The 121,896-nt window shown below is 42.1% G+C and overlaps 1 protein-coding gene and 1 long non-coding RNA gene across 2 annotated transcripts; one reads left to right on the top strand and one right to left on the bottom strand.

Moving 5' to 3' along the window:
* The first annotated feature begins 18,177 nt into the window (after window positions 1-18,177).
* Window positions 18,178-48,479, top strand: LOC124515289 (uncharacterized). The gene is made up of 3 exons (XR_006962781.1): window positions 18,178-18,433; window positions 47,737-47,863; window positions 48,250-48,479. It is a non-coding gene; the product is annotated as an uncharacterized LOC124515289 (long non-coding RNA).
* Window positions 23,309-76,905, bottom strand: LMNB1 (lamin B1). Its single transcript, XM_047084049.1, has 11 exons — window positions 76,172-76,905; window positions 51,639-51,795; window positions 50,887-51,012; window positions 47,855-48,025; window positions 45,894-46,019; window positions 39,343-39,563; window positions 37,797-38,022; window positions 36,027-36,131; window positions 32,171-32,290; window positions 26,915-27,022; window positions 23,309-24,096 (listed from the first exon to the last, which is right to left on the bottom strand). The coding sequence occupies exons 1-11, from the start codon at window positions 76,528-76,530 to the stop codon at window positions 24,055-24,057; spliced, it is 1,761 nt and encodes a 586-aa protein (XP_046940005.1). The 5' UTR covers window positions 76,531-76,905; the 3' UTR covers window positions 23,309-24,054.
* Window positions 76,906-121,896: the final 44,991 nt, after the last annotated feature.

Below are 121,896 nucleotides of genomic sequence, written 5' to 3'. Positions count from 1 at the left end.
AAATGTATATACATATATGTACATATAAATAAACAAGCTACAGTGTATTAATTATTTACATCTTCCAACTTTGCTTTTTTTCATGCTTGATCTGTCAGTTTCTGAGGGGGACATATAAAATTTCATTACAACTGTTGATTTATTTACTTCTTTTAATCCTGTTGGTAGCTGCTTTATGTACTTGTGGCAATATTTACAGGTTTATCTTTGCCATTACATCTTTTTAATGGATTTTTCCTTACCAAATTATAATATTCCTATATTGTGTTTGTCCATCTTGATGTTTTAAAATTCTCTTTTGTCTGAATTTGTATTAAACATTTCTTCGTTCTTTTATGCCTCCTGTAGATAGCATGCTGCTAATTTTTTTTATCTGAAAATCTCTTACCTTTGAATTGGTGAGTTTATCTATTTAAATTTACATTAAACAGATATATTGGGTCAGAATTCTACCATCTTATTTCATCTCTCATTATTTTTTCCTGTGTTCCCATACTTTCCTGAGCATCAACAACCTTGGCTACTGACATGTGCCCACAACGAGGGCAGCTAAATCCCGGTGGGCCAGCGGAAGAGGAGGGAGATGCTCCGTGCTGCCATTTGGACTCAACAACTGTCCACATGCCACACCTCAGCAAGTGACTGCATCCCTCAGGGAACATCCCCATACCTCTTTCCTGATCACCATTTCCTGATGCCTGGATTTTCACCATTTTTCCCTGCCCTGGATTGCAACCAACTTGCCTTTCGAGAACAGAAGTGGGAAACTCCATTCAGCTGGCAAAACAAACTATACAGAAGTTATCAGCACCTACCCCAGCATGGATGCAATACAGCCCTAATGTCACCCCAATGACCTGGTGGCACCACACTGGCACTGCTCTTTTCTTTCTGGGATGTGATAAAGCAGGCCTTGATCCATCCTAAAGTGCTATACAGGACAGAGAAAGGGACACAGCATCCCCCCCATAATTGTCTCCCAGCTATGTCAATGAGCCCTTCCACATCCACACCTGTTGTAGCCCAAGTGTTTCTAGGTTTTTATATCCTTTTCTCAGATTCACCACCCATCCTCTTACTTCTTCAGCACTTCCAGGGTGGAGTGGGGGGAGGAGGGGAAAGAAGCCAACGGTCAGGATAAGACTGCCCTACTTTCTACCATCAGCACTTCTGGAGGTGCTGTGGAGACAGGGCCTGGAAGGAGCCCCCCAGCCTTGGCTCTGGTGCCTCAACTCCAGTCAACTACTTGATGTCTGCTCTGTATAGTGGGGATCTGGGCTAGATTTCACTGGAAAGAAGAACAACAATGTTGAAATTAGGTCCTTTCTTGTTCTAAAACTCTGGGCAACCTCATCTGGCTCCCTGGCTCCTGGGGACCCTGAGTTTGCAAAGGGCAGGAAAGGATGGGGCCGCGTGGGCCTGTCCTGTATGAAGATGACTAACCATGCGCTACCCACTCCTCCTCCCTGTTCACAAGAGGAGGCAGCTGTGACTTTCAACCCAGCTGCAAATAAGAAACACTTAGCAGACATAAGAAGTGTGTTTTATTCTCAGACAAGGCTTAAAGGCTGCTGACGTTAGGATTTTTTTTTTTAAGTCAATCTTGAGATTTGTGGGAGAAAATGTCTGGGAGATGCTGTGAGGGCACCTCTGCAGGGCACCCCTCACAGCCCAGGTGGTGCCATGGAGGCATGAGGATGCCCCGGTGATGGGCAAGGGGCACTACTTTTACAGTGTAACAACTAGAACTATGTTTTCTTGCCCTTTAAACAGAATGGAACAGTCTAGAAGTTCAGACTGGCTTTTGGGAAATTTGCAATTAACTTTGCTATCATATGAAAATCCATTTGGAGTTCAAAAATGTCACTGGGTTTTCTCCATCACTTACCTTCCTTTTACTCCCCTTGCCTAACAAATGCAGAGCCGGCTCTATTTGATGCCTCTGGTTCAGTAGCTGAGGGTGCCAGGCAGCTTGGTGAGGTTCACAGGACATCACTCAGAGCTCACCCTCTTCAGGGCCTCTCAGCAGCTAAGGGCTCCTGGTGAGCTTGGCCCCAGACCATGGAGACAGATTAAGCAGAGTCCATGGTAAGCGGTCTCAGACTCTGTCATAAGGATCAACCTATTCTCCGTCTATTCTGCAGTCCATCTGAAGGCACGGGACTCTTTGTAGGCAACATCTTATGACAAAATTAGTGGCCCTGAGTTAGGGGTCTGTGCATGAGGAGACACTCCCCCACCCCCAAGGCATGCACCATTCTGGAAGCAGGGGGGTGGGGGGGTCCTACCAGAGCAACCTCAGGAATCCTGCAGAACCCTCTCCAAGTCCTCAGCCTGAGACTCCACTTTCAGAAGCCTGTGCCAGCTACTAGGGGCAAAGGGAAGATTTCCACACTGGTGATAAGTCTCCTTCATGCCAGATAGGAAGGATGAGGAATGAGACTCAGGCAAGATCAGCCAGGATCAAGGAACTCTCAAGCACACACTATTTGAGAGGAAAGAGATGGGATATATTCTGTTTCACGCACCTGGTAAAAATGCTGTGGCAGGTGATCACATCCACGTGCAAGACATGAATCCCTCCATGTACACCTGCATCTCTTACAGGTTTGTCAACACTTACACAAGGTCTTCAAAAACTGGGCAGCCCTGCTTATGGTTGCTACATACCATTGTCCTACTAAAAGAAAGAAGATCTCCTTGGAGAAAGGTCTGACTCTAGGTCAGGAAAGAAAATGTGTTAGAGGAATCTGAAACACCTTGTCATACCAGAAAGCAAAGAAAACTACAGTGGTTGTATCCAGCGGACACAGGATACAACTTAAACAGGCTCCCACCAACCTAAGATGGAACTATATGGGCATCAAAAAGGAATGACTTGGGGCACGTGGGTGCCTCAGTGGGTTAAGTATCCAACTCTTGGTTTCAGTTCAGGTCATGATCTCACGGTTCATGGGATTGAGCCCCATGCTGAGAGGGCAGAGCCTGCTTGGAATTCTCTCTCTCCCTCTCTCTCTACCCCTTCCCTGCTTGTACTCTCTCTCAAAATAAATAAACATTTTGTTTTAAAAGGAACAACTCATGAATTGTTACACATATTCTCTGGTAAAACTCATGAGTTTACAATGATACTTAAAATAAAAAAGCTCCCAAGTCACCTCTGGAGCACACTAAAGAACCAAATCATTGTGCTGGTAAGTGCTTTTTAAAAACTACTTTGTGTATTCTGTACCTTGGGGTATAATTGATGAATTACAGTTCTTTAGAGAAGACTTTCACCAAACAAATGTAGAAATAATGACAGAATCTAAATGAAATAATCAATCTGTCTAATGATCATTAACAGATGCTGAAACCACTGGCCGATAGGGAACTTTATAATGAAAAGGATCCAAGCCTCCACAAAACCCACAAATCAATCTTAATATCACAGAAAAGCAAAAGGCTGACATGACATACCTTCTGACATGATGCAATGGGAAGTACAGAAACACCCACGAGATATTCTTGTGAAACAACAGAACTTGAAAATGATCAAGCACTGTTATCTAACTGCTGGTTTACAGGAATGAGAGGGGCAAAAACATTGTCAAATTGCACCAGTCACAGGGTTTCTCAACAGCAGTGCTACTGACACTGTGAGCTGGATGTTTCATTTGGAAGACTTACAACATCTATCAAAAAACATAACATGTAGACTGGGTTTGGATCCTGATTCAGAAAACCAAAGGCAAAGAAAACATCATGAGACAGGGAAGTTTGAACACTACATATTTGATCATATTAATAATTTGGGGCGTCTGGATGGCTCAGTCGGTTGAGTCTGGCTTCAACTCAGGCCATGATCTCACAGTTTGCAAGTTCAAGCCCTGCACTGGTCTCTGTGCTGACAGCTCAGAGCCTGGAGCCTGCTTCACGTTCTGTGTCTCCTGCTCTCTCTCTCTGCCCCTCCCCGGCTCATACTCTGTCTGTCTCTAAAATAAATAAACATTAAAAAATATTTTAAGAAATAAAAAGAAATAATTTGTGGGGAGGGGGCCAAGATGGTGGAGGAGCATGGAAGTGATTTTTGCCTCTCTCTTCCCTGAAATGCAGCCAGAACAACACTAAACCATCTTGCACACCTAGAAAACTGATTTGAGGATTAACACAACAATCTGCACAACTTGAACCACAGAATTTGGCAGTCATGTGGTGTGGAGAGTTGAACTGGGGGAGAGAAGCTGCAGAGGGCAGGGAGCTGTTTTTGCTTGTGGAGAGAGGATGGAGAAAAGCACCCCCCCCCCCAATGAAAGCAGCTGGAGAGAAAAGGCAAGAGTGGAAACAGCTGCATGGGACAGAAGATAAAAGGGAAAAAGGAGAAAGCAAAGGATTTAAATTCCATTAAGACTCTAAAAACAGGGGGAGCAAAGAATCTGAAACTCCACAGCTCAATATCTGGCAGTGCTCTGGTGGGAAGGGTGAATCCCCAGGAACAGAGAGCGAGGTCTGAGGGGTCTTATGGCCACATGGGGAGTGGCAGTTCCCCTGCTGGGAGGACATATGATAGAGGCTGTGAGACCTCCTACAGGCAAGGGACCCAGCAAATCTTGGAGATCAGCCACATTTTCTGGTGTCAGAAGAGGGACATTGGGGTGAAGCCTGGTGCAAGATGTGTGATGTGGTTTCCCGTAGCCCCTGAAACACTGCTGCTACATGACCACATGAACTTTTTCTGGGGTGGACTGGTGCCCAGGCACAGTCTCTGGACATCAGCAGCAGCACAGTTGCTTGAAGGTTCCTGGGGGCGGACCGGCACCCAGCCACATTGCTCAGCGAGACCCACCCCCAGAGGGTCTGAGGTGAAAGCTGCAGCCCCTCAGAAGTGAGGGGTTGAGAAACACAGCCACATCTGAGATAAAACTCAGGAGGGAGGTGCTATCTGGCAGCCTGAAGGCTTGGTCACAGACAGTGTAGAAGTGGGGAGTGGATGGAAGCCAGAGACAAAGGAGGAGTGCTTGACTGCCTGTCAGGAGAGCACAGAGTTCTGAAACCAGAGACTGGGTAGCTGAGTGACACCATTTTCACCTGTGCATGTGCATACAAGCCTACATGTGCCACAACAATCTACCCCAGTTAGCTAAGCAATGGCACCTAGTGGAGAATGGAGACGTTAAACTAAGCCAACTGTGCCAACCACGCTCTTGAGGAACACAACAAGTCTCTCCGCCTCCTTAGTTTACAGAGTAGACAGTACTTCATAATTTGACTTCTAGGGAAAACTGGATGTAATTTCAATCATATTTCATTCTGTTCGCTGGTCCATCTATTCTACTTTTTTTCTTTTTCTTTCCTTTTCTTATTCTTGAATACAGAAAGAGAAAAAATTATTTTTATCTTCTGTTTTTATATAAAAAAGATTGTTTCTTTAATTTTCTTCTATATTGTTTACTTTTTTGTAAATTTGTTAAATTCTAGGTTACTTTCATCATTTCATTTTACTGTATTCATTTTTTCAAATTTTGAAATGTTTTCCTTTTTTTTCTCCTTTTTTCTTTTCTCTATTCTACCAAACTTCTTCCAACAACCAGATCAAAACACACCAAGGATCTAACAACCTTTATTTGATTATTTTATGCTGTTTTTAATTTTTTAATTTCTATTTTTTTTTTACTTTATTAATTCCTTTTCTTCCTTCAAAATGGCAAATTGAAGGAATTCACCCCAAAAGAAAGAACAGGAAGAAATGACAACCATGGACTTAATCAACACAGATACAAGCAAGATGTCCAAACCAGAATTTAGAATCACAATAATAAGAAAACTAGCTGGGGTTGAAAATAGATTAGAATCCCTTTCTGTGGAGATAAAAGAAGTAAAAGCTAGTTGGGATGAAATCTAAAATGCTATAACTGAGCTGCAATCTCAAATGGATACCACGGCAGCAAAGATGGATGAAGCAGAGCAGTGAATCAGAGATACAGAGGACAAACTTATAAAGACTAATGCAGTAGAAAAATAGAGACAGACTAAGGTAAAAGAGCACGATATAAGAATTAGAGAACTCAGTGACTCATTAAAAAGGAATAACATCAGAATCATAGAGGTCACAGAAGATGAAGAGAGAGAAAAAGGGGTAGAAGGTTTATGTGAGCAAATCACAGTGGAAAACTTTCCTAACCTGGGGAAAGATACAGACATCAAAATCCAGGAAGCACAAAGAACTCACATTAGATTCAACAAAAACTGACCATCAACAAGGTATATCAGGGGCACCTGGGTGGCTGAGTCAGTTGAGAGTCCAACTTTGACTCAGGTCATGATCTCGCGGTTCGTGAGTTCGAGCCCCACGTCGATCTCTGTGCTGACAGCTCAGAGCCTGGAGCCTGCTTCAGATTCTGTGTCCCCCTCTCTCTCCACCCTACCCCTGCTTGTGCTCTGTCTCTCTGTCTTTCAAAAATGAATATTTTTTTAAAAAATTAACAAGGCATATCACAGTCAAATTCACAAAATACTCAAGCAAGGAAAGAATCATGAAAGCAGGAAAAGAAAAAACGTCCTCAGCCTACAAGAGAAGACAGATTGGGCTCGCCAAAGACCTATCCACAGAAACATGGCAGGCTAGAAAGGAGTGGCAGGATATATTCAATGTGCTGGATCAGAAAAATATGCCAAGAATTCTTCATCCAGGAAGACTGTCATTCACAATAGAAGGAGACATAAATAAAAAGTTTCCCAGACAAACAAAAACTAAAGGTGTTTGTGACCACACTCTCCTTGAGGGCACATGGAACATTCTCCAGAACAGATCACATACTGGAACATAAATCAGCCCTCAACAAGTACAAAAAGATCATACCATGCATACCATGCATATTTTCAGACCACAACGCTATGAAACTCAAAATCAGCCACAAGAAAAACTTCGGAAAAAAAAAGTCTCCAAAGACTAAAGAACATCCTACTGAACAATAAATGGGCTAACCAAGAAGTTAAAGAGGAAATTAAAAAGTACATGGAAGCCAATGAAAATGATATCACCACAGCCCAAAACCTCTGGGACACAGCAAAGGCAGTCATAAGAGGAAAGTATCCAGGACTTCCTAAACAAGGAAGAAAGATCTCAGATTCACAACCTAACCTTACACCTTAAAGAACTGGAAAAAGAACAGCAAATAAACTCAAAACTAGTAGAAGACAGGACATAATAAAGATTAGAGCAGAAATCAATGATATTGAAACTAAACAAAACAGAAACAGTAGAACAGATCAATGAAACCAGGAGCTGGTTCTTTGAAAGAATTAACAAAATTGATAAACCCCTAGCCAGTTTGATCAAAAAGAAAAAGAAAGGACCCAAATAAATAAAATCAAGAATGAAAGAGGAGAGATCACAACCAACACAGCAGAAAAACCAACAATAATAAAAGAATATTGTGAGCGATTATACACCAATAAAATGGGCAATGGGGGTGCCTGGGTAGCTCAGTTCATTGAGCGTCCGACTTCAGCTCAGGTCATGATCTCACAGCTTGTGGGTTCAAGCCCCGCATCGGGCTCTGTGTTGACAGCTCAGAGCCTGGAGCCTCCTTTGGATTCTGTGTCTCCCTCTCTCTCTCTGCTCTTCCCCTGCTCATGCTCTGTCTCTGTCTCTCAAAAATAAATAAACATTAAAAAAAAATTAATGGGCAATCCAGAAGAAAGGAACAAATTCCTAGAAACATATGAACTACCAAAAGTGAAATAAGAAATAGAAAAGTTGAAAAGACCCATAACCAGTAAAGAAATCGAATTAGTAATCAAAAATCTCCCAAAAAACAAGAGTCCAGGGCTTCGTGGCTTTCCAGGGGAATTTTACCAAACATTTAAAGAAGAGTTACCACCTATTCTTTTGAAGCTGTTCCAAAAAATAGAAATGAAGAAAAACTTCCAAACTCGTTCTATGAAGAAAGCATTACCTTGATTCCAAAACCAGACAAAGACCCCACTAAAAAGGAGAACTAGAGCCAGTTTCCCTAATGAACAAGGATGCAAAAATCCTCAACAAGATACTAGCCAACCAGATCCAATAATACATTAAAAGAATTATTCACCACAACCAAGTTTATACTTGGGATGCAGGGCACTGGTTCAATTTCCACAAAACAATCAATGTTATACATCACATAAATAAAAGAAAGGACAAGAACAACATGATCCTCTCAATAGATGCAGAGAAAGCATTTGACAAAATACAGCATCCTTTCTTGAAAAAAAAGCCCAAGAAAGTAGGGGTAGAAGGATCATACCTCGAGATCATAAAAGCCATATATGAAAGACTCAGTGTTAATATCATCCTCAATGGGGAAAAACTAAGAGCTTTTCCCCTAAGAAACACAACAAGGATGTCCACTCTCACCACTATTATTCCACACAGTATTGGAAGTCTTAGCCTCAGCAGTCAGACAACACAAAGGAGTAAAAGGCATCCAAATCAGCAAGAAGAAAGTCAAACTTTCAGTCTTTGAAAATGACATGATACTCTATATGGAAAGCCCAAAAGATTCCACCAAAAAACCACTAGAGCTGATCCATGAATTCAGCAAAGTGGGAGGATGTAAAATCAATGCACAGAAATTGGTTGCATTCCTGTACACAAATAAAGAAGCAACAGAAAGTGAAATCAAGGAATCGATCCCATTTACAATTGCACCAAAAACTATAAAATACCTAAGAATAAACCTAACCAAAGAGGTGAAAAATCTATACACGAAACTATAGAAAGCTTTACCAAAGAAATTGAGTAAGACACAAAAAAAATGGAAAAATATTCCATGCTCCTGGATTGAAGAACAAATATTGTTAAAATGTCAAAGCAATCTACATATTCAGTGCAATCCCTATCAAAATAACACCACCAATCTTCACAGAGCTAGAACAAACAATCCTAAAATTTGTATGGAACCAAAAAAGACCCCGAATAGCCAAAGCAAATCCTGAAAAAGAAAAACAAAACTGGAGGCATCACACTCCCAGATTTGAAGCTGTATTACAAAGCTGTAATCACCAAGACAGTATGGTACTGGCACAAAAATAGACACATGGATCAATGGGACAGAATAGAGAATCCAGAAATGGACCCACAAACGTATGGCCAACTAATCTCTGACAAAGCAGGAAAGAGTATCCAATGGAATAAAGGCAGTCTCTTCAGCAAATGGTGTTAGGAAACCTGGACAGCGACATGCAGAAGAATGAACCTGGACCACTTTCTTATACCATACACAAAAAATAAACTCAAAATGGATGAAAGACCTAAACGTAAGACAGGAAGCCATCAAAATCCTTGAGGAGAAAGCAGGCAAAAACCTCTTTGACCTTGGTGGCAGCAACTTCTTACTCAACATGTCTCTGGAGGCAAGAGAAACAAAAGCAAAAATGAACTATTGGGACTTCATCAAAATAAAAAGCTTCTGCACAGTGAAGGAAACAAATCAGCAAAACTCAAAGGGAACTGACAGAATAGGAGAAGATATTTGAAAATGACATATCAGATAAAGTTAGTATCCAAAATCTATAAAGAACTTAACAAACTCAATACTCAAAAAACAAATAATCCAGTGAAGAAATGGGCAGAAGACATTAATAGACACTTCTCCAAAGAAGACATCCAGATGGCCAACCGACACATGAAAAAATGCTCAACATCACTCATCATCAGGGAAATACAAATCAAATCCACAATGAGACACCATCTCACACCTGTCAGAATGGCTCACATCAACAACTTAAGCAACAGCAGATGTTGATGAGGATGAGAGAAAAAGGATGTCTTCGGCACTGCTGGTGGGAATGCAAACTGGTGCAGCCACTCTGGAAAACAGGATGGAGGTTCCTCAAAAAATTAAAAATAGAACTACCCTGCGACCCAGCAATTGCACTACTAGGTATTTATCCAAGGGATACAGGTGTGCTGTTTCGAAGGGACACATGCACCCCCATGTTTATAGCAGCACTATCAACAATAGCCAAAGTATGGAAAGAGCCCAAATGTCCATCGATGGATGACTGGATAAAGAAGATGTGGTATATATACACAATAGAGTATTACTCAGCAATCAAAAAAATGAAATCTTGCCATTTGCAACTACGTGGATGGAAATGGAGGGTATTATGCTAAGTGAAATTAGTCAGCCAGAGAAAGACAAAAATCATATGACTTCACTCATATGAGGACTTTAAGACACAGAACAGATGAACATAAGGGAAGGGAAGCAAAAATAATATACAAACAGGGAGGGGGACAAAACAGAAGAGACCCTTAAATATAGAGAACAAACAGAAGTTTGCTGGAGGGGTTGTGGGATGGGGGTGGGCTAATGCGTAAGGGGCGTTATGGATGAGCACTGGCCTCTACTCCTGAAATCATTGTTGCACTATATGCTAACTAACTTGGATGTAAGTTAAAAAAATAAATAGAAAAAAGGAAAGGAGGAAAAAAAATTTTTTAAAGGAAATTATTTGTTTTAGGTATGATAATAGAACTATGGTTCTGTTTAGAAAAAGTCCCAGTCACGGGGCGCCTGGGTGGCGCAGTCGGTTGAGCGTCCGACTTCAGCCAGGTCACGATCTCGCGGTCCGTGAGTTCGAGCCCCGCGTCGGGCTCTGGGCTGATGGCTCAGAGCCTGGAGCCTGTTTCCAATTCTGTGTCTCCCTCTCTCTCTGCCCCTCCCCCGTTCATGCTCTGTCTCTCTCTGTCCCAAAAATAAATAAACGTTGAAAAAAAAAAAAATTTAGAAAAAGTCCCAGTCTCTTGGAGATACATTTTGAAGGAATATCTGCAGTTATGTAATATGTGGGATTTGCTTTAAAATAATCCAGTGGGGGGCACCTGACTTCAGCTGTGGTCATGATCTCACGGTTCTGCGTTGGAGCCCCACATCCAGCTGGCTGCTGTCAACACAGAGCCCACTTCAGATCTTCTGTCCCCCCTGCCCCGTGCCTCTCCCCCATTCGTGCTGTCTCTCAAAAATAAATAAACATTTAAAAAAATAAAATAATCCACCAGATGGCAGAGCAGAGGGAGGGAGTAGGGAAGAAACCAGACTGACCACATATGGGCAACTGTTGAAGCTGGCTGATGGGCACACAGGGTTGACTCTTCTCTCCACATATACATATGCTTAAATTTTGCATTGTAAAAAGTAATTTAAAAAAACAGAACAAGTTGGTGGGACACCTGGGTGGCTCAGTCAGTTAAACTGACTCCTGATTTCAGCTCAGGCCATGATCTCACAGTTCATGGGATTGAGCCCCTGTGTCCAGCTCTGTGGTGACAGCTCGGAGCCTGCTTGGGATTCTGTCTCTCCTTTCCCTCCTTCTCTCTCACTGTCTCTGTCTCTCTTTCAAAATAAATAAATAAACTTAAATAAAATAAACAAATAAAAAATTAAAATAAAATAAATAAAATAAAATAAAATAAAATATAAAATAAAATAAATTAAAATAAAATAAAATAAATAAAATAAAATAAAATATAATAAAATAAAATAAAATATAAAATAAAATAAAATATAAAATAAAATAAAATAAAATAAATAAAATAAGATAAAATATAAAATAATAAAATAAAATAAAAAATAAAATAAGATAAGATAAAATAAGATAAAATAAGATAAATAAAATAAATAAAATAAAATAAAATAAAATAAAATAAAATAAAATATAAAATAAAATAAAATAGAGCAAGTTGGGCCCAGCCTGACACCAGCGCTGTCCGAAAGCTGAGACCAGGAAGCTGAGGAGAGCGTGGGCTGCAGCTAGCACAATCAGAGTCAGAGGCTTGCATGAACAGCATGCAACGGTGAGAAAGCAGCAGTGCATTTTAACTAGAGGCTATAGGCTCAAAGTTGGTGACTGTCCTTAGAGATGCTATACGTGGCCAAGGCTGACTATTTTGGTGTTTGCCCTGCTGAAGCGAAACTACATCAGGTTTGACAGCACGGACTGTAAACAGCCTGTGCACTGATTGCCAGGAGAAGGTCAGAGAAGGGGCCTCCAGGTCTGTGCCAGAATGATGCTTTTCTTCCCATCGTGGATAGACGCCAACCAGCCTCAGAGCTTCTGACCTAAAAACCACATGACCTGGGCCACCCAGGCGACTCAGTCAGTTAAGAGGCCAGCTCTTTCTTGATTTCAGCTCAGCTCGTGATCTCACAGTTCGTGAGTTTGAGGCCCACACTGGGCTCTGTGCTAACAGCTCAGAGCCTGCTTGGCATTTTTTTTTCCCTCTCTCTCTCTCTCTGCCCCTTCCCTGCTTGTACTCTCTCTCTCAAATAAACTTAAAAAAAAAAAAAAACAAAAAAACACCCCAAAGACACGTCCTGCTGAGACTGCACAGTGCTGGTGAGGCTGTCACTGACCAGACCAGTCCTGCTGAACTGAAGCCACCCACCACACTCTGGAAACAGAAATCGCCACAGGTTCCCCTGAAGCCCTGATTCTCCTCTAATAAAGCATGTGGGTGTGGGCGGAGGTTGGGGAACACTGAATTCTGAAATTTAAAGCAAAGCAACGGGGTGCTCTTGCCCGTTGCCTTGCTTTAAATCTGGGGATAGGCCACCTCCTTTCATTTATCAAAATCAAGGTGAAGTCTTCTGAAACCCCATCATCTCCTCTCCTCCCATCCCACACTCCTAATGACAGCTCCATGTGGCCACAATGAGCATCACTCAAGGAAAAAGTGCCTGGAATCAGGTTGCGTGAGAAGGAAAAAGAATGAGGCAGCAAGTGTGAGAATCAACAGTGAATCCAGAGAGGATTCGGGGGAAGAAGGGGCCACAGGCACCTCGGGGGTCAGGGGATCGGAGATAAGGAGAGGATACATCTGTCTCCACAACCTCCTGGTGGCTCCTGTGAACATAACAGGGGTCACGCACCCCCAGATGGGGACAATCTGCCATATGAACAAGTCATTTAACGAGTAGCACGTATGTCCACATTTCCTGCTCCGCCCGTTGTTTCTTGGAAGTGAGCAAGCCCCTCACACAAAGCCTCCTGGAATCCTGTCGGCCTCCTGGCTTCCCCCACAGACACAGCATCAGTGAACTCATGTCTCTCCACTGAAACCATCCAAAGTCATTCAGCATTGGCTACCGAGCCTGTCGAAGGTAGCACGCTGACCAACAGATTGGTTCAGAATAGCCCGGCACCCTTTGGCCGCCCATTAAATGAGGTCTGCTCTCGTTCCTGTCACTTAGGATGCACGTGCCAAAGAGGACAAGAGCACCCCGTCGCCTTGCCTTAAATTTCACAATTCAGTGTTTCCCAACCTCCACCAAGCATTTTGGCAAAGAGCTGCCAAAGAGCCACAGTTTCTTCTGGCCACCTGGGGGGTGTGGGGGTGTGGAGGGGAGAGGGCTATGCTGGTGGATCACCTGCTGCATTAGAACCCCCGAGGCTTCGCCCACGGACACATTAACCCCCTCTCCCAGCTGAAGGCTTAAACTATTCTTTACTTAAATGAAAACCTGAAATCCACCCACAGCCAACATCAAGCGAGACCCTGTCATCTCAGCCCCGTGGATCACGCACAGCAGGTCGGCAGGCAGCTTTTGTGCAGAGCGCAGACACGACTTTCCAGCAGCGCGCAGGCCCTGTGCGCCGGGAAAGCGCTGAGAGGGAAGGATGGCCAGTTGGCACGAGCGAAAAGATTTTCTCAGCGTTTGGGTCTCGACGGAAAACTCAGAAGTGACTGCCAAACATGCTCCAGAAATCCTCTCCGTGGTCCCAATTGAGCCCTGAGCACAGGGGGCACCTGGACCGTCACTGTCCTCTTTGGTTTTAAGCAACAAAGGTGCCAGTGCGGCCAACCTGTCACAAGTGTTGACAGAGCTCCCAATGTCTTCTTCCAGTAGAAATGGAGACGGATCTGACAGGGACGCCGCGCCTCTGCACGGGGGAGGCGAGCCACAGGACTACATGTTTAAATGATTTGGAACAAATCGGTACAGTGGGGACCACGGCAGGGGAGAGCTGATGTTGGTCTAAAACGGAAAACGCGGAGTGCACTTTCCAAAGCTTCTAACTGGGAAGTAGTCATCTAATACTCGCTTTTCAAAGAAAAAAGAAAAGCCGATGTTGCTATGCTATCCCTGATTTGATGTTGCTTTTACACACCTGTCTGCACCTGGCTGGGGGGGTGGCAATGTTGGGGGGGGTGGGGAATGATCCCCTTTCAGGTATGGGTTTCTCTACGTGAGTGACTCACAAAGCCTATCTTCGGGCAGCCTTCGATCCCCAAAACTCCCAATTTCCAGGAGCTTCCAGGTTCCAGCCCAAACCCCATCAGTGACAGAGGGCAGAGTCTAGTCTCGGAGAGCCCCAGGACGGTTCTGAATTCCTCTCGGGGGCTGGGTGAAGGACCTGACAGACGTGGGCACGTTCGCCTCCCATGGTAACAATATTGACCTACACCCTTGAATCGGTGCCTGTCAATTTCAGGTCCAAGAGCACCAGGGAGATCAGGGAGACGGGCCTAGACGCAGGCCGTGGCTGGTGCGGATACCCCCCTAGGGATGTGACCGCTCCTCACTGTTCCGCCTCCATCTGCACAAGGGAGCCCTGAGACTGGCAGTTGGACTGACCCAGGCTAGAGTGAAACGGCCCTTCGGGACCACCCGATGTCCCCTTAGCTAATGCTGTGTGAGGCGGCGGCCACCATTTCCAACAGGCTCCAGTAACCCTACTACGCACGAAGCCAAAGAACTTGAACACAGTGAAAATCACGCCTGTCGTGACTGTGAAGGTGTGCGCAGGGGAGCTCTTCCCAGGTGGCGAGAACCCGTCTTTGAAACCCGGCTTCCAACCGGACGCGTTTTCCCAATGGCCATCTCCCATGGGAGACCAGGTGTCTCGAAGCCAGCTGTGTGGTGCCGTCCCACGGCTGTGCGGGGACGAATCTGTGCGATTGTTCGGCTGATGCCCTCCCGGAGCTGCAGCCACATCGGCGTCAGGGCAAGATTTCTCTGCGCGCAACACTGCCTTCCCGGGGCCCAGGGCGCAGCTTGGCACTCTTCGAGCGCTCAGAGACGTCTGTGGGGTTAACATCTATTCACCAAATGAGCGAAGTGTGGGATGCTTCCGGCATTCTCAGAGGCATTCCTTGCCTGAGCACTCAGCTGACGGGGAGAAGCGTCAGCTCTGATCTGCACTGTTCTCACACGGAGACTTCGAGACACCAACAGCCGCGCGATCAGAACCTCACCCTACTTGCGGACACCCCTTGTCAAAAATTCTGAAGTAACCATTCGCTTTAAATGACTACCTATCGGGGGCACCTGGGGGCTCATTCGGTTAAGTGTCCGACTCTCGGTTTCGGCTCAGGTCATGATCTCCTGGCTCGTTTGTTCGGGCCCAGCATCAGGCTCTGCCTAACGGTGTGGAGCCTGCTTGGGATTCTCTCTCTCCCTCTCTCTCTCTCTCTGCCCCGTTCATGCTCGCTCTCTCTCTGAAAATAAATAAATACACTTAAACAAATCACTATTTATTTATTTAGACCTACTGTCTTGGCGTGATCTTTCCTCGGGATCTAATACGCCCATCAACACTCTTTTTTGCGACAGGGCTCTTGGTCTCGGTTTGCGGATAAGCAAATTGAGAAGCAGGAATGTCAGCTTTCTCTAGACCACACTTTCTGGGACGGCGGCTTCTTGTCACTAAGTGCTGCAGTCTCCAGGGGTTTCCATTCCCAAAGCTGGTTCAAAGGTGAAAAAATGCTGCCTTTTCTATTTACAGCCCGTCTGAGGAGAAGGCCCACCCATGTGGGGAAATACAAACTTGGAACATAACCCAGGACCGCACGGGGCATGGTTTACACAATGGTTAATTCTCTATCATGTAACGAAAAAACAACACCACTATTTTTTTCTTTCACCTCCTTACTAATCAGAGCTGAATCACCACCAGTTGCAATCATTCCCGTTACTCACAGGCCGTCCACCACCCGCTAGGAGGACTGGGGGTGCTTGTTCCCGCCCCGGGACACGTCCCACAGTTCCCAGATACATTAGTAACACGTTGCCTCACCGAGGCCCGGCCTGCTCTGCAGGACTTGTTGCGTCTCCACCACCTCTGTTTAGCTTACCTAATGGTGACTATCCCCCAGAGGTGACTTTTACATCACAACACTTCATTACCTCCCTGACGGCAGGAAAAATGCATCCTGCAGGGGAGGCAGCCCGCTCCGGCTCCGGGAAGGGCGGCGCGCGGGGAGCGCGCGCCCGCTGTGGTTCCGACCCCGGAGAACAGAACGAGGCGGAGGCCGGGGGGAGGGGCCAGGAAGGCACGGCAGGGGGAGGGGCGCGTCGTAGTGGGGGAGGGGCGGGGGGAGGGGCGAGCGGGGGCGAGCCTCCTCGAGAGCAGTCAGCCGGCCTGTCCCGACCAAGCCACGGCTTTACAGGCTGAGAGGCACAAGTCGGGTCGGAATACATACGTGAAAGCGCTTGCTAAACTGCACCACGCCAGTAATATTTATTACATTCGCCATTAATTTGAGGAACATTCGCAACAGAGATTTGAACTAGGGATGTGGGGATTATCTGACAGCTGGAATTGTTCCCGTTCATTCTGGACAACGAATAGCACGGTTTTCATTTGTAAACCGGCTGTGTAAATTATTTTCTGACAGCTGCCGGGGATAAAGTAGGCAGAGCTGTCGGATACAGGCCTGTGTGAACAGAACGAGTTTTTCAGAAAACCACTGGATCTCTCAGCTCCGTATTCCAGAAGCCTTGTCTGGCGGTGGCCGCCAGGCAAACGCAAATTCCGCGGGGTATGGTTGCTGAAGGAATGAATGAGTGAATAAATGACTTCACCTCTAGGCAAGACAGCCAGTCTGCAAAGCAAGGATACCCCTTACCCAGTGCGGTACAGCAAACTTTAAGTTAGGAAACCGTTAGGGGTGCCTGGATGGGTCAGTCGGTTAAGCGTTTGACTTCAGCTCAGGTCATGACTTCCAGGTCCAGGAGGTGGAGCCCCACGGTGAGCCCCGCGCTGGGATCTGCACTGACAGACAGCTCTGGGTCTGGAGCCTGCTTTGGATTCTGTGGCTCCCTCTCTCCGCCCCTCCCCTGCTTCTGCTCTCTCTCTCTCTCTCTCTCTCTCAAAAGTAACCGTCAAAAGGGGCACCTGGGTGGCTCAGTCGTTTAAGCATCCGATTTCAGCTCAGGTCATGATCTCATGGTTTGTGGGTTCGAGCCCCAAGTCCGGCTCTGTGCTGACAGAACAGAGCCTGGAGCCTGGTTGGGATTTTGTGTCTCCTTCTCTCTCTCTCTCTGCTCCTCCCCCATTCGCAAAAATAAACAATAAAAATTTTTAATTAAAAAAAATAGGGGCCCCTGGGTGGCTCAGGCGGTTGAGCATCAGCCTTTGGCTCAGGTCACGATCTCTCAGTATGTGAGTTCGAGCCGCACGTCGGGCTCTGTGCTGACAGCTCGGAGCCTGGAGCCTGCTTCCGATTCAGTGTCTCCCTCTCTCTCTGCCCCTCCCCACTCATGCTCTGTATCTCTGTCAAAAATAAGTATTTTTTTTAATTAAAAAAAACAAAAACTTTTTTTTTTTAAGTAAGGAAATCTTTGATGTGCCACACTGCATTTCCAGAACCCTGTCCCTGCTGTTTTCTCTTAGTTGCGTCCCTAGTCTCCCAGGTGCATGACACAGGCAGGGGCCCTGCTTCAGGCTCCTGTAGGAACTTCTGGCAGGAGGCCACCCTGAGCCTCCCAAACATGCCTCTCTGTGCCCAAACCTTTCCTTCCCCACCCAAGGACCCCTCCCATATTATAAACCTAAGCACTGTTCCTGGTGGCCCGCAGCTGCAGCTGAGTCTGGGCCAGACCCACCATCCCCTCGGTGCCAGTAGAGGGATGATTACACAACAGGCACTTAATCAAGACTTTTCAGCTCCTTTTTTCTACGGTTCAAATTTCCAGTTTTTCTCTCAGCAGGACAAAGACTTAAAAGAAAAGAGCAACTGAGAAAATGAATCATAGGAAAATTTTGGCTCCACATTTAGCCTGGGTTCAGTCCCCTCTTGACACTGGCTGGAAGGTAACAAAGGAGTGGGGGGGAGCTAGCCGCAAAGAGGAAGGAAGGCTGGGCGGTTTCACAATCCCAGGCTTGGGAAGACAATGTTCCAGTGGCCAACAGCTGGGCCACAAAGTAGCCTTTGGTGAAGGGTGGTGTGAGCTGGGACTCTCCCTGGCTCAAATGGAGAGCCTGGAGAAAAAGAAGGGAAAAGAAAAGAAGGGTTCTGGGATTCAGACTTTGGGGAAGTGAGACAATGAACAAGTCCTCTGAAGACCACGCTCAGCCACTAAACTAGAAAGCCAGCCTCTGCCAGATGAGACCAACTCAGCACAGGACACCCGTGTCCCTCTGGTGACACTGTGGACACTCTAGCTAACACTGGGAGCTTAAGGTAAGTCCCGGCACACAGGCCTATATGGAAGGCAGTTATGGAAACACTCCGATGGGGACACCTGGGTGGCTCAGCCGGTTAATCGTCTGGCTTCAGCTCAAGTCATGAGCTTACAGTTCATGGGTTCAAGCCCTGTGTCGGGCTCTGTGCTGACAATTCAGAGCCTGGAGCCTGCTTTAGATTCTCTGTCTCCGTCTCTCTGCCCCTCCCCCGCTCACGTGCTTGGTCTCTCAATAAATAAATAAATAATAAACATTAAAATAAATTTAAAAAAAAGACTCTGGTGTATTCAACAAACTAGACCCTTTGAAAATAATTACCCAGAGTATATTACAAACACTGAGGAAAAAGAAATACTGGTGTAGGTACCTCCACTCTATTACAGTTCCATGGGGAGATCTGCCCCCAATGCTGGATGTGTGGGGAAAGTGAAGCCTGGTGGATGTGACAGGGCCAAGAGGATTAGGACACCCACTCTGAGGGCTAAGTGCATCATGTAAGGAGGCTTAAAAGGCAAGTGGGGGCACATGGGCGGCTCAGTCAGTTGAACATCTGACTTTGGTTTAGGTCATGATCTCATGGTTCGTGAGTTCAAGCCCCACATACATCAGGCTGGCTGCTGTCAGCACGGAGGCTGCTTTGGATCTTCTGTCCCCCTCTCTCTGTCCCTCCCCTGCTTGCATTCTCTCTCTCAAAGATAGTAAACATTTTTAAGAAGGCAAGTGAGGATTTTCTTATTCTAAATCAAATAAACCAAGAGCAATGTTTAAGAAAATGGTTTAAGAAATTTTCAGAGAAACCATTAGGCTCCACACACCAGGGCCCATTTGAAGCACTACAAAGCCAAAGGAGGTACAAAAACTCCTGAAATGGAACAAGAGCTGTGTTTCTCTGAGAGCAAACTTGGCTGACACTTAAACTGAGAATTCCAGTTCAGATTGGTGGAGGAAGCACTCACATAATAAATCTGGGTGGATATGTGCTTTATCGTTGTAACGTTACTTAAGCTACTGAACCGGCTGTCTCCTTGAACTGAGAGGTGCATTTTAGCCTCTGGTGAAAAGTCAGCAAAAGACAGGATTTACTGTGCTGTTAAAAGTGAAGGCAAATATGTAAGAGAAATGAGACAAGGGGTGCGGGTTCGCACTCTAGGTCCGGTGCTGGTCTCCAGGGCCAACTGGTGACTGGTCAGCCTCCACGATGATCCTCTGCCCTTCTCTTTGCATGACCCTCCAGATCAGCCAAGCTGCATCCATTCCCCACTGGTTAACTATTCTTCCCGTTCAGCGTGCTCACATGAAGCTCCCTCCACAACACCTTGAAAACAACTCCTGTGAGTTTTACTTGTGTTTTGCCTAAATATTTTCCTTGCTGCCATCAGTTTGGTTCTGAAAGTCTCCCTAGTAAGACAGACAAATGGCAGAAACACAGAATACTAAATATTACGTCCTTCTGTGCCTTTTTTTTCTTCTGGCAAGGGAGGGAAGGAGTATTCCCAGTTTCAGAATTCTGGGCTTTCCTAGGTAACTACGTGGAAATACCAGAACATTGCTTCAAGGGGCCCAAGTCATTCTGTCCTCCATGTGATTTGGCCGGGAAAAGAAAGGGCATTCAAATAAGTTCCTTTGTAATTTAAGATTCCATGAAAGGGATGGTGGGTGAGAAACTGAAACCAAAGGGAACATGATTTAGAATCAGCATCTCTCGTAAAATACGTACACATACACACAGGCAAATCAATGTGCACATGCTTGTATTGGTGTGTGATGAGGAAATAACTGACAAGGAGGGGCTCCTTCTATCACTATAAAATTGATAACCTGTAATCTTTGTTTTAATAGAGAGCCAGGCTTAAAATGAGAACCAAAAATGCCCAGGTGCCATAAAGGAACAAGAATTCAGAGTGTGAAATGGAAACTTTCAGGATGGAGGCTGGGGGGTGGGGGTAGGAAACAGGGCACAACTCCATGCAAGGACAGGACCTACCCAAAAGGGAGCTGGTTGCAAAAGTTCAGAACCAGAAAGTGCTCCCACACCTCCCATTACAGCAAGCCCAAAGACCCAGAGCAAAGGCAAACTTTTTTTTTTTTTTTTGCTAGAGCGAAAACGTGTGCACGCATCAGCGGGGGGGGGGGGGGGGGGGGGGGGGGGGGGGAGAAAGAATCCCAAGCAGGCTTCACACTCTGCGCAGAGCAGACAAGGGTCTTAATCCCATGACCCTGGGATCGTGATCTGAGCCAAAATCAAGAGTCGCACACTCAACTGACTGAGCCACCCAGGCACCCCAATGGCAAACTTCTGATGCAGACCGAGGGGGAGCATGTGGAAGTTACCTGTGAGAAATAAAGAATACCCATGCACCAGCATCCAAGTGGATTTTTTTTCACTACCACCAGATGAGAAAACAGCAAAGGTCCAATCCACTATCATCATTGGGGAGCTGGAACAGAAAAGCACCAAACTACCCTGTATGTTAGGCACACAAACCACTCACAGAATAAACACCTGTTGAAGGGAAGTTCACAATCTAAAAACCCCATGAGGAAGCAAACCATTTTTGGCTCTCAAACCATTTTGGCAAACCAAATTAGGCTCTCCATAAGAACTCAGAAAAATATGTTAGAAACCATACAAGTGTGCCTAAAATGACCCTTTAAAAGAAGAAAAGAACTATAGTGAAGAGCTGAATTTGAAAAAAAATCAAATTCCAGAAATGAAAAGTATAGAAATTACAAACTCAATGAGCAGGATAAAAAATACAGAGATAAATAGAAAGAAATTACTGAGAATACAACAACACAGAGAAATCCACAAGATATAAAAGAGAATGGGTTCGATAAAAAATCTAAAAGAAACCCCAGAAGGGAAGAACAGCAAACAGGAAAGAGATCATATTCAACAAAATAGGAGCATCCAGAATTTTCTCAGTGAAGAACAGAGAGGAGACCTACCCACAAGAGAAATTAAAAAAAAAAAAGAAAGAATAAAGAAAAAAAAAATCCCTGTCCAAACACAGGGGTGAGACCAGAAAACCAAAGAGAAAGCGGAAGGGAAACCTCATGCCAGGTGTAAAACAGGTCAGTAATCCAGAAATGTATCCCAAAGCTCCGTGGATGTGGAGACACAGAGCATACACAGGAGGCAGGTGCTCAGGCCCTCTGCCTCTCCTGCTCCGTGGGAACAGATACACGTGCAGCTCGTTTTCAGAGAACCTGTAGTTTCACCTTTGTCAGACTAAGTGAACGCCACCAGCTTCTGCTTGCAACACACCCAGGGCACCAAACCGCGTGGGTACAGGGTCCCAGATTTTCCCCCTACATCACCAGACGTGCGTCTACGTCGCCGGAGTACCTACTACTCTTCCGTGTCACGGCCGTCGATTCTTAGTGCCCACCTACTAAAAAGGGTTGATTTCTAGAACCTGACTTACCCAGCAGGAAAGTACCCTGAGTGCATTTTGATGACAAGAACCCCATCTTGTGGCAAAATCTGTCAAAGCCGAGTCTGACTGCACACTGCAGTGCCACGCTCATTGTGAAGACAAATCTGTGCTGAGAAGTTATCATTTTATCTGCTTCACCTGACACCGTATCTTGCCCGGCATTTATCTTGTGTCTGTGATGGCACCAGCGTATGCAGTAAATCTGCAGAGCACAGTAATTCTGAGACTTTGTGAGTTATTTTCCAGTGAAAGCCGGGAGTCTTTGCGCAGCTTACTGCAGGAATATTTTAAGGGAAAACCAAACACTGACTCCGGGCTGGCTTCCGAAATTTATCATCTGTTCGTTCGACGGATGGTGCAGGCATTCCACTTCCCACAAGATGAACACACTGGGAGAAAGCAATCGCAAGACAAAACTGGCCCAAACCCCTAACGATCGACACCCTAGATTACCACTATACATGACAAAGCCACCCCATAAGCACATGGCCTCCCTGTCACATCGCTCATACCTTAATCCTCTAACAGGTACGGTTACGGATATCTTTTCTCTATTTTATAAGTAGGTAAAACTAGATTCTAGAAGAGTATTCTCTCCCTCTTCTCCCTTTAAAAGGAGTATCTTCCTCAGTGTCTTCTGCCACTGTCCCTGTTCCCATTTGACTTTCCTATTAAAGGAGATTTTGAAAGGTCTAATTGTTAATAAGCTAAAAAATATAAAGCACTGAGCACGGTATCTGACCCCAAAACATAAGCTATTTTTTTTTTAATGTTTATTCATTTCTGAGAGAGAGAGAGAGAGAGAGCGCGCGCAAGAGAGCGCGTGCGAGAGAGCACGAGCGCACAGTGGGGAGGGGCAGAGACAGAGAGGGAGACACAGAATCCCAAGGAGGCTCTGAGCGGTCAGCATAGAGCCCGACACGGGGCTCAAACTCAAGAACCATGAGGTCACGACCTGAGTTGAAGTCGGAAGCTTACCCAACTGAGCCACCCAGGTGCCCCTATTATTACTTTTATTATTGTTATTACTGCTATTGATGAAGACAGAGTACTGAAAGGGGGAGGAGGGGTAAAGACCTCAGAGTGGTTTGTGGTTTCCTCATTATCAAAGCTTAAAGAAACACCTAGTTTAGTTAATTTTTTATTTTAATTTTTTTTTTGAGAGCGAGCGAGTGCGAGTGGAGGAGAGGCAGAGAGAGAGAGAGAAAGAGAGAGAACGCTCAGGATGGAGCCCAATTCGAGGCTCAGTCCCACGACCCTGGGATCATGACCTGAGCCGATATCAAGAGTCAGATGCTCAACCGACTGAGCCATCCAGGCACCCCAAGAAACATCTACGTTAAACAAGAAGCCAAATTATTTTTATGAAAAGCACAGGTAAAACAATACTCTTCTTCCCCCCAAATCAGGTTTTTAAAGTTAAAAGAGACCAATTAATATTAAAACAGCTTTTATTTGTTAATGTATCATAGGAAATTAAAGCAAGTTACACTATCTTTAAAAACACAGCTAATGCATTTTAAGAGAAACCCGTCCCTCCCACCCGCTATCCCCGCATGAATTAAGAATCTAAGAGAAGTAACCATAAAACAAAGTTTTGTGGAATCCTTCATCCAAGAGTGCTTACATGATGATTAGGTTAATATTGCCTTCTTACAAAATTTCTCTTTTCTATTAAAAAAAATTTTTTGTAGCCTTGATTGTTTATTACAAAAAAATTCAGTACAAAAGTTTGATATATTGAAAAATGCCCCCCCCTCACAGCACCGTTATATATAGCAGAGAGTAATCAAGAGCAGATTGCTAATCTAGATGGAGCAATCTTCAAATTATACCCAGACACACAGTGGTTTATTTACCCTCCCGTCCCCTTCTTGTAAGAACTTAAAAAAACACACATACAAAAAAATGTCAAAAAATTTGAGGAACCCTTTCCAAACAGTACACAGTTAGTTCAGTGTCAATAATTCACATCTTGCAACAAAGTGTATGGATATGGTTTCTTTTACAAAACTTTTTCAGTGTCAAAAAAGGAAATTAAGGCCATCAGATTCGCAGCTTAAAAATTCACATAAAGGAAATATAAAAATATTCTGTGCTTCTGAGAAGGCTCTGCACTGCATGTTGGTAAGGATTACCGTATTTCTTTGTGTTGAGGAAGACCGTTGACTTGAGAAGTTTACATAATTGCACAGCTTCTATTGGATGCTCTTGGGGTTCCCTGACGAGGAAAAGCAGAAAGAAAAATCAGTGCTAAGAAAATGGAGGACAGCACTTTAAAATAAGGCAGAGATGGGACAAAACCGTATTACCTAACTTCAAATGAAACTTTATCATTTTCTCATTTTTAACCTCCTCTTATAAACTTCTTCCAACAAATTCCACAACAGTGACACTAAACTCCAGCTGCACATTCAGATCCTGAAGAGCTTCAAAAAAAAAAATTCTGATCTGGGTCTCTAGATAAGAATTTCTCATTTAAGTGGGGAAGTATATCTATTTATATATAATTTTAAAACTCCCTAAGTAATTAATGATATGCAGCTAAGGCTGAAAGTCACTATTCAATAAAGAACCTTCTTTTCTAACCGGAAACAGGAGGTCAGCAGGCTCCATTGTGAACAACCACATCAGGGAGCCCAGCCGGCTGGGTCCTCTGCTTGCACATCCCAAAGCACAGGCTCCGGCATCGTCCTCAGACATGAAGTCAACATGGCTCTCTCTGTTCTTGTCTTTCACCACGCACTAATTCCTTAAAACCACACAGTCGGACCTGTCACTCACCACCAGACTGGGCTGAAATTGGTTTCTCGAAGGCCACCAAAAAAACCTTATCAATTCGAAAGGCCACTGGACCCATTCTCTAATGAAAATTCAAAATATCTACCCTTCCATCTTCCCTCTTTTAAAACTTGACATCATTATCTACTCTGATCACCAAAGCTAAACGCCTCACACATCTGCCTTCTTCTCCTTCTCTCCCCTCTCAAGTTCAGTCACTAGGTCTTAATGAACCTCCATTCACAGTCCCTCAGTGTCTCTCTAATCTCCCTTCTGGAATCAACTGCAGATTAGTATTAGCATCTCCTTGGCTCCAACGTGTGCAGAAGCTCTCTGCCCAGGCAGCCCAGAATGCACACTTACCACCAAAGCTTCCCTTTTCATCTATGTATGACGTGTATCCTACGATACAACTGGACAGATACACCTAACACTGACATCCTGACACGTCCTTTGTGGTGAACAGAAGATCACCGCAGGTTCTCTGCCTCACTCCTCCCCATCAGAGCTGAGGACTATTTGCCCTTGCCTATGGCTGAAGATGGCCTACAGACGCACTTTGTCTAAGAGAATATGGGCCTAGCCTTTAAGAGATCTGGTGCTCTCTTTCTCCCCCTTATGGAAGCCAGCTGCCATGTTATAAACAAGATTTCAGCTAAACTACCAAAAGATAAAACAACGTGGGGGCGCCTGGGTGGCTCAGTTTGTTAAGTGTCCGACTCTTGGTTTCAGCTCAGGTCATGCATGATCTCACGGTTTCGTGGGTTTAAGCCCCGCATCAGGCTCTGTGCTGACAATGTGGAGTCTGCTTGGGATTCTGTCTCCCGCTCTCTCTGCCCCTCCCCAACTCACATTATCTCAGTCTCTCCCAAAATAAATAAATAAACTTTAAAAAAAAAAAAAAAGATAAAGCAACATGGAGAGAAACAAGGAGAACATTCCAGCCCCAGCCAAGATCCCAGCTGAATACAACTGTGTCATTAACTTTCTCTCCATCGCATGGAGCAAAAGACTTGCCCAGCTGAGCCCAGTCAAACCACAGAATCAAGTCAAGTAAGAAACACTTGTTCTAAGTCACTTATGTTTTGGGGTGTATGTTAATGCAGCCAACAGGTAATGCAAACACCACTGTGGGTCTTCTGATACCCAAATAACTGCCCAACTTTCAAATTACTGGACAAGCATACTCCCAGGGATCTTCTCAACAAGTCTGGTGGCCTAGACAGTCTTCTCCAGCATCCGACCTGCTACAAATCATACTCTGAGCCGCTTCTCTGCCACCTTGAGATATCTCTTACATTGTTATTTTACTTCCACTCATTATAATGCTTCCCACTGGGGGCAGGAAATGGATCTTGTCCTGGTTTCTTGTGAAAGTTAAGGCTAAAGTAGCTGTTCTTGAACAGTCCTCCAAAATGTATTAGGAAGTATCCCAAAGTTCGTTCTACCTCATACAACCCCCAGCAAGTGGTTCTCAACCCTGGGGGTTAACCACCTAAGAGAACGTTTATTCGGAGTAGGACTGGGGCCAATGAAGCAAAATGAACCGACTTATAAAGCTGGAAACATAGAAACAAAGTCTTATAAGGATAAGGGCAGGAATTTTGATTAATCACCTGACTCAAACAGCTTGAGACTATAAACTGAAGGCTTATTACTTATTAATAATTCCAATTTAATTAATTAAAATCAAATTTGGAGTTTATTTCAAGGGCTCTCAAAAGCCCAAGCATCAGCTAAAATCTATCTTATAATTAGATGATTTGGAATTTAATATAGTTTAACCGACTGAGCCATCCAGGCGCCCCTTGGAATTTAATATAGCAAGAATTTTTGTTTCCCACTGCAGTAGAATATTACTCTGGCTTTTTTAAGTTTATATGCAGATACTCTAATTAGTGATCTAAAATAAACCTCTATCACAGAACTCTCCAGTAAATAATTTTGAGCATGCATTCCAACCCATATATACTTATTTATAAGTGATACACAACATGTCCTGCATATTATGTACATTATGAAACATGATAAAAACTGAAATTGGATATAAGGAGAAAAAAATTGTTAAAGAAGTGCTATCATTTTCTTCTAACACTCTCTAATGTACTATCTTGAATGTCCCCTCGGGAAAAACAAACCCCAGGTGGCAAATCACTCATCTGGTTCAAGTAATAGGGAAAAAGACCAAATCCACTGCTGATTTTGGTTTCTGTGTAATTCTTTCAATAAAATTTTAAGTATATATATTAAAGTGATACCTGCTGGTGGAAAATCTCTTCCTCAACAACCACTTCAGGTGCTGCTTCCTCCTCCTCCTCTTCTTCAGGTATGGTTGTTTTAAAGACTGTACTTCTTTGAGCAACCTCCTGAAAACAAGAGTAACTTTTAAGTCAACGTCATAACTATCGCAAAGGCAGTTGGGGAGAGGGAACTTATCTTTGCTTAACTTTTAGAAACAGCACCTTTCCTGCATCAGGGATTATTTTCTAAAAAAGAAGAAAGTGCTTCATCAATAGCTTTAGGTAGTGAACAGGATATTTTACACGACTAGTAGCAGTTGTTAGATTTTCAATATTCCCCACAGAGGAGCTACCGGTATCCAATTTGAAATACCGGCTGCAAAGATTCCAATGCTTCTGATTCCATTCGCTTACTAAGAACTCTGTGAACAATCTGGCACACGAGACTCTTTGTAACACTCAACATGAATGCAGCTTCAAGGTCCCGGCTCCTCGCAAAAAGAAGGCACTGAAGAAACTCTGAATTAAATGAAGCTGAAGGCCAAATGCTGTGATCGGAGGCAACATGGTGGCAACAGTCCACCTTCAACAACTTTCCTCTCAGGAAATGGAACCAAGACGGATGAGCGCCATTTACTAATAACACACCAGTGAAGCTCCAATGTATTCTGCACAGAAAATAGTTTCATCATTCACCGTTTCCATTTTCTCCTGAGAGGCACAAGTACAGATGCCTCTCCTGTGGAGAACGCTGACTTGCACAGCACAGCAGTATTTGTGTGTAAGCAAGAGGCTGACCTGACGATCTGGCAGCAAGTAAATGAGTGTCCTACAGCCTGCTGCAGAGCATCTCATTTTATTCTGTACCAAGTCCTAAGGTCACTCAAGAAGGATAACTCCACAGACAAAGATGCTAAAATTCCGTCAGTAAAAGCTTATCTGGAATTTAACACACAACCAGCTCGTTTAAAATAGCAGAGAAAGAAAACCAAAGAAGGTTGTCTTACAAATCAGAGTTCAACTTTAAATTTATGTCCAGGGATCTATCTCATAAATGAAGCAAGGTAGTACACTAGTGTTTTGTGGGGAATTTTGATTACGTTACACGGCCAAGGAAGACGGAGAGTGAGAGTCTCAGCTGGAAACTTCAACTCTGTGAGGTCAGTCAGTGCTCAGGTACACGAACAGCCACTTCACAAACATCAGCGTGCTCTGACCAAATCAGCACTAACAAAAAAGCATGTGAGCCTTACATCAATTATAATTCTTTGAAGTCACATATCAATTGGGGAATGGCGGCATACAAAATAGAAGAAAAATTCTCAAAAAGTGCTCAGAGTACCCAGCCTTCCACAACTCATCCTAAAACGAGGCAAGAAAAGTCAAAGAAACCCTGCTACAGAATTCTCACATTCCAGCTCAGGCAGCACGTGACAAGCATATACACCTCATCTTGCAAATATTCTTAAAGCATGTGACGTTATTTTCCTCAAATGTGAAACTCCGTAAGCAGGAACTTGCCCAACTAAGTTAATTATAAGTTAATTCACTTGAACTACTTTTTATTTTTATTTTTTTTATTTAAAAAAAATTTTTTTTAACATTTACTGATTTTTGAGACAGAGAGAGACAGAGCATGAACAGGGGTGGGTCAGAGAGAGAGAGGGAGACACAGAATATGAAACAGGCTCCAGGCTCTGAGCTGTCAGCACAGAGCCTGATGCAGGGCTCGAACCCACGAACTGTGAGATCATGACATGAGCCGAAGTTGGACGCTTAACCGACTGAGCCACCCAGGCGCCCCTGAGCTACTTTTTAAAAATGTTTATTTTTAGGGAGAGAATGAGAGAGGATGGGCATGAGCACATGTGGGAGAGGGGCCGAGAGAGAGGAAGAGACAGAATCCTAACCAGGCTCTGCACTCTTGGCACAGAGCTCAATGCGGGGCTCAATCTCACGAACCCATGAGATCATGACCTGAGCGGAAATCAAGAGCTGGACACTTAACTAACTGAGCCACCCAGGTGCCCCTCACATTAACTACTTTTTTTTTTTTTAATGTTTTATTATTTATTTTTGAGAGAGAGACAGAGCATGAGCAGGGGAGGGACAGAGAGAGGGAGACACAGAATCCAAAGCAGGCTCCAAGGCTCTGAGCTGTCACTGACACAGGGCTCGACCCCACGAATTGTGAGATCATGACCTGAGTTGAAGTTGGACGCTTAACCAACTGAGACACCCAGGTGCCCCTTTAGTTATTTTTAATATAAGCCTGCTGTTAAGCACCTTTCATGTGATGACATTTAAAAACCAAATAATCCAATGCAGAAGGCCTGTATAGAAAATCAGTGTACTAAATAATGTCTAAAAATTGATAGAAAAATCATAAAACACATTTAGAACCAAAAATCGTTGGAAGGTTTGGGCCCAGGAAATTATTAGTCAAGGCACTAATAAGTGTCTTTATCCAAAAAGTTCCTCTCATCCAACCCTATCAAGTGCCCTGAAAGACACATATAAATGGCCTCTCTGTAAAATGTATTAGGAGTCTGTCCCTGTTAAGCCTTGCACACACAAAGGTACACTATTCAGGCATGCACTGAAGCCAGCCAGTACCAGCTGATGCGCTCACCTCTGCCAACTGTGCTAGTCATGACATGCGGATATCCTGGAAACACCACAGTGACAGTATGGGATATCCACAGCACAGAAATCAGCAAATGTTACAGGGCTGTTTTTCGATGGAGGAGCTATTAAACTATGGTATCTCTGTACAGACAAGCAATCATTCACATATATAAAAGCTTCAGTTATGACTATATTCCAGAAGGTAGAGACTTTTTTATTTCTTATTTCCCTCACAGAAGAACATTTTAGCATGTCAACACTTGGTGTTTTTAATCATCTAGCACCTCCTCCCTCATTTCTCAGTGACAGTCCCCAATTTCACCTGGGTACCCATCTCTCCCGTGGAGATGGGACAAATGAGCCACAAGGAGCAGAGGGGATCAAGCTGCTAGAGAGAGAATACTCAAGCTCTGTCCTCCTGACTCCAGGAACCGGGTTAGAAGGGAGCCTGGGAGCCATGCTGGTACGAGGAGAGTAAAGCCCAGGATGGGAATGTCACAGGGAAAGAGGCTCCTTCCCACAAAAAGCCAACCTGGAATGATGCACTTCCAGGAACTCCAGCACCCATCCCACATCAACCACAGAGACGCTCAGCAAACAGACAAAGAAGATCCTTGGTGACAGTGAGTGAACTCCTGGATCAAGTCCACTACTGCTGGATTTCTGGGTGTGTGAGCCCAGATATTCCCAGGAGGGTTGGTTTAAGTGGGTTTTCTGACATTTCCAATGCCTCAGGCAAGAAGAAAATATATGTAAAAAAATAAACTGACTTATGCCAATTACCTACAAACTTACAGAAAAATGGTCTTTATGGTAGTGATTATGGATTATTGCAAATATGGTCTGGAATTTACTAATAAACACGGTTTCAGAATTAACGAATAAATACCAAATTTACTTGGCTGGCAACCACAAAAATAGAAACTGTATTCATCCTGTTTTCCTCATTTGACAAAAGTCACTTTAAATAGAGCCTAGCAAGCAGAAGACAGAAGTTTGTTAAAAGAACAAAACCGACCAAGCAAATAATCTAATATTCAATGGTTTAAGTTCTGCAGAGAAACCAAAGCTTCAGTCAGCTTTATCGAAACGTCACTGTAATACCACCTTCAAGCCTGACCCCAGTCACGGGATCTGCTTTGTTCACATGTCACTCTATCTTGTGGGCTTTAAACTGCTACATTCCAAATACCTTCCCATAAGACCACCTCTAACTAGATAGGCTTTCACAGAGAAAAGAATGGTACACAGGTGATGACTGGATTTCCATGGTTCACAAAAGCCCATCTCATCTGCCAGGGCCCCTTCTAACGGTGCTTTTCAACCTGAGCAAATCGCCACTTTCGGCAACACTGTGAGAGTGTCACGTGTGCTGCCCATGTCAGGTGTCGGGGGAATGCAGCACTTGGGTGGCGGCCCCAGCGACCCTGGGAAAGTTTCCAAAGTGCTGACGGCAAGAAGCCTCTTCTTTCTCCTGCGGAGAAGATCCAACACCTTGAAGACGGAGTGAGCAACACCAAGTGTCAACTACGCCCCCACCGGAGAGGCTAGCCAAGGACCTGGAGGGGAATTCTTCACGCGTGCCCTGAAATCTCACACGACCGTACTGAGGTCTACGGTGAATCAGAACCACTCTCAGTCTGAGATCAAGGGCACTCTTCATCCAGCAGACCGTGAATTCATGTGAAGAGCGGTCCCAACACCAGCGCATGTGTGCAGTGAGAGATAGACAGGAAGGTGGCACGGCACGGGGCTCCTGATGCAAACACCCCACACCCGCATCGCAAACGTGTTACTTTATTTCTCTGAACTCAAGGGAAGGCCCACGTTTAATTAAAATTTTTTTATCCAGTAAATTCTTACTGAAATATGTGCCAAGAAAATTCACCGTAGGTCCTCACCCTCAATGTGCTGTGCTGATTACTGTAATGAGACAGGCCAACCGGACAAGCCCCGTACAGGTGAGAGGTCTGCACTCGGCATTACAGCGGCGGAGAAGGAAGCCCTAAGGGGCTGCTGCGAGTTGGCCTGCAACCGCTCCTTCCTCCGCAGACTCCCACTTCTTGGGTGGGCGTGCACGTGCACATATGGTAGGGGTGTCTTTACCTGACAGCACAGGTAGGTAAGGTTCTTTGATAAGAATCTAGGACAGACATGTTAAAAATAGAAATATCAAGCAGATGTACACTCCACGGTCTTCAAACTCACAGTTTCACAAACACTCTGAGCGAGCAACAAGGTGAAAACATAAGCAGTCACCAGAGGCCAGATGCTGTTGCAAGCATTTCCCAACGATTATCTCATTTATATTGTATTCCTCCCATTAATACCATCACAATTATATTACTTGTCTTTATCATCTCCACTGTAAAATGAGAAGACTAAAGTAAAGGAACTTGCCGAAAGTCACAAAGCCAGTGGCAGTGGAGACAGAACTACTGTCCTGTATGTTCAGCGTCCACAATACATTCCTACTTCACTCCTAAAATCTGAAGTCAGCTTCACCTGGATTTACTGAGCGGCCTTGGTCTGGTGTAAGCAATCAACTACTTCCCACTTCAATGTGATTTCTGAAGAGAAATCGTCTTGCACAATGAACTTTCAAGGGGAACATACACTGTGGTAGTGCTGACAAAATGGCCTTACCTCTCCCTGAGAATTTTTCAGTATCACCTTCACATCTTCACCAGTGCCCCAAGAGTTCTGGTTCTTCCAGATGAGGTCAGTGGGAGGACTGGCTGTGACGCCAGCATTTGCAGCCCAAATCTAGAAAAGAGAAAGGACATCAGTCGATCCAGATCCCAGCTCTCCCACATCCCAACGACAGCAAAGTAACCAAGAGACTTGGATACTTTATAAAAGAACGGATTCTAACTCTCAGAACTGAGTCCCAGGTTCAGAGACCTGCTGTATGACTAGCTGTGCAGCCAGGAGAACCTTTCTAGGCCTCGGCTTCCCCAACCGATAAATGTGAATGGTGATGCACAGGGATCTGAGGGGACGTTGTCCATATTCACCTCCCACCCCTCAACATGTCAGCTGAATGTGTGCAAGTCACCTTACTCTCATTAGGCATGAAATGACAGAAGTGAAACCTGGAACGCATGAGATTACTCTACCCGCACAGAGGGGCTGGCTCACTCGGCAAGGCTCAGCTCTCACTGTCGCTACTGTTACTCTATGGGTTTTATGGGCCATTCTTCCGGGGTGGAGCCCTCTAACCAGCTCCAATAGTAGCCTCCAGCTGCCTAGAGCAGGAAGTGAAGAGATACCGCTAACTTCTCTCAAAACTTCTGCAGCACACAGCCCACCTAGAATATTCTAATATAAACTAGTAGGTCTCCAACTAGGGGCTCTGTCACAATACGTCAGGAGTGTCTGATACTCAACTCCGAAAAGAAAACAGGAAAGGAACAAATCACCCATTACTCACTGATAAACAGGAATGCTACTGAAATAGGCAAAACCAAAAAAATTACATTTCCCTCCTAATAAGCATGGAAATTCTGCCATATTTTTAATGTATTTTATAGGCAAAAGAGTATTGGTAGAGTGGAGAAAATGTGAGTCAGAAACTCTGGCTCTGAGCCAAGGACAAATCACTCCAGCTCCACAACCTCCATCTGTAGGGACACCACCACCAATCCTGATGCTTCTGAAAGAGTGTATGAAAATAGAAAGGAAAGTCTTACACCCCATAAATTATTTTACAATATAAATGGCTACATGATGGCAAAATGAAGACTGGAGATCATACAGGCAGACATCTTTTTAAATGGGGAGGAAAATCTATGAATTACTAACTAGGAGGGAGCCCATCCTCTGTAGATGCTCACCTGAAGCTTCAAGATCTTTCGTCAGCATTATAGCTGGAAACGGACAAGGAGCATTTACTGGGGTAAAACAAAAAATGAACTGGAACTGGGCTGTCAGGTTTGTGGAATGTTAATGTTTTCCTCGTTTCAAGCAAGACATTTTCACTAGTCCATATGGAATCATATAGTTGGTATAGTGTTGTTAATAATCACAAAATGTCAGTAACCTTACTGGGTAATTTAATCTACATCTAAAATGTCCCAGAGTCTGGGGTGCCTGGGTGGCTCAGTCAGTCAGGTGTCCGACTTCAGATCAGGTCATGATCAGGTCAGGGCTTGTGAGTTCGAGCCCCGTGTCGGGCTCTGTGCTGACAGCTCAGAACCTGGATCCTGCTTCAGATTCTGTGTCTCTCCCGTTCTCCATCCCCCCCATGCTTATGTTCTGTCTCTGTCTCTCAATAATAAATAAAAGTTAAAAAAAAAAAATTAAACATCCCAGAGTCATCCTGTTCCATGTGCTAGCCATATGTGGTTTGTGAGCATTTGAAATGTGGCTGGTCAAAATGGAGATGTACTGTGAGGACAGCTGTAAGTTTGAACACATAGTTTAAAAAAAAAAAAAGGTAGGGGCGCCTGGGTGGCTCAGTCAGTTGAGCGTCCGACTTCAGCTCAGGTCATGATCTCGCGGTCCATGAGTTCGAGCCCTGCGTCGGACCTCTGTGCTGACAGCTCAGAGCCTGGAGCCTATTTCAGATTCTATGTCTCCCTCTCTCTCTGCCCCTCCCCTGTTCATGCTCTGTCTCTCTCTGTCTCAAAAATAAATAAACGTTAAAAAACAATAAAAAAATACATTCTAAAAAAAAAAAAGGTAAAATATCTGACTTAATAATTTTTTATATTGATCACATGTTGAAAGAATAGTATTCTGGATATAGTGGATTAAATAAAATATAACACTGAAGTTAATTTCACATCTTTTTTACTTTAATGTGGCTACAAGAAAATTTTAAATTAAGTACTTCTTTTTTTGTGTTCTAGAGCTTTAAATTAATCTTTGCTATTGTCTAGTACAATTTTACAGGAAGATTACTTATCACTACCTTGTTCCAAAGAGCTTCTTATCATATTTAAGGCTAGCTACTTAAAAAAAAAAAAAAAAAAAATCACATTATTTTATATGATAATTGAGCTCCACTAGACCTATAGTATATTTATCTATTTGGTCCCTGAGGAACTATATCTAATGGAAAAAGCCTATGATTGGCATAATGGTTCCACATTACTTTACAGAGACAGAGAGCACACTCAATTCTGAAATCTTCTGAATTAAAATGTCAGATTCTCTCCACCACATTATGCAACCTCCAAAAGACATGTAAGAGGACTGAACAATTTTCTCTCACTATAGTAATGACTAATGAGAAGAAAAGATAGTGTGGTTAGAATATTTGTTTCCATTTTTTACCCATTATTACAAAATTAGCATCTCATATTTTCCCAATGTGGTATCAAGCTCTAGGACACTTTTTAAAAGAAAAGTCCTAACTAGTTTGAGCCTCTGATCTTAAACACTAAATGTGTATCAATCATAAATTTAAAAATATGTGTTTAGTATTTTTAAAAGAAATTGATAAAAGTTACTTCTATATCCTTCAAGAACGAAAACATGAACCATTTTCACATCTTTATCAAAGTTAACAATTTACAAAATCTACTAAGAAAAATAAAGAAATTTTGTGTTTGCTCAATGATGCTACTTCTATAGAAAGTATGCTAATGACATTTAGTAACTATTAAAGATGTGATGTTTCAGAGCACAGCCAACGGTCAGTGAACCACTTAGAACTCAAAATACAGAGTGACACAAAAAGCCCATCTCTCTGCAAATCTAGAAATGTAAACACTATGTATGTAAAAACCACGTTACCCTCGCTAAATTATGTTTAAAAAAGTGATTCTGGGGGCACCTAGGTGGCTCAGTCAGTTAAGCGTCTGACTCTTGGTTTCAGCTCAGGTCACGACCTCATAGTTTGCGAGCTCGAAACCATGTCGGGCTCCGTGCTGACAGCGCAGAGCCTGTTTGGGATTCTCTGTCTCCCTCCCTCTGCCACTCACATGCGTACACGCTCTTTTTCTCTCCCTCTCTCTAAGTAAATAAACTTCAAAAAAAAAAGTGATTCTTTCTAGGATCTATCACTTAAAGACTATTGTTCAAACCACAGGTCCCTAATCCAACACCAGAGATGGTGACTAAGGGTGAGGTGGGTCCTGGACACCAAAGCACTACCCAAATGATGCTGAAAGTCAGTCACCCAAGGCAGACAACTGTCATTTTAAGGCATACCTTAGCATTAAAAGATTATCCTAATAGTTCTTTATGCTAAGCAGTATCTCCTGAATCAGACTGGCTACAATAATGTCAAGAGACAGCTGTTTTATATCTACTGGAGTAGACAAAATAAAGATTATTCACAGGTCAATACTTTCACTTTTAATAGTCAATTACCACTCTCAATAAAATAGGATTTTAAAAATCTTTAATAGTACTTGTAATTCCCTAATAATGTCAAAGATGTTTTAATGCCCACTTCTAAAATGCTTCCCTTGAAGCCAAAAATTTTCTTGAGTTACTTTAACTGTTAGTTAAGACACTGAAGTTAAATTAAATGATGATTAAATTCACTTACTGTAACAGTCTGGCCTGCCTTCAGCACATATCTTGAGGTATATTTATAACTGACTGATGTGTCTCCAATTTTTCTGATCATTTCCCAGCCTCCCATTGGCTGATCCTATTCACAAAAAGAGTAAAACAAGGTCACATGAAATATACAGAAAGCGATAGATAACCATATAAATGAACTTACACAGGCAGTTAAACTAAGAAGGCTCTATGGGAGTCTTCCTAGGAATCTATTTTCCTACTACAAAAAGAAAACATGGTTTTGTCATTTAGCAGAGCAGTAACTTCAATAGTGCTACAGTTTTAATATTAAGGTACTTTATTTTAAAGAAGACAAAACTGGAATAAAAGGAATGTGAACCAAACTAAATGGTTCATAGTCACTGCTAGATCAGGTGGGTCTTTGAAATTTACAACACAATCTAGCGGTCATAATCACGATTATAAACATCTAACATTTGATTAATTTAAGCTTTAAAAAAATACAGACACATAAACTTAAAAACAGATGGAAGAAAATGTGTCCTTTATCTTTTGCACCTATACCACTTCTGCCCACATGTAACTCCCTTACCTCAAAGCATGAGGGGCTGAAAAAGGGTCAGTGATGCAATGAGCCAGTCCCAAGTGAGGTCTATCACCGCGGGCCCCCAAGCTACCCAGGGCTGCCTGACACCCGAGAAAAGGTGCAGGGTATTTAAAGCAATTAGCTGGACTGATCTATATCCATCTCTAACTCAAAGCCAGGAATAAACCAGGCTGAAAGCCAGCTGTAGAATAACTCAACACAGGGCTATTAGGCCTTTTGAAAAACAGCCAAACTACAACAATGGAGCAGCAGAGGCTACTCTTTTTCTTCAGGTTTTGAAGTCATGACTAAGAGGGCATAGAGCCTGTTCTCTTTTAGTATGTGAACTACTAGCTTTCCTTTGCCCATCCAAATTATGTATTCATACGCACAAACACACACACACACACACACACACGGCAGCTTCAATAGCTCTGGTGAGAAAAGGAGTGGTTTTCACAAACAACATTTGACAAATCCTGAACAATGCTTCAGGAAGTGACATTCATCCCACTGCACCCCCCATGGAACCCCCAGGCCTGCCATCCAGCATCATCGCACACACCCCTTCATGGCCTCCAGCTCCATGATGCCTAGCCAGGAAGGAACTTCACTTCTGAGCTCTCAAAAACCCCAGCTCAAAACCTCACAATTCCCTGCTATGAATATTTTGTTTAACTTTTAAACAAATAATTTCAAGATAGGGCTCCATACAATTCTTCATATAAATTAAGTCATGAGTTTTTATTCATTTATTCATTTAAAGAGCAAAATACTCCCTGCATATATGTGACTCTAGCCTCACATTTCCTTCCTTTTCTGATGTTAACAGCTGTGAAAAAATATCTCCCATTTTCACACTCCCACTCCAACTTTTCCACCAATCTGGCTAGGGAAGGGTGTAACAACAACTCATCCTTAGGAAGGCCACTGTGAGAGAATGGCCAAGTGTGAGAAAAAGCTGTGGCTCTGTACAGAAAGGCTAAGGAAGGACATCTTTAAATCACTAAGTGTACCCTCTCCTCTTCCTCCTCCTATTTCAATATGTATTTTACTCCGTGAATTTAAGTAAAAAACAGAGGAGGACAACTCTTATTCTATGAAGACTATTGAATCCAAATAAAGGCTGAGGAATTATTAGCAATGCAAAATAGTCTACCAATCAGCAAAGCCTTCCTAGAAAAAAAGGGGGAATCTGTTTTTCACCTGTTCAGAAGTGTTCTTCAAGCGGATAAATTTCCCATCAACATCGATCTCTTCAATGCAGACATTGCCAGTGGCCGAGGCGGAATGAGAGATGCTGACGCTACTGCTTGCCTCAGACTCTTCTACGTCGACTCTCTTCCGCTTCCCTCTGGTCGTGCGCACGCTCCTACTTGAGGATGCTCGGGACACTGTCACACGAGAAGAAGGGCTTGGAGAGAGCTTCAATCTACAGGGGAAAAATAATCCATTTATGAGACAATTATGCACTTCCAACTTTAGTAAAAATGGTATTAATATCCTACACACTCATTTCTAAAGCAAAACATCACTGAAGATCTGCTGAACAAGGCTGATATACATCTTAACTAAGACAAAAGTCTTTGTGCTAGAGTGCCCACCATAATGTTCTTTAAAAAATAGTATCGGAATGTTTTTCCCTAGGAACAGAATGTAATTGTTATGCAGGAAGTCTGGAAAACATGGGGAGAGGAACCAACCCACCTACTACAATGTATGTAACACTGAAACTAAATGGCTTCTCATTCCAAATTTTTTTTTAACATTTATTTATTTTTGAGAGACAAAGCATGAGCAGCAGATGGGCAGAGAAAGATGGACACACAGAATCCAAAGCAGGCTCCAGGCTCTGAGCTGTCAGCGCAGAGCCCGAAGCGGGGCCAGAAGTCACAATCTGTGAGACCATGACCTGGCCTGAAGTCGGATGTTTAACCGACTGAGCCACCCAGGCACCCTGGCTTTTCATTCTAAATCAGACACTTATGCTTTGAAACTTTTTTCTAAGAACAGGTATCAAAGGATTTATACACTAACCATATTTGAAAAATAAGCATAAAGGTCTCTTTCAGCAAATGTAGTATTTTACAACATAATATTTAAAATCTCAAGAAAAAGACTCTGCATCTTGACACAGTCCAGCATTTAAAATAATAGTAACAGGGACATCTGGGTGGCTCAGTTGGTTAGCGTATCCAACTCCTGATTTCAGTTCAGGTCATGATCTCAAAGTCACGAGATCCAGCCACATGTCAAGCTCCACACTGAGAATGGAGCCTGCTTAAGATTCTCTCTCCCTAACTGACATATTAATTAACTTTGGGGTGGGAATCTTTTCACAATGTATACATATACCAAATCATCATGTTGTACACTTTCAATATATTGCAATTCTATTTGTCAATTATATCTCAATAAAGCTAAAAAAAATTCCAAAAACAAAAAATCTATCCCCCTTCCTCTGGCCTCTCCCCCACTCATGCTCGGTTTCTCAAACAATAAAATAAAATAGAATACGATAGAATACAATACAGTAAAAAAGACTGCTTGAATATTTTTGTTGTTGAGAGAGATAGATGACCCATTTCTACTTATATCTATACTCCAGTGTTAAAATATGACAGAGAAAATATTTAAGGTTGCCTTAAATGTTAAAATAAAATTTTTGCAAAAGCTCAATCCTATTTACTACTCTTAAATAAAAAGGGGAAGGACAAAAAGTATGGGGCAGAGTGACACCGAAGTTACTTACCTCTCCTCTTCGCCCTCTAAGAGCTTCCTGTAAGCACTGATTTCCATGTCCAGGGCTAACTTTACATCAAGAAGTTGTTCATAATCATTGAGCTGTTGCTGCATCTGATCCCTTATTTCTGCCATCTCTCGCTCTTTGTCAGACAGCATGCGCCTAGAGTTGTCTCTTTCTTTAGCGAGCAAGTCCTCCAACTCTTGAATCCTCTCCAAACATGCTCTAGACTTCAGAGTCAAGGGAACACAATTACTTTCTAGGAATGTTTCAACATTAGCACAAAGCACCTATCTGAAACCATTTCCTGGATGGGAAAACAAATAAAGCTAAAAATTTTCAAAAATAAATAAATAAAAGATTCTCTCTATCCCTCTTCCTCTGCCCCTCCCCCACTCAGGCTGGCTCTCTCGACACAAAATAAGAAGACTGCTTGAATATTTTTTGTTAAGATCGATAGATATATGATCTCCCTCTTTCTCAGTCCCTTCCCACTTACATTCTCTATCTCTCAAAATAAGTAAACTTAAAAAAAAATTAAAAACCAAAATCTCTCAAATACAAAATACAGCCCTTGGGAACTTTTGACTTGTAAAAGATTTTAAAAAGAGGTAAATTCTTCAAATGCAGTATGTCATAAACGTACATATAATTTTTCTGTATTTGGCCAAATAAAACAAAATTTTAAAAGTTGTGGTTTTAGTAAAAGTCAAGTCTGGCTCCCCTAAAAACCTTTTCACTCAAAAGTATAAATTAACAAAAGTAAAGAACAAAAAAGATAGGAAACTCAGTGGTAAAGAACGAAAAAGGTAGGAAACTCACTGACAAAAGAAACCTAAGGGTGAAAGTATGCTTTGGAGAACTGCTGGAATTATGCAGAAACCACAGAAAGGGATTCTGGTAACTCCCAGGGACAGTGTCCCTTTAGCACTGCTGCGCTCTCATGACCAGGCAGCATACAAAGACTGTACAATATAGTGTGGTTTGTAAGATACTATTTTAAGCATAAAACTTTGCATTTGGTATTTAAAAAAATGAGAAATCACACAGCCTGAGCCAGAAAGTTCATCTGAGAACCTTGTGGCTCACTAGGTTATTATTCTTCTGCATTTCTCCAAGACAGAATTCATCTCAGTAACCTCAAAAAATGACAAAGGTGATCAACTCAAAAAGCCTGATAGATAGTTCACACCCTTAGAATCACAAGTAGCTGCATCAGAGCAGAATCCAAAGGGCATGTATCGTGCAAAAATTAAACCTAGAAGGCGAAAAATCAAAAGAGGATCTACACTGTGCAGAAACACTACCCTTTAATCGGTTTATGTGTTTCTCACAGGGGTATGGGTTAACATTTTTGAAAGTGCTTTACATCTATACTTGGGTTGAACAAATAAGTAAACAGGATGGGAGAAACTAGGTTTTTTACTCTCAAAGAGAAAAGTTATAGACAAGCAAACAATAAAGCCTAAAATGAACCCTGTGGGATGGGGTTAGTCAGAAACATCTATATTAACTTGGGTTTTGTTTAATATAAATACAAGTGGACAGAAATACATTATAAAAGTGTGTAAACTTGGCTTAGCATAATACCTATGTCAGCTAGCTCCATCCACAAGAGGGCCTAGAAGCAATGACACCCCCAGACCAGTGAGACACTCAGTGTCCAGATCATCATTTCTTTTTTTTTTTAATTTTTTTTTTTCAACGTTTTTTATTTATTTTTGGGACAGAGCGAGACAGAGCATGAACGGGGGAGGGGCAGAGAGAGAGGGAGACACAGAATCGGAAACAGGCTCCAGGCTCCGAGCCATCAGCCCAGAGCCCGACGCGGGGCTCGAACCCACGGACCACGAGATCGTGACCTGGCTGAAGTCGGACGCCTAACCGACTGCGCCACCCAGGAGCCCCGAGATCATCATTTCTATATACTATTCTCTAATAAAAAGAACCAAGGCTCCAAGGAGAAATGTCTGATTCTAGGGCTAGTGCAGGGAAAATACAAGATGAACCTGGAGTATCTTACAGTACTAGAAAGTAAAGAAGTGCTTAAAAAGGGGGGGACATGATAGGCAATCTGACAGAACTCCTAATAGCCAAAGCTGGGACCATCTAAGCCAATAAAGGAATGTAGAATTGGATTAACCCAAAAGATAAAATAAATATCCATGAGTCCATACTAATATAAACAAACAAAATGAATGAATAAAATATAAATAAATTTTAAAAAGAAGAGACATATCTTTACTAGGGAATTCCTCTTAATAATAAATGTAGATACCCCTTCAGGATGGAGAGCTTATTTCCCATCCCTTAACCCTCAAGAGTGGGCTAGACTTAGTAGGTTGCTTTCCAAGAACAGAGTATAAAAAGAAAGAAATGGTAATGACAGTGGAGAAACCTGGCAAACACTACCTTAACCAGTGATGAAGGTTAGTATCACCAATGATGTCATGTGACCCCTGACATGATGAGACAAGAAAGGCACTTAAAACCCAGAACCCCAGTCTAATCATGAGAAAAACACCACACAAACCCAGACTGGGAGACAGTATACACGGTAAGTGGCCAGTTCTTCTCAACACTCTCAAGGTCATAAAAAACAAGGAAAGCCTAAGAAACTGTCACAGGCCTGATGAGACTAGGGAGACAGGTGGTACCCTGGAGAAGGAAAACAAGTGCAACAGAAAATGTGATAAAATCCAAATAGTCTGCGGTCTAGTTAGTAGTACTGTACCAACAGCAGCGCTTTCATTTTGACAAATATACCATGATAATATAAGATGCTTACAATGGGGGAAAACTGGTTGAGGGAGACAGGGGAACTGCCTGTACTACCTTTCTAACTTTTCTGTAAATCCAGAATTATGCCAAAATAAAAAGGTAATTTAAAAAATAATTAATTAAAATCCAGAGCAGCATCTGACAGTCCATATCAGAAGCAGGCATTCATCTTAAGAGTGATACTAAACATAATCCCTACCTCGAAAACTTGCATTTAAACTGCATTTGCAGGGGCGCCTGGGTGGCTCAACTGGTTAAGCATCCAATTCTTTGTTTTGGGTCTGGTCATGATCTCACGGTTTCTGGGTTTGAGCCCCGTGTCAGGCTCTGTACTAACAGTGAGGAGCCTGCTTGGAACTCTATCTCTTTCCCTCCCCTGCCCAAGCTCTCTCTCATTCTCTTGCAAAATAAACAAACATTAAAGGAGTTGATGAAAGGCATGAAGTACCCAAGATTCAGAGGTAACCTCTGAGCCCAGATTTGTAAACCTAAAAATGTCTCTACTTTTCTGCCTCTGATATTACAGAGCTATATAAGTGGGGAAAAAACAAAATCAAGGTATAAAAAAGTTTTAAAGTTACTCTGAATCATTTAGAAATAAATTGTATATATATTTTTTTAATTTTAGAGAGAGAGAGAGAGAGAGAGCACAAGTGGAGTTGAGGGACAGAGGGAGAGAGACAGATAGAGAGTGAGAGAAACAGGATCTCAAGGAAGTTCCAAGCTCAGCATGAAACATGATGCAGGGCTCGATCCCACAATCCCAGGATCATGATGTGAGCCAAAATCAAGAGTTGGATACTCAAGCAAGCCACCCAGGCACCCCTAGAAATAAACGATATTTTAAATAGCTACACAACACCTGTCGTGTAGACAAACACAAAGAATACAACATGAGAGACAGACCTAGACTCTTCTTGCAAGTCTGCCATTAAGTACCTTCAAAACTCGGGGCAAGCTGTAACTAACCTCACTAAACCAGTATCCACATTTGAAAAATGAAGAAGTCAAACTAGATTATCTACATGTATGATCCTACCCCTCACTCTAAAATACTTTATAGCTGACTTCTGCTGGTCTTTTGTTTGTTTGTTTGTTTGAATAGTATGTAACATAATTGTACCAGTTTATTAGGGTCTAGCTACAATAGAAGCTTCCAGAGTCTGAATGTTAGAAAGAAAAAAAAAAAAAAAAACTTAGAGGTGCTTTCAAAGTGCTAATGGAGAGTCTTCTGCAAGCCAGACAGACTGTGATCAACCAAGTAATTTGGCCACTAAAAAACTAGACAGAAATAAAAGAAATGCTGTAAGCAATAAACGAAATTCCTAATTTCAAAACAGACTACTACTATCATATCTATGTTATTTAAAAATATTTTAAGTCAGCATTTTAAAGGCTATGTCAATTTTATTTTTTTAGTATTATTTTTTTTATGTTTAAGCAATCTCTACACCCATCGTGGGCTCAAATTTCCAACCCTGAGATCAAGAGTCTCATGCTCTACCTCCTGAGCCAGCCAGGTGCCCCAAGACTATGTCAATTTTAAATCAAGTTTAAGAAGTACCTCACTAGCATAAGTCAAATAACCAAAAGGAAACTGTATGGCCTAAGAGGCAGCATGAGGAAACAGGTATGGCCCAACAACAAATGCAGTTAAAATACACAATGGGAAATACTGGGAGGGGTGGCTTTTTGCTTCTCTTTCTAAGAGGCTAAAGTTTATGAACTAATGAAGACACTCCTCAAGATATATTACTTACCATAAAAGCTGATACCAGTAATGAACAGAGGAAGGACACCCCGCCCCCTGCAGCTCCCCAAAGTCAAAGAAATTTAAAACTATTCTGGCTGAAGGAGGTGCATCTCTCCTATTTCGTAAGGAGTTAGCTCCTGGAAACCCCCAGGGCCCCGCCTAACACGGTTTAAAGACCATTAACCAGAAGTTAACAAAAAACTGTCAAGGACAGGAGTATAACTAAGAAGCCAAGAGGGAAACAGCCCTGAGCCTGAGTCAGGAAAGGTGGCTACCAAGTTTCACAACCTATCACTATTTAACAGACAAGTCTGTGCCTCTGTCTGTAAAACATCTATACCTAGCATAACTAAGTGGAATATGCAGCTGCCAAGAAAAAAAAGGGTGGGGGCCATGTGAAATTCAGAGAAAGGGGATGACTAGAGTATGATTTATTAAATGAAGAAAAACAGTAAATGTCAACACATAGTAGAAACACAGAAGCCTATTTTTTTTGGAAAGGTAGCTCTTAAGATGGTACAAAGGAAAAAAAGATTATCTTTAAAGAGTATGAGGGGTAAAAGGAAAAACAGGGAACTAGGAGAAAAACCCATCTATCAGCCTGCAGCCTCTTGGGCAAGTATTTAAACTCACCTAGATCTGTGTCAGACTGAGTGAACTCAATCACTTCTCCGCCTTTGGCCTAAGATTATGTGCGGACTGAGTGAACTCAAAGATCCTTCTAGTCCTATTGCTACATGAAAACTTCAAAATACTGTCAGGACAAAATAGGTCTAAAATAATTTTTTAAATTATGTCATGAATAATAAAGTACACAAAACAGGCAATGTACAAGTTTCTTTCTTTCTTTTTTTTTTAATTTTTTTTAACATGTATTCATTTTTGAGAGTGAGAGAGATAAAGCATGAGCAGGGGAGGGGCAGAGAGAGAGGCAGACACAGAATCAGAAGCAGGCTCCAGGCTTTGAGCTGTCAGCACAGGGCCCGATGAAGGGCTCGAACTCATGGACCGCGAGATCATGACCTGAGCCAAAGTCAGATGCTCTACCCACTGAGCCACCCAGACACCCCCCCTTTTTTTTACATTACCCCATTTTATGTAACTCACTGTTTACCTTGTTTTCTAAATTCTTGCAAAAAAAAGTCTTCAGTTTTATAATCAGAAAAACATTTTACTAAAAATAATAAAATAAAAATAAAAATAAAAATAAAAATAAAATAAAATGGAAGGAAAACTTGATCAAGAATAGAGTTTATTCTTATGGGGAAAATTTAAAACAACAAAAATTTCCTCCCTGATGGGAAACGGAGGCTGAAATTACTTCCCAAGTAATTAAGGTGAGCGGCAGATTATCAAAGCATTCTGCATACTTAAGTGGTCGCTTGTGTACTTTGTGTCCACATCAACACCACCCGTACACTGAGACCGGTTTCGAGCGGCGTCCCCACCGCCTGGAGATGCACCTTCAGGGCCCCATCATAACTGGGAGGCACTTCGTCAGCACAACCAGCAATGTCATCATTTGCAACTTAGGTGTACTGACGAATGAAACAGTTGCTAAATTCTTAATAGGCAACTAATGCTACATCTGATGACGCTAATTATTATGTAGTTCAAACATTGAGAGAATCTGTCCAAAATCACAAAGCATTTACCACTCACAAAGAATTTTTGCATGTTTTTCTTATTATGGCTTCCAAATGTGAAGAAAAAGGATGAGGCTGCTAGATGGTTCAGAAAATCTGGGTCCAAGGGGTAAGCCCTAGAAATAAATCAGCATGTCACTTACTAAGGGAAACCTCTTTAGTTCTGGGTAATCTATTAATTTAGGAGTAACAGTCCTACCCAGGGGACGTTTATGTAGTACAAAATGAACAAACCAGGAAAGCCCTGTGACACAAGAGTGTAGAAAACTACGATGCTCTCTGCACAATGACATCAGGCTGAGCCAAGCAGGTGGACGACAGTGGTCAAGGTGGCCTTCAAGAGCAGCTTACATTATTCTTGGAAGAAGACACTTACTAACCTCTTTCTGTAGATTGGAAAGCTGAGACGAAAGGCTCTCAATTCTCATACGACTTTCCATCAGCTCTTCCCTGGCACTGTTGACAGTAGAAGTATTCATCTCTGATGACAGTCTGGCATTCTCCAGCTACAAGAAGAACAAACAAGAGTCAGCCTTATCTAGTGACTTAGAGCAAACAATGAGGAAGTATGATTCATCTCAAGGCATTTCGGTTCAAACCTAAGCCCTACTAGTAACTGGCTGATGAAACAGGAAAAGCATCATGAAGTTTGCTGACGTGGTATGAATTATCTTACACGTCTTTCTGACTTTAGGTTCAATTCCCACCATATGAGCTTAATAATGGTAATACATGAGGTTCTCTCCCCAAAGTTTAATACTTACATATTTTACCTGAGTATTTCTAATGTGTTAGGTAATACTGCTAATGAGGAGACTGGGTACTAGCAACTTAATTGTGGGTGATGTCTGTAGAAAAATAAACATCACATATCTCTAACCCACCAAATCTAATTAGAGAGGATAAAGCCAGGGGCGCCTGGGAGGCCCAGTCGGTTAACTGTCTGACTCTTGATCTCTCGGCTCAGGTCATGATCTCACCGTTCGTGAGTTCCAGCCCCACATGTGGCTCCAAGCTGACAGTGTGGAGCCTGCTTGGGATTCTCTCAAAATAAATAAACTTAAAAAAAAAAAAAAAAAAAAGATAAAGCCAAAAGCAGAGAGTACTAACTCATAGATTATTTCCCACCAAGTAGAACACTTCCTTTCAGAAGCAAAATATAGCCCCTTAGACAGAAACATCCTATTTCTCCAAATGCCCGTAACATTCAGCTCTGCGTGTGCCTGAGACACATTTTTCTGGACGTTGTTAGTCTGTTGGCTCCCTCTGGGGACACAGTCTATGTGACGGACGAAACCTACGTTATACTTTGGCTCCTTCACTGCCCAGCACAATGCCTAGTATGGAGTATCAGACAATTCAATGTAAGATTTCAAAGATCCCTCCCTTTCACTAGCCAAGGACTACTTCAGAAATGAATTCAAAGCAACATCAACAGTTTGAGGCCATTCAACAGAAATTATATTCAACATTTCGATGACCTTAATTTTTCTAAGTCTTCCACTAACTCTTTTTAATCAAATCATTTACATTTCACACACTGGGATAAAATCATTTATGAGGAAAGCCTACACTCATTGGTGTTAAAGATTTTTGCATGATCTGCTAACACAAGTGGAAAGTTTCTATAGTATTTTTAGATGAATAATGGCGGCAGAGGAAGAAATACCACACTTTCCATTTAGCCTCTGTTCAAAAAAGCTTGAGTTGTGGTGGTCGCAACCAATGCACAATGATGCCATGCAAGTCAGAACGAGGTGCCGTCTGACATTCATTCGCTGTTAAATGCACATGTAGGACAGCATGATTAGTACTGGCCACGGGGAGGGAAGTATTTTCAGAAGGCTTGGGTTTAACTATTAAGACACAACTTACCTCTATTAAGAAACCCTTACCCCTGATATGGGTGAAATAACCCTACTTTCTTTCAATAATTTCTAGTATCATTTACGTTATAGAAAACTTTTTTAAAAAGTCCATTTTCGAGGCGCCTCAGTGGCTCAGTCGGTTAAGTGGCCGACTTTGGCTCAGGTCATGATCTCGTGGTCCATGAGTTCAAGCCCTGCATCGGGCTCTAGGCTGACAGCTCAGAGCCCAGAGCCTGCTTCGGATCTGTGTCTCCCTCTCTCTGGCCCTTCCCCACTCACGCACTGTCTGTGTCTCTCAAAAATGAATAAACGTTAAAAAAAAAACTTTTTTTAAGTCCATTTTCTATTTTCATAGAGACTAGGGGAACTCATTTAGGAAAACTAGCACAAGACAACCATCAAGTCATGTTCTTCAGGGTGCCTGATGCAAGGGTTCTCAGGACTCAAGCCCGTGCTCACAGGAGACCGCTCACTTTGGCATGGTAAGTCTGCTCCAACTCCTCCTTGTACAGCTTCACTTGGGCATCGTGTTGCTCTCGCATCTCGTGAAGGGCCTGAGCCAGCTTGTACTCATACTCAATCTGACGTCCAGAATCCACCTCCACCAAGCGAGTTTCATGCTTCCTCCTGGTCTCGTTAATCTCCTGGGGGAAAAAATTACACGAAACCAAGTTACCTACCACGGCTGCACTAGTACCAGTCCAAGCAACATCGGGGCCACTTTAAGTGTTACACGCTAACCTCCCTTTGTCTCTCCTACAGCGGGCAGGTGAAAAGACCTCGCTTTTGTCTTTGCTTGCAAAGGAGATTTGTGAGATGGAACTAATGACAGAAACGAGAGCCCTAAGAATTTTGTGTTTCTTTTCAGTGGCACAGCTATATACTTCTCTCAAGACCAGGAACGGCGTGAAGACTTACAAAAGTACCATGCAACCATGGATTAACTATGTGCACTGATTACCATCTGTTTTTCTACACTGGTGTAATGATGATCCTCAGGACATCTATAGAAAAAATCCACATGAAAAGTTAAACTTGCCAACCGGGGCAACTTTAACTACAAGATTTATGTATAATAAAACTATCTACTTAAACATACTAAGATGCAAGCTAATTTATGTGACTTATTTTAACAGCTGGTGCTAAGGCATGAATATCAACTGATATGAAACTGTACTAACAATGGGGCACCTTGGTGGCTCGGTCAGTTAAGCGTTCAACTCAGGTCACAATCTCATGGTTTGTGAGTTCCAGACCCACATGAGGCTCTGTGCTCACAGTGCAGGGCCTGCTTGGGATTCTCACTCTCTCTCTCTCTCTCCCCTCCCTGCTCACATGCTTGCTCGCTCTCTCTCTCTCTACCAAAAAGAAATAAATGCTAAAAAAAAAAAAAAAACATTAACAATATTACTTTACTCTCTCAAGTACATATGATCATTCACTATTTAAGATCAGAAATAGTAGGCATAATCCTTCACTTTATGTTATAAAGAAGTATCCAAAACTAGGATGCCTAGAAAGACAAGTCCCAGAATAAAACCTCCATTCCAGCTTCTAGCGCTGGAAATACAAAAGAGCTGTCTTTAATGGCAATAATTCAAGAGGCCACAAGAGGGGGATATAACCCACCGACATTTGTTTTTGTGTCCTCTTCCTGCACGTGGTTCCCTATGCATTTCCTCATCTTCCTTTTAAATGTTCATTGCAGAGGAAAATGCGCTTGACAGAATCTGAAAACCAGGGTTCAAATTCCAGTTCTGTCTCCCACGGCTGACATAAACTTGATGAAGCAAATGACACTTAAATCACGAAAACACGCAAATGAAAGGTTTTTAGTTCAACAAATACTAAACACCTACTGATTTTGCCCTTTGTCTACCTCCTTTCCTCCTCTTCATGTTTTTCATCTTCCTCTTTCTCGCCTCCTAATCCTTAACTGTTCATAGTAAGGAACTTAAGTATATTTATTGAAAAGTATTATATCCTCTGTTAAAAACATGAATATTTTACATTCATTCTCTCATAAAAGGCAAAATCCAAAATATTCAAAGATGCTATGCAACCCCCAAAATACTACTTTTTGTTGGTGCCATTTTTCATTTATTATTTTATGTGGAATCCGTGACTTGCAAAGGAAAAAAAAATACCCTATTCTTGGTTTAAAGATGCAGGAGTCCATACACAGCATAAAAACTAAGTAATGATACACCATCGGCAATTTTATCAAAACAAAACAATAATGTAAGTCAACTTAATATAAAAATATCTCCATTTATAAAGCAAAGCTGTAGTTAACAATTAAATGACAGCATTCACTATAATCTTTACAAGGAACTACACAAAATATTCCACTTTGATGGTCACCACTCTTCTAAGAAAAAAATAGCAGGTATTGGCATTTCACTTTTAAATAAATGACTCAAGAGTTGTCCAAAGTCTGTTTGCCCAGTAAGTGCACTGTGCCCCCCATACCTGTATGTTTTAATAGCATGTAGTTACAAAAATAGTCAAATTTCTATTTTATTATTTTTTTCGCCAATTAACAAAAAATTTTAAGTTCCACACTAATTCCCCATTTTTTACATCACTGTTAACAGTTTTCAAAAATTATATTACCTCTAAAATCATGAAGTATTTAATTGCAGGTTCCATATACCCTGGGTTCATTCCAATCCTCTTCAATTTTGAGGAAATATACGTACATTCCCCGTTCTCTTCAATTTTATTACTTGTTTTTTGACAACAGCTGCTACCTTCCCCAACCAAGGCTTGACCACAGAAGTCAAGGCTTGTAAACAATATTTTAAAATATACATATATAACTGTAAATGCTGTGGGCAGCCTGCCTTCAAGATGATCCCCAATCTTGATTGCTGCCTCCTGACAGTCACACCCTTGTAGAATCCCACAGTGCATCACGGTTGGTCTGTGTGGTAAGAGAGTGATGGTACATCACTCTGTGGGATTAGAAAGGTTATGGCAGATAATGAGGCTTCTGTCTTGCATTCTCTCTTTCTCTCTCATCATGAGGAGCCCCATGGAAAAGCCCAAGATGAAGTGACTCTTCATGCCAGCAACCTGTGCATGATCTCAGAAGCGGTTCCTCCGTCCAGGATGAAAGCCTGACGGCAGCCTCATGAGAGACTCTAATAACAAGGCAGTTAGTTAAGCAGCTCTCAGATTCCTGACCTTCAGAAACTGTGACATAACAGAGATCTGTGGTTTAAAGTTGGTAAATTTTAGAGTAACTTATTAACGAAGCAACAGATAACTAATACAAATGCTTAAACAGGTTGATATTAACTGCTATGACCAAGCCTCTATGAATCAGATAAAGTGAAATCCTATCTGTTTATCTTAAGAGTTTGAGTTCTTACATACAACATTTCAGCAGCAGTGCCTTGAATAATTCATCTATAAAACCCCTCCAACTTTATATTTATATGGTTAGAACAAATCTTTTAGGATCCCCCCATTTCTTACAAAAATAAAACCATACAGTTACCTCCTCATACATGTTTTTACGAAACTCCAGGTCCTCAGTAAGGCTCTGACAGCGATTCTCTAAATCCACTTTAAGTAAAGTTTCATCTGCTAACTGTTTCTTGGCAGCAGCTAAGGAGGCTTCCAACTAATATAAGGGAAAAAAATTGATGAAAACCACACAGCGATTATTTAGTAATGAATTTAATAGACACCTATGGACTGAATCTAATCAAGTCTTAAAACTTCCATATCTCTTATCTTTATCTTCTCTTTTACCAATATATGAGAGTCTCTTATTACAATCTTTATCACAGAACTGTGTAGTCAACTGCTGGTCCCACCCAGAACGCCACACCAAAACCTCTCAGATCTGGTAACTGCCAACGAGTAATAGACACATACCGATGATTTCTGCCACTACTTTCATTTGTTTCCTGCGTGTGGAGCAGTAGTATGAGTTTTTCTTTTCCGATCTTACAGTTTGGTGCAATAACGAAAGAGGTTTTGAGAGCAAAAATAAGCATAAGCACAACAAAAACGAAGAAGAGCACCAGTAAGATCTGCATGACCCACAAGTGCAATGACTGAGAAGCGAAGATACTTTGTATGTCAGCTGCGTTAAGACTATCTTTCAGGTAAGCCACAAAAAAAATCATGATAAATTTTAAAAACAAAAAATATTTTCAAATTTAATTCAAAACTCAATCAATCAACCGAGTCGGATGGGGCAACTAAACTCCCAATATGGTTCAAAGGCAGAGTTTGCCTTACCTGGGCAATCTGATCCTTCAGATCCTCCAAATCTGCCTCTAAACTTTTTTTGTCACCAAGTGCAGTGGCCAGAGCTGCATCTTTAGAATTCAATGCTGCTTCATATTCTCGAAGCTTGATCTGGGCTCCATTAAGATCCGATTCCTTCTTAGCATAACTGTAAGACATTTAAAGGTACAAGATACCAAATTATACCCCTGACTTGAAGCCTTCCCCCTCCTTGCTGAAGGGCAAACAAAAGAAGATGCAGTTTAAATAAAGGCTGCCATAATCTACTAAAATTAGATGAGCAATTCAGGAGCACTGCATCTACAACTCTGGCGGATAACAACATTCTCTTTCAATGCCTTTCCTTCCATGATTACTAATGATTCTAGGTCAAAAAAGAAGTCCATAAGGCCATTGTTCCAGAATCTTGGCTGTCACTAAGAACATATGCCCTTCTTGTTCTATAAGGACACTACATATTTCAATAAGAGAAGATGTTTTTGAAGAAATAGAAAAGTATTATTTTAAAATACAATTAATATGGGGTGCCTGGGTGGTTCAGTCGGTTAAGCAGCCGACTACGGCTCAGGTCATAATCTCAGAGTCCGTGGGTTTGAGCCCCGCACTGGGCTCTGTGCTGACAGCTCAGAGCCTGGAGCCTGCTTTGGATTCTGCGTCTCCCTCTCTCTGCCCCTCCCCACTTGCACTCTGCCTCTGTCTCTCAAAAATGAATAAAACGCTAAAATAAATAAATAAAATAAAATTAGCATTAAATCCAAGACCCACAGGACACATAAATCAAGATATACAATGAGATTAAATAAATGAAAATGAAGTTATTTTAAAAAGCAGTTTTATGACCTGAAAATACATCATATAGAAATCTTTTAATTTACTTTTATTTGAAGTATAGTTGATACACAATGTATTAGTTTCTGGTGCTCAACACAATGATTTTGACATTTATATTCATTTACAAAATACTTATTACCATGATACGTGCAGTTATCATCTGTCACCATAGAAAGTTGTTACATTATTATGGAGCACATTTCCTATACTGTACTGTACATATCCCCATGGCTTACTTATAACTCAAGTTTGTACCTCTTAATCCCCCTCACCTATTTTACCCAACCCCCATCCCCCTGGTAACCATATTAGTTCTCTATATCTGAGTCTGTTTCTGTTTTATTTTATGCAGACACTCCCTCAATATTACATAAGAACTAACTGATCCCAGGCTTGCAAACACTTTCCATTTCTTACAGAGGTGATTTTAAGATTTCCCTAACTTAGAAATAACGGCTTCCCTAATATCTCGAGGAAATACTATTTCAGTTTATACTATTAACCCTCCAAAATGAGATTTGAAATTTCTCTGTCTTCTATATTACATCACTTTTCATTAAATGAAGTTCTATATTATAGAATTAAGGCTCCTTTGGATATATTTTGTCAAACAATTATATTTTAAAGGAAAGTATTTTTTTCATTCCAAACAATAATTATTAGGCACCAGGAAAGCCTCAAGACCAAAATTCTCCGTAACAATTCTTAATTAAACTGCTATTGTCGAAGAACGTTTCTACAACTGATGTTTGAGAATGGTCTAGAAGAGGAATCCTTAGTTAACAGGAATTTTTAAATTAATCTTATACTACTCAAATAAAATGGAAAAAAAAACCTGTCCAAAGTATTCATCTCTTACTCATTTGGTATCATAGAACAACAATTTTATATATAAAATCTCAAAGTATTCATCTCTTACTCATTTGGTAACATAGAACATAGAACATAGAACTTTTTTCCTAATAAATAAATAAATAAATAAATAAATAAATAAATAAATAAATAAATAAAATGGAAAAAAAAAAACCTGTCCAAAGTATTCATCTCTTACTCATTTGGTATCATAGAACAACAATTTTATATATAAAATCTCAGCAGTCCTTTCCCAGTAACTTTTTTCCTAAATTCTGTATTTTTAACAAACCACAAGATGGCATCCTTTCACTGATGTCTTGTTCAGGAGAGGGGAAAAATTAGTTGTTAAAAAGCAATCCCAGGGGCGCCTGGGTGGTGCAGTCGGTTAGGCGTCCGACTTCAGCCAGGTCACGATCTCGCGGTCCGTGAGTTCGAGCCCCGCGTCAGGCTCTGGGCTGATGGCTCGGAGCCTGGAGCCTGTTTCCGATTCTGTGTCTCCCTCTCTCTCTGCCCCTCCCCCGTTCATGCTCTGTCTCTCTCTGTCCCAAAAATAAAAATAAAACGTTGAAAAAAAAAAAAAAAAAAAAAGCAATCCCATACAGTCATTAATTTAAAACAAAAATGCTTAGTTCATACAACGGCCAGGTTCTAAAGCAGAGAATTCATTAGAACAGAATCAGTGTTCGTGAGGAGTTCTGTCCCACATAAATGAGCAGAGCTGGGCAGAAACACATGTCATAAAACATGATTTAAAACAAACTCATATTTTACAGATTATACAATATTCACAAAAAATACTGGCTTGCTTAACAATCACAAAAAATTCTACTACACTATCTTTGTGTGTGTGTGTGTGTGTCTGTGCATAACACGTGGCTTATTTATTGCTGAGTGAGTGAATAAATTAAGGGGCTACAGACTGAGCCCACATTTAGGGCCTGGGGTTGGGTGGTGGCAGAGAGGGCCTTGGTAAGATTCAGGCTGGGCGTGGGGGCAATGGGCAGAAATTGGCCACAGGTTCTGAAAGACTGAGTCTTGAGAAGGGCAGGGTCTGCCCCTGCCTGGGCAGGGAAGGGGTCTTACCCGGTAACTGACCAGGTCTGTAGTCTGGGGTCACAGCCTGTGAGACCAGCCCTCCCTGCCATGTGCCTTATCCTGTGGGGCCTGTGTGGTAGGGGACTGCCTTGTCCCAAGGGGCAAGGGGCTCCAAGGACAACCAGGGAGCAGGGGTGGGGCGTTGCAAGCTGACGTTTAGAAGCCTGGCCAAGAAGGAGCCTGTGAGGTCTGGCTAGAGGCAGGCCCAAGCTCCAAGTATCTCCCCACCCCCCAGTACCCAGTGTGTGTGTGTGGGGAGGGGGGGGGGTACTTAGGATTGGGAGAAGGAAAGCCTGTCTTTCACAAGCACGTGGCCCAGGCCAGGTTGCTAGAAGGACCAGAACTGAGTGTGGGTTGTATACTCACAGTATCTATATTAGGTATTATTAGGTACCAGTATCTAATATTTAAATCTCAGATCATTATGTAGTGCTTCCAAATGTGGTACCTCTTGGCAGGAAAGAGAACCTGTGCTTCCCAGAAACCAAACGGTCTACCAAAAAGGATACTGAATTTTTTTTTTAATATGAAATTTATTGTCAAATTGGTTTCCATACAACACCCAATGCTCATCCCAACAAGTGCCCTTCTCAATACCCATCACCTACCCCCCCCACCCATTAACCCTCAGATTGTTCTCACTTTTTAAGAGTCTCTTATGGTTTGCCTCCCTCCCTCTCTTTTTTTTTTTTCCTTCCCCTCCCCCATGGTCTTCTGTTGAGTTTCTCAGGATCCACGTAAGAGTGAAAACATATGGTATCTGTCTTTCTCTGTATGGCTTATTTCACTTAGCATCACACTCTCCAGTTCCATCCACGTTGCTACAAAAGGCCATATTTCATTTTTTCTCATTGCCACGTAGTATTCCATTGTATATATAAACCACAATTTCTTTATCCATTCATCAGTTGATGGACATTTAGGCTCTTTCCATCATTTGGCTATTGTTGACAGTGCTGCTATAAACATTGGGGTACAAGTGCCCCTATGCATCAGTACTCCTGTATCCCTTGGGTAAATTCCTAGCAGTGCTATTGCTGGGTCATAGGGTAGGTCTATTTTTAATGTTTTGAGGAACCTCCACACTGTTTTCCAGAGTGGCTGCACCAGTTTGCATTCCCACCAACAGTGCAAGAGGGTTCCCGTTTCTCCACATCCTCGCCAGCATCTATAGTCTCCTGATTTGTTCATTTTAGCCACTCTGACTGGCGTGAGGTGGTATCTGAGTGTGGTTTTGATTTGTATTTTCCTGATGAGGAGCAACATTGAGCATCTTTTCATGTGCCTTTTGGCCATCCAGATGTCTTCTTTAGAGAAGTGTCTATTCATGTCTTCTGCCCATTTCTTCACTGGATCATTTGTTTTTCGGGTGTGGAGTTTGGTGACCTCTTTATAGATTTTGGGTGCTAGCTCTTTGTCCGCTATGTCATTTGCAAGTATCTTTTCCCATTCTGTCGGTTGCCTTTTAGTTTTGTTGGTTGTTTCCTTTGCTGTGCAGAAGCTTTTTATCTTCATGAGGTCCTAATAGTTCATTTTTCCTTTTAATTCCCTTGCCTTGGGAGATGTGTCAAGTAAGAAATTGCTGCTGCTGAGGTGAAAGAGATTTTTTCCTGCTTTCTCCTCTAGGGTTTTGATGGTTTCCTGTCTCACATTCAGGTCCTTTATCCATTTTGAGTTTATTTTTGTGAATGGTGTGAGAAAGTCATCTAGTTTCATTCTTCTGCATATTGCTGTCCAGTTCTCCCAACACCATTTGTTAAAGAGACTGTCTGTTTTCCATTGGATATTCTTTCCTGCTTTGTCAAAGATGAGTTGGCCATACTTTTGTGGGTCCAATTCTGGAGTCTCTATTCTATTCCACTGGTCTGTGTGTCTGTTTTTGTGCCAGAAAGGATACTGAATTTTAAAAATCACACCCATTTTATAAGCTATGGCATGTTCTATTTGATTTCACTGATTTAATGGATAATGAAACATGCACATTTCCAAATTCAGAATGTTACAGTGTAAATGACAGAAACCGTGCAACATCTTGAAAAGTACAGGAAATCCTCGGGGCGCCTGGGTGGCGCAGTCGGTTAAGCGTCCGACTTCAGCCAGGTCACGATCTCGCGGTCCGTGAGTTCGAGCCCCGCGTCAGGCTCTGGGCTGATGGCTCAGAGCCTGGAGCCTGTTTCCGATTCTGTGTCTCCCTCTCTCTCTGCCCCTCCCCCGTTCATGCTCTGTCTCTCTCTGTCCCAAAAATAAATAAATGTTGAAAAAAAAATTAAAAAAAAAAAAAAAGAAAGAAAAATAGACACTCGAGGCACCTGGGTGGCTCAGTCGGTTAAGTGTCTGACTTCGGCTCAGGTCATGACCTCAGGGTTCATGGGTTCAAGCCCCACAGTAAGCTCTGTGTTAACAGCCTGGAGCCTGCTTTAGAGTCTCTCTCTCTCTCTCTCTCTCTCTCTCTCTCTCTCTCTGCCCCTGTCTGCTTGCACTGTCTCTCTCTCAAAAATAAAAACATTAAAATATTTTTTTTGAAGAACAGACACAACAAACAGATTGAAAATTTTCCCTAATGCACGTATTGTGATACCCTAGATAGAAATGAGATGATAAAAAAAAAATGAAAAATGAACACAAGAAATCCATGCCAATGACACCCCTTCTCTGTCCAGCTGCCTTTCTTTTTTTTTTTTTTTTATTTTTTTTTTTCAACGTTTATTTATTTTTGAGACAGAGAGAGACAGAGCATGAACGGGGGAGGGGCAGAGAGAGAGGGAGACACAGAATCGGAAACAGGCTCCAGGCTCTGAGCCATCAGCCCAGAGCCTGACGCGGGGCTCGAACTCACGGACCGCGAGATCGTGACCTGGCTGAAGTCGGACGCTTAACCGACTGCGCCACCCAGGCGCCCCAGCTGCCTTTCTTAACTCAGCACTCAGCACTAACATTTCACTTCAGGACCATTCTTATTTAGAAAAAACAAATAAATGACAGAGGGTGAAATGGAAAAGCTATTTCGTTTTTCACCTACAGCCAGATAACCTAACAGAAACCATTCTATATAAACCGTTATTTCTAACATAACCACAAAGCAAGGATTTTAAATCCCCCAGAAGAGACCTACTCTACACGGACAGCCAGGCCAAGTATGGCCAGCTGTTTGAGCCCTGTGCTGGGATACACCGTAAACTTCTTCTGACAGTTGTCTGATGGCAGCTGGACACCACTCCACACGACAGCAATTATTCAAGTGACTATCAGTGCAACTTCTGAGGCTCTCTTCACACCTGGAGTTCAAAATGAACATGGCCTTTACCATCTATCTAATCATGGTCTAGGCTTTTTAAGAAAAAATAAACTTCCCTTTGAATTTAAGGTAAGGATTATTAATATACCCAAACACAAACCTTGTCTTTAGTTAAACTAATCTATTTCAAATAACAATGTACTCAAAACGCTGTTAAATAAGCATTTGCTCCAATATTCATTCACCAGCTTCAATTCTGTCCCCAAAGTATCTTCCTTTCCAAAGGAAAAAGGAATGTGATCAACAGTAGTTTTACTGAGGAAAATAAATGAATTCCTCTGCAATTAAGCTCAATGTAATACACAAAATCTCTAGAAAGTCATATGATCACAATTTCCATTAAAGAGGGTCTCCTCTGGCACAAGTAAAAGGACTAAGATGCTTCTATACAAGCCCAAAGGTTGAAATTAATATTTTTTTGTGGGAGTAAAATTCTGCTAGTTATTCAATAAGCTGAGCAGTCAACAAATTAGCAGCAATCCAATCACAATCAGGCAAAACCTAATTGAAATTAGATTATAATTAGGAAAAATACCAAATAAGACTCAAACTGGACCTCACATCTATTTCTTCGAACGAAAGAGAGTCACATAGTTACTTCTGTGCTTGCTTATAGCACAGACTTAGACCTTAAATCCTAACAAAAAATGACTTATTAAGGAAAAAAAAACAAACAAACCAGTAACCGCCACTGTGTGCCTGACCATTTATCAGAGGGCTTGGAAACCAGCAGTGAACAAAATATAACAAGTCCCTGCTCTTATGGAAGGTATTTTCTGGTAGGTAGAGGCACACAGTAAACACATTTATATATGGCAGAGGTAATCAATACTTTGAAGGAAATTAAATCAGAAAAACAAGTTAGAAATTACTAGTATGACTACTTTACTGCTCCTCTATGGGTTTCACACAACCCAATCTTGTAGGAAAATAGCCTCCTGAGAAAATGGTAATCATTGAGTCAATAATTATCTTAGGAGAGCCTAGAGGGTACTGGAAAAATGTACTGATACAACAGGAAACAAAGTCAGACACTAACCCTGTCCACAAAGAGACTCCACTCTCATGAGGGAATCAATCAATCATATAGAATTGTCTTAACACATCAAATTTGTCAGCAGCCTTCTTGATACACAGCGCTCCAAGAGTACATGATACAACTTCAGGGTAAAAATGTCACATTAAACAGGACTCCCGAAACTTCTGGGTTAAAACATCACATTACACATGACTCCAGAAACCCAATTAAAACAAGCAAAGGCGGGGCGCCTGGGTGGCGCAGTCGGTTAAGCGTCCGACTTCAGCCAGGTCACGATCTCGCGGTCCGTGAGTTCGAGCCCCGCGTCAGGCTCTGGGCTGATGGCTCGGAGCCTGGAGCCTGTTTCCGATTCTGTGTCTCCCTCTCTCTCTGCCCCTCCCCCGTTCATGCTCTGTCTCTCTCTGTCCCAAAAATAAATAAACGTTGAAAAAAAAAAAAAAATTTAAAAAAAAAAAAAAAATAAAACAAGCAAAGGCACAAATTCACAATGACAAAGGCAAAGGGAAAATGACAAAATCTTGGAAGCTGAACATGGATGGATAAGTGAAAACGAGCTTAGCCAACACAAGAGTGCTGAATCCTAAGCCAGGCACAGGGATATCTGAGAAGTAACCTACTTTATACTGCAGATGTTGTTGATAACAAGAGATACCTTGGTAACTCCGAAGTACAACTAGCTGACAATCTATTACAAAGCAAAGCAAATAACCACTCCATACCACACTCCTGGGTCAATGGACCCTCATCCACCGTGGCAAAGATGAAAGATCTCCTCTCTGAGGAGAGTGGGGCAGATTCCTAGACCTGGTAGTTACACAACACACCTGAAGGCAGCAGTACCACACAGAGGGTAGGGGAGCTCAGTGGACTCTCCAGACACCGAACCCGCTCTCAGCCTCTCTCGGCTTACAGCAGGCTGGGCAGCAAAGCCCAAGGAAGACTTGAAAACATGACAGTGGGTATTCCCAGTGACGTGATCCTGCCCTATCACCCCCGGGAAGCTTGGCCAAGAAGCCCCACTTATGCACACAGCTTTCTATCAGCTTCTGAGAAACACTTCTGAATATAAAGGGACATACAACAGTCATCAGACAACTGAGAAAAACTCTCACGTGGATTAACTCACCCAACGTCTGTTCCATCCTCCTAGTTGTGCTTTCCTCAACTGGAAAGGTAAAAATTACATTTTCCAGAATGCCTAGACGCTAGGATATGGGAGGAAAATGAGGAACTCTAATGCACCTATAAGGAGTATGGAAGAAGGAAGTACCACAGGACCACCTTCTTGGTCCGTGTGGCAATTTTCCTGCTGAAAACCAATCATTACAACCTGAAGTTTTCCTGTCCTTATGTCAATAACACACACATTAATCGAGCTTTGGAGTGAAATTTAAAATCAGAAACTGAATCCTCCAATTTTGTTTTTTGTCAAGATTGTTTTGGCTACTCTGGGTACCACAAATTTCTGTATGAATTTTAGGCTTAACTTGTCAACGTCTGCAAAAAGGCAGCTGTGACTTTGATAGAGATTGCACTGAATCTGCAGGTCAATTTGAGGAGAAATGGCACCTTAACATCTTCCAATCCATAAACATGGGATATCTTTCCATTTATGTAGGTCTTCTTTCATTTATAGTTTTCAGTGTACAAGTCTTATACTTCTGTTCAATTTATTCCTATGTAATTCATTCCCTCTGATGCTGCTAAAAATGGAGTTTTCTTACCTTCATTTTTAGACTGCTCATTCTTCATGGCTAATGTACAGAAATATACTTGAGTTCTGTATATTGCTCCCATGTCGTAAACTTTGTTGAACTTACTAGCTCTCAAGAGTTTTGCTTTGTTTTTTTTATTAAATTCCTTAGGATCGCCTATGAAAGCATGGCACCTGCAAATAGAAACAGTTTTACCACTCCCTTCCTAATGTGGATGCCTTTTACTTCTTTTTCTTGCCTAATCGCCCTGGCTAGAACGCCCGGTACACTGGTAATGTTAACAAGTAGTGACAGTGGGCGACCTTGTCCTGTTCCTGGTCTTAGGAAGAAAGCAGCTAGTCTTGACCATCCAGTATATTAGCTGTAAATTTTTCATAGATACTCTTCATCAGGTTAAGAAGCTCCCTTTTATTCCTCATTAGAATATTTTTACAATGAAAGAGCAGTGTACTTTGTCAAATATTTCTTATGCATCTAGTGAGAGGGTTTTTGCCCTTCATTCTATTAATATGGTTTATTACATTATAGACTTTCACAGACTGAACCAACCTTGCATTCCCAATATAAAACCCACGTGATCAGGGGACCCGGGTGGGGTCAGGGTACCTAAGCACCAGCTCAGGTCTTGATCTCAGGGTTGGGAGTTCAAGCCCTGCATTGGGGCCCACGCTGGGCATGGAGCCTACTTTAAAAAATAAAACAAAACAAAAAACTAAAAAAATCCACATGGAGATAGTATATAGTCCTTTTACATGTTGGTAGGTTTGGTTTGCTAGTATTTGGTCAGGAATTTTTGCACCTATATTCGTAAGAGACATTGGTATGTGACGTTTTTCTGGTCTGAAGTTTTTCCAAAACAGTGTCCCAATGTCCATCTCCAGTTTGCTAGATGTCATGGGGCAGGTGTTTGCAGCAACAGCAGTGGCAGCTTCCTGGTCCTGAACTGTAGCTATAAACTGTTTTTTGTTTTTTTTTAATTCAGTGGCTTCAATGGTGCCTGAGACATAAAAGCTCCCCAATCTACAGTGTTCTAGCCATCATTCTAGCTCTCTAACGCTTTTAGTAATTTTTTCTAACCACCTGCATCCCATATCGTTTTCTTTTCTGCTTAAAATATCTAGTGGATTCCATTTCCTGCAGCGAGACACAAAGACCTAAATAAACAGAAAAAGAAATTAACTTGGAGCAAACAAAAACTGTGAAGGAAAAGAGACTTCTTAAAAGGTAAGAGGAAGTACTGCACCTACAAAATGTAAACAAGATCAAGATACTATAAGGAAACATCGAGACAGTAAAAAGAAGCTATTAGAAATTTAAAACAGGACAGCAAAAACTGGAAGGTAAAATGGAGAATATCTACCAGAGAAAAAAAAGTTTTAAATGAGAAAACTAAAAATTTAAGAAGTCCAACATCTGAATCACATGAGTCTCAGAAAGTATAAAATAGGAGAAAACCATGAATAAAAGAATGTGTTGTTTATATATTTATTTTGAGAGAGAGAGAAAGAGAGAGAGAGAGAGAGAGAGAGAGAGAGAGAGAGAGAGAGAGAATCCCAAGCAGGCTCCGCATTGTTAGTGCCAGAGGCCCATGTGGGGCTCAATCTTACAAACCATCAGATCATGACCTGAGCCGAGATTAAGGGTCAGATGTCAACCCACAGAGCCACTCGTCACCTGAAATAATTTTTTAAAGTTGCCAAGGACTGAAAGACATGAATTTCCAGACTGAAAAACTATCACCACAGGACCAGCACAATGGAAGGAAAAGAGATGCACACCAAGGGACATTCTTAAGAAACTTCAGAACTGGACCAAAAAAGGATACTATAGGCTTTTAAATTTTTCACTCATAGTGCTTCTTAGCAACAACAAAAGCAAACTATAAAGCATGACTTCAAAATCCTAGGAAATATGCTTTACAACTTAGAATTCTATAGCCAAACTATCCAGGCTGATGTGACATAACTAGCCATAGAGAAGAGCATAAGCCTCCAAACGTTATTTCTTCAATAACATAAAGCTAATTTAAAAAAAAAAAACCTCGGGGCACCTGGGTGGCTCAGTCGGTTAAGCGGCCAACTTCAACTCAGGTCACGATCTCGCAGTCCGTGAGTTCGAGCCCCGCGTCGGGCTCTGGGCTGACGGCTCAGAGCCTGGAGCCTGTTTCCGATTCTGTGTCTCCCTCTCTCTGACCCTCCCCCGTTCATGCTCTGTCTCTCTCTGTCTCAAAAATAAATAAACGTTAAAAAAAAAAAATTAAAAAAAAAAAAAAACTCATGGGGCGCCTGGGTGGCGCAGTCGGTTAAGCGTCCGACTTCAGCCAGGTCACGATCTCGCGGTCCGTGAGTTCGAGCCCCGCGTCGGGCTCTGGGCTGATGGCTCAGAGCCTGGAGCCTGTTTCCGATTCTGTGTCTCCCTCTCTCTCTGCCCCTCCCCCGTTCATGCTCTGTCTCTCTCTGTCCCAAAAATAAATAAACGTTGAAAAAAAAAAAAATTAAAAAAAAAAAAACTCATGATTCCAAATGACTTGATGTTTTAAGAGTTAGTATCAAGTCTTTCTATATAATTAGATAAAACTAAGTGGGAAAAAATGCCATTTCCGTAAGTAAACAAAAGATGGTATAGGGAAGAAAAACTAATGACTACTGAGTTCTGTGGGAGATTATGTCCATAGTACGTCCAGGCATTTCTGCCATAACACAACATATGTGTTCCTGAAAACCCTTCCACTAACAGATCAAATGGAAACATAAAGTTGGAACAATCCTCTCAAAACCTATGCAGTTTTGTAACAAGAGCACTAGCAATAATAATATAAAACTAGTACCTCAGGAAATGACTTGGACAACCCAGGCAGAGAGTTGTGTGGCTATAACTACCTCAAGAGATACTTATAAATGCACAAGAGTGGTCATGCAGGCTTGCGGGAATTGAGACGAGACAGAAAGTAGAGCTCTGAACATACCAAAGGGAATGTACCTGTTTGGGAGAGGGAATCCTGGGAGCAGCACTCATGTTTAATCTTCTTCAAAAAAAGGTGAAAAGCAGAAACAGACTCATAAATGCAGAGAACAAACAGATGGTTGCCAGAGGGGAGGGGCGTGGGCAAAATAGTTGAAGGGGAGAGGAAAATACAGGCGTCCAGTTACCTAATGAATAAGTCACAAGGATAAAGGCACAGTACAGGGAATACAGTCACTGGTATTGTAACAGAGTTGTACAATGGTATTCAAGTAGAGTCATACCTTAACAGACAGCAGCTACACTTGTGGTGAGCACAGGGTAAGTATACAAGTATGGAATCACTATGTTGTATACCTGAACCTAATGTAACAGTGTGTCAACTACATTTCGATTAAAAAATAATAAAACTAAAATAACACACAGCTGAAAGTGCAACTGAAGGCTTTCTCTACCTCTAAATTCTACTCTTGGTTCCTTTACTAGGAAAAGTCACATATAAAGCAATACAACCTCCAATTACAGTAATATTATTTCTCGATTTAAAAGCCAAATATGAGCTAATTGGTGTTAAAGAAGCATCTGTAGCACCACACTGACTTAATACTTTAAATACCAAAAAACTGATCTAAACCGGTCCAAAATATAATGTACGAGGCCAGTCACAGGAAGAAAATGTGTTATGGAGAACACAATGAAGAACTCAATTCCCCATCTTTCAAAGCACAAAGTCAATAATATCATTTAGGTAAAAATTCCAAATGAGCAGTGAAAATAGTTGAAGGTAATTTCTTTTTATGAGAAGCCTTGGGAGAATCCTTGGAGTCCTTAAATTATATACACACATACACCCTGCTGTATAGTCCTGGGTTGTTTTTTGCTTTGTTTTGTTTTTTTGTTTTTTTCTTTTTTCCCAAGACTCAAATTGAAAACATCTGATAGTCAGGAAGGACTTCCCTAAAAAATGGATGCAGTGGACATCAGAGAGATGAGACGTTAACCCAAGGACAAGAGAAGTCCAGACAAGGAAATCACTTTTGCAAAGGACCTATTAACAGGGAGCGTAGTAAACAAGGTTGAATAAAGGACTTCAGAGTGAGGAGAGAGAGCAAGACCAAGTATGGTGGGAGATACAGCTGGAGTCAGAAAGCAGCCAGCTTGTGCAGAGAAGAAGTCTGAGGTAGGATGACCATCTTGTCCCAGTTTGCAAAGGGCAAGTTCCATTCATGCCAGTTGTCCCAGCATAATTTATACCTCCCTCTTTCACATACAAAAGCATCCCTGTTTAGATGCTAAATTATATGGTCACCCTGCAATTAGGCAATACTGAGGGTCTTAGTCTTTATCCTAGAAGTTAGTAAAGTGTTTTAGGCAAAGTGGGTTAAGTGCATTATCTTAGAGGGTAAGTGTTCTGGTCTCCTATCCGATGTTTTGTGATACAAAGTTGAAATGAGAATCTATTTTTTTCTTTTTTTGATGTTTTTATTATTTTATTTCTGAGAGCGCGTGCAAGCAAGAGAGGGGCAGACACAAGAATATGAAGCAGGCTCCGGGCTCTGAGCTGTCAGCACAGAGCCCGACGCGGGACTTGAACTCATGAACCATGAGATCATGACCTGAGCTGAAGGTGGACGCTTAACCAACTGAGCCACCCAGGTGCCCTGAGAATCTACTTTAAATAAAACTTTAAAAATGTCTTCTCTTCACAGCCAACATTCTTATACAAGTAATCTCACAATCTTTCTTCCCACTCCTTCCTTCATTACAGCCCATGGCTTTGATCCCACTGCCAAAGTTACTAGCATTACGCACTCCTCACAATCAACAATAATCTGCCAGCCACCAAACGTAATAAATAACTTTTAGGACTTATCTAACCAAAACTGTCCTAGCATTGCTTTATAAATCTCTGTCCCATGACTCAACTCTTGTCCTGCTTCTCTGGCTATTGCTTACCATCTCCACTTTTCCTTTTTCTACCCAGTCCTCATATGAAGATGTTTTCCACGTCTTTGCCCGTCCTCTCTTTTGTCTTTATCCCCAAATATCAGCCCTGCTCCTGCAACTGTATCTCCATTCAAAGTCTCTCCATAGAGCTCCAGGCAAGTACTCTAGATTGCCATGTGACATCTCCACCTAGAAGTCCAACAAACACCACTAATTCACACTAACCTTGAGTAGGTTCTCTAAACCAGTCCCCTATCCATCAAGGTCTAAAAGCAACACTTCCCCCAGGCACCCATGCATGGAAGCAGGGTCACCCTCAATTCTTCTCCTGACTCTCCCATGCTTAGTATCTCTTAAATCCACTTTCTATCCTTTCCCACTGCCTACCTGAGCTCAGGGCCTTCCTCAAGTGTTCTTACCTGGGTTTTATCTGTACTCTTTGTTTCCTCCACAGAATGGCCAGACCATTCTTCTGTTCATGTCACTTTTCTACCTGAAATTCTTGAGGCTCATTTCCTAAAATCCAACCACCCTCTACCACATACGTGCATGCGTAGGTATGTACACACACACACGCACACACGCACGCGTGCAGGTCTAGTTAGAGGAAACTAACTGCCATTTGGGTAACCACCCTCTCCTAATGCTTTCCAGCCAACTCCTAGTTACTTACCTCCCAACATTCAGCCCAGTTCCCTGGCGATATCTTTCAAAATTTCAGAAGCCTCCTGTCTGCCTTAGTCTTTTCTTCCACAGCACCATGTAGATACTGCTATCATAACACTTATTACACTGTATTAATGTACCACATTAACAGTTCACAATAGCATAGTGTTTGTTTTCTGCTTTGCCCATGAGACTGTCAACAACTTGGTAACAAGAACTAAGCATCCCATCTATTCGCGGCATCTGGTTCAAGGCCTGGCATATAGTATTATTTCCACAAATGTGTGAATAAAAAATGAAAAGAACATTTCTCAAAAAAATTCAAAAAAACAATATTTCTCTCATGAGTATTAAAGACTTAAGAGATTTTAATTCCTCTTAAAATTATTATTAAGGCATAGAGTAAAGTAGGAAAGTAGCTTTCTAAGAAGGAAGATAAAAGAAGTCTTTTTCAGTAATTCATCTTCACCCTTTCCTCATGAGCGAAGGAAGCCCTCAGTATTTCCAACAGCTGCTTCCATTACTGCACCCTCCTGACAAATCCACAATCACCTCCAGGGAGCTATGAACTATCACTGTGAAAAACACACATCCAGTACCATCTGCAAAAGTAACAACCAAATGGACCTGAAAATCAGCCGTCCTATGTAAGATTTCAAGTCCCAACCCAATGATAGTGCATGGTGAGCCTGCTTCAGGCAGAGAAACCAAAATCACACCTGCAAAACAGCAATGATGTAAGGATTACAAGAAATGACACGGGGGGGGGGGGGGGGGAGGCTGGCTGGCTCAGACGGTAGAGCGTGCAACTCTATCTTGGAGTTGAGTTCAAGCCCAACGTTGGCCAAAGAGCTTACTTAAAAATGAATACATAGGGGCACCTGGGTGGCGCAGTCAGTCGGTTAAGCGTCCGACTTCAGCCAGGTCACGATCTCGCGGTCCGTGAGTTCGAGCCCCGCGTCAGGCTCTGGGCTGATGGCTCAGAGCCTGGAGCCTGCTTCCGATTCTGTGTCTCCCTCTCTCTCTGCCCCTCCCCCATTCATGCTCTGTCTCTCTCTGTCCCCAAAATAAATAAACATTAAAAAAAAAAATGAATACATAAATGATCCATGTAAAAACTCTCTGACAACGCTGTAACACAGAGCTCAGACCTAGTCTAGCTCTACCACTAATCTGCTAAATTCTCTTAGCCTGAAGTTTCCTCACTCATCAAACAGGGTTATCACACGGCTTAAAAGACAGTGCATCTAGCAGAGTGCGTGGCAAACATGTTAAGCTCGAAATGAATCTTAGCACCTTCTGTCCTGTATCTTTGATAAGTACTTTAATCTAGCTCTCAGTTTCTGCATCCACAAATCAAGTTGGTTAGACTGCATGATCCAAGACCCCTTCCAGCACCAAAAGGGCTCTGATTTGATCTGTGATTAATAAATGTAGATGCAGTGAAGGCAAAAAATTATATTTAAAAAGGACCAACTAAACAGATTAGCTAAGGAAAACGTCATTTATCATCTAGTCATACACCAAAAATATCAGCAGAAACCTAAGATTATAACCTAAGTTTCAATCAGTTTATGCCTTTATACCAGCAATATGACCCTAACAATATAAAAATGATCAAGAACTAGAAAGATTCCAAAATTAAAATAAATTCCTCAGACACTCATCTGTTGCTGGTAGCATCAAAAATTGGCAAAATTGTCATTTCTTCATCCAGTGGTTAACATTTAACCAGTCAATTAGTTAACATTTAACCATTAAGTTAACCAGAGGAAAAAAACCTGTTAACTGTCAGCAAGAGAAGATAAACATGGCCCTCTAACCATCTCGGAGAAACTGGGGACATACAGTCACTGAGAAGTACACATGCTTGGTCACAGCAAGCTAAGTGACCAATAAAAGTTATCAGTGTAGCTTTAAAATGTGTTAAATGATAGTATAGTACATTAGCTGATGTGAGAAGATAATCACAAAACAGTGCTGCATGAAAAAAGGTTACATATCAGTATTTAACAGGAATCATTTTTTGTTAACAATATGCTTATTAATAGGAAAACTTCAGAGTTCTTTTTTACGGAACTAAGGATGATTTTTACTTTCTTCTTGGTGTTTACCTGTATTTTTTAATTTCCCGTAACAAACATAATTTTTGTGTAATAAGAAAGCTTTTTTTTTTTAATTCCCGAAATATAACAGCCAACACACAATCCCTTATCACAGAAGTACAGTGAAAAAAAGAAGTTAAAAACCCTGATTAGGAAACTTCCTTAGACCCCAATAATAATTGGGAACTTCAGTTACACTCCCATCACTCAAGTAATGCTTCAGCCTCAATCTCACTATTTGTGCATGGAACAGACCTACACTGAAGATATAAAATTCGGAAGATCTGTAACTCAGACATAACAGAGGTGATGTCATCTGAACAAATTAAAGGACAAACATTAATAGATTGTGCTGGCAGGAGGGGGGGGCGGGTGGGAAGAATCAGGGCACCTGGGTGGCTCAGACGGTTGGGCAACCAACTTCACCCATGTACATGATCTCACAGATCGTGGGTTTGAGCCCGGGATCGGGCTCTGTGTTGACAGCTCAGAGCCTGGAGCCTTTTCAGATTATGTGTCTCCCTCCCTCTCTCTCTGCCCCTCTCCCACTCACGTTCTGTCTGTCTTCAAAAATAAACATTAAAATTAAAAAAAAAAAAAATCAACAGCATATTTTTTTACTGCTTTATCTTTCATCCTGTGTTTACTTTCTTGAATCTGGGTACACTAAAAGATTACCTAGTTTATAGGATTAAACCTAAGGATTAAATTCCAACAACTCTAAAAGATATCCTGCTCTACCAGACATCCTTTGAAAGCATAGGAAGGAAGTGTTATGACAGTTTAATTACCTAGGATCTGCTTCCTAGATTTTGACACCAATTCTAGGGGTTTCGTCCTTCCAAGTATTTCCCTGAAAATTAAGTTTAGCATGCAGTTTTATAGCTCTTATATTAAGGCCGGGGTGTTGCCATCAACTTGCTTCTACCAGAGCAAAATTAGGACATAACCGAAAGACGAGGCGATACATGTGATGAAGGTTTTTGTTTTTAAATTAATCATCCTATGTCCAAAGAAAATTCCCTAAAGCAGGTTAGCATTTATTATTTTAAGTTTGAAAACTGAATACGAATGTTAGAACAACCCTGCTGATGTTGTTTAGTCTGTGCACCTTCCCTAAATGTCATTCTGTGACTAAAATAGGTAGAAAGCCAACAAAGGAAGTATATATATGCACTAAGTCCAAATTTATAGTAAATCCCAACCCCTTTCACCACTAGGAAAGTAACAGGAAAAATTATTTTATCATATTTGCATTTCAGTACTCTTTAAAAGTCCTAAAATTTTAGCAACTTTCCTTGGTAAATTATCAGCAATATTTTATCCAACTATTACCAGATAAAAATTCATCCATTATTATGACACAAGTAAATAAGAGGCTAAAAAATGATTTAAGTGTCTTAATTCTTGCTGAGATTCACAACACTACTACTTACTCCTTATCTCAATTATACAGATGAGGAAACACAGGCTCAAAGAATTCCAGTACCCAAGCCACAAAAAACTAAGAAGTTGCAACTTTGCGAAGTACCCTTGCTCGATACTACCCAACCTCACGCTATTGTGGTTGACAGTGTCCCAACATACTTGTTAGTAGCACATAAGTACCTGTATGCATTTTTTAATTACACACACGCAAATCCAAATTTCCCATTAGAAGTTTCCTTACTAGGGGCGCCTGGGTGGCTCAGTCGGTTGAGCCTCCGACTTCGGCTCAGGTCAGGATCTCACAGTCGGTGAGTTCGAGCCCCGCATCAGGCTCTGTGCTGACAGCTCAGAGCCTGGATCCTGCTTCAGATTTTGTGTCTCCCTCTCTCTCTGCCCCTCCCCCACTCGCACTCTATCTCTCTCTCAAAAATAAATAAACGTTAAAAAAAAATTGGGGGGTGCCTGGGTGGCTCAGTTGGTTAAGCGTCCAACTTCGGCTCAGGTCAGGATCTCACGGTTTGTGGGTTCGAGCCCCGCATCAGGCTCTGTGCTGACAGCTCAGAGCTTGGAGCCTGCTTCGGATTCTGCGTCTCCCCCTCTCTGTTCCTTCCCCACTCATGGTCTGTCTCCCTCTCTCCTTCAAAAATAAATAAAAACATTAAAAAAAATTTTTTTTTATTTTTTTGAAGCGGTTAATTTAAAAACACAAATCCATACTCTCTTACATGCACTTCCAGAGTTTCTAAAACCTAAAATTTTCATTAATTCATTTGGTGGCAAAACCTGACCTAAATGGATATGAGGCTATTTTTAGTTGTCTTTCTCCACTGACTATAACTATTAATATCTTTCCTTGCAGAAACATGTTTCACAATGGAGTGCCACCCCAGACCCCACTGGGGGTATTCTATATGGTACACGCATATTACCTTAAAATTGAATTGTTTTTACTTCTATAACACACCTGGCCTTAAGGATTTTACATAAAAAACTGTGGACCTGTATCAGCAAACGAAAAAAAAAAAAGTATGCATCCATAAAATCAGTTATTGAACAATTGACCAACAAACTTACTTTTCTCTTACATCTATCTACCTTACCTGTATAATGAGTTAACACTTAAATTCTGCAATGTCAATCTTCCTTTACTTTTTTGTTTCAAGTGTTGACTGATGGCACTCATCATCATTCTTGGAAACTGTTCACCAAAACAGCTTCCAATGACATATAATTAATTAGGTTTGGACTGAATCAGAGTAGCTGTATCTTAAATCTGAGATGTGTTCCTGTGAGAGACCACATGGACGGAAGCGGATGTCAAATTCTCTCCAGTAGGACCAAGCATCTCCAAGAATTACTCTGTCTTTAGGTACATTGTGTACTGAGGAAGCAAAAAGGGACTAAGTAATTTCGGAATCTATGATTTTTTAAATCCACTTACATGATACACTAACTTACAAAGACTCTTAACTCTGAATAAAAAATTAAAAACAGAAAATTATTCTTAAATAAAAGAGCTAAATGGACCCAAATAGACAAAAACAACTTCTTGCTTTACATCTTACAAATTATACTGCAACTATTGCTCAAAATTAAATTATTCCCAAGATTTCCAAGAATTACTACATACAGGCAGCATTAGTCTACCCACTAGACCCTAATAAAAAGGCAGTTAAATATGCCACATAAAATAAATTTGTATCGGGGCGCCTGGGTGGCTCAGTCGGTTAAGCATCCAACTCCAGTTCAGTTCCTGATCTCACAGTTCATGAGTTAAAGACTCACTCAGCTCTCTGCTGTCAGCTCACAACCAGCCCACTTCAGATCCTGCCTTCCCTTCTCTCCGCCCCTCCCCCACGCTTGTGCCCCCTCTAGCTCTCTCTCAAAAATATATCAACATTTTAAAAAAATAAATAAACCTGTCGCACCAAAGAGAATGGGAGAAGGATCATTAAACATTCCAATGAACTTCTAAAAAACGATGAAAAGCAGATAAAAGTACATATCACAAAATATGCACATAAGGACTACAGGGGAAAGTGAGGGAGACTTAAAATGGGGGCATGAACTCATGAAACAGCTTTATATCTGATTCTCCTCAGCATCCCTTAGCCTAACTGCAGGCTTTCCGACCAGTTAGTCCACAGCACATCCCAATGAGATATAAAGAGGTCCTAATGTGTTCTTCCATTAGAAAAGCCAGGGAAGGAACTACCTAAACAACTAAAGCACTAATGCTCAACCAATTCATTTGTAAATGTTGACAAGCGAGAAGGATCACACATGTGACAAAAATCACTTGCAAGAAAAAATCCAATCCAAACAAAAAGAACAAATGAACAGGGAGGAAAAAAGAGATCATCCAGTGAAAAGTATTTTAAAAAGAAAATCCTAAATATTACCTTCAGACAGATTAAAGAAAATAATACATCCTTAAAACAGAAACAAATTGGGGCGCCTGGGTGGCTCAGTCAGTTAAGCATCTGACTCCGGTTCGGGTCATGATCTCACAGCTTTTGAGTTCGAGCCCCGCATTGGGCTCTGAGCTGACAGCTCGGAGCCTGGAACCTGCTCAGATTCTGTGTCTCCTTGTCTCTCTCTGCCCCTCCCCTGCTCACACTCTGTCTCTCTCTCTCAAAAAATAAATGTTAAAAAAAATTAAAAAATAAATAAAATAGAAACAAATTGAATAAAAGAGAAATATCTGTACAAAAAAATTTCTTGGAATTAAAAGCATGACTTCAGTCTTTAAAATGTCACTACTGAAAAATAAATTAAGTAATTAAATAAGAAGTCACTACTCAACTAGAGAAGAATCAAAGTAATTTCCCAGAATGGAAAAAGAAAAAAAAGAGACAAGAGACAAAAGTGGTTAACATCCCAACCAGAAAAAAAGAAAGAAAACAAGGAACAGAAAGATTTGGAATAAAGTTCAAGACTTTAAATAGAAAGAAACCACTTGTAACAGGTGGGATGCATAACCCACCTAGACTCATTGCCATCCAATTTCAGAAAATCAGGATAAAAGAAAACTCCAAAGCTTCCAAAGAAGAAAACCAAAAGCAATTACCAAAAGAAAATAGCTGTGACTGACATCAGACAGATACTACAACACAGGCCACTAGAAGACAAGGGAGCAATATCGTAATTCCCAAGTTCTGAGGAAAAAGGTTAGAACCAATATTCTATACCTAACCCAACTACTAACCAAGCATGACAAAACAAAGTTATTTTCAGACACATGGGACTCAGAAAGTTTAAATCCTGGGGAACTTGCGGGGGCTCGGTGATTAAGCGACCAACTCTTGATTCAGCTTCAAGTCATGATCTCACAGTTCCTGAGATAGAGTCCCACTCAGGGTGCTGACAGCAAAGAGTCTGCTTGGGATTCTCCTTCTCACTCTGCCCCTTCCCTGTTTGTACTCTCTTTCTACCAATAAATGTAAAAAAAAAGAAAAAAAAAAAAAAAGGAAGTTTACATCCTGCCATCTTTTCTGAGTCAGTTGCTTAAGGATGTTCTCCAACAAAATGAGGGAAGAAACCAAGAAAAGAAAAGTATGTGATCTAGGACAGTGCGTCGAAATCAGGTCAATTCCTAGGATGTCAGCTACACACAGCACGTTTTTTTAAATTTTTTTTTTAAAGTTTTTTTATTTTTGACAGAGCATGACCGGGGGAGGGGCAGAGAGAGAGGAAGACACAGAATCCGAAGCAGGCTCTGGGCTCTGAGCTGTCAGCACAGAGCGTGACGCGGGGCTCGAACTCACAGACCTCGAGATCATGACCTGAGCCAAGTCGGTCACTCAACCGACTGAACCACCCAGGCGCCCCTACACACAGCACATCTTAAGCCCAGAAAGCTTCAGGGAAAAAATAATACTCATGTAATAGATATTATGATTACATATTTTCAGAAAGACTTCTTTAGTCAACAAGAAAAATGAAAGCCCATTTAGGAGCAAAATTCCTTAACCACACCATCCCTTCACCCTATTTTATCTTTATTACCCTGGCACCTGTTATTACGTAAAATTATATCACATACATTATTTTATTGATTCTAATACATGTATATTTTACTTTTTAATCTTGCTAAAACTAGTATGCATCTTACAATCCACACACAGCATTTTTTTCCACTTTTTTTAATGTTTATTTATTTTTGAGAGACAGAACACAAGTGAGGGAGGGGCAGAGAGAGGGAGACAGAATCTGAACCAGGCTCCAGGCTCTCAGCTGTCAGCACAGAGCCCAACATGGGGCTCAAACCCATGAACCCTGAGAGCACGACCTGAGCCAAAGTTGGACGCTTAACCAACTGAGCCACCCAGGTGCCCCGCATGTTTTTACACTTTAATTGACAACTGACACACATCACTGTGTAAGCTCATGGTGTACAGCAAATTGTTTGATTTACATATACTAAGAAATGACTAACACAATAGGTTCAGTTAACATACATCTTCTCACATAGATACAAAAAGAAAAAAGGAAAAAAATTTCTCCTTGTGATGAGAACTGTTAGGATTTTACCTCTTAACTTTCCTATGTATCACATGATGACCTATAGACATCCTGTTATACATGACATTCCTACTACTTTATCTTGTAACTGTATGTATCTTTTGACTGGCTTCCTCTATTTCCCCCTCCCCCTCCATAGGCAGCATTTTAAAACTACAGTCAGCCAGGTGGCAGTCTTGTTACTGTATTAAAAACCTTCCGTAGTTAACTTCTGAAAAGATTACAAAAGCATCAACATCGAAATGCCTCAGATTAGATGAAATAGGACCTTTATGTGCTTGTTAGGTATCTCCCTTACAGTACTCAATTCAGCAACACAAGGGCAATAATTTATTTCTTTAAAACAATCTCTGGAGTCTCTCAACATACAACAGTGACTGGCACATAACAGATGCTTAATCTGTCACATTTTAACATCTCTGAAACAAATATGGGCCCAACAGAATGGATCCTACATAGCTGGTCCTGACATTTTTTTCTTAGTGGTGCATTTCATAGCAAGTCGGCATCTAGGATTTGAAGAAATTCAGTAACAAAAATTAGACAGTAATGTGAGTGCAATGACCCATTTCAAAAGATGCCTCCAAAGGTTGGTAAATCCAAGAAACAGAAAAATAAGCTTATTATTGAGTTTCGAAACTAAACACCCAAATAAACACAAAAAGAGCTAAACACGACTGCCTCCTGGAAATAGACAATAGATTGTCAACAGTCTTTCACCAGAAGTCAGCCCATTTTTTTTTATCAAGTGCACACACTTTTTATGAACCATTTTTCAAATATTAATAAGGGGGAGGGGTAGATTCACGCATACAAAATCAGAGAGAGACAGGAGCATTCACACAGACAGAATGACATTCACGGGCAAACAGAGTCAAAGTCGGAGTCAAGCATCTCCAGAAATTTCAATGAACAATAGAGGATGGAGACCGAGTTCTGGAAGCAAATTTAGCAAATATCTAAAGCATGACATCAACCCTAGTTGCCTACTGATTGATTACAAGTATGCCCTTTTGCTCACCAGAAAGTCAAGGTAGGCTCAGCAAAGGCTTGCTAGTTTATCCTAGTGCCCTGGTCTGAAAACTCAGACCTCCTTAGGTGGAATAATTACAAACTCGCCACAGCACTTCACGTTTACACAACAACCCTTACACCTGCCCTGGCCTGTCATTAATTACAATGACAGACGCGGGCGCTGAAAAGGTCTCTCCATTACCAGAAAGACCAACTGACTACATTAAGGGGGTGCAAAAGCTCGGGGAAGGACACTGCTGCCGGGGGGGGGGGGGGGCGGTGAGTAATGTGGTCCACGAATCAGAGAACGGTGGCCACGCCATCCAAAACCCCAGCTTTCAGCACCCAAGGGGACCCGCGACTATCTTCTTAGAAACGGCACCTCTCCCTAGAGAAAGCTAAAGAGCTTAAAACCCCAACTCGTCCAGGGCCGGCAGAGGCGCTCAGTTCAGACCCCGCCCAAGACAGGCGTAGAACGATTGCAAAATGTCACAGGGCCCAGATTGAGCGCGCCAAAGCGGGACCCACCCCCGGGAGACCGGGACGCTGGAGGCAGGTCCCTCCCCTTCCTCTCTCCGCCCGCGCACAGCTCATTCATTCTTGAGGCGGGCAGCCCATCTTCCCGGCCGGCCATCCCTGCGCCGCAAACCCACCAGCCGCTTTGTCTCTGGCCCGGCCGGAAACAGGAACGCGCATTGGAGCGCGCGCCCAGACGCCACCTCCCCACACCTGGGGCCCGCCGGGCATTGCCGGCCGGAGAACCCTTCTGGATCTCGGGGTTCGAGGTCCGAAGCTGGCCAATCCACCTTGGCGGCCTCAGGTGCGCGCTCCACCCGGCCCTGCTAAAGAGCGGGCAGTCGGAAATGTGCATCTCTCGGTCACACCGTCGCTACAACTCGAACCCTCCTCCGCGACCCCTCTCCCCGCTAAGAAACACTGTATTCTTTCGCCTTCCAAAGGGCGTGGGCACTCGGCCCCGGTCCTCCCGCCCTGGGGCTGCGCCCCCCGCCCCTCGCGTGAGCTAATGCGGCCCCCAGACGAACACTCACTTGAGGAGCAGCTGGTCGTGCTCGGCTTTGAACTTGCCCAGCTCGATCTGCAGCTTGGCGCGCTCGCGGGCCGTGTCGTCGAGCGCGCGTCGCGCGTCCGCCAGCTCGGTCTCGTAGAGCGCCTTGAGGCCGGTGAGCTCGCGTCCGCGCACCTCCTCACGCTCCGTCACCTGCAGCTGCAGCGCGCTGTTCTCTGTCTCCAGGCTGCGCACCTTGTCGATGTACACGGCCAGGCGGTCGTTGAGCTCGCGCAGCTCCTCCTTCTCCTGCAGCCGCGACAGCCGCGTGGGGCTCAGCGGCGTAGCGGGGCCGCCGGTGCGGCTACCCGACCGCGGCGGCACGGGGGTCGCGGTCGCCATGGCGGGCGGCGGGGCGGCTGGCGGGCAGAGCAGAGGGGGGAAGCCGCGGGCAGCACGGGACGCGTAGGGAGCTGCAGAGGGCGAAGCGATGATCCGAAGGCACAAACCGACGACCCGCGCCCGCGGAGAAGCCGGCGTGGGAAGGGAGAAGCACCTGGGTTGGCAGGAGCCGGGTTACGGCACAAAGGGCAAAGGGGGAAGACTGCCAATCAATCAATCGTAAAATGCCCTTTTAAGAAAACACGCACACACACTCACACACACACTCCGGAAGATTTGGGGCGAGGGTGACCGGGAGGGGCCGAGCTGGGTCCGCGCGCCGCCGCCGCCACCGAGTCTCCCGCCCGCAGCACTTTGTTTCCTCTCAGGCGGCGCGGAGCGGCGGGCGGGGGGGGTGGGGAGGGAGGAGGGCGGCGGGGGGCGGAGGTGGCGCGAGCAGTGGCGCCGCACTCTCCAACATGGCCGGCGCGCGCCGGCACCTCCACGTGACCGTCGCCGGCCAATGGGGAGCCGGCGGCGCGCTCCGGGGTTCGGGGGCTGGGCCTGTAAATTCAAAATCGGGGCCTCGGGCAACCGTCAGCTTGGCGCGCGGGGCTGGGCGTGGCTGGGGACGGACTGAGGGCGGTGGAGCGGGGCGCCGAGGACTGCTCGCCGGGCGGCCCAGAGCCCAGCGCCGGCCGGGCCTTCCCACCACCCCGCGGGGACCCCCGGAGGGGCTGGGCCTGCGGGTGGCGGGAAGGAGCCCGGAGGTTTTCCGGGGCGGGCCAGCGCCGCAGCCCACACCCAGCGGTTCAGGGAAATTCAAACATAAACGGCCGTAACAGCCGCTCGCACAACTCGTGGAGGCCGGGACAGTCGCAGACGTTGTAACTTTATCCCCGGCAGCCGTGGAGTTACGTAATGGGCTCTGCTGTCTGAGGTTCAAAGCCCGCTACGTGCCGGTGCCAAATGCAAGCCTTTATTTTTCTCTGGGACGGAAAACGGTGTATCCAAACACCTCCTCCCAGTCAAGTCGACGTACGCGTGTCTTGAAGCGACAGAGACCACACAGAAGCCAGAAACCCTGACCTTGGAGTCATTTGCTACCAGTGCTGATCTGATGGTCCGTCCCTGATCGGTTGATTTCTGAACAATTAAAGGGTTTATAAAATGAAAACCACCTCGCAGGAAGTAAATAGCACAAGCTGTGAATTATCTTGCTTCACTAAAGTCCGATGCAGCAAAATCGAAGCTTGTGCAAATTTAGGTAGAAACGACTTTTTGCTTGAAAAAGGGATCCCTCTAAAATGTAATTGTCAGCTAGTTCTAATCAAATGTCCCGTTAATCCCTTTGAAAAGCCTTTACCTTGAGGCGAACGTTCATTGGCTTTTACTGTGCCATGCACTGATCCATCCACGCAGACGCTCTGTGGTATGGGGATTGTTTTCGTTTGAAAATTCACGTTTAACAGCCGAAATTCCTCAAGGCTGCCCAACAAGTGACAGGACAACGTTTGAACCCAGGCAGTTTCGGCTGACCCCAGAGCCTAGCCCTTAACTATAACCTAGGCCACCTCACGATGTATTAGTAAAGTACACCTCACATCTGTAATTACAGCTTAGCTGCCTTAATAATGGTAGAAATGAAGACCAGGATGTTCTTTAAATATTAAGTTACGTACATAACAAGTAGTGAAGGGCACCAGGCTGCATCGTCACCCTGGGGGGATTTCTGGACACCCTGAGTGATGATACTGTCCTTACCAATGGTTCTATTTCCTGCCCTGTTACCTAAAATGCCTTTCCTTAACCTCGCTGAGAAAGAATTGAAAAGCTTCTATTTTAGGGGCGCCTGGGTGGCTCAGTAGGCTAAGCCTCCCACGACAGCTCAGGTCATGATCTCACGGTGGGTGAGTTTCCGGAGTTCGAGGCCCGCCTTGGGCTCTGTGCTGACGGCTCAGAGCCTGGAGCCTGCTTCGGATTCTGTGTCTCCCTCTCTCTCTGCCCCTCCCCCACTCGTGCTCTGTCTCCCCGTGTCTCAAAAATAAATAAGCATTAAGTTTTTTAATAAATAACAAAAGAAAAGCTTCTGTTTAAGAGGGTCTAAAAAATCCAGATTATTGGAGAAGAAATGAGACCTAAGGAAGATGAGTGCTGATCCGACGTGGTGGAATCAGCACTGGAATGTAAATCCCCTCCACCCATGGTTTGGTTTTTGCTCCATACTCCTCCACCCCCCAAAAATATATGTATTTTGAAATCTTTTATTAAAGTATTTTCTTTCCACTTTGAAAATTTTAAAACTGTATGTGAAGTGTCATCAGGCCTAACCTCTGTTACTCTCAAACCCATAAAGCCTTTTTTTTTTTAAGTTTATTTTTTGAGGGGAGGGGGGCAGAGAGCCTAATGGAGGGCTCAAACTCATGAACAGGGAGATCATGACCTGAGTTGAAACTAGGAGTCAGATCCTTAACTGACTGAGCCACCCACCCAGGCACGCTCATGAAGCTTTCTCCTAATAGAATCTTTCAATTTTAGATTCTTTTTAGGAGACTCAGATTGTGTCCTTTTGTCTGAACAACAAATACATTGGAGTCAATTAAAGATTTGCCATTGATTGCTGTGTAACAATGGAAGTTATTCCTTGGTTTCCTCATAGAAAAATTGGAATGATTTCTACATTCCAGGAGGTTCATAAAGATTAAATTTTAAATATATAATATGAAATGACTAGTAATTCTTCCTAGTAGTAATTCTATGTCTCCAACCAAAAGCAATTTTTAAAAAATGGAAAATCTCTTAGCCATAAAATGAACCAATTCTGCAAACATTTGGTCAAGAACTTTACTAAATTTCTTTACTAACTTTCTTTACTACATTTGCCTTACTCTCTTGACTATTCCCATTCCTAACCCTGTACCTGGAGTGCCTTCCCCCTGCTCTTTCATAATAAGAGGCTGTTCAGCCCTCTTAAATAATTCCTGTAATCCCATCGCTGCCGATGTGTTTCCCAATTAATTAGAACAGAAGTAACAAATACTATGTTTTTGGTGACAGTGTTTTCACATTTACCAGGATGATCGTATTTTCAAATATTCTGCCTTGTTTTTATAAATCTTTACTTTCTTGTCATGGCACATGTTCTCGTTGCTGGTTAGGCCATACATATCGCCACCAAGCCTCAAGTTGCCGCGACATTGGTTCCCTCTTCAATACTCCTTCCACTGCACAGACCTACTTGACAACATAGACACAGCTTATTTGACATTTGCCCTACTTTCTGTATGACATTTGGATCTGGGACAGAAAAATACAGGACACCTGTCCTACCTGGACAGAAGGGGCCCAGACTAGGATGGAGGTGGGGAGGCAGGAAGAAGGGAAGGAGATACTGAAAGCTTGCAATACCCCACTTACGTCCCAGGGGAGAGGAGTGACAGCTGGCAGTTAGCTGAGCATACAGTGCAAACAAATGGACTAGCTAGGACTGCAGGGCGCAGTGAAGAAACATATTGCTGGGTGGTATCCCCTCAATATATGTTTGCTGAAAGAACGCAAGAAGAAATAAATACATGGTGTTCCTCCAGGCCACATTGTTTCTGTTTAATACACTTTGCAAAGTTAATATTTTTTCCAGTTACCATGAAAGCATAACAATAAGTCAGGTTTCAGAAGGTTGAAGGACTATCCAGAATCCCTTCAAACTCTGATTTTGATTTTTGTGTTTTAAAAAGAGACTAAGGGGCGCCTGGGTAGCTCAGTCCCTTAAGCAACCAGCTGTTGATTTTAACTCAGGTCATGACCTCACAGTCCTGACCTTGAGCCCCATGTTGGACTCCCTGCTGGGGTGAGAGGCTGCTTGGGATTCTTGCTCTCCCTCTGCCCCTCCCCTGCTCGAGTTCTCTCTGTCTCTCTCAAAATAAATAAATAAACAAAAATAACAATATTAATAAAAAGAACCTAAATAGTTATAAAGGTGTCTTTATCATCTTCAATAGCATTCTTCTCTTAGCAAAGCTGCATGATATTTACATATGACTCAAAACTGTTTTCCAAATTGTTAAGATCTGGATAATTTGGCAATAGTAGAAATGGCACAGTTATTTTAACTCCGTGGTTCCATTTTCCTGAAAACACATGAGTTGATCAAAAAGAGAAACCAATGGCCCCTGGGTGGCTCAGTCTGTTAAGTATCCGACTTCCACTCAGGTAATGATCTCACGGTTCATGAGTTTGAGCCCCACATCAGGCTATGTGCTGACAGCTCCGAGCCTGGAGCTTGCTTGAGATTCTGTGTCTCCCTCTCTCTCTCTACCTCTCCCCTACTCGTGCTCTGTCTGTCTGTCTCTCTGTCTCTAAAATAAATATTTATTTTAAAAAAAGAGAGAAACCAATCTTCATGCTTGCATTTCAGTTTTACTTTATGCCAAAATATGGTCATAACACTACTTTATTTAAAAAGAATATCTTTAAAGCCATTTAATAAGCTAGTATTTATGTATCTGATTTTTTTTTTAATTTTTAAAAGCCTACCAAGATATGCTCCCTCACACTATATTCTGCATCTTTACCATTAGAGTAAAAAATAATAATAATAACAATAAAGACTGGAGTCAAAGTGTAGAGTTTATACATAGTTCAGCTGTTTGTGGTCTGATTGGAACTGACACTACTCAAAAGTTAAGGGCTTTCCTTTTTCATGATCCGTCTCCAGTCAGCCAGCATATTTATCTTTATAGATGGTTTTATCCCTACACAATAACATTTAAACGTATTCATTACATGAGACGTTTCTCACCTAAAACATCTTTGTTTCCAGACCCCACGGTTGAGTTCAAGAAAGCAGAGGAAAAATGAAAATACAATATTCGCATAGTTGATATTCTAAAATAAAAGAATGAATTTTCAACCAGATGTTAGTGTGTTCATTACCACAATTCTGGGGTACCATTCTTCTCAGGATGGCATTGTAAAACCAGGACGAAAGACAATCACACCATTTTCAGCTTTTAAGTTTAATAATTTTGATATAGGTATAGGAAAAGATTTGAAAAGTAAGGTAGTCTTGGGCGCCTGGGTGGCTCAGTCGGTTGAGCGTCCGACTTCGGCTCAGATCGTGATCCCGCCGTCCGTGAGTTCGAGCCCTGCGTCGGGCTCTGTGCTGACAGCTCAGAGCCTGGAGCCTGTTTCGGATTCTGTGTCTCCCTCTCTCTCTGACCCTCCCCCATTCATGCTCTGTCTCTCTCTGTCTCAAAAATAAATAAATGTTAAAAAATTAAAAAAAAAAAAAAAAAAGAAAAGAAAAGAAAAGTAAGGTAGTCTGGCTGAGCCAGTCCCGTCCATTCCATCTTCCCATCCCAACCTTCTCAGCCCCAGTAGCTTTTTCCTGGCTCTCCTGGCTTGCCAACATACCCTACAGGTTTTGGACTTGGTTAACCTCCCTATTCACATGAGCCAATTCCTTAAAATAAATTTGTCTATATATACATATCCTGTTAAATCTATTTCTTTGGAATCGGTTGCATTCCTATTCGCCAACAATGAAGCAACAGAAAGAGAAATCAAGGAATCGATCCCATTTACAATTGCACCAAAAAGCATAAAATACCTAGGAATAAATCTAACCAAAGAGGTGAAAAATCTATACACTGAAAACTATAGAAATATTATGAAAGAAATTGAAGGAGACACAAAAAAATGGAAAAAGATTCCATGCTCCTGGATAGAAAGAACAAATATTGTTAACATGTCAATACTATTCAAAGCAATCTACATATTCAATGCAATCCCTATCAAAATAACACCAGCATTCTTCACAGAGCTAGAACAAACAATCCTAAAATCTGAATGGAACCAGAAAGACCCCAAATAGCCAAAGCGATCTTGAAAAAGAAAACCAAAGCAGGAGGCATCACAATCCCAGACTTCAAGCTATACTACAAAGCTGTAATCATCAAGACACTGTTGTACTGGCACAAGAACAGACACTCAGAACAATGGAGCAGAATAGATATCCCAGAAGTGGACCCACAAACATATGGCCAATTAATCTTTGACAAAGCAGGAAAGAATATCCAATGGAATAAAGATCTTGTCAGCAAGTGGTGTTGGGAAAACTGGACAGCGACATGCAGAAGAATGAACCTGAACCACTTTTTTACACCATACACAAAAATAACCTCAAAATGGATGAAAGACCTAAATGTAAGGCAGGAAGCCATCAAAATCCTCAAGGAGAAAGCAGGCAAAAACCTCTTTAATCTTGGCCGCAGCAACTTCTTACTCAACACATCTCCGGAGGGAAGGGAAACAAAAGCAAAAATGAACTGCTGGGACCTCATCAAAATAAATAAGCTTCTGCACAGCGAAGGAAACAATCAGCAAAACTAAAAGGCAACCGACAGAATGGGAGAAGATATTTTCAAATGACATATGAGATAAAGGGTTAGTATCCAAAATCTACAAAGAACTTCTCAAACTCAACACCCAAAAAACAAATATCCAGTGAAGAAATGGGCAAAAGATATGAATAGACACTTCTCCAAAGAAGACTTCCAGATGGCCAACCGACACATGAAAGCCAAAGTATGGAAAGAGTCCAAATGTCCATCGATGGGTGAATGGATAAAGAAGATGCGGTATATATATATAATGGAGTATTACTCTACAATCAAAAAGAATGAAATCTTGCCATTTGCAATTACGTGGATGGAACTGGAGGGTATTATGCTAAGCGAAATTTGTCAGTCAGGGAAAGACAAATATCATACGACTTCACTCATATGAGGATTTTAAGAGACAAAACAGATGAACATAAGGGAAGGGAAACAAAAATAATATAAAAACAGGGAGGGGGACAAAACAGAAGAGACTCATAAATATGGAGAACAAACAGAGTTACTGGAGGGGTCGTGGGAGGGGGGATGGGCTAAATGGGTAAGGGGGATTAAGGAATCTGCTCCTGAAATCATTGTTGCACTGTATGCTAACTAATTTGGATGTAAATTTAAAAAAAAATTAAGTTAAAAAAATAAATAATAAAAATAAAATAAAATTGCCCTCAGAAAAGAACAAAAACTCTATTTCTTTGGAGAATCCTAACACACCTTCCTTTTTTCCATAAAAGAAGGATGTAGAGGAGCTAAGAGAGGCCAACAGATTGAAATAAGAGAATGAGAGAGGAAAGCTGCAGACTGACCCGGATAATGGGCCGCCGGAAGCATGGTGGAACTGTGCACAACTCAGCAGAAGCCTTGAGGACAGAAGTGACAGAGGACAACATACTCAGGAGCCACAAGAAATCACAAGAAATTTCCACAAGAAATCTGGAAAAGGCCAGCACAGCGTGGAAACTGAGTAAATCCAAAAAGTAGATGGCTTTCCCAACAGCTGTAAAGAATCTCCTTAGATTTGGAATCAATCTCAGGGAAGACAGGAAAAATGAAAAATCTGAGAGATATTAAACTTGAATGTGATTGAAATATAAATATAAACTGGTCCACACCACTAGAAGATTGTAATCCTGGTCATCAGAATGGTCCTCCACATCTCTTTACACTGCTTTTCTCCACCTGTAGGTTTTATTCCAACACAAGCTCTCTCTACAAGGTGGAAAAGCTGGCTTCTGGGCCACTCCACACCTAAGTTCTCCTAGTATGTCCCAATATAGCTAATCTCAGGAAAACAGATTTGCTTGTTTGGGTCGCTTGCTCAGCCCTGAAACAATTACTATATCTTTGATTGGTGAGGCCTAGGCCAAAACCCACCACAATGATAGGCAGGGGTCAGGGAGAGTCTGGAGTCAAGGCTACCCTCACCAAACCACGTGGGATGGGATTCCAAGAAGAATGAGGAGTATGTCCCAAAAAGTGATGAAGGGATGCTGGGCAAGGGATGCTGGATGAGCAAAAACAATATGTATCAGGGCACCTGGGGGGCTCAGTCGGTTGAGCGCCTGACTTCAGCTCAGGTCATGATCTCGCAGTCTGTGAGTTCGAGCCCCGTGTCGGGCTCTGTGTTGACAACTCAGAGCATGGAGCCTGCTTCGGATTCTGTGTCTCCCTCTCTCTCTGCCCCTTCCCTGCTCATGCTCTGTCTCTGTCTCAAAAATAAATAAAAACATTAAAAAAAAAAAAAACAATATGTGTCTACCTCACTAAGGGAGAGTAAGAGAATTAACCTAAATGGTCCTTTTCTGGATAAAATTCTTTAAAGGTCTGCATATTTTAAAAAATGTTAAAATACAGGGGTGCCTGGCTGGCTCAGTCAGCAGAGCTTGTCTATCTTAAGGCTATGAGTTCAAGCCCCGCAGTGGGCGAACAGCTTATGTACATACGTGCATGCATACAATAGAAACTCTTAAAGGTTTAGGATACCTAAAAAGCCATTTTCATCTACCCATTAATCCATGCATTTCTTCATCAAACATTCGTGGAGGACTTACTACATGCAGAGCACAAGCCACTGAGGTACATGATTCCTGCTCTGAGGAGCTCCACAGGCCAGTCGTGGACAGGCAAACAGAAATAAATTCTGTCTCAACGTGTCAGATACTGACAAAGAGGCATGGACAAAGGAGTGCAGGCACACCGAGAGCCAGACAGTCCTCTGTGCTGGGGAGGAAGTCACTATGAGCAAACAGACTATCTCCGAGCTGGGCTTGGAAGCATGTCAGCCTCCAGGGACTGGAAGATGAATCCGGTACTTTGTGGAGACCTGTAAATGGCAAACCACAGGCCCCAGGGAGAATTAGAGGGAAACCCCAGACGGACTCCCTAATCTCCTACGGTGTGCTTTTTATTTCAAAACACAATATGCAAAGGGTGCTTTAAACTAGGAATTAGTAAGGTGGTAAAGGAACCAGATTTTAGTCAACAATTATCTTTAGGCCTGGCTTCCAGTAGTCAACAAAAATGGAAAATTGGGGAAATTGCCGTATAATTAAAACAAGTAAATTACTTAAACTGCATCGACACCTTGCCTAAGGCAAAACTAAGATAGAAAGCCAATTAAGCAGGAAATTTTATCGAGCAACTCTTGTGTGCAAGGCACTATGCTGCATCCTATGAAAGAAAAAAAATTTTTTTACATTTATTTTTGAGAGACAGAGTGAGATAGAGTGCAAGCAGAGAAGAGGCAGAGAGAGAAGGAGACACAGAATCTGGAGCAGGCTCCAGGCTCTGAGCTGTCAGCCCAGAGCCCCAAGCGGGGCTCAAACCCACAAACCACGATATCATGACCTGAGCTGAGGTCCGACACTCAACCGACTGAGCCACCCAAGCAACTGAAAGAAATTTTTTTAAGTGTGAAATGTGATTCGATCCCTCAATAAAGATATCATGTGTGTAGAAATGAAATATATACATGGATTAAATAGGTCAATCAATCAAGCTGTGAAAGACAGAGGTCCAAGGGAGTCGTGTTGATGATAAGTGTCATATCACTGGGAATGCTAAAATCTGGGGAATGAATAAATCCCCGCAGGCCAGGACAGCATGAGAGGACATTGTAGAAAAAGCGAATTTGAGCTAGACATTGAAGTAGGGGAAGACTTATTTCAGTAAGCGATTTGATTTACAAAAAAATTAGCTTTATGCACCAATTTTTCAGGAATTTTTCCATAAAGTTAGATGATGCTAGAGGCACCTGGGTGGCTCAGTCAATTAAGCATCTGACTCTTAATTTCAGCTCAGGTCATGACCTCATGGTTCTTGAGTTGGAGCCCCATGTTGGGCTCTGTACTGGCAGTGTGGAGCCTGCCTGTGATTCTCTCTCTCCCTCTCTCTGCCCCTCCCCCCTCTCTCTCAAATAAATAAACTTAAAAAAAAAAATGTGGGGTGCCTGGGTGGCTCAGTCGGTTGGGTGTCCGACTTCGGCTCAGGTCATGATCCCGCCGTCTGTGAGTTCGAGCCCCACGTCGGGCTCTGTGCTGACAGCTCAGAGCCTGGAGCCTGCTTCAAATTCTGTGTCTCCCTCTCTCTCTGACCCTCCCCCGTTCATGCTCTGTCTCTCTCTGTCTCAAAAATAAATAAACATTAAAAAAAAAATTAAAAAAAAAATGTACCTACCCTGCAGGTCAGTAATTCTACTCTTAAGACAAATGAAAGCACATTTCTACTGAAAGACTTGTGGAAGAAGTTCATGCTAGTGTTATTTATAACAGACCAAACTGGAAACCATCCAAATGCCCATCAAGAGAATAGGCAAGTGAATCATGGTATAAGTACTATTCAGCAATGAGAAAGAATGAGCCACAGATACGTTCAACCATGCGCATGAATCTCACGAACATTATAGTGAGCAAAGAAAAAGTACATTTTATGTGATTCATGTATATGAAATCCAAGAACAAATAATTGGAATCTTTGTAAAAAGAAATCAGGACAGTGGATGTCCAAGGTGGCAAGAATTGATTGGAAGGGAGCATTAAGGAACTTTCTGGAATGATACATTCACGGGTGCATGGACATAGTTGTCAAAGCTCACTAAATCACTAAATTGTACGCTTAAGATGCTCATTTCACTGTATGTAAATTTTACCAAAACTTAAAAAAAACCATATTCTGGTCTCTTTTAGTTTAGATTTTAAAACTCCTGAGATGCACTTTCTACCTTTTTCTGTAAGTAGACAAGTTTCCACCTTATTTGTTGCTTGAATTTCAAACTTTCTGTGAATTCTTCATTTTGCACACCCATGCTATACAATCTGTGTGATTTCTTCAGGAATTAGAAAGTGAACACAGCCATTTTTTGGTTTATTTATTTATTTTGGGTTATTTAATTTTTTTAAAACAATGACTTGTTGAGATTTCAAAGGTGCATTTGAACGAATATAATTGCTAATTATACTTCAATTAAACATTTTTAAATAATAAAACAAAAAATGTATTTGAGTAATGAAGGCAGAGGTGTTCGGGCTGAAAGCTGTGACTTGAAAAGAACAGCTGCTGGAGTGCTGAGCACAGAGCCTGCTTGGGACTCGCTCTCCCTTGTTCTCCACCCTGCCCCCACTCTGTCTCTCTCTCAAAATAAATAAATAAACTAAAAAGTAAAAAAAAAGAAAGAAAGAAAGAAAGAAAGAAAAGAATTGCTGCCATTTTTGTCTTAGAAAGATCGGAATATGTTGGAACATGAATACTACAAAACTGAGAATTTTGTGAAGAAAAAAGAAAGAAATCTGAAAAAATAGTTTCTACTTTTCACTACTATATTCTTTTTACTTTGTAAGATTATATATTTTGTCACTGATCATTCTATTGATCACATACAAATACCAATCTCTAGTAATCCAGGGACCAAAATCCTTTTTGTTTTTTTAAGTTTATTTATTTTGAGAGAGAGTGGGAGTGGGGGAGGGGCAGAGAGGGAGAGAGAGAGGAAGAGAGAGAGAATCCCAAGCAGGCTCCGCACTGTCAGCGCAAAGCCGACATAGGGGGTTCAATCAAACCCACAAACCATGAGATCATGACCCAAGCTGAGTCGGATGCTTAATGGACTGAGTCACCCAGGTGCCCCTAAATTCTTTTAATAATATAACAACTTTCTTTTTTTTTTTTAATTTTTTTAATGTTTATTTATTTTTGAGACAGACAGAGACAGAGCATGAGCAGGGGAGGGGCAGAGAGAGAGGGAGACACAGAATCTGAAACAGGCTCCAGGCTCTGAGCTGTCAGCACAGAGCCCGACGCGGGGCTGGAACTCACGGACCATGAGATCATGACCTGGGCCAAAGTCGGACGCCTAACCGACTGAGCCACCCAGGCGCCCCAATGTAACAACTTTCTAAACAACTGAAGGCACACCGTCAGTTTAATTCACTAAAAGTAGAGAAGCAATTTTTAAGAAGGAAGGGGATGAGAAGGGAGGAAAAAGGGAGTTATCAGAAACGGGGGTAGCTTTGTGACTTATAAAGGATATTTAATATTATAATATCATATTTTATATTTCAAAAGCAAAAAAAAATACCTACAGGTTTAATAATACATATTTTAAAATTTGACTCGACTTAAAATTTGTCTTAAATTTTCTCGGCCAAACAGGCTTTGTAAAAACTGTGATTCCCAAATGGCTGTAGTGAAGAAAGACAGAAAGCCTCTGTTTCTAAGGGGCTTTTTTAGATTGGAGGGAGCAGGAGAGTATTTTAGGTTTATTAAAAAAGAGTTCAAAGTTATGAGACACTGTTGTGGACAACAGAGAGAAAGTATAGCACACAGCTCCTGCCCTTAGTCTCGCTGGGGCTCTTGAGTTACACGCAGAACCATATAAGCAAGTACACGATTACCTACCAGAAGCTACTGGGTCAGACAACCCGCCATGACAGCCATGACTGTAGACAAGTTCCGTTGTGACATTCACTTGGGAAAATCATCCGGTGGTGACTTGAATCAGCTCCCTCACGAGGTTTTCAGAAACCTGTTGTCATTCAAAAGAAATTGGTTTCACTTCTCTAATCTTAACCTCTTCGTTTTTGTCATTTACTCTACACTTCCTTTAAGGGATTTCATCTGCGTTGATCTCAAAGTGAGGAATGGAGAAAAGAAGTCTCAACTGTCACAGGGAAAAGGCAAGTCACAGGGGGTGAGCCCAGCAATTTTATTTTTAAAAGTAAAAGGAATCCAAAATGTCTGCTTCACCCTAAAATATTGAAAATGTCATTCCTCTTATGAACTCCTGTGGCATTATCACCTACAGCAGTCATTTAGAACCTAGCATATTGCTTTTTGGTTTGTCATTTCAACCAAATCGTAAGACTCTTTAAGGCAGAAGAATGTCCTTGGGGGACACTGCAGATGAGGAAATACTGTTACTTTCCTGTCCACGGGCATCCATAGTGGAGTAGAGCGACATACGATAAGGATGCTCTTAGGACCCTGGCCTTCACCACTCTCTTATATTTCATGAGTCCACCTTATCTAAGAGATACTTCAGTATACTTCCTTTGAGCAAAGGACTTGCATAGTCATGAGTCAAGAGATACTCATAAAACTTCTCAAAACAATTATTTGAAGACTTTATAAGAATTCCATTTGGAAAACTTAGTTTTTTATTATTCTTGTCTGAAAGTAAGAATGTGATCCTAACATCTATTTAAATGACTATCCATTATTGGTAGAGTAGTACTATGTGATAAATAATAACATATAATGGAAAGCTTTTTCTCTTTCAATACCAACGGCCTATTTCAGTTTCAGGTTTACTATGTCATCTCAAACACTTCCTCCAAATTTGGTTACAATTGTTGATGAAGAAATTGCAGGAAATAAACTACTTGATCAAAAATGCGTATTTTAAAAATTGAGAGTTGCATGCTAAGCATTGAGAAAGAGAACCGTAGATACATAACCCACCCCAAGTGGACTCTGGTTAATATCAGACATGTTGCTACATCTAAAAGACGTTCAGCCAATAGGACAAAAATCAAATACAAGAATAAGATACATGTGTCATATATTAACAAGTGCAAGTGAATGTGACAGTTTGGAAATTTGGTGGAAGGGAATCACAGCACTGTATGTCATAATCAGAATTAGTACTCTGTTCTAGATCACCAGAAACACACCATTTCACTTCCCATTTGTCTCTTAATGCTCCCCAAATGATCTGAGTTAGGAGACTGACCAGTCAAAGACCTGAATGGCAAATCTCTTTCTTTCACTGGAACTGGAGGAGAGAAAGAACACGGAGAATGCTTCAGAGGCCGATTTGACCCATCACTGGACAAACAAAACTGAAAATATTTGGGGGACCAATGGAGATCTATTAGGGTTCAGGTAACATAAAGTCAGGACAGCACAGGCTTCAGAATCAGGAATACCCAAGTGTGAATCCTGCACAGTCATACACTATGTGACCTCTAGCGAGTTACTTAACATCTGTGAACCTCCATTTCCTCATTTGTAAAACCCAGAGAAAGAACTGCCTTACAGGGTTGTTGATAGAATTCAATACGTTAATGTGCACACAGTGTATCTGGTACATATTCGGTGCTAAGGAAATATTTATTCCATTCCCTTCCTCTACAAAAACAGATAATTAGAATTTTTACTTCCCAATTTTAAAAGCTTCCCATCAACTTAGCATATAAAACATCATACCAGTACTGAGAAAAATGTGTGCCTGTAACAACACTGCATTTTCAAAATGTTAACTGTTTTACATTGTCATGCTTACTAATATTTATCTTGGCATAGAGTCAATAACCGTACAAATATTGCATAGTACATGTAGTGACTGCCTTACTAGAATCTGATTCCGTTTCGTAAACTTTCGGTGAATACCAGTATGGCCAGCTCTAGAGACATTACAAAATAATCAGACACAGTTCCCACCCCACAGAAACTGACAGCGTGTGTAAAGAAAGGCCAATGTACTTCTGACATGTGCTCTACTGAATATTTTTATAATTATCTGTAAGCCGACCTCTCTCTAAGGTTGAGTTGCGTTTAGATTTCATAGCCCGTTTTTGTCATTTTAATGATTGTTTTTTAGATATCCAAGCACAGTTTGGTTCGCATTGATTTTTATAATATAAAGAACACATCGCTTCCGGTTAATATTATCAAAATAGGAATGGGCACGCAGTTAATGGGCACCTTGCAAAAGATGGAAAGAGACAAGATCTCTTATCCTGAGATCTTATAATACTTAAACCAAGATTTTCGCTTTGTATGTCTCTCCACCACTTCCACGTTTTGAAGAGGGAAAAAAAAAAAGCACACTCTCTGCGTAACCACAGCATCAACCACTGCTGCCTGCTGGCCAGAAAAAGGGTAGTATTAAGGGTGCAGTCATCTGCTTGCCACAGACTGCTGGCAAGGCAAGAAAAGCTAATTAGCACCCCAACCCTCACCCTTGCTCTGACCCTCCTTTCCATGCCTCCACCATCTGGCTGGCCTTCCCTTCCCCTACTGCACCGGCTTCTTTCTGCATCCTCTGGCTTGGGGAGGTCACAGACGTTTGCCTATCCTAGCAAGAGACAAGAACAGGCTTCAGCAGCACGCTAGACCATGAATTTCTAAAAATTTTAAAGGAAATTGCACAAATCACCTCCTCCCCCTTCCCCCCAACAGTGTTCTCTTTCACTGGTGCCTGTTGTCTTACTGAAAATATCTACTCTGTCTAAGACAATCTTTAGGTCTGGAATCCAATCTGCTTTGTAATTGACAGTTGTCTCGTGAAAGGTAAGCACCTAGTTTCTACACTGAGTCTCTCTCACCGATTTGATTGGGACTTGGGGGACAGCAATAGGATATAAAATCATTAAGTAAATATAGTACCTTTCAGCATAAAGCCACAGGACATGGTGAGAGGTACCTTTGGTACGAAGCAGCAATGACAGCTCAAAGGCCATTACTTATTAAAGATGCCAGAAAAGGGGCGCCTGGGTGGCGCAGTCGGTTAAGCGACCGACTTCAGCCAGGTCACGATCTCGCGGTCCGTGGGTTCGAGCCCCGCGTCAGGCTCTGGGCTGATGGCTCAGAGCCTGGAGCCTGTTTCCGGTTCTGTGTCTCCCTCTCTCTCTGCCCCTCCCCCGTTCATGCTCTGTCTCTCTCTGTCCCAAAAATAAATAAAAACGTTGAAAAAAAAAAATGGATATAAGGGTGCCTGGGTGGCGCAGTCGGTTAAGCGTCCGACTTCAGCCAGGTCACGATCTCGCGGTCCGTGAGTTCGAGCCCCGCGTCAGGCTCTGGGCTGATGGCTCAGAGCCTGGAGCCTGTTTCCGATTCTGTGTCTCCCTCTCTCTCTGCCCCTCCCCCGTTCATGCTCTGTCTCTCTCTGTCCCAAAAATTAAATAAACGTTGGAAAAAAAAAATTAAAAAAAAAAAGATGCCAGAAAAAGAGGGTATCAGTGAAGTCAACTAACATTTTGAGAATTCACAGAATAAAAAGAGTGAAACTTCCAACTAGTTATCAAATATAGACTATCAATTAACAGACAAGAATTATGATTTTCCTATTTACCTGAGACATAAAACAATCTAAATACACTGAGGTTTCACTAACAAAACTCCTTGTTACTAGGTTACTAGGATTTGGTTACAAAAACAACAGTCTATTTTTTTTCTGTATTTTGTTCTTGCGATGACTTATTTTTTCTCTTTTTCTACCTTATAGTAATATAAGCTATACACTTTTTAAAAGAAAATCTAGGAGTGCCTGGGTGACTCAGTCGGTTAAACATCTGACTCTTGATTTCAGTTCAGGTTATGATTTCACAGTTCATGGGATTGAGCCTCCTCATTGACAGCTCAGAGCTGCTTGGGATCCTCTCTCTCCCTCTCTCTCTGCCCCTTCCCTGTTTGTGCTCCCTCTCTCTCAAAATAAATAAATAAACTTAAAAAAAATGTAACAGTGCCAGCTTAAAAAACGAAAGGTAATAAAAAACAAACTTTGAAAATTACAAAGGTGGGGCACCTGGGTGGCTCAGTTAGTTAAGGGTCCAACTCTCGATGACAGCTCAGGTCATGATCTTGTGGTGCTTGAGTTCAAGCCCCACACTGTTGGTGCAGAGCCTGCTTGGGATTCTCTCTCTCTCTCTCTCTCTCTCTCTCTCTCTCTCTCTCTCTCTCCCTTGCTCTCTGCCCCTCTCCCGCTTGCTCACGCACACGCGTTCCCTCTCTCTCTCTCAAAATAAGTAAAAAAAAAAAAAAAAAAAGAATTACAAAGCTGTAAATATTAGCTCAGAATAAAAAGATGATTAGAATCTTGGAGAGAAGCTTCAGTTAAGCTTACTATGAAAAACACTTGCACCTATGAAATACATAGATATATTCCAACCACAACAGTGTAAATTTGAAAAAAAAAAAATACTGTGAAGTTTTGCAGTGAGAATTTCTGCCTCAATAAACAAACTTGCTAGAAGAAAGTGCCCGAAGATATCTTTTCATTTTCACAACAGGAGGAAAGGGAGACTGACAAACTCCAGTCTACATTATTCTTCGAAACTGTGTAAAATTAAGCTGTGACTCAGACCCGTACAGAACGCCAGAGGTTTCCTGCCGGTAGGGAACACCTGTAACTTTTTTCCCACTCACCCTCTGAACTGTCTTCTTATGTTTGGAGAACTCCTCATCACTGGAGTCTCAGCAAGACACAGGGTCTGCCTCCCACTCGATAGATGCTAAAAAAGCCAGCCAGCCATTTCTTTTGCAGGCCTAGGTTTGGCCAAGCAGATGCGCTGGCCCAGAATTTGACCCAAAGCAATAGAAATGTGGCAGATTTGTTCTAGTAGCTCTACCCAATTTCGGAAGGCAGCTGGGACAGAGCATCAGCTTATACACAGTGTTGGTGGGGGACGGCAGCTACAACATCAACTCTTTCTTGGCAGCAATAGTGACCTTCCCAGACATGTTCCGGGGCCCTTGGCATGTAACTTCTTTTGACCCCTAGCCGTCCCACGATTCTGTGAGCGATTGGTACGTCTTCATTTTATGCCGTCAGAATCAGCCTCTGTGCTTACAACCAGGAACCCTAGGGACACAGAACCTCTGGAATAGTGACTTAGAATTAAAAAGACAGGAACCAGGGAATACAGTTTCTCTTAGAAGCTACATACTGCGCACAAAAGACATCCAGTTGAAGGTCAGAGTATTAGTAAAGAGACACGTGTGTATTTTTCCTTCACGTAAGTCAAGGAGGTGTGTCCGGGAGGATATGTGGGGAAAAGGCCAGTTTCAGTGATAATCTAGAAACAACGAAGGGAAACCTTATCCCTTTATCTAGGTCCAGACTTAGATATCTAACTTACACAGTTAAAAATGCAGGAGTACAAAATAACTGTAGGCATTTTACAATTACATAAAACAAAAATACATAAAACAAAATAGAGTATACTAAACACATGAAAATGGTCCGCCTGGGGGAGGCGGACATAGGAGTGGGGAATGGAGTTGAAGGACATGGTTGCAGAAACACGTGCAAAATGCAAGGCTCCCCACCCAGGTGCAAACAGACAGCAGGGGGTGGTCAGGATACCTGCCACGGGGATCCACCAGCAGAGGATGATGATGTCCAACACCCTCTTTTACCAACAAAACTCTTTCCATCTATGCCTAACTATAGTACAGTGATATTCTATAGAGTCATGTTTGGGGGCGATGAAAGAGTTTGGAAATAGATTGAGGTGAGGATTGCAATAACATCACGAATGTAACTAATGGCTCTGAATTGTATCCTTAAAATGCCAAGGTTTGTAAGCATGGAAGTTCCTTAAAAAGTTAAAAACAAAACTACTCTCCGATCCAGCAATTGCACTAGTAAGTATTTACTCAAAGGATACAAAAGTACTAATTCGAAGGGGTGCATGCACCTTGATGTTTACAGCAGCATTATTAACCATAGCCAAACACTGGAAAGAGCCCAAATGTCCATCGACTGACGAATGGGTAAAGAAGTTGTGGTATACATATACAATAGAATACGACTCAGCCATCAAAACGTATGAACTCTTGCCATTTGCAATGACACGGATGGAGCTAGAGAATATTACGCTAAGAAAAGTAAGTCAGAGAGAGACAAACATCACTGATCTCGCTCAGATGTGAAATTTAAAAAAAAAAAAAAAAAAACACAAAACAAATGAGCAAAGGGAAAAGAAAGACAGAGAGGCAAACCAAGAAACAGGCTCTTAACTTTAAACAAACTGATGGTTACCAGAGGAGGGTGGGGGGATAGATGAAAAAGAGGATGGGAATTAAGGAGGGTACTTGTGATGAGCACTGGGTATTATATTTAAGTGATGAACCACTAAATTCTACACCTGAAACTGACGGTACACTGTATGTTTTTAACTGGAATTTTAATAAAAAATAGAAAAGAATGCCAAGGTTCGTCATATATATTTTTACCACAATTTAAAAATATTAAAAATGACATACACTAAAAACCACTGGAATTACACACTTTAGATGGGTGAATTGTATGGTACGTGAGTTATATCTCAACAAAACTGATGAAAATTATTCAAAGTATTTAGGATTTTTATTTAAACCATTGGCATTTGGTGCTATCCATCGCAGTCTTTTGGGAACTGAGAAATTGCTCCTCCTGTCTGACAACTAGTCACTTCCTTTCGAAGCACATTAGACAGGTATATTAGAGACCACAGAAACACAAACGTCCCCAGGCTTGAAACACACCAGAGGGGCACACCTGGGTGGCTCAGTCGGTTAGCGGCCGACTTGGGCTCAGGTCACGGATCTTGGCACTTTATGAGTTTGAGCCCCGTGTCAGGCTCTGTGCTGACAGCTCAGAGCCTGGAGCCTGCTTTGCATCCTGTGTGTGTGTCTCTCTCTCTGCCCCTCCCCTGCTCATGCTCTGTGTCTCTCTCTATCAAAAATAGATAAAGTTAAAAAAATTTTTGAAATACATCAGAGGTTCATTTTTGAAAATAAATGGAAGGGAACAGGGACGCCTAGCTGGCTGGCTCAGTCGGTAGAGTGTGCAACTTTTGATCTCGGGGTTGTGAGCTCGAACCCAACACTGGGTGTGGAGATTACTTAAAAATAAAATCTTAGAAAGAAAGAAAGAAAGAACCAGAAGGGAACAAATAAGTAGAACCTGGCAGAGACAGACTCTCACCTGGAGATGGGCAGCACAGCCAGAGGGAAGTTAAGAAGTATCCAGTGGAAATGAAAACCACGCTTGGCAGTGATGGGCTTTTTATTTTAATCTATGAGATTTCATTGAGCAGCTACTGGCTCCAGGCCCACCCAGCACAAGACAGCTCCCCTCATGGGATCACCTGTAGCTGTAGGGTCTGAGCTGCAATGGGAGGCCTGGGCCTGGCGAACCTCGCAGCTGTGCAGGGATCAGGGCACAGTTTCTCCATGTCTAGACAGGCTCCTGTGTTGGTCCTCCCCATTCCTACCTCCATGCCCTCAATCACGCTGCTCCCTACACCTGCAAAGTCCTTCCCACTCATCAGCGTTTCTCTGAATCCTCCCCAACCCCCTCCTTCCCTAGCGCCCAGCCGGAGAGCCACCTTCAAGACAAAACAAACTGGTTTCAAAATCATTGTAGACACAGTTCCCAGATACTTTTGACCAGGCAGGGAACGGGGTGGGGTGGGGGGGTGGGGAGTGGAAATCAGAAGGGTCTAACAGGCTCTCATTTTTGGCAGGGGTAAGGCAAGCGGAACAGGGCTAAGGGAAAATACGGCCCCTACTATTCCCTACAATTCTCAGGAAGTGGTGTGAATCCTCCAAGTTTACACCCCCTAGGCTACCTAATGATCTTCTTTCAATACAATTTCCATTTCTTTAAAACTATTCATATAATATATTTAGTGACTTTACATGTTAATTCAGTGTAATGGCCTGTCTTTACAAATCATCCTTCTGTAATTATAATGGGAAAAACAGGTTATGTGCACATTTTTTCTCTCCAAGTTTGACATCTAGCTTTTGTTAAATTCCTATTAATTGCTATTTTTGGGGGCTTCTAAGGAAATGTTTGCACTGCCCAGAACAGTTGCTTCCCAAGTTTTCAAAAGTTACACACGTAGAAAATGATAGGGGTGCCTGGGTGGCTTAGTCAGTTAAGCATCTGACTTCGGCTGAGGGGTCTGTGCTGACAGCTCAGAGCTTGGAGCCTGCCTCTGATTCTGTGCCTGACTCTTTCTCTGCTCCTTCCCCACTCATGTTCTGTCTCTGTCTCTCTCTCAAAAAAAAAAAAAAAATAAACATTAAAAAAAAGAAAAAAGTCACACACCTAGAAAATGATAATTATTTTTTATTTAGGAATACAAAAGCAAAGGGCTAAGGCAATCATATCCCCAATTCCTCTGCGCAGGGCCCCAACTCATTCATTCATTCATTCATCCATCTATCTATCTATCTCCTTCATTCATTCATCCATCTATCTATCTCCTTCATTCATTCATCCATCTACCAATCTATCTCCCTATCCATCCATGCATTCATCCATCCCTTCCTTTTTCCTTCATTCTCCCCTCCTATTCCCACTTCCCACAGACAACAGTTCTGAGTGTTTAATGTGTACTATTTTGTCTCCTGTGTTATTATAAAATGTATAGTTATTTCGTACTCCCAAATGTTCAGTTTGTGTAAGTGACATCATGTTGTAGATCTCATTTGCTTTCTTCCTTTATTCCCTGAGCACAGTCTTGCTGTGTCTACATCTAAGCTGTTACGTTGGATTTCACGGTGGACACCTCCCACGCCTAGCACCCACCCCCAGGGTGGGCACCTGTATCGCACCTGCCATGGCGATTGCCATCATATGTACCCCCTTATGGACCTGAGAAGGATTTGTTGAATCACAGGGGTTACAGATATTCGTCGTGTGTAAGTACCGCCTACTGCTCTCCAGACTGGTGTCTACCCTACCCTAAGAGCTGTGTGTAGCATTTCCTACAGGCCCACAACCACAGCCACACCTGGCATGGAAATGAGAATATTGATACAGACACCAGAGTGAAAAGATAAGAAAAATAGGCCCTGCCCTTGGGCAGCCTGAGGCCCTCCAGCCTCCCCGAGACAGAATACCCATTCACATCACAAGGCATTTCTCTGTGTCACAACACAGATGAGGAATGCTGGGGTAGGATGCCCTCCCCACTGCTACTGTCTTCTGAAAAAATGACTCAAGTCTCAGGATTGTGTGGAATGAGGGAGAGTCACTGTTAAATTTCTCAGGATGTCACTTTGGCAACCTCTGTTCCACCAGGAACAGTCACGATTGCTGACCATTCTGCCACCATCCTGGGAGCTATATCCATCTAAGGAAGAAGCATATGCGGACAGAACTGGTCAAGGCCTCACAGGCAAGGTTCTGAGGAACAAGCGGAATCCAGGCCTGCTTGACTGCAAACCACAATCTCTTCCTATGCCTTTGTGGGACATACTTCAAGAAGAAGGGGCAGAAATAAGGGCTGCTCAAGAAGTTGACTTTGCTCCTTGGGGAACGTGGAAGTGTTTCCTGCAGAGTCACGACCGGGCTCCCCCATGAACGCTGCAGAGTCCAAGAGCACAGGTCCCTTTCTTTTGCTTTGTCACCTTGGGGTTTTAGGGATTTCAGTATAGCAGTTGAGATACAAACCCGTAAACTTTATTTAGAAAAGTACGATGATCTGAGAACCATAGAGTTTGCTTTGTTAGGTTGTGTGTGTGTGTGTGTGTGTGTGTTGTTTTCCTTTAGAAGTGTAAATTAAGTGACTGATGTGTTTTCACAGTTTGTGGGTTGAGGCTGACAGAAAGAGTAAGATAGGTAACTTTTCCATTCCTAAATAATGGAAAGAAGGAAAAGATCCCCAAGAGTTTATTTTTTACAAAACCCTTTTGAAAAATCCTGGTTTATGGGGATGATAAGGAGATAAATAGCTCAAGAGATGACATCTTCATTTATTCATATGAAATGTAAATGTTTGCTGTAGTCCGGAATGAGAATTTTCAGGATATCCATATATATTAAGTTCCGGAAGAGAGAGACACATTTGCTTACATGCTTCTCTAGAAATGAAGATAATATATTAACTAGGCCGAAAGCTAATCTAGTATGCTTGGCTTACATTTCGTAGTTTCTGACAGAACCACAGGCTGAGGATAAGGAGGGACGGACATAATCCCCTTCCTAATAATGAACTGTTTGTCTACTCAGGGGTCATCACGGGCATACTGAGTGGTTCTCTGGATTTCCAGAACAGCATTTCCACCATCTTTCCACCTTGGTTCTTTCATTAGATGTATGATGTCCAAAATATGTCATGGGGACTTAGGACATTAGTGTGAGAAAAAGAAATGGGACTTCAAAGAAAGAATACCAAAACAGTGACTCCAACAGTTATAATTACATGTACATAATTTAGACATGGTTAATTATGGTTTCCCATCTACATATTTAGAAAGACTGTAGATAGCATAATTTTTGGATGTGATAAGGTACGATGATATCAAAATACACATGCACGTGTCTACACAGATACACACATGCAAGACCAGAAGCCAGGGCGCCAGGGTGGCTCAGTCAGTTAAGTGTCCACCTCTTGATTTCAGCTCTGGTCATGATCCCAGGGTCGTGGGATTGAACCCTGTGTAGATCTCCCTGTCTTTCCGCCCCTCCCCTCTCCTCTTTCTCTCTCTCATTCTCAAAAAAAAAAAAGGAAAGAAAACACTCACATCTAACTTAACCAACACTGCCCCCACTTTTAGGCCATTTCTTTAGGGGCACAAAAGAGATCAGACAAATCTGAATGGAGATTTTCAGGTACAGCGAGATATTGCTGTTTCCAAAAGAAAGGGAAGGACAGAACCATTCAGTTTGTTTTCATGAGAGAAATCATGAAGAAGAAACCAGAGGTGCTTACTAAGATTTTAGTTTGATGGGAAACACCCTGAGTGTTAGACCAAACCGAGGTTGTCGCTTTCATCTGTACTTGAGACGTTGGAGAGTCCCTGGGGATAATTACGCTGCCCTCCTCCATACTAAACAATTTGCACCTAGTAAGTTCTTCCAGAGACAAGTGGGTCTGTGAGACAACATCATCTAGCCCAACGAAAGTGGCAGAACAGGATACCACATACTCTGTGGCTGCTACTGTAGTCTGCATGAGTTGGTGAGAGTTCTGCTCTATTTCCTGCTGTTCAAATGTTTTTAAAACCCCACTGCCATCTAATGACTTAGGACTTTTACATCCTGAGTGGGTCAGCATAACATTCGTATCTGGTGCTTAATCAAAAAGAAGGCTCTTATTGGGTTAGAAGAAACTGAATGGTAACTTGCAGGGACGGTTCAAAATAGTCTCCCGTGTGATGCTGGGCTTCTAAAAGGAAGGAAGTCTAACAGACAGAGAGACATTCTTTACCAAAAAAAAAAAAAAAAAAAAGTTTAGTATTTAACAGGTCCCACATTTTCTTACAAATTCCTTAAATCATTTTCTAACACACTGCTTCAACTTCACCTTCGAGTAATTCTAAACACTTCGGTTGTGGCTATTTAGAGTTTTTGTACTCCAGAAAGGACAGAATTAGGCAGAATATGACTCTGTGATCTTCATTTTACCATAAACCATAAATTCCACGTTAGCACGAAACTAACATCGCATTAGACATGTGTGTTGTTTTATGTTAAATTGAGTTTCCTCTGGTTGCAAGTGACCAAAAAAAAAGGCGGGGGGGGGGTTGGGGGGGGAGAAGACAGAGAGAGTTTAAGCAAAAAAACCAAAGGGTGGAGGCACTTGTGGGAGAACCCAGGAGCATCTGCTAAATGCAGGGAAAGAGGGACACCAGGCTTTGAGAGGGCAGAGACAGAGCATCTCTGGGAACCTCGCTGAGCACAAACACAGGCAGAGATTTTCTGCATCAAGTGCTTGCTGCCTCAAATGGTTCTCGATCAAAGAGAAACTGACTGTCCCTTCTTCCCTCAGGATTCAGCTCTGGGCCAGTCAGCCTTGATGATAGGGTAGCACCAAAAAACAGAAACAAGACTTAGAAGAATCAAGAATCCACCCTTGTGGGCTTGGTGGGAAGTTCTTGGAGAGAAGGGGGCAGCCCAGTGCCACCCACACTTTGACTTTAATACTATAACCACATATTACGGTTAAAGGCAAGCCTTGCTAATATTCCATAGTAGAGTGATGAACACATTAAATGATGTGTTCTTTCCTAATATTTTATTTTCATGACTTCTTCTTGATCTCACAACCCTAAGATCATGACCTGAGCTAAAATCAAGAGTCAGACACTTAAGTAACTGAGCCACCCAGGTGCCCCTAGATGTGTTCATTTGGATTAGAGTTCCAATCTGTATGTAACTAAAACATCCTTTTATCGTCTCCTACCCCCTTCCACCAATTAATTAGTGTTGTTTTTTTTATCCTTCAAGGAATCGTTCATAAGAGAAGACATTAAAATAATTCTTAGGTTTACCTTTTCCTGAGGATGTCCTATAAGACCACACTTCCCCTGATCTAAATGAGAACTTCAAACATCTCCTAGGGATCGATCGCTCAGTTAAGTTCAGTGAATGAGCGCTACTGTGAGCCCAAAGTAACAATTCTCACCACACTGTAAGTCCCTGAGTGCCAAAAGCTTGTCTAATTCGCCCTTGGATCCCTGCACGCACCCTCAGGCAAGCTCAAAAAAACATTTGTCAAATAAACGTATCTTATTCATCTTTCCTATTCAGATTTACTCCTCAGAGGGAGGAAGAGCCATGTGGATTTAAACTTCAGGTGCCACACGGGACTGACAAATGGCATGCATGGGGAAAGAACTCCAGATGTATCTTAACACGTATTTCTCAAATTAAAGAAAAGCAGTAAATACAAAGAGATGTCAAATTTTTTAACGTTTATTTTTGAAAGAGAGACAGAAGGCGAGTGGGGGAGGGGCAGAGAGCCAGAGGGAGACACCGAATCTGAAGCCGGCTCCAGGCTCCGAGCTGTCAGCACGGAGCCCCACACGGGGCTCAAAACCGTGGGATCATGACCTGAGCCAAAGTCGCACAGACCGACTGAGCCACCCAGGCACGATACATAGAGATTTTAGATATAAAGGGTCTTCAGTCAGATTGAAGAGATCGAACAAGGTTTATAAAAAGACCACTCAAGAAACTCAGGGCTTTGCCTCAAAGCCAGATGAGTTGCCCCCCAAAGCAAGCTCCAGAATAGAGGACGCACAGTGGGCTGGAAATGTGGGGAAAGACATATGTGAGAGGTGGAGTCACTCAGGCTGCAAAGGTTGGGTGAGAGTCAGACCCGTGACAAGCCCACCACCCCAACTTCCGCAGGGGTTCCTAAATAGTCATGACCCTGCTCTTTTCAGTGGGATGATGAGTCAAACCAAAATTGGCATCAAAGCTGCTGGACTTTTTCGCCCCGTTTTTTGATTTTTGATTTTGGTTTGTTTGTTTGTTTTGTACCCAAAGCATAACAGGGAAAATAAAAAGACAGCAAAAACTTTGGCAATCACATAGGACACTTGAAGGAGTGATTTATTTGTTGCCTTTGGCAGGTTTCCACTAAAAGGTTCACTAAGCCTCTCCCTCGCTGGAGTTTTTGGGTTGGGGGGGTGGACAAGAGGTGAAGTCGGGAAGGACTGATTTTATCCTTCTCTGCACAAACTTTCACCCACCCTGCCTCTGAAAGTAACTCTGTCTGGATTTTAAGAGGAGGGATCTCACAGAATACCGCATGTGAGATTAAAACTTTTTAAATGCGACAAAATCTAATGCGACAAAAGCTGTTGAATTGTATACTTTAAAATGGTTAATAGTGGGGCACCTAAGTGGCTCAAGTCGGTTGACCGTCTGACTTGATTTCAGTTCGGGTCATGATCTCAGGGACTTGGAGGGAGCCCTGTGTGAGCCTCAGCACTGAGTGTGGAGCCTGCTTGAGATTCTCTCTCTTTCTCCCTCTGTCCCTCTCCCTCGCTCTCTATCTCTCTCAAATTCAATGAATAAATAAATAAATAAATAAATAAATAAATAAAATGATTAATAGTTAATTTTATGTTATATGAATTTTACCTCAATAAAAAGAAATGAATGGAGCACACTTAATTTGCCAAGGTCAGGAAATTTGTTCACTCTACTTTGTGTGTGTAAGCACTAAACCAAGACTAAAAGTAATTTAGCCCTCTGAAGGAGTCCTGGGCAGGGATCTGAGTTTTGGTCCCAGCTCACCTTCATCTTGGGGAATCTTTAAAAAATATTTTTAAGTTTATTTATTTTGAGAGAGAGAGAGAGAGCTGGGAAAGGGCACAGAGAGAGTGACAGAGAGAGAATCCCAAGCAGATTCCACATCCCTAGCACAGAACCCGACTCAGAGCTCGAGCTCACAAACCATGAGATCAGGACCTGAGCTGAAGTCAAGAGTCAGACGCTTAACTAAGCTGTGCAGGAGCCCTCAAATTTCTCTTATAAATTACCAGGATTGGAATATCTGGTTACCTAGGTCTCTTCCAGAAGTGAATTGTTTGATTTTGAAGCAAGACGGATTTACATCTTTATATTTATCTTTCAAAAGGGCTTCTTTTTACGTGTCATTTACCCAGTTAAGTCTAAAGGCCCAGTGAAGTGACAAAACCGTTAAAACCTAAGTAAATCATTTTGACTGGATCTCTTCTCACCTAGGAGCTCCTTCATTGAAAAAAAAAAACAAACCACACTTTAACACATTCCAAGACACAAATGTGTATAAAACCCAATCCTGCCCCCAAGAAGTATGCAGCCTGCTGACCATCGTGTAAGCATTTAGCAAAGGACCAATCACAACGCAGCCCAGGAAGTGTCCTTAGGGATCAGGGCTGGGAAGCAGCTGGATCCTGAGGATGACCCACCCACAGGGCAGAGAGCTCAGGCAAAGGCTGCGACGGTGCAGAGGAGAAGGAAGCTGGCGAGAGCAGAAACAGCCCCTCAGCACCCTCACCCTCACCTGGAAGATGAGGTGGCTTGTGGTATGTAGCTCCTCACAACGTTCTTCACTACCAAGGGAAAAGTAGTTACCCTACCGTGGAGGAAACTGGCAGACCTCTCTAGCCAGGGATCAATGCTAAAGTCACCACATAGGTAAGGAATTGATATAAAGTGCTTCCTGATATAATACGCTGAGACTTCTGCGCCACAAATGCCTAATCTCAATTTAATCGCGAAGGAAACACGAGAAAGACAGAGCAACTGTGTCCCCACTGATGGAGACTAAAAAGATGGAACCAAAGGCAGTACATGTTCTAGGATCTTCTCTCACTGTAAAGGACATTATGCGGATAATCAGAAAGATCTGAATAACATCTGTTGATTAGACAGTAATATCGTATCAATGATAATTTCCTGACTTTGTAGTCATCTAAAAGTGGGGTGCCTGGGTGGCTCAGTTGGTTGAGTGTCCAACTTCAACTCAGGTTATGATCTCACACTTCATGTTCAAGCCCCGCATCGGGCCTTGTGCTGACAGCTCAGAGCCTGGAGCCTGCTTCAGATTCTGTGTCTCCCTCTCTCTCTGCCCCTCCCCTGCTCATGCTCTGTCTCTCTCTCGAAAATAAATAAACATTAAAAATTAAAAAAAAAAAGGATGCTCTTATTTTTAGGAAATATACACTGAAGTAGTTAGGAATAAAGGGGCATCATATCTACAACTTATTCTCAAACAATTTAGAAAAAGTGTGTGTGTGTGTGTGTGTGTGTGTGTGTGTAATATTATTATACAGTATGTTATATATGTTATATTTTTGTTTATGTTAGCTATCATTATATTATACTACTATATATATAAATGCAAAGAAAAAAGAATAAAACAAATACGATACAATGTTAACATTTGTGAAATCTGGGTGAAAGATGTTTGTGGGGAATCTGTGTGCTCTTGCTGAAACTTATTTGTAATTCTGATTTTACACCACAATAAAAAGGGAAAAAAAAAAAAGAAGTTGAGCTTCCTGTTGCTAAAATACAAACCCTGTATTTGTCTGACCATGTTTTTGAACTTTGCCTATTTACCTCCTTTCTGTGTGACATATTGGATGAATAATAAATAATATTTATAATAAATTTATAATAAGATGAGACATTTTGGATTTTTTACTGCAATACAACTCACATACCATAAAATTATCTTTTTAAATGTATAATTCAGTGGGTTTTAGTGATGCAACCATCACTGCTAATTCCAAACCGTGTTCAACACCCCTAAAAGAATTCATCAGCTATCACTTTTCATTTCTTCCCATTTCCAATCTCTGACAATGGCCTTCTGTTACTATAGTTGTGCCTTTTCTGGACATTGCATTTACATGGAATCATGTTATATGCAGCTTTTCGCGTCTTGTTTCTTTCATTTAGCATACTGTTTTTAAGATTCATCCATGTTGTAACGTTTACCGGTATTACATTCTTTTTAATTACTGAATAATATTTCCTTGTATATAGATGGCACATTTTATCTATTCATCACGTGATGGATATTTGGGATTTGATCTGTTATGAATAATGCTGCTGTGAACATTTATGGACACATTTTTTGTGCGGTTATATACTTTCAATTCTCGTGTTTACGTACATAGGAGTCCAATTTTGGTATACATACTGTATTAGCTTGCCAGAGCTGACATAATAAAACACCACAGATCGAGTGGCTTCAACAACAGACACCTATTTTCTCATAGTTTGGAGACTAGGAAGCTGAAATTAAGGTATTGGCAAGTTTGGTGTCTTCTCAGGTCTCTCTCCTTGGCTTGCGGACACATCCACGAGCAGAAAATGCATTTTCTCTTACTAAGAAGGTTTGCTTTGGATGACATAACTTCTAAGGCCTTATCATATTAAAAAAACTGGGGGAGAGGAATAATGAGGGTGTGCGTGCACAGGACAAAGTCCCTTTTGCCATTTGGTGCTTTATAAGAGCATGGCGAATAAAAAAATTATAAAGAAATTCAGTGATTAAACAATTTTTAAGTGAGTTTCATCAACCTATACTAAATGCCAGTTGGAATAGTGTTTAGCTCTTTCTGACATGTTAAGAATAGTTTAGAGACATTTCTATTTATTTTGTTTTTTGTTGTTGTTAAATACGGAGATTTCTTTGGCTTTCCATTCAGAAGGGAGGGTCTGAATCTATCCCTCGCGGAGAGCCTGAAAGGGCTCATTCAGAAACCACTAAGAGCAGAGGTGGAATGCCCAAAAGAGCCAGGCAGGACTGGGCTGCTGACCACTAGTGGCTGACCTTCTGGTCCTGCTGGTCCTCGGGGTCAGGTTGGGGACCAGAACATCTCTCACCTTCAGACACTGTGCACAGCTCCAACCTATCCTAGGGAGCACCAGCCAGGGAGGCGTGTCTAAAATGAATTGTCCGGAGTGAGCCAGTGGCCCGGGGCAGGTCAGGGAAGGTAAGAATAAGGAATGTCCAAAAGGGCAGAGGAACCGCAATTTCAGAGGCTTTAGTTACTGCCTAAGGTGGAGCTTTACATTCTACTAATAGAGCGTTGCTTGGTCAGACTGGATGGTTTGGATTTTTCCAGAATGGAACACATGGAAGGAACAAGAAAGTTTAAAAGAGGGTTTGGGTCAATGACACAAAACACAGAATACGGCTCAGCAGAGGGAGGCAGAGGGCTCTGACAATCCCCCACGCCCCCGATTTGATTCAGTTATTCGGGAGAGCTGATTGAGTCAGCAACTTCTAACAGGTTTTGAAAAATATTTTTTATATAGTTTTATTTATTAAAAAAGTTAAGTGCTATTCTTTTTTTTTTTTTTTCATTTTTAAATGTTTATATTTGAGAGAGAGAGACAGTACATGAGTCAAGGAGGGGCAGAGAGACAAGGAGATAGAATCCAAAGCAGGCTCCAGACTCAGCACAGAGTCCAATGCAGGGCTCAAACTCACTAGCTGTGAAATCATGACCTGCGTGAAGTCAGACGCTTAACCGACTGACCCACCCAGGTGCCCCTAAAGGTTTTTGGGTTTTTTTTTTTTTTTTTTGCTCTTAAACACTTTGAACTTTTTTTCATCATCATCCTTGGTATTATGTGACTTTAGGTTTTAAAAAGGAACTGACTTCTATTTTGTAATAGTCATATCAATATAAAATACTACTTTTGTTTTTTTACTTTACATTCCCCAAGCTTTCCATGCCCAAATGGGAGTGCCCGCTGCATTATTCAAAACTCACAATCATTTGGTAAATGTATAATGACAGAAGGCAAACAGCGTCTTTAGGGCATGCCAAAACCTCCCAGGTATGTGTCATAGACACTTTATTTTGGCAAATTGGAACTTGTGTATTTCCATAATAAGCATTGTGATTCTGTTTATTTCTCAACCGCTTAAAGGGAGGTGAAATTGTGTTCTTCCAAAACTCACACAAAAATTCAGTGTGCAGAAACAGATCTGCAGGATTATCTTTTGTTATAAATGTCAGCAGAGAGCTACGTGAGTTTGGTTGTGTTGGTGTGGTATTTACAGAAAATCCCTCTAACATGGCCACTTGTCTAATCTGCTTGAGTAAAGAACTAGGACTAACTACAGATATTGAGGGTTTACTATATGAATCATTACACCTATGTTACTCAATAAAAACTCCAAAAGAGTATAGGATACGTTTCATGTTTCTAGACATTGAGAGCCTTTTAGTTACTTCATCAAGTCTGCTGAGCATCAGAACCTTAGGATATTTAAAGGAATTACCCAAAGGAAACAGAACAACAATAAAAGCAGACTATTTAAGGTGTTGTGACCTTTTTACAGTATCAATTCACCAAAATTCCTAATAAAAATAGATTATTGATGCAAAGCACGAGACATACTTTTCAGTTCTATGAATGCCCAGAATGACCAGAAAGGATTCGCAAGCTATAGCTGGAATATACAAAATTTGCAATTTTATGGATTTTTTTCCCCAAAGGGTTCATTCTTGAAAGTATATACTTTTTAGACTCAGGTAGCCGAAGGACACTTGTATTTGGAGGTTAAATAAGTTTGCTTGGCGGGGTGGGGGGAGATGAATCTACCAGAAGACTAATCATTTCCTTCTTAACAAGGCCAATTTAAAAAAAAAAGCCAGAAACACAAAGAAAACCACTAGAAGGGATTCTTCTTGTATTCCTACTGGAATGAACAGGTCTCCTGAGCTTATTTTTCATGGGAATTCATATTCCATTAGGGATATCTCAGCAAAATAACGTGCTTAGCACCACTCAGGCAGGAATCTCGCTGGCCATAAACATTTCAGAAATACACATCTAAGCCAGCTTCGGCTAGGAGCCAAGACAATACACTAATCCACTTGGACAGCTGAGGAGGTAAAGTTGGGTCAGAGATAAGTAGCCCTGGCTGAACGTTCATAGCTCACCTACCACCTGACAAAGCCCACGGGCGGGAGTGTGTGCAACTCAGGTGTCCCAGCTGTGCCTGCCTAAGGCTTAAACATTCCGGGATCTGACCTCTGTTACTGTAACCACACACTTTACCCACAGTACTTAAGATTTGCCAAAATGAATAAATTCCCTAAATTCATGGATGGATGCTGAATTTAGCTGCTGAAATAAAATCCTCATTGTTTTTTTTTTTTTAATTGTCTCCTGGGTTTCATCTCATTTATTCAATAAATAATTATTGAGCGCTTCCTGTGTGTTAGGGTTTTCCTTACGGCTAAGCCAAACGCAGGAAAGAGAGCTGCCAAGGTTTGCCCTGTTGAGTTTCTTTCCAAGTGAGCAAACTCCCAAAGGAGGCGGCAGTTTAGAATTGATATTTTCTATGGCAGCTGCCAGCTGCGAGGAAACAAAAGTGTCATGGATTACTGGTGACAGATGGAAATAATGGCTTGGGCTCAAAAAAAAAAAATGCAAGTTTATGGACCAACATCATAAAAAGGCCAAATTACTTTAACTAGTTACACAATGTTTAAGGTATGACATAGTACGAAAATGTAATTTTAGAGAAGCCCTTTGGTATTACCAAAATAGTAGTAGATTTGAAAATTAAAATATTTCCAATATGGAACAGGTTAACACTGTGTCTATCCTCCCTGACTCTAGTGTATTAGCCAGCACACTTCCTGTGGCTAGTGACAGAAACCAACTCAAAGTAGTCCGAGCATACGAGAGTTTATTGGCTTGTGTAACCGGTAAATTCAGGGTAGGGCTGGTTTCAGGATGACATATCCAGGGTCTCAGATGAGCTTGTCAGGTTTCTCTCTCAACTTTGTTTTTTTGTTTTTTTTTTCCACTGTTCTGATCTATTCTCTTCTATGCAGGTGGGCAAATCATCAGACAATATCCCTCAGTCATCTGCCCTCCTCTTCAAAATGCAAAAAGCAAAACACATTCCCATCTAACTCTAAATGTAAAGCCCAGAAGGGATTTTCCTTGGCCTGACTTGGGTTGCGTGCCTTTGCTTACTAAAGCCAGATAAATGGGATATTAGGAATGTCTGGAATGTTCTGTGCCCACGGAGCAGGGTCCCAGTTTAGCAGCCCCACCAAAAATCACACGATTGTACTGCTGTGGGGGAGAACCAATTCCCCAAAGGAAGAGGAGCTATGCAAGCAACGTCAAAAGACATTCCGGAAGATTCCAAACCTACACTTTGAATCTGCGCTTACCTTTTTGTTCAGCCATGTTCCACTGAATGTTTGACTAATATGGTTAATATTTCTGGCTTCGTGGTTCTTCAACTGTAACTTGTACCAGAAACATCTGGAGGGCTTGTTAAAACACAGATCGTTCGGACGCACCCCAGAGTTTCTGTTTCAGAAACTTTCAGTATCTAAGTGATGCTGCTGGTCGGATAATCATACTTTGAGACACTGTACCGGGATTTTATTTTTTAAATTGTTGAAGAGCTTCTTATTCGTATTAATATCATTCCTGGATATACTTCACAGGTAAAAGTTTTCTAGGGTTCAGGAACACATCATTCTGATGCTGATTAACATTGTGATCTTGGGCAACTTACTTAACCACTCTGCCAATTTTTTTCTTGTGTAAAATGGGAATAATGGTACTTACCTCATATGGTTGTTGCAGAGATTAAATGAATTAATATATAATATTAATATACATAATACACACTACATACATACCCTACATTACACTTAGAAGTACATAAAATGTGGGATGCCTGGGTGACTCAGTTGGTTAAGCATCCAACTCTTGATTTTGGCTCCAGTCATGATATCTCACAGTTTGTGGGATCCAGCCTCGGGGCGTCTTCTTGCTTACAGCATGGAGCCTGCTTGGGATTTTCTCCCTCCCTCTCTCTCTGCCCCTCCCCCACTTGTGCTCTCTCTCTCTCTCTCTCTCTGTCTCAAAATTAATAAATAAATTAAAAAAAAAAGAAGTAAATGGTATATAATATAGAAACATTTGCAAGTATTTAAACTGCTCCAAAAAATAGAGAGGGAAGGGGCACTTGGGTGGCTCATTTGGTTGAGTGTTTGACTTCAGCTCAGCTCATGATCTCACTGTTCGTGAGTATGAGCCCCGGGTCGGGCTCTGTGCTGACAGCTCAGAGCCTGGCGCCTGCTTTGAATTCTGTGTCTCCCTCTCTCTCTGCCTCTCTCTCTCTCTCTCTTTCTCTCTCAAATAAAAATAAAACATTAGAAAAATAGAAAAATTGTCCAAAGTATTTTATAATGAATCAAAATATCAATATCAAATCCTAAAAAGGATTATGTACACCTATGTCCCCGATAAATTAACCAACCATGAATATCCTAAATAAAATAGCGGCCAGTAGAATCCAACCATATGTTCAAATGTTCAAAAAATACAATATCACAACCAAGAGGCTTTTATCCCAACAACAGGAAGATGGTTCAACTCAATCTACAAATTTAGTTCCTATAGCAATAGGTCTGAAGCATAAAATCATATGGTCGTTTCAAATGCTGAAAGGGTAAACATTATCGACTCCTGGGGAAATATTTTAATAAAGTCAGAATAGATGGGTAGTAGACTTCGTCATTTCTATTTTTGACTCTCCAGCAGCAGCATCCGATTATGGGATACGGAGTCGTGTCTGTCTTGGTGGGATATGGGGAACCACTCGAAAAGACCCTGGGAGCCGCAGTGCAAGCACCAGCCAAACCCGATCACCCAGAACTCTGCCTCAGGAGTGGTAATGCAGAGAAGTAAGGGTGAATTAGAACTGAGTCTGGTGACAGCAGAGGTGGCACAATCTCCAAGGGTGGCAGAGACATCTCAACCTAACTTGTTTTGGGAAACAATTTTGGCTACAGTCTGGATTCCCAGCTTTTTATTTTTTATGAGGTAAAGTTCAAGGGGCACCTGGGTGGCTCAGTGCGTTGAGCGTTAGACCTCAGCTCAGGTCGTGATCTCACAGTTCGTGAGTTGGAACCCGGCATCGGGCTCTCAGTTGTCAGCGCCGACCCCACCTGAGATCCCCTGTCCCCCTCCCTTTGCCCCTCCCCAACTGGTGCTCTCTGAAAAATAAAATAAACATTTTTTTAAAAAGGGAAAAAGAGAAATTTTGAATTTATTTTTAAAATTTTTTAATGTTTATTTACTTTTTGGGAGACACAGAGTGTGAGCAGGGGAGGGGCAGAGACAGAGAGGGAGACACAGAATCCGAAGCAGGCTCCAGGCTCTGAGCTGTCAGCACAGAGCCTTATTGGGGGCTTGAAATCACAAGCTGTGAGATCGTGATGTGAGCCGAAGTCAGCCGCTTAACTGACTGAGCTATCCAGGCGCCCCTGAATTTATTTTTAAAAGATCAGTATGATTGTGTCTTATGAAAAATGGTAAAAAAGCAAGGTAGGCAGAGAAAAAAATGCATTAGGTTTGTTCTGATGACCTAAGGGATAAAAAGAGAAACATTGGGTAAATGCTACAGGAAGTCAAAGAAAATTAGCGAGACCTTTACTGGCATTTGCACATATCTGATGGGTCACCGCTTGGTAGGAACCTTGTAGCAAAGACTCAATTATCAGAAGAGGTAGTTGAACCAGATGATTTCAGATTTGCAAGCCTGAGATTACTGGATGCTTCCCATGAGATATTCAAGGCATAAGCAATAATCCAAAACTTCAAGGGAATTCCCAGTTTCATGATTACCAGTCTTTCTTGTTTTTATAGATTACATTTAGATCTTCAGCCTTCCCAGAGATTCCATGAGTGATCAAACAGCCTTCCAAAATGTTCTTCTGGGACGTTACCCTGATTCTGTTTCTGATGGGAAAGAACCTCAAAACCGAGAATTTTCACTAGAGCAAAATGACTATCGCCTTGACCTGATTTTAAGAGTGTATATCTTAAACCAAACACCAACATTATATTTAATGGTGAAACACCAGAAACCCATTAATGCCAGCTATAAAACAAGTGTAATCTCTATGATCATCCACCATAAGAAGTCTCTAGTTGTGTCTATCTGTCTGTCTGTTTGTTTGTTTTAAGTAGAGGGTAGTAGGGAACAACTTTTCTATCACCCAAACCGTGCAAACAAGTGTGGGCAACATAAGCTGAGTGGCCAGTAGAATGCCTGAATCCAGTCAAGGAGAGATTTCCAGAAACCAGGCAAAAGGAGCTGTAGCAGGGGAACTTGATAATATGTCCAAAAATGTTTAACAAATATTCACTCCCTCTCTCAGCAGTTTACTTCTGGGGATTCAGCCTAAGAAAACAATCAGGGCTGAGAACAAAGACTTGTGTGTAAAGGGCAGAAAATTTGCACCTGGCCACAAGAGATGACAGTCTCTTTTAAGGAGGAAACCAATTTCTTTTTCTTCTCCTTGTCCCTCCTCACTTTCTTTCCCCTTCTTTCTATTTTCTTCTTGTCCACCCCCCCCTTTCCCTCCAGTTCTTTGACCTCTTCCTCGTCATCCTCCTCTTCTTCCGCCTCCTCTCTGTCTCTGTCTCTTTAACTTTCTACCTTAATTTGCCTTTTCATCATAAGAGAGAAGGTCCTGGGCTAGTCTAAAGGGTTAAGTTGGAAAAAAAAGTAAGGTCAGTGCTTCTGAGGACAGATACACTGAGGTATGAGGAAAAACTATAATCCTAAAGACATTTCTAAAGAACAAGGAGATAACTAGACACTATAGAAGACTAGTCCCTAAATTACTGTGTTTATACTATCCTACACGAACTCATTCTATGATTTTAGCATAAAGCATTCTGTGTGGGTATTTTCCCCACTTGTACTTGGAAATCTTAGGATTTTCAGCTCCTGGACCTTCTTGAGAGGCATGTGGTTTATAACCACAATTTATTGAAGGCTCATTATTTTCTAAAAATCTTCTTCTTATGTGGATCACTTCATTTAATTTGCACAAGTGCCCAGTGAGGTAAATGCTATTATGATCCGTAATGGAAGGATGAGGAAGCAGAGGCTTCAAGAAGTAATGACTGAATCCAGGCAGATGGGCACCTCCCACTCCTTTTTTTTTTCCCCCATTAAGTAGTAAGAATTTATTTAAAAAAAACTTTTAAAAAAGTAAAAAAATAAAAAAATAAAGCTTTTTAATGTTTATTTATTTTTGAGAGAGACAGAGTGTGAGTGGAGGAGGGGCAGAGAGAGAGGGAGACACAGAATACGAGGCAGGCTCCAGGCTCTGAGCTGTCAGCACAGAGGCTGACGTGGGGCTTGAACTCAGGAACCACAAGATCATGACCTGAGCTAGAGTCTGATGCTTAATTGACTGAGCCACCCAGGCTCCTTGTAAGAATGTATATTAAATAACCTATGGTAGATTGAAAGGGAATTCATGACAAAAATAGAAGATACTTGAGGAAAGATGTGAGAAGTGGACTCTGCACACAGGCTAAATTGACACTACCTCGAAAACGAATGATTATGGCAAAGGAAGTCTTCCCATTAAAATTCTGCTTTTGGGGCGCCTGGGTGGCGCAGTCGGTTAAGCGTCCGACTTCAGTCAGGTCACGATCTCGCGGTCCGTGAGTTCGAGCCCCGCGTCAGGCTCTAGGCTGATGGCTCGGAGCCTGGAGCCTGTTTCCGATTCTGTGTCTCCCTCTCTCTCTGCCCCTCCCCCGTTCATGCTCTGTCTCTCTCTGTCCCAAAAATAAATAAACGTTGGAAAAAAAAAAATTTAAAATTCTGCTTTTTATGGCTTTTTTTTCTTCATTTCTTTACACAATTACAAAAGAAAGAATAAAAGTCCTAAATTCTTAACTATTTTTCCTTTCTTGGACCAAATACTCATTTTCCTCTAAATTATTGACCTGTGGAACTTTTTACACAATAAAATCTTTCAAGGGAAGGACTGGGTTTCAAATGAAAAAGATGGATATCTGAAGGGTACAAAGAATGCTCAGAACAAAGGATGATGAGAAAATGGCTTCAGTCACTGATTATTTCATTATCCTTAGACTCAATCACCCTTCATCCCTCCCCAGCCACAATCTACACAATCTTTAAGATCAAGAAAAAGGTGTAAACAGTTTAAAATAACTAAAAAGAAATAAAAATTCACATTTAAAAAGCAACACTCCAGTCAGGAAATATTTTCCCATCAAGCTTTTCTGTGACCAGGTCAGAACCCCCACTCCTAATCGTTAAGCTACAATACCCACGTTAGGTAGTAAATCCAGAATAAACTTGGAAACTAGGCATTTGGGTCAAAGTGGCTCCCATTCTCCAAAGCTGGTTTGGTAAAATGACATGGGAATCCTTGTCCTTTTCAGTAGCCAAACTTCATGGGAATGCATCAAGTCTTTCCAAATTTCTTGACTATGTCTCTCTCCTGGCTGCCCACTATAGCGTACAGAGGTTAAGCTTTGGAGGCATACAGACCAAACCAGCTTGCACCCTGGGGGCTCGCTACAATGACTGGGTCTAAAAGGTTGTCTGGGTGGGAGTCCAGGCCCTATGACAGACAAGAGCAGGTACCTTGCAGAGCAGCCAAGAGGGTGAGACACATCTGTGTTAGCGAGACCGGTTCAGCCATGTTTCCTTGAACAGGGCAAGCAATGCCACGTGACAGACAGATGTAAGTAGAGAATTTCTTTGATTACACAGGTTTCAGATGGATACCCGACTTCCTCCTTCTGGAGGAAGCAACAGCAGGATAGAGGCTCCTTCTGATCTACAGCAACTTCTGGGTGCCTAGGTGGCTCAGTCGGTTAAGCATCCAACTTTGGCTCAGGTCATGATCTCATGGTTCATGGGTCTGAGGCCTGCAAGGACTCTGCACTGACAGCTCAGAGCCTGGAGCCTGCTTCAGATTCTGTGTCTGCCTCGCTCTCTGCCCCTCCCCGCTCACGCTCTCTCTCTCTCTGTCTCAGAAACAAAATAAACGTTTAGAGCAACTTCTTCAGATGTGGATGGTCCGTAAGGCAGGAGTGAGAAGGGTAGAGGTGTCCTAAATACATTGGGTGTGGGGATGGGGGAAACGGGATAGAAACTAAACTTGCAGATCATCTGAGGATGTGCACGTAAGAGGCATCCCTTGCACTGAAAATTATCATGTGGGACGGGCACCTGGGGAGCTCAGTCGGTTAAGCACCAGACTTTGGCTTAGGTCATGATCCTTTGGCTTAGGTCATGATCTCTCGGCTCATGAGTTCAAGCCCTGCATCCGGCTCAGAGCCTGGAGTCTGCTTTGGATTCTGTGTCTCCCTCTCTCTCTGCCCCTCCCTTGCTCATGCTCGCTCGCGCGCTCTCTCTCTCTCTCTCTCTCTCCTATCCCTTAAAAATAAATAAAATACTAAAAAAAAATTTTTTTTATTTATCGTGCAGGATACCTCAGTTACATTTTGAAGAGAACAGAACATTTATACTGTTGCTGTGAAGTTCTGAAATGTTCATATTGGGTGCTGGAGAGGACTTTAAAGATTGTCTCATTAACAGCCCACCCAATATTTACATCTCCTTGCCAAGAATTGTCTAGCCTATTTCGACAGACCTCGAGACTGAGGTCCACTTTTTTTTTTTCCCAAGCCCCTCATCCTGTGTTTGGAAAACATTAATAAAATGGTATTTTGGAAATTTTGCCACAATGTATCTCCCTGCAAGGTTCAAACTTTGTCAAGATTCCACATCCAGAGGCAATATGGGCTAGGTCTAATCAAACAGTCTTCCACAAATCACCTTTCATAACTGTAAAAGCAGGGGATTTTATGTAAATAAAACCTCTTATAAATGTAAAAGCCTAAGTGGCTCAGTCGGTTGGGTGTCTGACTTCTGCTCAGGTCATGATCTCATGGTTTGTAAGTTCAAGCCCCACGTTGGGCTCTGGGCGGAAAGCTCAGAGGCTGGAGCCAGCCTTGGATTCTGCGTCTCCCTCCCTCTCTGTCCCTCACCACTTGGGCTCTGTTTCTCTCTCTCTTTCAAAAAATGAATAAATGTCAAAAATTTTTTTAATTAAAAAAAAAAGTAAAGGCAGCCAGAGTCGGAGAGACAACTCTCTCCAAAGCTACACACGCTCAAGTTAGTTTGTGCAACTCTTCCCCGTGTGACATGTGTCAAGGCCCTTCACACTCCTGATTTCTCTCCATGAGAACTTGACAGTGGTCTCTTTTGCTTACAAGATACGACATCCAGAATTAAATGTCACACTTCTGAAGTAGGGAGCAACTGTCAACTATACTTTCCTATTGATGCAGACCAAGAGCACACTGGCTTTTTTTTTTTTTTTTTTTTTTTTTGGTAAAAACTTCAAAATGGGTGGAAATTGCTAGAACGGCTGGCTACATTCCCTAAATCATTTTCACATGAGTTGTTTCTAAACCCTGCTTTTGCTTTGCTCAAGGCAGCTGCTGTACTCTTGTGAGACTCAAACGCCCTCAGGGGTAAGTTCCAGCAACAAAAGCAATAGTCCATCCAATATTATTAAATCCATGTTTCCAGGTTCAAGACAGTCTCATGTTTTCAGTCACACATTGTATCTTTTCATAAAAGAATGATTTAGTATCTCTTAAAATGCCAGACAGGGTGCCTGATTCCCTAATGTTCTAGCCATCATGCTTTGCGATGCAGATGCGGAAACAGCCTCAGGATTTATAGGCACTTTTGGGTGTTCTGACAAAATTTAGCTTTCGTTTAGAAATATCTTTTCTTTTCCACTTCTAAAACGGTGGATTCTTAGCAAAATGCACCAGTATTGGCATGCAGCTTAAGGACTCCTCTTTCAGACTGTCAGGGTAACCCCTACTTTTACCGTCACAAAGCCCAACTCTTAAAATACAAAATGGTAACTCGCTTTTCAGTCTCCAAGGGTTCGAAAAAAGATCAAAACTAAAGTAAGTGTTAGCGATTGTTAGGCACCCTTATAGGATTTTTAAGCACTAGATCGTTGCCCTTTTATCTAAGTTTAGTTCAGATAAGTACTTAAAGCTTCAGAAATCAATGTTACGCAAGCAGAGTGTCCGTGCAAGATTACTGTGCTTGGGACTGCCGGCACGCTTCCTATCTGCCTAGCATAGCAAGTGGGATTGGTCAAGTTCTGACAAGTGTGTGAGTTTCTAGGTTTTTCCAAAACAATATTTGGGTCATTAAAGAAAAAACTCTTACAGATAATTCAGCTGAAACTAGTTTATTAGTTCAAAACAAATGACTTCATACTTCATCATTCTTTGGAATTGTATGTATTTTAAATCACATTTGGCGGGGGCACCTGGGTGGCTCAGTTGGTTAAGTGTCCAGCTCTTGGTTTTGGTTCAGGTCATGATCTCACGGCTCGTGGATGCAGGTCCTGCATTGAGCTCTGCTGACAGTGTGGAGCCTGCTTGGGATTCTCTGTCTCCTCTCTCTCTGCCCCTTCCCTGCTCACTCTCTTTCAAATTAAATAAATAAACATTTAAAATAAATTAATAAATCGCATTTGGCCTCCAGCGGTTCATGGCCTTATTCAATATGTAATGCTATACAAAGGGAAAAGAATGGAATATATTTGACCAACTTTGGTGTTAATAATCTTGAAATATTTAATTTTTTTTTTAATGTTTATGCATTTTGAGGAGAGAGAGACAGAGTACGAGCAGGGAAGTGGCAGAAAGAGACAGAGAGACACAGAATCCCAAGCAGGCTCCAGGCTCTGAGCTGTCAGCACAGAGCCTGATGTGGGACTTGAACTCACAAACCGTGAGATCATGACCTGAGCTGACTGAGTCTGAGTCAGACGCTTAACCAACTGAGCCACCCAGGTACTCCGAAATATTTAATGCTTCTAGAAGTAAAGAAAGGCAACGTGTTTCATTTGAAAACTTACTGAAAAAAATACCGAATAAAAGAATAAAACTATTCATGTTAATGTAGTCACCCTGCAAAAAGACAACTGTTTTACTCCCTGGTGTGCAGATGGCCAAAGTTACAGACAGGACTGGCTCTCCTTCTTCACCTTTCCCAGAGTCCAGGGTTCTGGATGGAATTCCCAGAGGCGGGGGTGGTGTTCCGGGAACAACACAGCAGAAACATCCTCACCTGACTGGAGACTAGATGGCCTCTAAGAAGCAGACCCACCACAGACACTGGCTCTCCTGGCCTTTCTCCACCCCCTTCTCCCTGTGTGGTCTCTCTCCTCTTTCTATCCTTTCCTATGGAATCTTAACTTGGTTGGAGGTGAGGAGGAGTGGGGGGGGAGAGGAGGGTGGGGAGCTGGAAATGTGAATCTGAATTTTTCAGTCTTCACCTAGACTTCACCAGTGGCTTTATAACCTCAAGATGCCAATAATGGAACCCATCTCTTAAAGCAAAGAATGACTCATATCTAGTTCACCCGGGAAAAGCCCTCGGGTGCAAGGGAAGAATTACAGTGAGAGCAGGGTGGGCGGGAAGCTGTCAAGATTACACACTATTTATCTTTTGAAGTTTTCTACCTCCAAATGACTTTAGAGAGAATGGCAGTGGATAACCTGCAATTAACAACAAACTAAAAATATTTACATGAGGAGTTCTTCTAGGTTCAGCATATATGCGAGATGAGAGAAAAACCATAAAAATAAAAATACATCTTGAATGAAAATATGTGCAATTCTTGGGAAAAGTAATGTTGGCTGAGTGTTTATAATATTGGGTATAATAATATAATATTACCATTATATTTTCTTAAAGATTTTATTTTTAAGAACTCTCTACACCTGGGAATGGGAACTGGTACAGCCACTCTGGAAAACGGTATTGAGGTTCCCCAAAAAATTAAAAATAGAATTACCCTACGACCCAGCAATTGCACTACTAGGTATTTATCCAAGGGATACAGGTGTGCTGTTTCGAAGGGGCACATGCACCCCAATGTTTATAGCAGTACTATCGACAATAGCCAAAGTATGGAAAGAGCCCAAATGTCCATCGATGGATGAATGGATAAAGAAGATGTGGTATAGGAACGCCTGAGTGACTTGGTTAAGCATCTGACCTCAGCTCAGGTCATGATCTCGCAGCTCGTGGGTTCAAGCCCCTCATTGGGCTCTGTGCTGACAGCTCAGAGCCTGGAGCTTCCTTCCGATTCTGTGTCTTCCTCTCTCTTTGCCCCTCTCCAGGTTGTGCTCTCTTTCTCTCAAAAATCAATAAATGTTAAAAAAAAAAAAAAAGATGTGGTACACACACACACACACACACACACACACACACACACACAATGGAGTATTACTCAGCAATCAAAAAGAATGAAATCTTGCCATTTGCAACTATGTGGATGAAACTAGAGGGTATTATGCTAAGCAAAATTAGAGAAAGACAAATATGACTTCACTCATATGAGGACTTCAAGACACAGAACAGATGAACATAAGGGAAGGGAAGCAAAAATAATACAAGAACAGGGAGGGGGACAAACCATGAGAGACTCTTCAATATGGAGAACAAACAGAGGGTTACTGGAGGGGTTGTGGGAGAGGGGATGGGCTAAATGGGTAAGAGGCATTAAGGAATCGACTCCTGAAATCACTGTTGCAGTATATGCTAAATGACTTGAATGTAAATTTTTAAAAAATAATAAATAATAAATAATAATAATAATTAATAATTAATAAATAATAAATAATAAATAATAATAAATTAAAGATGTTATATTTACTAACAAAGTAATAAAAATAGTTTGAATTGATTTAAAAAAAAAAGATATTTCCCAGTTCTTTTGCCATGAGAGTTTCACTCAGCAGATTGTACTTCGTACGTCGCAGCTTCACACAGGAAACCAAATCTCCTGGAATCTATAGCGGTGGAGATATCTGGTTACCTGGGGTAGCTTTAATGCAGGTTCTACCCTGCCCTCGGATGTGCCAAGCAGCAGATGGCGTCGGCAGTGGATTTCACCGAGAGCAGTCCAGGTGTGGTGCAGAGCTTCTCTTTATATATCGTTCTTGACTGTGGGGCATGCAAGCCTCAGTCCCTGACCTTCCCCAAGAGTCGGCATGAAACTAAGTATTTTTAAATAAATTGTTTGCTGTTGTCATCATAAATCCTGACCAATAAAATACTTGTCTACATAAAAAAAAAAAATTCTCTACACCAAACGTGGGGCTCGAACTCAGAGCCCTGAGATCAAGAGCCACATAATCTACGGACTGAGCCAGCCAGGTATCTGGATCTATTCTTAATTTCTGTTGTAGAAGGAAATCGTTCTTCTCCAGGGTCATCAAAGAGCCCATGTTGCCAAATAATCACTTTTTATCCTATTTTGTGTGTGTGTGTGGGGGGGGTGGTGGTGGTGGTCATTCAACGCAATTGACCACACTTTTGAAAAAGAATTTTTTTTTTTACATTTATTTATTTTTGAGAAACAGAGTGAGACAAAGCGTGAGTGGGGGAGGGGCAGAGAGAGAAGGAGACACAGAACCCAAAGCAGGCTCCAGGCCCCGAGCTGTCAGCACCGAGCCTGATGCGGGGCTCGAACTCACAAACTGTGAGATCATGACCTGAGCTAAAGTCGGACACTCAACCGACTGAGCCATCCAGGCACCCCTACACTTTTTTTTTTTTTTACCAAAAATTATATATACATAGTATAAAGAGTCAAACGATTCCATAAGGCTTATTAAAAAAAAAAAAAGAAATTAAAAAAAATGTTTGAATCTCAGCTGTTTTACCCTCCAACCTGTCACCCTACTCACATCTTGTCGCCATTTCCCATTTCCCAGAGCTTTGAACTATTTTTTGTCATTATTTCAATACTTACCTCCAAGTCTCTAAATAATGTGCTTATACTACCACTTCTTTAATACTATGGGTGGTGAGGAATTAATATGTGTTTGGTTGGTCTGTCAGTCTGTCTCTGTCCTCTTACACACCGCCCCCCCCCCACACCACATACACTGCCTTTGGCAACAAGCATACTTTTCATCCTTTTGACTCCAAATAGAGTTACATTACAAAAGTGTTTATTTTTTGGATGTCTATTTGTTTATTTTGAGAGAGAGCGAGAAAGGGGAGGGGGCAGAGGGAGCGGAGAGAGAGAGTCCCAAGCAGGCTCCCTGCGAACAGCTAGATCCCATGAACCGTGAGATCATGACCTGAGAAGAAATCAAGAGCCGGATGTTTAACTGACTGAGCCACCCAGGTGCCCCTCATTATCGAAGTATTTAGATAAATGTCCAGTATTTCGTTGTTATGACTATGTAAATGCTAGCCAAGTGGTACACCTGAATATCCCCTTTTCTGTATGTCATATCTCCCTGCCTCAACTCTAGTTTTCAACCCTAGATTTAATCATTACTTCCCTCGCATTTGCTCAATCTTCTCCCTCTAGAGCTTCTTACTGGGTCACCCCTGCCTTAGTGCATTCGCACTGCTAGAACAAAATCCCACAGACTGGGTAGCTTATAAACCGCAGAAAGTTCTCACAGTTCTGAAGGCTGGAGGTCCAAGATCAGAGTGCCAGCACGGTCCAGTCGGGTCCTCTTCCAGACTGTAGACTTCTCATCGTACCCTCACGTGGCTGAAGGGGCTGGGAAGCTCTGTGGGGTCTGTCCTTATAAAGGTACTAATCCCATCCATGAAGGCCTCGTGACCTAATCACCCCA

The sequence above is a fragment of the Lynx rufus genome, unplaced genomic scaffold (genome assembly GCF_022079265.1).
Source record: "Lynx rufus isolate CCGP_SWC_20201006 ecotype Redwood Valley unplaced genomic scaffold, mLynRuf1.p SCAF_1, whole genome shotgun sequence".
Lineage (NCBI taxonomy): Eukaryota > Metazoa > Chordata > Mammalia > Carnivora > Felidae > Lynx > Lynx rufus.
Note: the sequence above shows the minus strand (reverse complement) of the source record. Positions and strands in the feature narration are given on the sequence as shown.

What these genes read in the sequence shown, in the direction of transcription:
- LMNB1 (XM_047084049.1), bottom strand. Translation starts at nt 76,530, where the DNA reads ATGGCGACCGCGACCCCCGTGCCGCCGCGGTCGGGTAGCCGCACCGGC. An exon ending in GTAAAAACATGTATGAGGAG is followed by an intron (nt 48,026 to 50,886) that starts GTAACTGTATGG and finishes TTTTTCCCCCAG; the next exon opens with GAGATTAACGAGACCAGGAG. An exon ending in TGAAAAATTCTCAGGGAGAG is followed by an intron (nt 27,023 to 32,170) that starts GTAAGGCCATTT and finishes TCTTGTTTTCAG; the next exon opens with GAGGTTGCTCAAAGAAGTAC.